Raw genomic sequence first — 119905 nt, 5'->3', positions numbered from 1 at the left:
AAAAAAGCACTTGTGGGACAAGGTGTGTTAAATATACAACCAATGAACCAAACATGTTCCTAATGAGAAAACATGAGAAACCCCAAAGTTTGGTACTCATCGGAATCCAAATAAGCGAGAAAATGCCTAAGAGGCATTTTATCAAACACCTAGTGTGCACACTATGAACAACAATGTAAAACAATACATGAACATAATGAAATCCACCCTTAATACATGTTCTTTATGCCACAAGGGGCCAATCATCCAAAGCAAATCAACAAAAGAAACCAATCCTATGCAAAAATTAAGTTTTTCCAACACCTGTGATGAAAATCCCAACCAAGAGCACAAAACTCTCCAAAACATAATCTAGAAATCAAAATCAATGAAAAGAGTTTATAATTACCTTAGAGATGTTAATGGAATGAAGAATCATTCAAATTGATTGGGTTTTGATGTAAAAATATTGAAAGAGGGGTTTGAGAGAGGATGGGAGAAGTTTAAAACAAGTTTTCCACGAAAAGCCCATTAAAAAGTTGTTTCTGGGCATTTCACAGCTGGGTTAGTCGCCAGGTTCAGTCGCGAAAATTTTCGCGAGTCGCGAATGAGTCACCAAAGCTTTTGGATGAACTTGCGACAACGGTTTCACGACTGGCTAGTCGCCAGCTGAGTTGCGAAAAACTCTGACACCTCTTTTTTAACACAGAACATGTTTAAACAATGAAAAATAAAGTAAGCACTAAACATGAACACAAAGAGTGATAAAAATCACTTCCAAAAACATATAAAAAGATCAAAAATATTTTGGATTGATCCATATATAGTTGAGCACACACACATCACATTTAAACAAGTACAATCGAACAAATGAATAAAACATTCATTGAACATTAGGCATGTGTGTTGTGTGTGTGTATCAAATGTAGAGTAGTCCTTAGTCAGGAGTGAAACTTCAATGATCAATTTAATCAAATCATACACAATTAATACTAAGTCAAGTGGTCTATCTCAATTATAAAAATAAACATATATGACCTCCCACAAGAAAATGATTACATATCTTTGAAGCTTTTCATTTGGCTTCTTTACAATTCATAACATTTGATCATTTTGAAATTGATGTCTGAAATTTTTTATATTTCAATTTGATGAACAAGCCTTTGGCTTTTGGGCATCATATATTTTCAATACAAGTCACTTTCCCTTTTTCCTAGTCAAATACTAGTATGTGTGACGGCTTTTGTAGCTCATTATCTCTTTTTATTTTGAAATTTATATTTGTTGAGCTCTTTAAGCAAAAATAATAAAAAGTGTGGGAAGATATATAAGCACAAGTCTATGCAAGTATCAAAACCATCAAGACTATTGACCAATCATTCATGACAGGCTTGAAGATCGATTTACAGCAATCACACATAGATTTCAAGATTTTTCCCACAAAGAAATAAGTGCATAAAGAATAAGCTAAACTCGTAAATGCAAAAAGCCATTTGTACGAAGGTACAAGGCAAAACTCACATGTGATAGATTGGGTTTTGATGTAAAAATATTGAAAGAGGGGTTTGAGAGAGGATGGGAGAGGTTTAAAACAAGTTTTCCACGAAAAACCCATTAAAAAGTTGTTTCTGGGCATTTCACAGCTGGGTTAGTCGCCAGGTTCAATCGCGAAAATTTTCGCGAGTCGCGAATGAGTTGCCAATGCTTTTGGATGAACTTGCGACAACGGTTTCGCGACTGGCTAGTCGCCAGCTGAGTTGCGAAAAACTCTGACACCTCTTTTTTAACACAGAACATGTTTAAACAATGAAAAATAAAGTAAGCACTAAACATGAACACAAAGAGTGATAAAAATCACTTCCAAAAACATATAAAAAGATCAAAAATATTTTGGATTGATCCATATATAGTTGAGCACACACACATCACATTTAAACAAGTACAATCGAACAAATGAATAAAGCATTCATTGAACATTAGGCACGTTTGTTGTGTGTGTGTATCAAATGTAGAGTAGTCCTTAGTCAGGAGTGAAACTTCAATGATCAATTCAATCAAATCATACACAATTAATACTAAGTCAAGTGGTCTATCTCAATTATAAAAATAAACATATATGACCTCCCACAAGAAAATGATTACATATCTTTGAAACTTTTCATTTGATCATTTTGAAATTGATGCCTGAAATTTTTTATATTTCAATTTGATGAACAAGCCTTTGGCTTTTGGGCATCATATATTTTCAATACAAGTCACTTTCCCTTTTTCCTAGTCAAATACTAGTATGTGTGACGGCTTTTGTAACTCATTATCTCTTTTTATTTTGAAATTTATATTTGTTGAGCTCTTTAAGCAAAAATAATAAAAAGTGTGGGAAGATATATAAGCACAAGTCTATGCAAGTATCAAAACCATCAAGACTATTGACCAATCATTCATGACAGGCTTGAAGATTGATTTACAGCAATCACACATAGATTTCAAGATTTTTCCCACAAAGAAATAAGTGCATAAAGAATAAGCTAAGCTCGTAAATGCAAAAAGCCATTTGTACGAAGGTACAAGGCAAAACTCACATGTGATAGATTGAGTTTTGATGTAAAAATATTGAAAGAGGGGTTTGAGAGAGGATGGGAGAGGTTTAAAACAAGTTTTCCACGAAAAGCCCATTAAAAAGTTGTTTCTGGGCATTTCACAGCTGGGTTAGTCGCCAGGTTCAGTCGCGAAAATTTTCGCGAGTCGCGAATGAGTCGCCAAAGCTTTTGGATGAACTTGCGACAACGGTTTCGCGACTGGCTAGTCGCCAGCTGAGTTGCGAAAAACTCTGACACCTCTTTTTTAACACAGAACATGTTTAAACAATGAAAAATAAAGTAAGCACTAAACATGAACACAAAGAGTGATAAAAATCACTTCCAAAACAAGTACAATCGAACAAATGAATAAAGCATTCATTGAACATTAGGCATGTGTGTTGTGTGTGTGTATCAAATGTAGAGTAGTCCTTAGTCAGGAGTGAAACTTCAATGATCAGTTCAATCAAGTCATACACAATTAATACTAAGTCAAGTGGTCTATCTCAATTATAAAAATAAACATATATGACCTCCCACAAGAAAATAATTACATATCTTTAAAGCTTTTCATTTGGCTTCTTTACAATTCATAACATTTGATCATTTTGAAATTGATGCCTGAATTTTTTTATATTTCAATTTGATGAACAAGCCTTTGGCTTTTGGGCATCATATATTTTCAATACAAGTCACTTTCCCTTTTTCCTAGTCAAATACTAGTATGTGTGACGGCTTTTGTAACTCATTATTTCTTTTCATTTTGAAATTTATATTTGTTGAGCTCTTTAAGCAAAAATAATAAAAAGTGTGGGAAGATATATAAGCACAAGTCTTTGCAAGTATCAAAACCATCAAGACTATTGACCAATCATTCATGACAGGCTTGAAGATCGATTTACAGCAATCACACATAGATTTCAAGATTTTTCCCACAAAGAAATAAGTGCATAAAGAACAAGCTAAGCTCGTAAATGCATAAAGCCATTTGTACGAAGGTACAAGGCAAAACTCACATGTGATATGTGCTCAAACATCTACGATCAAACTTTTTGAATTTTTTACTTTTTATATGGTTTTGGATTTTTTACTCACACAAAACTAAAAAAAAAAAAAAAAAAGATCAAATGCAAAAACAAAAAAAAAAAAAAAAAAAATGCATATAAAGAGATGCATGATGCACAAATGCATGACAATGAAGTATCTAATGCATGAAGAGTCCTACAAAGATCGAAAGAATTAGATCAAGGACCAAAAGAGGAAAAGGTTAACCACAAGAACCCTTTCTCATCCAAACGGAACGATTGTTTGGAATGAGTGTCTCATGAGAAGAGATACGAGGGTTGGAAGAATGAGAACTAGAGATGCACATAGACAAGGAGTTAAGAGAATTAAACACTTTCTTTAACAACATGTTATTTTCACTCAAATCCGGTTAACCCTTTTTAGCATAGCTTCCAAGAAGCTCAAGTTTCTCTTTTCTTTTGATTCTTTTAAGAGTATGAAACTTAGAGCAATGAGGTCTTAGATGACCAAAGGCACCACAATGGTGACAAATAATGTGTTTAGGTCCACTGGGCTTTTTGGGAAGGGATCTAGCAACATGGTTTTGTTCCCTCTTCAACTTATGACATTGAGGTTTTATATGACCAATCACACCACAATAGTGGCAAATTGGAACAAACTTAAGATCCATCCAAAATCTTAGGTTAAGACCTAAACGGAGGCTTTGACTTAACAGCCTTTCTCTCCACCTTTTGATTTCTTTTATGTGGAGGAATGTACACCGATTTGTCCTTTGAGGTAGAACCCACAATAGGCACGAAATCGAGTACCACAACATGATTGCAACATATATTATCATCATTTTTAGCAATAGGTTCAGCAATCAAACACTTGGCATGCATCTTAAGAGATTCATTTTCACATTTTAGCTCATCAACAAGTTTGTTAGACAAAACAAGTTTAGCATCCAAGTCCATATTCAAATATTTAAACTCTTTCAGTTTTTTAAGAGAATTTTCAGCAAGTTTCTTATATTTTTCTACCAATTTGTTTGTTTCATTGAGCTTAGCAATCAAATCATCATTTTCACAAAATAACTTACTCAAATCCTTATTAAACTTCTTAGCCTTTTTCTTCAAGAGTTTGATGTTAGGAATATCAACAACATCCAAAGATTCATGTAACATAACATCACAATCATGAGAATTATCACTCATAGAGGCATTTTTACAAACACATGGCATGTTACATTTATCACCAACCAAATCATACAAAAAGGCATACAAAGCACTATCCATGGTAAATAAACACAAGGGGTCAAGGATCATACTTAGGTATTTAAACCACAACAAGTGCACCTGCTCTAATACCAAATGAAAGTTCAATTAGTGTATAAAACACTATGAATGTTTAGACCCCCAATTTACAAATTACTAATTCAAGCTTAATGTCAAACAATTAATGTGCGGAATATGAATATAAGGTTAAAACAGAATTGATAAACAATCTAAATCAAATAAAATCACATCCACAACAAAAATTAAATGAAAAATGTTAAGGGAAGAGAGATGCAAACACAAAGACAACACACGATGTGTTATCGAAAAGGAAACCAAAGCCCTCGGTGTAAAACCTCTCTGCCGTCCTCCAAGCGGTAAACAATCCACTAAAGAATGTAGTTGGGATACATGAACAGCAGAAGACCCTCCAAGCCTAATCTACCCAATGTACCTAAGTCCTCCAAGCTCCTACTCCAACGAAGTTACGCTGAACCTATTTCTTCTTTAGCTTACCGGATTCCGCTACTTGACTATAGCATCAACCAATATGAAATTGGTCCCTTCTTAACTACTTCCTAAACACCAAATGGCATTCTCACAGATATATGTATGGTGAGAAAAAGTTTTGGTAATGTTTCTCTCAAGGATTTGACAATGGAGAGGAAGAGAGTAGAAGAATTTGAAGAGTCTCCATGTGAAGATTGTGGATGAATCAATCTTGTTTTTCTCTAGGGTTTCTCTCTCAAAATTCTCTCTGGAAGCTCTCTTAATATTGTGGGTATAAAGGTATATATATAGTAGGGTGAGAAGGAATGTGAAAAGTCAGTTTTTCCTAAACAGGGTAATCCGGCGACTTGACCTCGCGACTGGGTTGAGTCGCGAGGTCAAGCCGCGAGCTAACGGCCTGGCCAGCCTGGGACTTTTGTCCTGTAGTGTAACAGCTGGCATGACTCTTCAGCTCCCCTACATTCTCCACACCTGTGCCAACTTTGGCGGCTTACCAGTCGCGAGTCACTCGCGAGTCCAGGCGCGAGTCTCTGCATCCTTGCACAATCTTGAGCATTTCTTCACACTCTCTTACTCACTACCCTTACATAATTCCCACCTAAATACAGGGTTATTAATTGCTAAAATACAAGCAAATTTGGCACGGAATAAAGCCAACAAGTTGGTTGATAAAATTCAACCTTACAAAATTGTCTTGCTAAGTTGTATATATTTTGGCCTTTAGCCGGCCACGACATGCAATCAGTGGCGAAGTCACTAATGGGCCAAGGGCGGCCTTGGCCCCAAATCCCTTGAATTTTTAAATAACATATGTAAATATATATATATTTTAAAAATTATATATATTTATATATATTATCATTAAAATTTTATAGTTCATAACCCATAATCTTATTTCATCTTTCAACTTTTCAATCCATTAAAATATTAGAATAAAGTTAAAATGACCTAGTTCTCTCACAACTTAACCAAAAAGTCTAATAAATCCACATTTTTCTTTTAGGCTGTGATTAATAGGATATTAATATTCGACACTTTGCTTTTAATCAAAGATTGGTTTAAATTGTAATGTTGTTCTTAATTTTAACACATATCTATTAATTTTGATGGATACTTTTTGTCAAACATCTATTAATTTATAAAGTAATTATTGTATTTCAAAAAATTTTATAAGCTTTTAACATTACTATTTTTATTTTGGAAAATTACTAGTTTACATGAATAGTACATTATAAAGTATAATTGTAGGAAAAAATATTGCTAATATTTGCCACTTTGTTAGCCACATTTTTACCTACAATGTACACTTTATATGGTATTATTTATGTAAATTAATAATTTTCCTTTTACTTGGGTGTCCGTAACAATTTGAGACTTTGACCATCACTTTGAGTATGTGTAGTCAAATAATTACAATGAGGAATCCTTTTGTTGACAAACGCATATTCTTTTTTTTTTATTCTTTTTAGAAAAAAACACACACACAAGGAAGAAGAACACAAAGGCATGCCACAATATTTGATGACAATCTTTTGTGTGTTTATATATATATGGCTTGCGGAAAATTGTGTTCATGCTTCTACCTGTACTTCAACTTTGTAGTTTCAACACAGGTTCAAAAGATTAAATTAATAGTGTGTTGAATGAATGGTCCAAACTCCATATTTTGGACAAAAATCCAGGTTGAAGAAGGGACATAAACGTGGTATTAATTAGTAGTGTTTCATAAGTAATAGTAATCTTTAAAGTTTGCAAAATGAACCAATTTGATTGCCATGCCAATCTAGACACTAATGTGTCATGAATTTGGCATATTAGCAACAAAATTCTGGAATTTATGATTAATTCACAAAACATTGCAACCTTTTCCTTTTTTTTTTTTTTTTTATATTTATATTTTTAAATTATTGAAGGAATATCTTTTAAGGACCTTTCCCAACAAACAAATTGAGCATATCTTCCGTAAAACCAATTGCTTTGTGGACATTTGCAAAAATAATACACATAAAAAAGATAGAGAGAGAGAAATCTTAAGATTTAAAAATATTAAACCCATGATGATAAATTAATTTTAAATTATGATTTTGTTTTTGACATTTTGAGTGCTATTTAAAAATTTATAATTTCTAATACAAGCTACATACTTATTTAATTAAATTTATTTAACTAAAACTTTTAATATAAAATATTCACTTCAAATATTTATCTTAAATTATTTGAATATATTTACTTTCTTAGATACTAATTATTTTTTATGAGTAGACATTTATCTTTGAGCTACAAAGATAGGGTAGCAACAAATTGGTAATTGACTTAAAAATTCACATCCTAAATTATATTAGAAAATTGTTAGATTTAACAAATGGCTTGGTCAATTAGGAATCACACCAAAGCTCTAGATGGAGGTAAATATATGTGTGTGTTACAATGAGAGAATACTATGCATATCGATTGTGTTCATAACTAGATTGTGTTCTAAGTATTTTTTAAGTTAAGTAGTCACATGATAGAATCTTAAGAAGGGAATGTAAGAAACAGTACCTAAGATATTACATATAAGTTTTATCCATAGTTAAAAATGTCCTTTTTTTTTAACAATGTTTCTATTTAAAATAATATTGTTTGATGGTTATAAATGAGTTTTTTTTTTTTTTCCTTCGTTCTATAACATTTGGCTTTTAATATATGTTTTAAATTATATTTCGTCTTCTTATGAACAATTCTTGCATTGTATGACCAGCTAAGTTATGTCTGTCTTTTAGAAGAACACCTACACATAAACATCATTATTTGAACAACTGACCATCCTCCCCCTTCCCTATTTTACCATCATAAAATGATCACGTACATTGCGCGGATTAAACACTAGTATATATAAAAGAAGAGATCTCATACGAGAGTGTATCAGGTCTTGCCAAGTGGCGCTCTAACTTTGCATTTAGCCGTTTTTTTACCTCTTTCATTAAGTTTTAATATATTAATATGTGCTATGATGGTCTCAAGCGTTTTCACTTTTCAATTTTCTATTAAAAAGTGAGAATACACAATTTGACCGATTTGCCAATATTTCTTTTTTTTTTTTTCTTTTTTGATGAAGTTTCATACTTTTCTCACAACCCATAATTTTGAGAAAAGTTTGTGTTCTATAAATTTTCTTAGCACAATCCTTCGGACAGTCCCATTATTTTTTCAAAGAAGATTTTTCTTTTGAAGAAATTGTTTAATGCAATCCTTCTATGTACAACTCTCTCCTCTTCCCTTTCCCTTCCCTTACTTTTTCCACCCTTCTTCCCTTTTCATCTCTCTTACAACCAAACAGGATATTAGTTTCCAAATTCAGCTAATAAAAAAAAGTGTTTTGAAGATATTAATAAAAAGAGTCTAAATTTGGTAAGAATGGGGTGTAAAATTCATGTTTTACACCATCCAATAAGAGATGTCACACCAACTTTTTACTCAAAACTTAGTATATCATTCCACAATTAATAACATCTTAATAGACTCCCAATTTGGTTGAATTTTCAGATAAGTATTATAATTGATTGAGTATGGTTGTTCTTATTCTTTAATACGTGATAAGATGATGTGACATATTGGGATTGGAGGGTGTAAAACTTGGGTTTTAACCACATCCTTATAGAATTTAATCTTTAATAAAAATATGTAAAAAAAAAATGTTTAATTACCATTTTAGTCTTTAATACTTGTACTATGTATCAAAATGGTTTTTAACATCTTAAACGTGTCAATTTTGTTTCTAAACTTTTGGTAATGTGTCAAAATAATCCTTATTATTAAGCGGTACATGAAAAGACTTGATGTATCTAACATTAATATCAAAATAATATTTTTATGCCATCTAAGCTATCCTTTGAATTATCACGTGTCTTTAATTAGAAATAAAATAAAATATTTGAAAATATATTAATTGCATCTCCATAAGTAAATGAGATGTCATTTTATTAGCAGAAATTGAAAATTTCGTTTCTTTTCTTTTCCTCTGCTTTCTCGACAACCAAATGGAGTTTAAGTGCTCATGAACATCATCTAAAAAACATACTATTTACCTAATTTTAAAATGAAAATTTAAAAAAACAAAAGCCAAATGTCAATTTTTTACATTATCATTTTTTAAGAAGTTAAAGATAATACTAATTATATTATAAAAATCTTGTAAACTAACATGGTAATGAATATAATTAGTGTCATGTCAACAAGGTAATAAATAAATTTCCTAATTATTTTTCTATTTTGTATTTAAAAATTGATACATTATTCATTTAATAAAAGTAGTGTGAAAACCCGTGCATATGCATATGTACATTTAAAAACAATCACAATTATATATATATATATATATATATATAATTTAATAAATATAGAACTTCCTTTAAAAAAATAATAATATGTTTATCATAATTAAGGGAAATCCTAATGGGTACTTCACTTGAGCATGTAAAGGAGAAAGAAAAAGTTGCTAATCCCTTTCGATATGGTTAATTGCTTTGCCTCAATCGATTGTCCAAACAACATACTGCTTATTCATAATACAACCACAAATGACAACGCAACATTAGCCATCCGTAATTGCTAATTTGAAAGTACAGATTTCTTAATTATTAGCTCTACCTTTGTTTCTTTTCACTAATATATCTTTACTAAATCAAAATCAAACCACAAAAATCATATGAAAATCCTCAAATTAGAGTTTAAAATTATAATTAAATTTTTAAAAGAAATCTAGGCACAATTGCACAAAAATTTCATGTAACTAAGTCACACTTACGAATATTGGACCCTTTTTCCTTTTTATAAATATGAGGGTCCCAATGGGATGAGGGGGCTAACAATTTTTTCTCTAAATTTATTGTAGGAACATAAAAGTTTTCCATTGTAGACTTTTCACAATTAAAGAACATGACTTGCCAACTAATCAAACTAGAGTTTTTAGTACCTACAACAATTTCACAACATCAAGAACAAACCCCAGTGTATACAGTGTCAAATTCTAGTCTCCTATTACATCAAATGAGTGTTTAATTTTTCTCACAAAGTATTGAATAGTAAAGCTTCTGGGCCATAGTCTTAATTACAACTCTCAATCATGTTGGACTTGGATGACACCTATCAACAACGTATCATTATGAGATTCAGAAAAAATTTGGAGTGTACACAACGTTTAGTGTGGATGGGAAGAAATTTCATCCAATTCCAATTGGTTAGGTTAGTAAGGGACCTATTCCAATTTAATGATCCTAAAATTTTGTATACAAGTAATAATCAAGGAAACTGCCGCCTAAAATAAGTCGGACTTTTGGCAAGAGAGAAAATTGATGTCTAGGCTGACCAAAATGGACCATATTCTTAATTTCTTATTTCTATTTGTTCCATGTACAAGACTTACAATCAATGCTTGGCGTATAAAAGTTGAACATCTTATCTAAAGTCCATCCTCTGAAAGCTTGAGAAATAATTCATTTAAACCAACACAATATATAAATTATAAAGGAATCAAAGAAAAATTGTCAAAAATAATGAAAATTTAATCTATGCTTAAATTCTTATGAGGATGAACACAATAGCAATATCTTTTTTTTTTTTTTTTTTAAATAAAGATAAAAAAAAAAAATCAATGGTTATTTTTTACATATGATAAATTCCTATCCCAAAGTTTTTTGAGATTCATGTTGATTAGTGATTAGGACTTATAAAGGAATAATTATCAATATATACATACATACATATATATATATATATATATATATATATATATAAGCAGAGATCTCATGCGGGAGTGCATGAGGTCTTGCCAAGTGATGCTCTAATTTTGCATTTAGCATTTTTTTAACTCTTTCATTAAGTTTGTTTTATTGTTACCCAAAAGTTTACATTAACTTATTTTATTATTATCTCATTAGTCTCTCATTAATTGCCTAAGCTTACATCACACATTTCTCTCTTTTTCATGTCTTTTAGCATACCCACCATTTTAATATTTTAAAAAAAGCAAAAAAATAATAATTAAGGACTAATAGTAATAACTAACCAGATAAGGCCTTGGAGAGAGATAAAGAGATACAAAAATGTTGTGGATTGTCAAATAAAACACATTATTTCACTATAAAAGACCTGAGACTAGCAAAACATTTAAAAGAGAGAGAAAGAGAAATCTGAGAGGCCGCCGCCTCCGTCATATTGGCCTCCCACCTCCATTAAGACGCCGAAAGCCCTACAGGTATTTTTTTTCTTTTTTAAATTAGGGGATTGAATATTTTTTGTTTTGGGTATATAAGTAGAGAGAATATTTGGTACACAATGTAAAGCCATATTCTACCATGGTTTTAAATCATCAATAAGACACGTGCATACACACTTGCCCACACCATGTTTTAATGTCGCACTATCAATGAGTGGAAGATAGTGAGAGAGTTGGACATGCTTTTATTTCATAGTATTAAACATGTGAAACAACACAAATTATTTGATTTTCATGGTCCCATTACTCTTTTGCATTTATTTTTGGTTTCATGAGTTTTAAAAAAAAAAAAAAAAATCTTACATTGAGAAGGCTATAAATATGTAGTGAAACAACAATTATAAATTGCACACACATAACCATTATAATTAAGGAATGAGTAAAAAAAAAAAAAAAATCGGAGGAATATTGTATAATAAAAGTTGTTACAAAATGTCTCTCTCTCAGAGACCTCATGCAAGAGTGAATAAGGTCTTGCCAAGTGGTACTCTAATTTTGCATTTAGCATTTTTTTACCTCTTTCATTAAGTTTTTTTTATTGTTACCCAAAAGTTCACATTACCTTATTTTACTGTTATCTCATTAATATCTCATTGATTACCTAAACTTACACCACACCTTTCAATATTCTTCGTGTCTTTTAACATACCTACTATTTTAATATATTTAAAAAAAAAAAAAAAAAGTAAAGACTAATAGTAATAACTAATGAGATAAGACTCTAGAGAGAGATAGAAAAACAAAAAAATGTTGTGGATTGTTAAATAAAAGGCACTATTTCACTATATATTACCAAAATAAAAGAACTGATACTAACAAAACATTTGAAAGAGAGGGAAAAGGAATCTGAGAGGTCACCACCTTCGTTATACTGGCCTCCCACCACCCCATCAAGACACTGGAACCCCTATAGGTAATCTTTTTTTCTTTTTAAATTAGAGGCTTAAATATGATTTAGGCTTAGGTAATTTGGTTAGTTAGTTTTTGTTTTGGGTATATAAGTGGAGAGAATATTTGGTGCGCAATGTAAAGTCATATTCTTCCATGGTTTAATTTTAAATCATCTATAAGACACATGCATACACACTTGCCTACACCATGTCTTAATGTCGCATTATCAATGAGTGGAAGACAATCAGAGAGTTAGGTATACTTTTATTTCATATTATGAAATATGTGAACACAACACAAATTAGTTGATTTTCATGATCCCGTTACTTTTTTGCATTTATTTTTGGTTTTATGATTTAAAAAAATAATAATCTTATCTTAAGAAGGCTACAAATATGCTATGAAACTACTAAGCCAATTTTTAATATCTCAAAATGTATATATTTCTTTACTCTAATTTAGTTTACTTTTTCTTTATAATTTATATACAACATTATTCAAAACTGTTTTACATAAAATATCACAAAATTATCCGTGCATCTCACGGGCAACTTACTAGTATATAATGATGATGCCGAAAATATCACCAATAGGTCACACAACACTCGCGACTCAAAGCAAACCTGCACAACAAAATGATAGACGACCTTAGAGAGCACCAGTGTGGTGCCGGCCAAATGCCCTTCGAATGTCAAGTTAGAATTATTTTCACAGCTCTAGAGTGCTAGAGAGGGTAAAATTATGCATACCTTCACTTGCGAGGGTATTGGGGTTTTTATAGTAGTAGATGATTGGCAACTCCTCCTTGGTGTGGAATTCTTTTCCTTATAGAACTCTACTTGAATATTTCCGAGCATGGTGAGCAAGGTCTTTCCTTGTAGAGGAGATCTTCTTTCAATGTGCGTATCTTCTAGAATCCCCTTGTGCTAGGATTTCCATTTTGAGATTCTAGGGTGATTCTGAAGTAAGCGAAAGAGACCTTAGATCAAGGGCCCTTATTGTATCCATCAGCGATGGGCTTTAACGAGTGTTGGACCATCATCATATCGGCCCAACAATTCAGATCTGTCAGGCCCATTACCACAGGCCCGTCAGGCTATATTTTATCCTCTTCATATAATAATAGGTAAAACTGAGAGAAATTCAAATTAGAATTCCAAATTAGATTTCTAATTTTGCGTCATGTGTCCTAAATTATTTATTCTTAAAGAGTTTTATTTCTTAATTTTAGAATCAAATGTGAGACCACATCATAAATATTCATCCAAGTGAGTTATCAAGTACAAAATCCAAAGAGTCTAAAATAAATGAATCGTAAAAAAAAAAAAAAAAAAAAAAGTGCTTCATAATAATAATAAAAAATATGAACAATTTACATTTTATACCTAATAATATCCTTACAAAATTTATTAAAGAGTTAACAAAATATAAAATGACTATCAATAGTATTTCAATTATTTATATATATATATATATAGGAATTATATCATACATCTTATTGTATATCTTTAAGTATATCCATGCATATGTATAAGGTTACAAACTAGTTCATAATAAAGTTCCAAACTTTGATATATATACACATCATAGTTAGAAACTTTATTATAACATTCTAGACAATTGGAACTTCTTCTTTTGTGCAGGACATTCTACATAGTTGTGTAGAATGTATTATTTTGTTCATAATATTCTAGACTCTTGGGATGTATTATTTTGTGTGTAACATTCTAGACATTTGAGATGTAATTATTGATATGGTGTAATTAAATATATTTAGTTTCTTGGTTTAATGTGGTATTGTATTTGCTATTGGAAAATATGAATTGTGGTTCATTACAGTTGCTATAAAATATTTATTGGAAAATATGTAGTGTAGATACATTATAGGTGCTAAAAAAAAAAATTAAAAAAAATTTTAAATTTTTTTTAAAAAAAATGACATATTCCGACGCTTTAAAAATCGCTGGAATAGGGTATGGGCATATGCCCTATACCAGCACTTTTGAAAGCACTGGCATAGGCAGAACCTATTCTGGCGATTTAAAAGCGCTGGTATAGACCTTTTTAATTATATTCATTGAAGACCTATACCAATACTTTCAAGAACACTAGAATAGGTACTTCTATGCCAGCACTTTCAAAAGCGCTGGTATAGGCATTTTTATTTATATTCATTGAAGACCTATACCAGCGCTTTCAAGAACGCTGGTATAGGTTGTATTCATATTTCCATGAATACCCTATAGAGGCAGTTATAAAACTGCTGGTATAGATAGACCTATATCGGGACTTTTTAATAAACAAAAAGCGCCGGGACCTATCTCAGCGCTTTCGAAAAGCGTTGGTACAAGTCCGACAACCCTATACAAATTGTCACTGCCCAACAGTTTGAAGCGTCAGGAAAAAAAATGCCAAGATAGAAATTTTGACCCTATACCGGCACTTTTTGGGGCTATCCCAGCGGTTTTGCAAACGCTAGGATAACCCCATTTAGTACAATGTTAGTAGAATTAGAATGAAATTATAATGTATAATGTAAGGATAATATAGAAAAGAGTAGTTAAGGCCATTACTAAGGGTCCAGTTGGGAGAAGGAAAAGACGGAGGATAAAAAATGGGGAGAAGATTGAAAAGTGGGAGGATAAAAAAAAATTTAATTTTCTCCCATGATATTTGGTTGGAGGGTAACAGAGTAGAGAGATAGAAAACTCATTTGTTTGGTTGAGTATAAAATGAAATTATTGAAAATGTAGATGATATAAATTTACTCTAGTAGTAGTACCTAATACATGGAAAAAATAATTAATAGTATATAAGAAAGAAAAATTAAAAGTTTAAAGGGGAAATAAATAAGGTGAGAAAAAAATAAGGAGGAGAATAACGTAGAAAATGGAGGGTAGATGGATAATTTCCAACCAACCCACTTCCCCCACCCCCCAAACCCAATTTGGGAGAAAACTATTTTCTCTCAAGTAGTAGGCTCAAGGAGAAATTTCCAAGACCCCACCCTTTTCTCTCCTCACTCCCCTCCCTTCTCCACCCAAACACCATTTTCTCTCCCATTTTCTCTTCTCTCCTCTTCTTTCACCTACTTTTCCATTTAACCAAACAGCAAGCCCTAAGTCTTGTAAAACTTAAAGACTAGTGTTGAATAATGAGGAATTTTTCAAAGGTATTAACTCATTAAAAAAAAAAAAACAAAAGGACATTCTATTTCTTTATATAGTAATAATACAATAGAGTGTATAATAATAATACAACTGAATAAAAAAAGGAAATGAGATTATAAAAGAACCTTGAAACACAGCTACCACTTCGTAATGTTTTTGATAGAAACATTCACGTTTCAAATCTTCATCTCTCCTAATTATTGAATTATAAAAAAATAAAAATAAAAATCTGATGTGTGTGTGTGTGTGTGAGAGAGAGAGAGAGAGAGAGAGAGAGAGAGAGAACCATTCGTCCTAACACCAAGGGAGTCAATACCGTACCAGGGGCCATTTCGATTTGATCAGGGAAATAATATATTTTGGTATCGTTTAATATCAGTGTACCGTTTTGGTTTACCGCTAATTATATATATATATATATATATATATATTCATTTGTCAAAATTTATATAATTTATTAAAAATTTCAAAATTATTAATCTTTATCTACCTTCCAGCTCAATTGCTTAACAGCTAATGAGGGTTTTTTTTTTTTGTGTTTTTTATGTGTGCATCTAGGTATGGACAAAATTTTTTTGTTTAAAATTTTTTAAAGGGTCAAGTTGTTTGTTTTAGGTAAAATTGGTTGATTGAGTTTAATTGTTTTTAGCTTTACTATTGGTAATTTTTGTTGTTGAATAATTTTTTTGGGCTTGTTTATTTTGCTTTAGATTTTAGATCTAACCTTTAAAAGGAGGAAAATGCTAGAATTACACACCTTTTTTTTTTACAAATTATTAATGTGGTGAGTGGTTATTAGTAAGTAAAAATATGATATAAGTGATGAGCCCAGATGCAAACCAATAAAAGTTTACTACCACAACAGTTTGTAAAAATATTATAGAAAATTTTGTGGCTAAAGTAGGACTCCTAAAAGAATCAATGATAATATTAAGGGGCAAAGTGTGATTTTATAGAATAAAATTGCTACAATTAGTGACTATGTATATATTAATAAAAAAAAAAAAAAAAAATTTGGGGGGTGGGGAGGGTGTGGCCATTACCCCCCTAGTCGAAGTCTCCCTCCATCCTTGGTGTGTGTGGTAGGCAAAAAGTGAATACCATACCGTACTGGCCGGTACGGCCGAAATTTTTCATACTGAAATCTTAGCCGAAACAGAAACACAGCTATTTTGTACCGCTCTACATATCAGATCTTACGAGGTTGTACTGGCCATACTGGGAAAAAAAATCTGATATCGGCCAGAAAAAGAATACAGGCCGGTAAAATAAAAACCAGAAAAATGGAAACTACCAGTAAAAAAAATATCATATAACCCATAACATGGTCGTCCCAAAGTGACTAGACATTCACGTCCAAACCTCCATCCGTCTGCCTCTCTTACTTTCTAAATTTTTGGCCTTGTTTGGTATGTGTGTTTAAATAACAATTTTCAATTTTTTTGAAAATACATAAAGAGAAAAAAATTTATAAAAATACTATAATATTGTTTAAAAATTTAGAAATGTGCTAATAAAATTATGTATCAAAAAGAGATTTCCAAACTCCAATCGTTTGTTGTGACTTTTAATAGTAAAAAAGTTAAGGGAAAGGACATTGGCTTTTTATTGTAAGTTGTGGGAGTGTGCCCTGCCTGACACCCACGTGAATGCACTAAATTGCTATCAAATGGCATTTTAACTTTTTAGTGAAAAAGGCTTTTTTCTTTTGGTACCCCGGGTTGTCTGTCAAAATTGCTGTGATATTATTATTATTATTATTATCATCTATATATATATATATATATATAACTGAAGCCTTTGAACTCTCCACAATTTTCCACATCAACATTTTTTTAATTTTTAAATTTGATTTATTTTTTTAATTAAATATATATACTCCCCTTCTTCAAACCAAATACTATTCTTCCTCGATATAATTCTGAAACCCAAACCCAAACCACCATCAGTCCTCCTCTCCTACGACTCAACGACTCCGCCTTCTCTAGCACAACCGCTCCACCTTTGTCGAAGCCACCAACTTCGAAAATCTCTCTACCCTTCTCCTTCCCCCAAAACCCAAATCTCTATCCTTTTCCTTCCCTCAAAACCCAACTCTGAAATTTCCCAAATCTCTATCCTTTTCCCTCCCTCAAAACCCAACTCTGAAATTTTTTCTAAAAACTATAAAAACTAAAACTAAAACCTGTAACATGCGACCACTCCTATTTATTCTCAGAAACCATCTCCTTCTCCCCAAATCCTCACCCAAAACTCCTATAGCATTCGACCCCTCCTCTCTCTTCTTAGAAACCATCTGGTCTAAACTTGCTCAAGTAGCAAATATAATACCAGTCCTATTTTTGTGAGCCCTGAAGCAAGATTTGGAAGAGGAGATCAAGTTTATTTGGGCGACTCGGACTGAGACTCAGGTAAGAATCTCTGTTTAATTGTTTATACCTGTGTCTATGCATCTCCTGGATATGAGTTTTATATTAGTTTATTAATTTTGAATGTGTAACTAATTTAAATGTCAAAACGTATCCTTATGATTACATATACAAACATAGATGATTTTGAAGGAATTGGAAAGTTTTTTTTTGTTTTTTGGATTTTGGAACTGTAACTATTGTGTTGTTTGTTTCCACTATACTCTTGATTATAGTCATTTATTGTTGAAATTTTAATTTGACTATGTTTTGGAGGTGTTATGGTATCTATTATTGTTGAAATTCTAGGTAGTTTTTTGATCACATTATATGCAGGGAATGGTTGCAACAATAATGCATGATGTGTGTTTGATAAAATGTCTCAAAAAGATTGTATTGTGCCATTAATGAGGAAAATTGACGTTTTATACAAGTGCAAAGAGTAATCCAGTAAAAGCAACACTTTTCGTATGTTGTGTGTCACCATTGGATAGACACTTTTTTATATTACAATAGCCCTTTTTCTATTTGGTCCTGAGAACATGTTGGATAACCAACATCAAAAGAGAAATAATTAGAATAGTTGATATCTTTAATTCTTTTTTGTTCATGGTTATAAAATTTACTGCCGTATTTCAACTTTTTTTTTCCTGGAAAAAATGAAAACTTAATGCTTTTTTTTTTTTTTTTTTTTTTTTTTTTTTGGTTTTGTAGGGTTGCTAGGAACACAACCTAGCAAGTGAGAGAATCAATGGTTGTATTTACTTTAACTATGAAACTTATATAATTATCTGTGTTACAATGTTGGTGTTTGTATTGATCCCCCTCTTTTTGTTGTGTTTTATTTGTGTGTGTGATTTAGATTGGTAGTAGATTGAGTTTGAGAAGAACTATGGGGTCAAAGATAATAAATTTGGGGTGGATGCCTAGGCCCTTATGCTCAAGGGTGTGAAAGAAGCTTACTTATGTTATCAAGGTGGTGACTGCCTTCTAATCAGTTCCCATCAAGCTTACTTATCAAGCTTGACGTTCCCATCTAAAAAAAAAAAAAAAACCAGTTAGGCCAAAAAAATTAATTTTATCCTCACCTTCACACAAGTTAACTTTTAAAAACCCACACTGTTGAAGAGCAAGAACAGAGTCCTGCCTTCACTAGCCTGCCACCACCGGTCAGCTAGCAAAACCACTACTGGTAAAACTAATCTCTTGTGTTTTCCCCTTTCAGTTGTAATACCTGGGATTTTCTTTCTTAATCTTCTTCTCCTTCTAAGTGAGAGTTTGTTTGTGTAATTTGGGTGGCTCAATTTCTTTTTCCTTCCTCTTGATGTTCACACTGTCATGTTACTATATTGTGCTTTTTCCTGAGACTTCGTAAGTGTGCGGAGAGAGTTTAGAAGGCTATCACCACCGATCTATTGCCACCATCAGATGGCTGGAACTGCTGTAGGTAATTTTTTTTTCTTGTCCCTTTATTGAGCATTAAATGTGATTTAGGTTTGGGTATTGTGGGTGTATTGATTTTGATATAGGAATTTTGTGTCTTAAGTTGAGGTTGTTTTCCTTCTCATTTGTGGTTTAGGTTTTTTGCTTCACTCCCCATAGAAATTTGACTACTCAATTGAAGATTTTCATCAATTTTGTTTCATGGTTGACTTTTTGTTTTTCTCTTTCCCTCTATTAGAGGAAGGTTTTTGCTTTGATTGATGTTGGATTAATCCGAATGAACTATGGACTTCGAATTTCCTCTTTAATCTGTATGATTTCTTCTTTATATGTTTTTTACTTGCTACTACTTAATAATTCATATAAGAAGATGTAGTTTATGCCTTACGGTTACAAATATCAATATAATTCTTTTGCATGGTTTTATTATAGCTTTGGGATGGCTCTTCGCATGAGGAACTGTTACATTAATGGAACTGAATGAAGGTATTTTTGTTGGACCAAATGGAGTTTAACCAATCTATTTTTATTTATTTATTTATTTTTGTAGGTAAAGATAAATTCTGCTAATGGGTTTCATTGGTAATAAAAAGAGATATTTGGATGACCAGTTTGAAGTTTGAAGATTTCAAGAATTGCAAGATGACAACATGTACATTTTGTGGGCAAAGGTTGCTAGCCAAATCTGGTGTGGCATTGGGTTACATTCATGAGGTAACCTTCTTTGGGATAAGACTATTTGGTGGAGTGATGAATTTTGGTTATCCTTCTCTGCAAAATGGAAGACAATGTCACTGTTCATTCACTAAGTAATATTCCCCTAATATGAAACTATTTTTTAAATTACAACTAGAGAGATGTAAACCAATTTTGAACTTATAAATCTATTCCTGTTCAAGAATAATAGAATCATAAAGTATAGTGATGATCTTTTTTTTTTCTTTTTTCTTTTTTAAATAGTAATTCATTTAAGCTAAAACATTATTTGCTGGGACTACGGCTTCATGCTGCTGAAATTGTCGATTTGAAATTAGTAGATTTATTACACCATAAGAAGCTATACTTGGTTCTTGATATAGATCATATGCTACAGAAGAAGAATATCTAAAATAAAAAACAGATTTGCAAGGTATTTCTGTTACCTTTATATTTTATTGTACTTTGGTAGTGTGCTTAGCATTTTGTATATCTTTGTTTTTAGGTATCATGGTGACATTCCATCTTTGTTTGTATGATCATCTCTAATAAGCTTGGCTATATACCATTGTAACTTGTCATGTTGTAGAACTTTTAGAGGTCAACATGAATGATTACCGTTAGGTTCTAAATCTGTTGATGAGAGTTTTATTTGAGTGCTTTCAATTTGTCAATAGAATGTTCAGATTTCTAACCAAAGGTACTATGCATTGTAAATGGCTAAGCTACTTGATCCTCTAGGAGAGTACTTAAGTGCTAAAGTGATTTCATGTAAGCATGGCACCCAATAAAATCAAAAGGGTCTTGATATCTTGCTTGGCCAAGAAAATGCTGTATTGATTCTTGATGATACAAATGTAGGTACATATGTGTTCAACTGAATATCTCTGTTTAACCAATTTATTTTCACTTTAATATAATAATATTTGTTACACATAATACTTTTGATCAACTGTTGTACCCACTAAAAGAAGAGGAAGTTCTTTCAACATTAAGAGTCCTCTTATTTGTAGGGAAGAGAGTCAGATTACGGAAATGGGCAATTTCATCATTATTTAAAGTATGTTGTAGCTTCATTCTCAAAGGATCTTGCTACATCATATTGAACTGGACCTGTTTGTGTGTTGAAATTAACTTGAACTCTTATAAAAAAGACATGGTTTTGTATCTACTCTGTGTGAAACACCATAAAGAAGTAAACTTTAACTTTTCAGCTTTAAATTATAAACTTTTTTTAGTCACTTTGGTTTCTCTTTAGTCAAACTGAGAAGGGTGAAGGAATATTAGAAAAACAAAAAACAAAAACTTGCTTATGGATTTTATAAGATGCATATGTGTTGATTGTGACTTTTATATTGTAGAATGATGAATAGAACTGAGAAGTAAATATGACATTTTTTAGGAGCCACTTGAAATAGTGAAGAAGCCTACAGGTTGCTTCTAATGTTGCTACACTTGGACTATTCAAAAGTTATGTAGACGTGTTTATGCATTAATATGTGGTGTATCTTTGTGGCAAATTTTACATATTTGAGGTTCTTTGGTGAACAATATTTTTATTTTATTTTTTGGTTATGTGTATATGTGTAATTCTTTTTTATCTTAATTTTTACCTAGAATGTCTAGATGAAGGATTTGCACTTAATCCATTGAGACAAAATTTGATCATGCAAGTGATTTTGCTACCAATAAAAAACTAGACTGTAACATGAAATTAATTCTTTTACCTAATTTTGTAGTCTAACTTGCAAAATGATTCTACTTTTAGAGTTGATCTCATTTTCAGTAGCTTTCCTGTGCATCGCACGGGCTAACGACTAGTTATTATTATTATTATTATTATTATCTAAGAAGTAGGAACAAGGAGCATCAATTCCCTGCTATTATAATTACTTAGTTGAAATTTTAAACAGAGATTAACATATTATGATAAAGATTTTTTTTTTTGGTTATCACAGCAATTTTGATAGACAACCCGGGGTAGCAAAAGAAAAAAGCCTTTTTCACTATTAAAAAAAAAAAAAAAAAAAAAAAAAAAAAAAAAAAAAAAAAAAAAAACCTGCCCTCCTAATTTTAAGTTCTAGCTCCATCCCTGACACACACATAAAAGCACCTTTGAAAATTTATTGCTTCTTGTATCAAAAGCCTATAATTACTTGGAAGAAATAAGAATAGTTAGTGAGGTAGGTCAAATCTAATTAATGCATTGACTGCTAATGAATCAAGATTTTCTAGATTTCTTAAAGTAGTCTACTTAGAGCAATTACATCAGCTTGGGCATAATTGTGCAAAATGAAAAAACTAACTACTTTTACACAATTTGAGCAAAAAACCTCCCACACCAGTTTGTGCATAATTGTGCAATTATGCACAATTGCTATAGTTACCGTGCATATATGCACGGTTACTGTAGCATGTGTATTTGTTATTTTATTAATTTCTGTTTGCACTTTTTTTTCTCTCTCTTCTCCGTGCACAACCAACGAACTCAGTTTTCCTGTCCTCATCTTCTTTTTCCTCAGATGCACACAAACAAATACACCCACACCCACACACAAACACATTCACACAGAGATACACAAACACACTCACACACAAACAAACCCACATGGACAAACCAACAGAGAGATAGATCGGAGCTCGTGGGTCTTGATCGGTGCTTGATCGGAGCTCGTGGGTCTTGACCGGTGCTTGATCGGAGCTCGTGGGTCTTAATTGGTGCTTGATCGAAGCTTGTGGGTCTTGACTAGTGCTTGATCGGAGCTCGTGGGTCTTGACCGGTGCTTGACTGGAGCTCGTGGGTCTTGATCGGTGCTTGATTAGAGCTCGTCTTGATCGGTGCTTGTGGAACGATCGGAGCTCGTGGGTCTTTTGCTTGAACGAAGCTTGACCGAGATGGGTCTTGCCTGATCGAAGTTAGGGAGATCTGACCGAGATGGAGAGTTGATGGGTACAGATAGATGGGTACAAAGAGCAAATGGGTATAGAGATGGATGGAGATGGGTACAGAGAGAGAGAGCAACAAATCAGAAAATGGGATGAGAAAGAGAGAGGGCTCGCATATATAAAGTGGTAGTTGAGGGAAATAATAAAAAAATTGAGAGAGTGAATATTTTATTGAAATATCTTGTAAAATAGATAAACTGATGTGAGTGTTTTGTAAAAGTGATGGTGTAAAACAAAAAAAAAGGTAGGTTTTAAGTATAAAATAAATAGAATCTTATGCACAAGTTGATATAATTGCTCTTAATAAAGTTTTTTTAAATTCTCACAATTCTTTTAAAATAAAAGATGCAATAACAAAAACATTAAAATTACTTTGTTTTCACTTCAAATTCAGAAATCGGTACTGGAATAATCTCATAAAGATAATTTTATTTATGATCGGTCGTAGACTTTGCAATGGAGGAAAGTCTACAACAGATAAAATTTTAATGAATAATTGTTATTTCATCATTTAAGCACTTACGAATAATTTTTTTTTTAATTCCTTTTCGATAAGTGGCACATAGGAACAACTAAATATTATAAAATCTTCAATTTTTATTTTTATATCGTTCTTCTTATTATTATAATGATTACTATTATTTTACACATGCCTACTTATTGTTTTGTTTAAAAAAAAAAAGTCGATTTGCTTGACCTCATTATGAAAGAAATTTCACTGCAGGCTGGAAATACTGGACCCATGCTAGAAAAACTGGTATAATTATAGAAGATTGGGCCCTCATTCTTATCTTTGGATTTTCTAATACTTTTCCACGAACGAGTTCGGTCCTTACGTTATCTTGTTCATAATTCCACGTGAAAAAGACACAGAATTGACTATCTGTCGGGTCAATCACGAAATTGTACCCAATAGCCTGGTCAAAAGAAATTAAGAAGGGGAAGTTTTTCCATGAAACGTCTTACTTTTATGTTGTCACCGATCTCTTTTCACTGTTTCAAGTTTTGATAAGGTTGTGTGAAAAGGAATACTGAGTCATGTGTGAATTGTGATGCCTCAAATGAGGCTTTCTTGAAGCAAGATTCATGGCCAAATGATTTGGAAGTAACTTCCCCAACCCATTATGTATAATTAAAAAAAAAAAAAAGTATTGTGTATTTTTATTTAAATGACTTTTTATATGAGTAATGACATTTTAGAGAAAATATCTTCAAGCCACTGGCGGAGCCAGAGGGGGGCGAGGGGGACACCTGCCCCCTGACTTCTCCTAAAAAATTTTAGTAATAGTAGTCTAAAGTTACATTCTGACATGGAGGAAAAAAAAATTGAAAAAAAGGACTTCTACTTGGTTAAAAGTTACCAAACCATTGCTTTTGTCTTATCCTACTGCAACTAGCACCTATTTCACTATTTTTTATTTTTTATTTTATATCATTATTTACACCATTTTTATTATTTATGATACTTTTCACAGCATTTTATTCTTGAATGATGCTAAAAATATTACAAATTTTACTACTTATATCTTACAAATTGGCATGTCACCAATCACAAAAAATAATTTCTAACATTTATTCATTATATTTTTTAAGTAACACTAATCACATTCTTACTCCATCAGTTTATAAATTTTTTAGTAGCTATGAATTGGTTATTTTTGTTTATTTATTTTAATAATATGAAATATATTCATATTCGCTTACAACTGTTTATTTATTTTGTTATTATTGTTGGTTAATATTTTTTAGATTAATTTCACTTTTAATATCATCTTTTAATTTTGCCCCCTCTAGACTAAAATTCTGCCTCTGCCGCTGCTTCAAGCTAATTTGGGCTTGGAGCAATTGGTACAGTCTCCATATGACGAGCTTTAAAACTTATAAGAATAACTTTCTGGTAAAAAAAAAAAACAAAGTGGACACTCAAGTAAAAGGAAACTTATTAGTTTATATAAATTGTATGTACATTGCAGGCAAGTATTTCAAAAATGTTTATAATTTTTTAACATTACTATTTTTATTTTCGACAGTTACTACTAGTTTACATGAATAGTACATTATAAAGTGCACATTGTATAAGATTTTTTTTTTTTTTTTTTTTTTTGCTGAATATCACTACACGCTTTTTCTGTGTTCACCTTCGTTACACCAATTAATGAGAAGCGGCCCGTTGCTTTCAGGCAGGAAAGAGGACCATTATTTTTGACACAAATCACACGGTTGAATTGACCCAGGGGTCTTTGTTAGTGGGGCTTTCTTGGAAGCATGCAGGCTATCAAATTTTTATTTATTTATTATTTTTAGAATCAACGCTACCAATATATTGGTAATGTACTTAGACATAACTCTAAAAATTAGTCTAAATAACAAAAATAGTTAATACAATAACAAGATTAGACTCAACGGATTGAATGAACAAAATATTTAACAAAAAGCCCATTCAAAAACAAAAAATAAAAAACTCTAATCATTTAAACTTGTAACTCGTTTAACTTATTTCATAAAAATAATCTATAATTTTATTTTTTTCTAAAAAATAATTTTGAAAGATAAATATTGTGATTGTAAATTCTCCTCAGTTTTACAATTGCAACAACTTTGCTCCCTTTAGTGGCTTGAATTACAGTCGCAACAGCGATTGTTTGTTGCTCTCCCTATTATTTTGAATGAATTTTCCCTCTAATTCAAATGATATTTGAAGATTGATGAGCTGTGTTGTCCAATAAGTCAAATAAAATTTAATTCCAATCTTCTAAGAAATATTACAGCCTCTATGTTTCAGCTTTCAAGGCAAACAAGTCTTTAACTATTTTTACAAGGCCGGCTAGAGCATATAGGGAACTAAGGCAGTCACCTAATTCCCCCAAATAAAAGGAGGTTCCCTCTTTTGACTAATACAATATAATATTTTATATTTTCTTTGGATTAAGACTTTTTTACCTTTTAAACTAGATTATATAAAAAATTAAGACCCCTTTTATTAGCCAATAAAATGCATTGTATATTAAAAAGACCCATTATAATCCAAAACATAGAAGATGAAGAAGGTAAAGAGACAAAATTACCTTTATATAGACTGTACTTTTTATTAAAAAAATAGATATTATAGTCTGTAGACTCTATTTGTTACTTTATTAAAAGATTTTTATATTTTAATTAGTTTGATTTTTCCCATTTCCATTGGAACCAATTTTTTTTTTCAAATATTTCAAGTAATTTATTTAATTTGTATCGTTTAGGCATATTTTCATTACTTATCCTTTAAGAATAACTAGTATGTAGACCCGTGCTACTGTACGGGAATAGATATATTATTAATCATGAGTTTATTCACGTTTAAAATGCTCAGTTAAGTCTAAATTCATATTATTAACCAGAAAATTTCATTAACAAAACTTAGCAGTATATATATTTTACACAGAAAGATGAACCTTGGTGACAATGTTTTCAAAAGATCCATTCACGCTTTTGAATCTTCAATCTCTATTGGTGATTGAAATTTTCGCAGCTTAAAAAATTTAAAATTAAAAAAAAAAAAAAAAAAAACCCTCAAAGTTGTACTCATTTTGTAGTTTTACGATGTGTCATTTTGTAACATGATGGGCATTTGTGTGAAGAAAAAACCTCTGAAGTTCCATGGCTGATAAAAGAAATTCTCTCCAATCTCTTTTTATAGAGAGAGGGGTTTGTGCATGTTTTTATACATCCTTCATAGTTGTATTATCACGAAGTAGGTCTAATGGATTTAGATTGGTACTACCAATTCCCAAAGCATGAGTGTTTAATGTGTTATTAATTTCATCTCATTGGCTTCTGCACATTACAGCAAAATTAAAAATAATTAGATTGTATATGTATATAGTAAAATTGGACTCCAATTTCAGATTCTAATTGAACAATTTGAATGATAATATATGATAGTAACAACAATAGGAAAATTCAAATAAAAATTCGAATTAAATTGTAACAATCTGAATAAAAAATTCCAATAGAAAGACAGGATCGAGTGATCCACTCCAAGTAGGCGACCAAACTTGCGTAAATATAGAATAATAAATCTCTCTCTGGAAAATTTACATTGTTCATAACCTTTACCTTTACTAAACATTTTTAGAACATAGTGACTCACATCTGCCATCAAGACATTTACAGCCGGGTCCTCTCCAATTCGCGTGAGATTCCATTGATCACTAAGTTCCTTTGCAGCCTGCAAAAAGTATCATCCATCAGTCCACAGCAGTGCTTTCTTCATTTTATAGGTGCCAAACCTAAACAAAAAGCCAAATATAAGGATAGTGAATTTTAGGCATAATGTGCATCTAATCACATATCAGCAATTTATAACAAATGTAAAGATGCAAACTTTGTAAGTGAATAGTAAACAAAACTCAATGTCAGAACCAAGAAGAAAGTACTTTAATCCGAAACTCAGTGCAAATGTAAAGATGCAAACTTTGTAAGCAATTTATAACAAAGACGCAAACTCTGGCTTTGCTATCTTTTTGGAAATTATGCACTGTACCCAAACCAAGTTCTTATCACCGATATTAATCTCTTTGGTTTTCACGTTTGACTACAAAATCAAGAAAAAACATAATTAGCACCGTAACTCACTTGACCCAATACATAGAAGTGGTTTTAATGAGAATGAGCTCACATACATTTAGCCACATGATGCAAAATTCAACTTCAATTTCAGATTCTAGACACATGGCACAAAATTAGAGTTCTAATTTGGAATTCAATTTCACACTCTCTCTGCTTCACCTATTATTTTATATATAGATTTACTTTGTGTATTAGTACTAATTTATTTAATTATATGGTAAATAAAATTTTTATTTGTGTAAGTTTAGAGTATAAAGTGAGCACAACATTTACTAAAGTTGCAATCTTGCTTTGATAAATTAGGTTTATTGTTCTCTACTTTAAATATATTTTAATTATAATATATTTTTCAATTATAAATCATTTTTCATTTATTTTCAAATATTTTTTATTTATAAATTTTTAATAGAAAATATCCATCTAAATATGAAAAACTAAAAAACGGACGATGAGCAAACTAGAAAAACAAATTGAATCACAAAAGGCATATATGGATAAATTTGTTACAAATATTAAACTAGGAACAACAGAAAATTTGGGTGAAAATATAACAAATGAACAAGAAATCCATTAGAAAGAGTTACAAAATCATAAAATTATACAAAAATATTATTTAATAATAAAAAATTAAATTAAATTAAAGCTGCACATAAAGTTTTCGCCTTAGGCTCTAAAATTAGTTAAGTTGGCCATGGTTAAATTGACTTTCATATTGAAAATGTAATATCTTAAATATGCTTAGTGAGATAACGATTCTAAGCTTCTATGTAAAGATATTTGAATAAAATGAATAAAATCAAAGTGAATTTTCAGCAAAACTCTTAGTCTCTTACAAATCATGAAAAGTGAATGATATTGGAAGGTATTGTTAACATAAACTGGGGCCTTTTGTTTAATATGAAATTTGCCCCATTTTAATTGTGTTTTTGTTTAAATATTGCATACGTAGGTGTGGATGTGAAAATCGAAGTTGTTAGCCTTTTATATAAGCGCAATGTTCAGGCATATTAATTCAAATATGAAAAGTTTAGTTATGAAACCAAATTCTGATTGAGGAAATTTTTGTTGATGATAAACAATGTTTTATTAGTTGATATAATTCAACATTTGTTATTTTGCAAGAGAGAAGAGGACACTTGACAGAGCCACAATATGAATCTTGTTCAAGACTTGACTTGCGATATATATATATATATATATCATTCTGGAATTGACCATCTCCATGATAGGACCACTTGTGAAAGGGTTTAAGAGAGTTGTAATATTCTTGAACCTGCTAATGGGGTCCAATTTAGAACAAAGATGGTTCGAAGTTCTAACTCATGTGATCTGCAGTTTGCACCAATACAAATCTTAAGCCCGTTGTTTTTAGGAAATAGATCCATTATTGACGACACAATACAAATCACACGGTAGAGTAGTTGACCCAGGGGTCTTTGCCAAGGTAATACTGGGTCTTTCTTGGAAGCATGTACACTATCAATTTTTTATTTATTTTAATTTTTAGAATCAGCGCTATCAATATATTGATAATGAACCTAGACATAACTCTAAAAATTAGTGAAAATAACAACAAAAATAGTTCAAACAACAACAAGATTAGACTAAACAGTACAAGTGAACAAAATATTAAACAAAAAGATCATTAAAAAAAAAAAGCACTTATTATTCAAATTCATAATTCATTCAATCCATTCCATAAAAATAATTTATAATTTCATTTTTCCTAAAAAAAAAAATGATAACAAAAGAGATATTATGGTAGTGAGTTCTCCTAGGCTTTATAGTTGCAAATTGTAGCTGCAGCAACTTTGCCCTCTTTGATGGCTTGACTTGCAGTCTCAACAGTGATCATCCGTAGCTTACTACCTCTCTCTCTCTCTCCTTTTTTTTCTTTTTTGGCCAAAATGTAAAACTTACCCTTTAAGTTTCATCACTTTTCATTTCAGTCTTTTAAATTTGTATTTTGTCATTTTAGTCCTCTAGGTTTTAATTCTTCTCAATTCAGTCCTCTATTAACATTCCGTTAACATTCCATCAATTCCTACCGTTAAATTGCCCAAAACTACGTAGTTTTGGCCTTAACATAATATTTAATATTTATTTTATTATTTACTTCTTTTTCTTTTTTTATAAAAATATTAATTACAAAAAAACCCCAGAAATTAACATAGTGGCCCTCCCCATCTGAGGAACACGACTTGAAATTCACCCACTCACAACCTTTATATTATCTCTTTTATCCCATCCTTTCACATCTCACGTGCAAGCTAGGTGTAATGTACCTTGAACAGTGGTCTTGTTAGTTCAGTGATTTTGGGTGGGTGCTTTGTATATTTGGTTTGGTTTTTACTTTCAAAAGGGGATTCTGAAAATGCCTATGTTTCTGGCCTTTAGGAGGGATGGCCAGATGGGGTTGTTGGGTATGAAGGTGGTGGAGATGGGCATGTTCTAGATCTGGACACTGCTGTCAAAGATGAGGTTTTGGGTAGGGTTGTTGGAGCTGGTGTAGACTGAAGAAGATGATTGAAGAGCTGTACTTATCTGAGGTTCCATCTGTGTTCATTTTTCCAATTCGTGTTCTTTGGATGAGGATGAGTGTTATTTTAATTTCTGATTTCTTTTAACTAACGTTTTTTTTTTTTTTAAATTAAGAAATAAATAATAAAATATATATTAAATATTAAGTTAAGGGGAAAACGATGTAGGTTTGAGTAAGCTAATGGCAGAAATTGATGGAATGTTAATGAATGATTGAATTGCGAAGACTTAAAATTTAAAAGGATTGAAATGACAAAATATAAACTTAAAAGACTAAAATGAAAAGTGATGAAACTTAAAGGATAAGTTTTGCATTTTTACCTAATTACAATGAGAAATCCTTTTGTTGATCCAAAGGTTGACCTTTGAACTCAAGACCCGTGGATCTTATAAGTTTTAAAGAACCACTAGACTAAATTTCCCGGTCAATCATGGCTGCCAACTTAAACCTTCTCAAGTTTCTGTTCTTGCTCTTCTTCTCATACTTGGGGTCTTCTCATGCCCAATACAACAAACCAGGCGATACAATTAACTCCTCCACTAGGCCTTTGCTACATTCTCCAAATGGGAGGTTCAATTTGCATTTCTCCAAATCGGCTAGCTACACCTATTTAGGTGTATTTCGAATTTTACCCAATGATGCGCGATGTATATGGTATTCAAGTCAAATCAGTCCTAGTGCTAATGACTCCGACGAGTTTATTTTGGAAAACAAGGATGGAGCCTTGAGAATTAGTCACCAAGGTGGGATTCCTATTACACTATGCTCTTTCGCTACCAATAAGACTGTTGCTACTATTGGATTCCAGAAATTTTGTCTTCAATGAAGTGTACTCCAATGGATCTACAAAGCAAGTGTTATGGCAAAGTTATGATCATTTGGTGGAATTGCTTCTTCCCGGAATTAAATTAGGTGTCAACCACAAAACTGGTCAAAATTGGTCACTCAAATCAAGGTTAATTGGGGACTACATAATTCCAGGGGCTTTCACTCTTGAATGGGACCCCAAGGGACTTGAATTGGTGATTAAGCATCGAGGGGTGGTTCACTGGAAAAGTGGAATCTTGAGAGACAACCAATTTGAGAATATTTCACCAGAAAGAACATCTATGTATGATTTCAACGTTGTTTCAAATGGGGATAAAGAATCATTCTCTCTCATGTATAAAAGTCAGCAAAGTCTGCTACTGACGTGCGTGGTTTTTCCTGAGGGAACCTTTGTGGAAAACTCCATAAACGGAGCCGTATTGATAGCTGGAGTAGATAAATGTTATGGATATAACATTGATGGAGGGTGGCAAAGGTGGAATCAACTAGAGTGTAGGCATAATGGTGACACGGTTGATATTAAATGTGGTTTTTTCAATAGTAAAGAAGACTATTATTATACTACTCCAGACACAAATCTTGCCCTCAGTGACTGTCAAGTCAGTTGTTGGAACAACTGTAGCTGTGTGGCTTTTTATTCTCTATATGAAAATACAACAGTGTGCAAATTTTGGACAAATATAACGAACTTCTCTCCTGACAATTTCTCAGTAGAAAGACTCCATATCATAACGCCAGGGACTTCAAATTCAACGAATCCCAATAATATAACACCGAAGGCTTCTCAGAGTGGTATGTTTACCAGTTTCTTGTCCTACATGAACAATACAAATTCTCCAAACTGTATCAAACAAATTCTATTAGATGTTGTAAAATGCAACAATTGTAAAAAAAAAAAAAATACAATTATGCTACAGTGCAATTCTAAATGTAGAATCGCACTGTAGCTCAATGGTAAAAACAAAAATTATTTTTTAATTTGTTTGATCTTCTCTCTCCTCTATCTGTAAATCATGATTTTCATTATCTTTCTCTCTCTTTCTTTCTGCTCTCTCCTCTTCTTGCTCTCTCTTCTTCAATGGCATGGAGGCAACAGCGTGGAGGCTCGATCCGCTTCTGTGGTGGAGGTCGTGAGTTTGTTCATGGGTTTCCGGCGTGGGTTTGTTCATGGGTTTTTGGCATTTAGGTTGGATTTGGGTGGTTGGATTTAGGTCTATTGGTTGTATTTTTTCCGATGGGTTGGGGGATTTGTTCCAATGGGTTTGATGATGGGTTACGGTGTTTGCTAGGTTTGTTTGGTAGTGGGTTTCGGTGAAGATGATGAGGAAGAGTTGGTGAGAACAGATGGGTTTGGGATGAATAGAGACAGCGACGGGCGACCCTTTCTCTCTCGCAATCATTGCCAGTGAGAACAGATGGGTTTGGGATGAATAGAGATGGCAACAGGCGACTCTCTTTCTCTCACCATCGTTGCCGGTGAGAACAGATGGGTTTGGGTTTGGTGAGAATAGATGGGTTTGATTTTGGATTTTGATTTGGTCGGATTTTGCTATAGATTTTGCTCAGTGGAGGTGGGTGGTGTGACTGAGAAGATGGACGGTAGTGGTGGTGGTGGGGGTGGTGGGTGATTGACAGAGGAAGAACAATAGAGATTAGAGAGAGAAGTAAAAAATATTTTTATATTATTTTAATGTGTAGTATAGTAAAATAAAAATTAGAATACTGAATGTATTGTAAAATGGTATTGTATAATTGATAAAGTGGCTTTTTAAGATGGTAAAATAGAATAGGATGACAAAAACAAATGCTCTAAGCGGCTCTTCTCGATCTTAACTATTCTATTTAAACACTGTCGATATGCAATAATATTCCATTTTTTTTAGAGAGAAAATTTTTGAAATGATTACTGATCACAGCTGTTTATGACCTGTAGGAAAAAGCAAGTGGATATGGATTGGTATTGTAATTGCCATTGCTTTTGTAAGTTTTTCTTGTATAATGTGCTATTGCTGTCTACTAAGAAAGAGAAAAGTTGTGCTTCAAGGTAAATAATTCACATATAAATTGAATTTTTTAGATAATTCATTTCACTTTTTTCATTATTATTTGCTATATTTAAATGGAAGTTTTGATTTTAAGAAAATTTATACAGGATATAACGAAACCACGAAAGAAAAAGAATTGTGTAATTCAGTGATTTCAAATAGATTTGATGATGTGAATGAGTTTCCAAACGATAGAAAGAATGGATTGGATATAACTATATTTAGTTACGAATGCATCAAGGTTGCCACTAATAACTTCTCATTAGAAAACAAGCTTGGAGAGGGAGGTTTTGGACCTATCTACATGGTGTCGGGGACGTTTTGCGACAAGAGCTAAAAATGCGAAAACGGCCCAAATCTCCCATTGGGTTCTTTAGAAGTGTTTGTTTATGGAGAATCAAGCCCAAAATTCACAATGTATAAAAAAACAAAGGCTAATGGTGCTTTCATAAGAGAGAATCAAAATGCTAACAACAAAAGTTCAAAAAAATTATAAAAACATAACAGGTCTGAAATTTCGACCCACAGTAACACAGAAGAGGAAATTAAGGGAGGTCATGAGGAAGAGAGGGAAGGTTCCCCTGTACCCATTTTTCCACCCCCAAGCTTTGGAATTGTGAGAATGTTTTCCAGTTCAATGGGTTTTGGCTCTCAAGTTTCAGCTCTATAGGGAAATCATGTTTCAACAGGTTTGAAACTTCGACCCACAGTCACATAGAAGAGGAAATTAAGGGAGGTCGTGAGGAAGAGAGGGAAGGTTCCCCTATATCCATATTTCCACCCCTAAGGTTTAGAATTGTGAGATTATTGACTGGCTGAATGGGTTTTTGCTCTGAAGTTTCAGGTCATAGGTAGAACATGGCTCCTTTATTTTGAATCTGATTGGGGCCTTTTGTGTTGAACTTGGGGTGCTCTAAGTGACTAGTTTATGGTCAATAGAAGAGGCTTTGAACCCCAAGGTCTCAATCAAAGAGGCTATGGTCAAATTTGCTTTAATTGGGTAAGAGAGTTGGCTTGCTTTTTACATGATTTTGGAAATAAAGTGGCTGACTCCATTAGCTATTCTTTCCTTGTCATTGTAGGCTTTTGATAGCTGCATTTGGGTGGCTGAGTGGGCTAGGCTGTTCAACCTTTTTCTTAGGGTCAACTGTGTTTTGGTGTGGAAAATGGAGATAGGCAAAAAATTAGGGGCACAGTCACCCAGAGCATGAAAACTCTTTTGAGGTGAAAATTTTGAATACAAGACCTTCTCCATGAGCCTGAGGTGCTACCAGTGTCCCTTGCCCACTTGGCAGCATGCATGGGCTAGGCTCATGCAAAAGGTCCAAAAGGAAACAACCCATACCCACCAAACCACTTCCTCAATTTCCCCAATAAGTCACATGGGCTTGGGCCATGCTTTAAAAGAATAAAATAAAACATAATACATGAATTAGGCTTGTAAAAAAAATGTGTCGCGAAAATGGGTATCAACATTAGCCCCTCGAGCATGCGTGGTGCTTGCGGCATACGTGTGAGTAGTTGATGTTTCCCATTGCTTGAAGATTTTGCAAGTTTGGGAATTAGTTTACCCAAATGCTTTATTTTTTGTTGAGAAGATATTGGCTGATTAAGCCTATCTTGCATAAAGACATTAGGTTGAAGAAGTCCACTTTTAAAAATTTCACGGGTCACGGACATAGACACTTGATGGTTATTTGTTCCACTAAAGAACATCAATCGGCCAATATATGTAGCGTCTTATGCATAATATGATTCAAAGTACCTTGAGAAAAGCAATAAGGATTGGCTTTCATGCTCACATGCAACTTTAGAATCTTCTCCTTGATGACTTTTGTGACCACCATGGTGATTTTAGCTAGCATCTTTTTATAGTGTCTTTCATGCTACTTGAGGTAACTTCAGCCCTTTATAGTACTTAAAGGCTTGCCTTTCATGAAGGCCATGTAGCTTTAGCCCTGTTTTCTTTAAAGACTTTGGCCTTCACGCTACTCTCACATATAACCCATATTGTCCTTTCTTGTCTTTTACATCTTAGCTTCCTTAGTTTTCCTGAAGCTTTCTCATGCCACTTATATCCTCCTTTTTATTTTCATTAAACCAAAGCACCATTTGCTCTACATTTTCAATAGACCTTTCTTTTATTGCTTTTGGCTTCTCAGTCCGGTTTGCTTCAGGCATGACTCCAAAATCTTTTACTTCTCTTAGTCTTTCAAGGTTGAACTCTCCAAATCAAGATTTGTAAAAGCTTTTTTTTTTTTTTTTTCAAAACCCTTTAAACTCCGTCAAAACTTGCGACCCCCACTTTCAATCCTCCACCATATTTGCTGAAACCCAAGGGAGACAAGATGATGGTGGGGAAACAGAGAAGATCTTTGTTGATGGGGAGCAAGTGGGTTCCATTGGAAAATTTGTTGGTGCCAATGGTGGTGGTGAAGTGATGCCGTCGGCAAAGAGAAAAGAACCGTCGTCACTAAGGAGCAAGATTTTGTTGCAGGAGAAAAAAGCTGAATAAGCTGACTAGATGTTGATTCCGTTCTTTGCGCAAGCTTGACAAAGTCAGATGCAATCCACCCAAGTGAGCTAATTTTGTTTTTTGCTGATCTCTTGGCTATATTTGGCAATGTGTTGAATAAATTGTTCAATTAAATTTGTAGAGTAGCTTTTCCTTGGAAAAATGATAGTCTCATTGCATTGATTCATGAGGTTGAGTCATTGTTCTCATTGAAGCCGAAGCTCATGTTGAAGTTGATTCCCATTGATTTCAATAGTCATAGAAATTAGGTTGAGATGCGGCTATGCTTGACTTTGTGTTGGAAGTAAATTGTCCCCATTGTTTGTTGTAAATTTGAATGAGGGAATTGGGTCCATAAGAGGAGATGATGATGGCCAATTTGGTGAGATCATGTTTTCCAAGATTAATTTCGATGAAGTCGTAGCCATGAGCGATACTACTGGCTGGCTTGGGACAGCTTACTTGAGATAGAATGGAGCGAAGATATCATTTGGCAATGTAGTATAGAGGTGTGACATAGCTACTACATTGGTTGGCAACCCCTTGTATCGTATTCTTGTGATGAACACAAGTGAGAGTGATAGTCACTGAATGATAGTTGCTTCTCAATTCAGCAAGCTTGAAATGAAAGTGTAGGAATAAAAATTGAATTTCTAGTGCAGAGGCGCATAGCGGTTGAGTAAGACTTTAGCCCCTAGCAATGCCATTGAGAGTAAGCCATGTGTTGCATAGCTTGATTATTAGCATGAATTGTTGGAGCCGAAGTTGGTGATTCCATGTTGCAGCCACTATTCCTTCAATGTAATTATCGACAGCCTCAACACTTTACATAGATAGTAGCTCCGTTTGTTTGAAAATGAAGCCAAAATTTCTCTGGCAAGTTAAAATTTGTTGTGGCAAGTCAAAACTCGCTGCCAATCCCTTTTCATTCCAATAGGGATTGTTGAGTGCACTGCATTGCCGTCTTGCATAGAATAAGTGTACTTTGAGAAATATGCCTATTTTGAGCGGGAACTTTGGAACTCACTTGGTAAGTCACACATCTTCTTCATTTTTTTTTTATTGCATATAATAGTATATGAGTGAGTTGTACTTGATTTCTTGTAGGATGACTTTGGCTTAGACAATTGTGATGCCGTTGTTAGGACTTTCATTCCCAAGGCCAATCCCATTGCCAATGCATCATTTTTTGAGGTTAAAGCCGCTGCGAACAATAACATAGACCTGCAATAGATGGTACCATGGCTGCCACTAATAACTTTGGGCCATTTTTAGTCTGTTTCTCTCATGTGGCTTTAAAGTAAAGAAGAGAGTGATTGTAAGCCAATGCCCCGAAGATGGTGATGTTGGAAGGGACTACGACATTGCTTCAAATTTTTCCTTCGCCTCCTTTCTTGCTTTCCTTTTTTTTTTTTTTTTTTATCTGATTGTCTTGTTTTGAGCCCAAGCTTTGAAATTTCGAACTAGTTGAAGTGTGTAATATGGGCTGCTGCCTTGGAAACATTTTCTCTTGTATTTCACCCTTGTGGACAACACACTTATGTATAGAGCAGCTCCTGTCTAATTATATTGGTGCTACTTTGAGTTTGTACTGTCATGGTTAATAGGCACAATTTGTATTTTGTACAAAGAAACACATATACGATGTCTCAACATATAATTTGAATTTTGGAATGAAAAGAATGATTTGTACCTCAAGGATGTGAATAGTTTGTATTTTGTACCTTGAAAACGAGTTTCTACCTTTCTTCAATAGGTCATGAGCATGTTTTTGTTGCGAAAACAACTCTTGTATGGCTATGACCATTTGAATATGTTGAGAAAAAGCTTACTTGGAAGGGTCAAGTGCACCTTGCAATGAAGTAGCATAATTTCGATAGATTATATGCACTTAGGCTCTTGAAGATTACTTGTGCTTGATTGGATAGCTCGTGAATATGGCTTTGCCTTTGCAAGGACAAGTTAGTAGACATGTTGCTTGGTTGTAATGCCTTTGCGGACAGGTTTTGGCTAAGTGCATGTCTTGCTATTTGTGCACCATTCTTTAGCACTCTATTGACGGGTAGATTTGGTTTCACATACAACAGCTCATATATATTAAAGCTTGGCTTGCCACTTGGTTGTCGACTTATTCTTGACATGTATTAGGTTGCTATTTCGTTAGTTTCAAAAAGCCCCCACATATGGGCTGCGTTTTGTGCATGCTGCGGCTCATGGTGCACTTGTTTGTTACCGTTTTCATAAAGGTTGATTGCATTCTCACAGGCAGTGGCTTGAACAAAGCTCGTATTACTATCAATTTTTGAAGATATCACATTCTTGGATATAACGCCTTATAGAATGCACAATTTTGCCATTCTCTTAAGGAGTTTTATCCTTGCACATAGTGAATTACCATTTGGCAATGGGATAATAGTCCATTAACTTCCCTGCCGCTTCATAAGGTTTATGCATCGACTTTCTCATCCTTTTAAGGGCTGGCTATGTCTCGCATGTAGTGGATCATCGTGCTTGAATTTTAAGATATTATGTTGGCTTCCTTACCGCTTTGTAAGGCTTGCCATTAAGAAATTTTGCTTTCCCTACTTTGTCGAGGGTATTGCATCCTCACAAGTAGGGGTCTTGCCACCTATGAATGATATGACGTCTCGCCAGCTTCCTAATCATTCGGTAGGGATTTCCTTTGAATATACATTGGCTTCCCTACTTTGTTGAGGGCTAGTCGTGCCCTTACAAGTAGGGGTATCGCCATAATAAAACGTCTCATTGTCTTCCAAGCCATTTGATAGGGCTTACCATTGAGAGAGTCTGTGTTTAGTTTTCCCTACCTTATTGAGAGTTTTTTTTTTTTTTTACTCTCTCATGTAGAGGCTTTGCCGTAAAAGTAATTTGTTGGTTTTCTTGCTGTTTCGCAAGGTTTCTCATTAGAAGAAAGCGTTAGCTTTCCCCACCTTATTGAAGGCATTGCACCTTCGCATGTAGGGATCTCACCATGCTTGGATAACATGATAGTTTGTCGGCTTCCTAGTATTTCATAGGGCTTGTCTTCGAAAATTGGTATAAGCGAGACCTATTGTCGTCGCTTATGAACAAGATATCAAAGCAACAAATGATATGTTTCTTGATGAGTTTGGCTACAACCATTCCCATCGCTTTTCTTGAGTCAAATTGCTTCTGCCCACTTAGTGAACTATTTAGTGGCGGCAAAGACCTGAATGTACTCATTCAAGGGCGAATGGATAGGTCCGATGATTTCAAGCCCCCGAGTATAAAAGGTTATGGAGCGCTCACGTCCTGAAGGCTTATATGGTGTGTGCATATAAGCTTGGAGTGCACTTGGAAGTGTGGTGACTTTAGCGAATTTGGTTATGCCAAACCAATGGTATCTCATCACCAAGAGCTGTTGGTAGGATTTATTCCTCCCTTAGTACTCACCATATTTCTTCAAGATGAATTCCAAAAATGGGGTTCCTCATTTGCTATATAGAGGGCAGAATATAATTCCTCTTTGTCGAAGATTTGTTGTGTCACAGACAACGTCTCCATATTCAGTTAACTTGGCTTCTAATTTTGGGACAATAATAGGCTAAGTGTCGGAGATGTTGGTATAGGGTTTTTTCATTCCCAGCACCACGGTTTTTCTCCCACACTTCAGTTAGCCTCTTTGTCAAAGATACATGGTACCGCAAACAGCGGCTCCATACTTTGCTTGCTTGGCTTCTAACTTTCAGACAATGATGGACTAAGCATTAAAGATGTCGGTATAGGGTTGTTGCATCCCTAGCACAACAATTTTTTCTTATTGGTATGCGCAGATCAACAAAGATTTTGGATGCGTGAGCTCGTCATAGCTTAGCGTTCATGAGCATGTCATGGCTTTGGTGAGAGGGAATTGAGTTCAGATTTTTTTTGTCGTTGGTTGCTCCGAGAAGGTTTCCGTTTCACCCTAAGTGCAAATGTGATTTATGTTAGTAAGCGATAGTCATGGCCAAGCAAAGTAGCATAAATGACTCATAAAAAATATTTTGATTAAAAATTTGAAAGATTAAAATGGTTTAAACAATATGTATAAAAAAATGAATTAGCGAAGAGAGTACTCGAGAGTCTTAGCTTAAGCGTGCTTTAAACGATAGTATGTCACTCGTATGACTTCAAAACTTGGCTTATGAAATGTCGCTTCTTAAAGACTTGATGTATGGTTGTAAGGTTGAATTTATTCAACCATCTAATTAGCTTTATTCCGTGCCAAATTTGCTTGTATTTCAGCATTTAGTAACTCTGTATTTAGGTGGGCTTGTTGTAAGGGTAGTGAGTGAGATAGAGTGAAGTTTGCTCAAGAGTGTGCAAGAAAACAAAGACTTGCGGGTGACTCGCGGCTGTAAGTCGCCAGACACAGCACACGTGCCAAGAATGCCAGAAGGTGAACAGTCATGCTAGCTGGAGCACTACAGGAGAAAACAGGACAACTGGCCATACGGTTATCTCACGACTGGATCTCGCGACTCAGTCAAGTTGCGAGGCCAAGCCACGAGCCAGCCCTGTTTTGAAAAACCTAATGTTTCACATTCCTCTCTCACCCTAGTATATATACCCCTTATACCCACAAAAGAAAGAGAGCTTCCAGAGAGAATTTTGAGAGAAAAACCCTAGAGTAAAACAAGATTGATTCATTTACAATCTTTACATAAGTGCCTCTTCAAATTCCTCAACTCTCTTCCTCTCCATTGCAAAACCCTTGAGAGACTTTTTACCAAAACCTTGTTCTCACCATATCCATTACTGTGAGAGGGCTGTTTGGTGTTCTGGGAAGCAGTTAGGAAGGAACCAATCTTCATTGGTTGATGCTATGGTCTAGTAGCGGAATCCGGGAAGCTAGAAAAGAAAAAGGTTCGGCGCAACCTCGTTGGAGCAAGAAGCTTGGAGGGCTTAGGTGCATTAGGTAGATTAGGCTTAGAGGGTCTATTGCTGTCCATGTATCCCAACTACATTTTCTAGTGGATTGTTTACCGCTTGGAGGGCGGCGGAGAGGTTTTACGCCGAGGGCTTTGGTTTTCTCTTCGATAACACATCGCGTGTTGTTTTTGTATTTGTATCTTCCTTCCCTTTTATCTTTGCCTTTTATTATCTGCTGTAGATTGTGATTTTAATTTGGCTTAGATAGTTTTTCCAATTTTTATATTATAGCTTATGTTAATTTTCCGCACACTAGTTGTTTGACATAATGCTTGAATTGGTTAAGTTGTAATTTGGGGGTCTAAACGTTCAAGGGTGTTTTTACACTATTTGAACTTTCAATGGTGTGTCGCAACCTCAAGGCTTGGTGCATGGAACGTCTAACGCCTTACGGTGGGCCATTTAGCTATGGTCTTTAGCTCTTTGGTGAAGACTTCATTTAGAGGTGATGCCAAAAATGTTTAGCTATGAAGGGTCGCACATAGCAGCAATTATTGTTGTGCTAAAATGAGTTAATCACCCGCAACAGCCCCCATATGCTCGACGCTGGCTTAGCAACAATATAACTTGATGTATGGTATGTCGCTACCTCAAGGCTTGGTGTATGGAATATCTACTGCCTTGCGGTGGGCCATTTAACTATGGCCTTTAGCTTTTTGGTGAAGACTTCATTTAGCAGTGACGCCAAAAATATTCAGCTACGAAGGGTCGTATATGGTGGCAATTACTGTTGCGCCAAAATGAGTCAATCACCTGCGGCTCCCCCATATGCTCAGCGCTAACTCAGCAACAATACAACTTGATGTATGGTATGTCGCTACCTCAAGGCTTGGTGTAAAGAATATCTAACGCCTTGCAGTGGGCCATTTAGCTATGGCCTTTAGCTATTTGGTGAAGACTTCATTTAATGGTGACGCCAAAAATATTTAGCTAATAAGGGTCGCACATAGTGGCAATTATTGTTGCACCAAAATGAGTCAATCACCCCTGGTAGCCCCCGTACGCTCAATGCGTGAGGCTTTCTTGGTTTTGAAATTGATATTTAAAGCTTTGCATTGTTGATTATTGGTTGGAACCGTCATTCCCTTCGCGGTTGGATTTGTGGCTTGCCATTTTTTCCATTTTCAAGCTACAACAAAAATTTTCACAAATATCATGTAAAGCAAGAGATATATGATGATTCATCCATAAGAATGACAGCTAAAAATAATAATATAGATGAGTGGAAGAAAAAAGAAATTTTTCTTGAATAAGGAAGTTGATTCTCCCTCCATCCTTCACTTCTTGGGTGGTTTCCGGCGGTTGGAGCGATTTCCTCACATGATTTGGAGCATCTCCAGCAGCTCAATGAGCTAAGGATTGAACTTATTTCAGCTCAACTTCACCATGCTCTTCTTGCGCTGTAAAGTATCATACAATTTCTCTTAGAATGACAAGTTGGTGTGAGAAACATCATCTTTTTGCTGGTTTCACATCTTTGGATACATGACTTCTCTTGTTTCAGCTGCTTGACTCCCCAGTGGAGTCGCCAAAATGTTGGGGACGTTTTGCGATAAGAGCCAAAAATGCGAAAACGGCCCAAATCTCCCCTTGGGTTCTTTATAAGTATTTGCTTATGGAGAATCAAGCCCAAAATTCACAATGTATAAAAAAAACAAAGGCTAATGGTGCTTTGACAAGAGAGAATCAAAATGCTAACAACAAAAGTTCAAAAAAAGCATAAAAACATAACAGATCTGAAATTTCGACCTACAGTCACACAGAAGAGGAAATTGAGGGAGGTCATGAGGAAGAGAGGGAAGGTTCCCCTATATCCATATTTCCACCCCTAAGGTTTAGAATTGTGAGATTATTGACTGGCTGAATGGGTTTTTGCTCTGAAGTTTCAAGTCATAGGTAGAACGTGGCTCCTCTATTTTGAATCTGATTGGTGCCTTTTGTATTGAACTTGGGGTGCTCTAAATGACTAGTTTATGGTCAATAGAAGAGGCTTTGAACCCCAAGGTCTCAATCAAAGAGGTTATGGTCAGATTTACTTTAATTGGGTAAGAGAGTTGGCTTGCTTTTTACATGATTTTGGAAATAAAGTGGCTGACTCCATTAGCTATTCTTTCCTTGTCATTGTAGGCTTTTGATAGCTACATTTGGGTGGCTGAGTGGGCTAGGCTGTTCAGCCTTTTTCTTAGGGTCAACTGTGTTTTGGTGTGGAAAATGGAGATTGGCAGAAAATTAGGGGCACAGTCACCCAGAGCATGAAAGCTCTTTTGAGGTGGAAATTTTGGGTACAAGACCTCCTCCATGAGCCTGAGGTGCTACCAGTGTCCCTTACCCACTTGGTAGCATGCATGGGCTAGGCTCATGCAAAAGGTCCGAAAGGAAACGACCCATACCCTCCAAACCACACTTCCTCAATTTCCCCAATAAGTCACATGGGCTTGGGCCATGCTTTAAAAGAATAAAATAAAACATAATACATGAATCGGGCTTGTAAAAAAAATGTGTCGCGAAATGGGTATCAACACATGGTAAGCCCCAAAAACTTTCTAAGTAGAGATGTATAAATTAACTTATGTCCAACAGTGACTAAACCTTGTTTGATCATCACAATAGGGAACATTGCTAACAAGTCAACAAATAGCCATAAAGCGACTATCAAGAAATTCAGGGCAAGGAATAATTGAGTTCAAGAATGAGTTGATACTCATATCTAAACTCCAACACATGAATCTTGTTAAGCTTTTAGGTTGTTGCATTTTTGGAGAAGAAAGGATGCTAGTCTATGAATACATGCCCAACAAAAGCTTGGACTACTTCCTATTTGGTTTGGAAAACATTAAATTTTTTTTTTCATCTTAAGGCTTCATTTGTTTTCTTCATAGAATTAATATAATTATAAAAGCTTAAATTGCTTCCTATTTGGTTTGGAAAACATTAAATTTTATTCATCTTAGGGCTTCATTAGTTATCTTCATAAAATTTATACCCTTATTAGTATTACTTTATATCAAGTATATTATTGATCAGATTTAACTTTATATTGGCCAGATTCAAATCAAAGCAAGCTACTAGATTGGAAGAAACGTTTCAACATAATTGAAGGAATTGTTTAAGGATTGATCTATCTCCATAAATATTCAAGGTTAAAAGTAATTCATAGAGATCTAAAAGCCAGTAACATACTTCTTAATCAAAGTATGAATCCAAAGATTTCTGATTTTGGCATGGCCAGAATTTTCAAGCAAAATGAAGTGGAAGCAAATACTAATAGAATTGTTGGGACATAGTAAGTTAACTACATGCTATTCTTCTAGAAAAAAGTAAATAATGCTAAAGACTATCACTCTTTTAAGTTCATCAATTCTTTTTTCAAATAAAAATGTTCATCTTGTGTTTTCTTGTAGCGGTTACATGTCCCCTGAATATGCTATGGAGGGTGTGTTCTCTATAAAATCAGACGTTTATAGCTTTGGAATTTTAATGCTTGAAATCGTGAGCGGAAGAAAAAACAACAGCTTCTATGATGATGAGCATGCACTCAATCTAGTAGGATATGTACGTATTATATATATATATATATATAACTTTGGATTATATATATTTTTATAGTTTTGTGTTCCCAAAATTTTAAATAATTGTTCCGTCTTTTAGGCATGGGATTTATTGCAAGAAGGTAAAGGGCTAGAGTTAGTTGATCCGACGATAAGGGAGTCATGTGTTGAATATCAAGTACTGAGATGCATTCACGTTAGTCTCTTATGTGTGCAAGATGTTGTAATGGATCGACCTACCATGTCAGATATGCTATCTATGTTGACAAATGAAAGTACACAATTACCTTTACCTAAAAAACCAGCTTTTTATATTGAAAGGAAATCAACTGGGGCAAATATTCCCAACGAAGAACCTAAAGTTTATACGGTGAACGACTTGTCCATTACTGATATGGATCGCCGATAAGAGGTATGAATTTTTTTTTTTTTTTGTCTTATAAGCATGTTAGGTGGGAATAAGTTCATATATGTGTGTGTGTGTGTGTGTGTGTGTGTGTGTGAGGTAGCTCATATCATAGTAATTTTATTAAATAATTTATTTCAAAATTCTTCCAATACCTTAGAGCATTCACAGCAGTGGAGGTATATTGCTATATTGCTAAAATTTAGCTCCACATATCCAAAAGACACGCTGCAGCAGTGGAGGTATAAGGAAAAAATTTAGATGTTCCGCTATAGTGCACATCTATATATAGATGTGCACTGTAGCTGATAGCAAAAAAAAAAAAAAAAAGAATTTTTTATTCGGCCGGTTAATAAAATAATAGGCATTCTCACTCATCTCTCATCTTTCTCAGTCTCTCTCTCCGTCACTCTCTCATCTCCCCAGTCTTTTTTTTTGCTGAATATCTCCCCAGTCACTCTCTCATCTCTATCTCTCAAGCAAACTTCTCTTCCACCGCCGATCTCCTCACGCCGCCGATTGCCCTACGTCGCCGATCACCTCATGCCTCACGCCGCCTCACGCCTCACGCCTCACGCCGCCGATCGCTTGCTCATCAAGTCACCGGTCTGAAGCTCATCGAAGCCGCCGGTCTGAAGCTCATCGAAGCTCGCCGACGTTGTGTCGCCTCACGCCACACGCCGCCTCACGCCTCATCTCACGCCGCCGATCGCTTGCTCATCAAGCTGCCGGTCTGAAACCTATGGAGCTCGCCGACGTGCTGCTTGTTTGTGATTTATGATTTTTTATTTTGTTTGTGATCAGTGAATTTGTTTGGTGAATTTGTTTGGTTTGGTAGAGGAAAAAGATTGGAGATATCGGTTTTTTTTTTTTCTTCTGCTGTGGACTAGTGGTGGTGGTGGCGGCGGCGGCGGCGGTGGCTGTGGCTAATTGTAGAAGTGGTTGTGGTTGGTGTTGTGAAAATTTTTTGGGGAGTGAGATATATTATTTTATTGTAGTGGTTATATTATTTTATTGTGGTGTATATATTATTTTATTGTATTGAAAGCTAAAATAGATCCACTGCTGTGGCATGTGTATAGGTAAAATAGATAAAGTAACTTTTGGTGGAGCTAAATTGCTATATTTTTAGCTCCACTGCTGTGGATGCTCTTAGTTCCTATAATTGGTTGCAATTGTAACATTTTATTAAGTTTATTATCTACTTTTTTATTTTTCATTTTACTTTAGTAAATTTTACTTCTTTGATTGCATATGAGCCTAGTGTGTAGTAGTTCCCATCAAGGGCTATGTGAATGGGCTGAGAAATATCATTTTGTTGCAATTAGAAACTCCAAATAAAGAAACAAACTGAAAAATAAATAAATAAATAAATACTGAAAATTTTTCATTTAAAAATCACGTAGTCAAAGTCAAAGTGCTCAAATATTAATTCTACTCGGCATAGTTGTTGACTATCATGCTGAGGATACACTATCATATCTTTTTTACCATAATCTTGGAACTTAAAAAAAAAAAATGTTTTAAGAAACAAACTACCTGCTAAATACATACAGACTTGATTATACCCTCTCACCAAACTCAAACACATTAAAATTGAATCTATGAATTATTTGACTAGCTTATGAGAAATTATTATTATTTGTAGTTATTTTGTATGTTGACATACTTGAAGAAGTTAGGGTCTTTAAAAGGCCTAATGAAGTAAGTTACATTGGCCATTAGGCCCCGCCCCTAGAAAAAGGGATGGAGTCCACTTGATAGAATCTCATGTTAAAAATGTTAAAGACCAAGAGAATTAGGATTTTTTTATGTCAAAAGAAAAGAAAGGAGGGAGGAGGGCAGTGAAGCCGTGAAACTATGAAAGCCAAAGCCTAGCATTTGGTGACAAGTTATTCTTTAATTAGGTAATCACTCTCAATTCCTTGTTCGATTCAGAATTAGATGAAAGCCAAAGGCTAGCATTTGGTGACAAGTTATTCTTTAATTAGGTAATCACTCTCAATTCCTTGTTCGATTCAGAATTAGAGACCACTGACATAGGAATATCAGAATATGGGTTAGATTTGCAAATGACATTATATAAGTGTTAATTACTAAAAATTGCAAAGAGATTTGCAGCTCAATTAGTACCTTTCAATATTTCAAATAGAAACGTCCAGAATTCAAATTAACTATCAAATTAACAACTAAGAATTCATTGTATGATGCCAATATTGTTATTTTTGTTCAGACGAAAATGTACTTTTAGTTCCTATATTTTGGACAAATTCTCATTTTAGTCCTTACTCTTTTGGAGCATCTATTTTAGCCATTGAAAATAGAAAATTATTTCTAATTTAGTCACTACTTTCATCTCACTAATTAAAATTGTTTATGTGGAAGATAAAATACACTGTTAGCATGTTAGATCTTGATGTTGTTAATAAAATAATATAAAAAAAATTTGGCGTTTTTTAAATTCCACATTAGTATTTTAATTTTTTTTTAAAAAGCTATGTCTAAAAATTTAAACAAAAAAAAAAATTAAATTTAAAAAAAAAAAAAAAAACAAACCTTAAATCTAATTTCATTAATTTTTTTTTGTTACTTTTCATTATTTTTTCGTGAGAACTTAAATATCTGTTCTTCATGTTCTTCCCAAATCCAAATCCAACAACCAAATCCAGTCTCCATAAAATCCAAGTTTCATCATTTGCACTGTATGTGTGTGCAGTTTTTGTGTTTAATGTGTGGTGTGCGTGATTGTTGCAGTCGGTTGACTGAGGGTGAGGTTGGTTGGGTATGGCAGAGCTGGTTATGTGCTGCGGGGGATATTTTTGGTGAGTGGGAAGAAAAAGAGGGGAAAAAATGAAGTCTAAGTTCATATGGCATGAAAAGGAAATCTGGAGGTCTTGGCTTCAATGATGTAGACTGGGTTTTGGAGCTTTTGGTTATAGGTTTGCTGGGATGCTGTAATTTTTCTCTCTTTCTTTCCTTTCTGTTTTGCAATTTACACCGAATTCTATTTTGAACACAAGCACATTATAACTATGGGCATCTTCACCTTTCTTTCTTTCGTTCCATGGGTATCACAAATGCGAATTTGATTCAAAAATCAATCTGAGCATTTTCAGCATAACATTAGTTCGTTATCAGAATTTGGCTTGATGATTATTATGAAATGGGTTGCTTATTTATCAAGTGTATTTCCTTAAATTTCTGTGAGCTTGTGGAGGAATTCTATTTTGCACCTTAACTGACTAAAGTTGTAGATGCTAAAGTTTCCTTGGAAATATTCCAGGCTAGTCAAGAATCCTTCAGATCTATTACGAGGTCCTATTACAGAGGGGCTGCTGGTGCATTGCTTGTCTATGATATAACCGGGTACTGTTTTCATTGAAATTTGATCATTCATTTGCTTATAGTCTTATACAGAAAAAATTAATTGTTTTGAGTTTGTTCTATAAGTGGGCTTTTCACACATACCCTGTGAATTTAATATATCTTATTGTATACCTTACCATCATTAGGAACGCATCATTGTGTGGTACCCTTATAACATTCCTGTAGTCATTTTTGATCTAGTGACTCATCAGAACTTTTACATTGCCATGGGATTGTGGGAATGTTAGGTTCATGGGTCCCAGCTTTGGGTTGTGGAAATTGAGAGGGAGATTACTGATAGTGGAGGTTAGTTATAAGGGGATGAAACTAGGGGGGTTTATTTGTTTTGGTTGGGTTCATCCACAGCGTGAATTGGGTTTATTTGTCTTTCAAAGTGATGGTTGATATACTGCATTTCTGCTCACCCAATGATATAGACCAATATAAACCCGCTGAATCTTTTGCTTTGTCTCAGGCTGCAACTTTTGTAGGAAAATTGGTTTTGTTCCCGACACTTATTTTTGGCTTGATCATGCTTGTTGTGTTTCAGTTTAGCTTGTATCGAATCTGTTTGATGAAATGCTTGAGAGGAACTTGGTTTGAGAGAGAGAGAGAGAGAGTCCCACAGATAAAGTCTTCTCTAGATGTGATAATTTGGGAACTTTTTCCCATTCTTTTATTATATACTCCCTGGCTTGCAAAATTGTGGTAGATTTCATGTATAACATTTCAGTTTGCCATAACCATAAGGCTCAAGTTTGTGGGTAAGTGTTATGTCCTCCCTTTTTTATCTGTACTATAGATGGGTCTTGTGGGTGTGACTGCTGATACAGACCTCAGTGGTGAATGTACTAAGGGTAAACAAAGTTAGTAGCTCACCACTATTTCACGTTTGTTTGACAACTGAGATCCTCAAGATCACTAGTTGCCTTTTAAAGACAAAATTGGAGATGTCCCAAAGTGTCCACCTTGTGCTTGGAACCCCCATAAGTTTGTTTAGGAGAGATTTAAAAACATTCTAGTATGAAACTTTTAAGCTGCTGACGGATTTTTTGGTAGAGCTTGTTGTAAGACATATCTAATGACTAATGAATTAATGTGTAGTTTATGCAATCAGGTTCTGCTTCTCCGGCTTTATCTACATTTTGATGCAAAATGGTGCTTTAAAACATGGTTTCTAGTACTTGACTTTATTTGTAAATTTCTACATATAGCTAGTTGAAGGAAATGGGAATTTATACTTATATATGTTTTCTGGTAGACTAATACAAGTAAAGAATAATGATAATACTACTGCTACTACAACATAACACTCTACATAGGAAAGCTAAAAGCTTTAGATTGAGACGCTGTTGGGAATTCCCTTGAAAGTAAGTCCTTCACTGGTAGGACAGAGCAAAGTGTATGGCATCTTCACTGGACCAACACGGTTCTTTAATTTCTCATCCTTGTTCCTCTTCGTTATTCTATCCTCAACTTGGTGTGGGTTAGACAGTGTGTTACTTTTAATCTAATACTAGTTTGGAGATTCCATGAATCTAGAGCGCTCATGTGCTTTGATAAAATGCAAGAGATCAAGATGAGGTACAATATAGTATTTTTAATTTCTTATCCTTTTTTTTTGGGGGGGGGGGATGGTAGGTATTTCCTTGCACCATTGATCCCATTCTATCCAGTATGTCATGCCTTGTACAGCTATCACTCTTTTGGCAGTTGACTAGATTCTATTATTTCTTCTTTTGCAGTTTGCTTGGACCTGCTACAACTTCTATCAGTCAACACCAACAAAATTGGCCGGGGAGAATTATTTCTTTCATTCTGGGCAGGTTAAACACAACTTAACCAATCTAAAGTTGTGTTTGAGATTGTTTTTGTTGTTGTTGTTTACCATTTAGTTCTTATGGTATTTGAATGCAGTGGCGAGACTCTTAACAAATGTGTGTTGGTGTGTTATATGTTAATAGAATGGTGTGTTATATACCCTGTTGTCCTGAATTGAAAAAATCTTTATATTAATACATTTTCAGTAAAAGGGTTGCATAACAGGCGCAGGTTCGAATGTCAGTTGGATGTTTACCAATGAAACTAGTATGATGCTTCAACTTTTGCTACATTGCATTGCAATATGCAGATGAGGAGTTTAAATATAGTGATGTCTCATGTAGATATTTATACGGAGCCCTATTGTAACATATTTGAGATGTATAGAAGCATAACTTAACAATAAAAAATTCTTTTCTTTTGGGGTTTCTGTTGGGTGTGGGGTTGGAATATCCTTTTCCATAGAGTATTGGTATTCTTCACTTCCAAGTTTTCTTCTCTTTGGTGAATGACGTTTCTTTAACCAGCATGTTTTATTTAGATATATGAACTCTGTTGTGCCTTTTTTGTTCTTTTTGAAATTGTGGGTATCTTGAATTTGATATTGTGGAAAGGTGAGTAGATATATTTGCTGGGAAATTAACAAACTTTTGGTATCATTAACTTTTTTTTTAGAAACTTAAGGGCACCCATAATGGCTGAAATGTTCAACTGTACTAGCTGATAACTTCTTGCTCTAAAGATGATGATGAAGAATAAAATGTATCAAAACTTTTAACTCTTGGACAGATTTGGTCTTAGTACAAAGTGTGGTTGTTGATATTTTTTCTCTTAAACAATAATTGACATATCGGCAGTTTGTATGCGGCTCCTAATCTGTTAATTTGTAGGTTTGAGTTTAGAGATAAAGAAAGTGTAATTGTAGCAATATATCACTTTTGCTATACATCAATATCATAGCATATTATCTTAACAATTGTGAATTTTTGTGTGTATATATATATTGTGCTTGATTGTGGTTTTTTTTTTTTCTTTTTTTTTAAATAAAATAAAATCTTATTTTGAGGGTCAAGAGACCCTTATTTATCAAGGGTTGTAAAAATATAAATCTTTTAAATCTTGGTAGAAGGTGGATCTCTTGGTAGAAAGTGTAATTGTAGCAATATATCACTTTTGCTATACATCAATATCATAGCATATTATCTCAATAATTGTGAATTTTTGTGTGTATATATATATATTGTGCTTGATTGTGGGTTTTTTTTTTCTTTTTTTTAAAATAAAATAAAATCTTATTTTTAGGGTCAAGAGACCCCCTAAATAACATTCTTTATCAAGGGTTGTAAAAATATAAATCTTTTAAATCTTGGTAGAAGGTGGGTCTCTTGACCCTCAAAATAAGATTAGAGCACTTGTTTTGAGGGTCACAAAGGCCTTCAAAATTTCTTTTTCGACAGTACATATTTCGAAGGTTATCAAAGGTTAATTGAACTCTTAAAATAACTTTTTTCAAGGTTTTTTAATACTTTTTTTTAAGGGTTTTGACCCTTGAAAAAAGTTAGATTTGTTGTAGTAAGGATTAAGACCCCGTTTGATACATGTGTTTAAAAATTGAAAATTGTTGTTTGAAAATATTTGTGGAAATATGTGTGAGTAAAAAAAGTGTGAAAATACATACAATATTATTTAAAAACTGAAAATGGTTGTTTGAAACACAAACCAAAAGCCCCCTAAAAATCTGCAGCTTCTTTTGACACTTCACCCACTGGATTAACTTTTTTTTTTTTTTTTTTTGGATAGGAACCCACTGGATTAACTTCTTTGTTTAAATTTCATGTTAATGTTAATGTTAATGTTAGAGTTTTTTAGTTCTATTTAGGGTTTTTTTTTTTCTTATAAAAAAATTAATATTTTATTTCTATTTTGGGAAATTTAAATAATGGGTTTTTTTTTAATTTTTATTTATTAAAAAAAAGAAGAAGAAGAAGAACTGGGTTCAGATATTCACAATGTGAGGGAAAAAAAAAAAGTCACGAGCTAGTACTCTTGTCATTCTTTAATGGTGGATAGCTTTCATGGGTCAAAATCAAGCTTTTTTCGTCTCTCTTACTGTATGTTTTTTTTGGGTTCAAAATTGAATTTGGTCTGGCATTTACATGTTAGATACTGGTGGAGTAATAAAGGATTGGGTATGGGTTTTGGGTTTGCTTTGAAGTTTGAGAACTGAGACGACTGAGCATGAATGTGTATATACATGAATGAGTCTACGGTACTGCTTTCTCTGCTACTATGCTTTGCTGCTGCTATGCTATGCTGGCTCGCCGAGCCAATCTGCATGTGCGAAGATACTTTGACTCTGATTTATTTTCCTTTACTCTACTTTACGTCTCAAGCTGCTTTTTTATTTTTTATTTTTTTTGATGGAACGTCTCAAGTTGCTTGATTTTTAGGCTTTTGGGTTCGGTTCTGTACAAGTTACCAAAGTATGGGTTTGGGTGAATAGGAAAGGTCAAATAAACTTGGCTTGAGGCCTGACAAGTTCTCAAATATCACATGTGGTGTTGTCCTCACCTCATCTCAAAAGAAAATTAATGGTAGCAGGTGACAGAAAAAGAAAAAAAAAAAAAAAAGGGAAAAAAGGAAAGAAAATAAGACTGTATGGAAGAAGATTTGTTCAGGAAATTCTGCAACAATGTCAGCCTTAAACATTGTTAGGAAGTCAGTAGGATACAAAAAAGTAGGGAAAAAAAGTAAAACAAGGTACTCGATTTTCGGAAGCTCGAGTACTATATTTAGAATTCGATTTTTTGAAATTTGAGTTTTTAAAAAGTGATAAATTACTAAATATTTATGAAACAATACTAATTTGTCACAAATTTTATCAAAACGTGATATTTACTTATTTTCACCGACGATTTTTTCCTTCACGTGTTTCAAGTTTTAAAGGTGGAAGAGCATTTTTTCCGCTATTATCTTTATGATGTCCCAAGCGAACAGTAGTGCAGTTTGAAAAAGTTTGTTAGAAATTATGAAAGGAATTTCACTGCAGGGACCAATGCTAGAAAAACTGGTATACTTACATAAGATTGGGCCCTAGTTCTTATCTTGGGACTTTCTAATACTTTTCTGCGAACGAGTTCAGTCCTTACGTTATCTTGTTCATAATTCCACGTGAAAAAAGACAGAATTGACTGTCTTTTGGGTCAATCACGAAATTGTACCCAATAGCCTGGACAAAAGAAATTATGAGGGGGGAAATTTTTCCACGAAAACTCTTAACTTTTATGCTGTCATTGAGGCAAAAATAACCAAATACTAATATTTTTTTAAATTATTAGTATTTTACAACTGTTTGAGAAATATCTAGTAAAGTAATCCTTTTTTGAAACTCATGTTTCACAAATTTGAATTTGATATGTAACTCGAGTAAGTTCACTTAAAACTCGAGTTTCATATGATAAAACTTTGCCTGTATTTAAACAATAAGAAAAAAAAATTAGATAAGCCAACAATTGTGGCCTCCCATCCCACGTAACCCTAATAAAAGAAAGAAAAAAGACAAACCCACACTTGGAAGAATAAGAAACAAAATTGAAAGCCAATGAGAAAACCATTTGCCTGTGTATAAACAATGATAAAAATAAATAAATAAGTCAACAATTGTGGCCTCCCATCCCACGTGACCCTGACAAAAGAAAGAGAAAAAGAGGAACCCACACCTGGAAGAATATGAAACAAAACTGAAAGCCAATGAGAGAAAAAATTGGATAAGTCAACAATTGTGGCTATGTGAGTGCGGTGTTTCTTACATGGTACTCGAGTCGTCGAGTGTACTAAACTTAAGTAACACATTGCAACGTTCTCAAATTCCACATAATCGAGTTTCTTGTGGCATTTTTTATGGAACTTAATTTTCTTAAACTCGAGTTTCTTGTCAAATTCGAATTTTAAAAAAGTGATATATTGCTAGATATTTCTCAAATAGTGGTAAAACACTAATAATTTCAAAAAATAGTGATATTTGGATATTTTTGCCCTGTTTCACTGTTTCAAGTTTTGATAAGATTGTGTGAAAAGGAATACTGAGTCATGTGTGATGCCCCAAATGAGGCTTTCTTGAAGCAAGATTCATGGCCTCCGGAGTTTTTATAAGGCTTAGAATATTGGAAAAAAGTTTGCCTTCAAACCAATTTTGAGGGGAACTTCCTCCAACCTATTATATATAATTTAAAGGAAATGATTTATGTGCATTTTTATTTAAATGACTTTTTAAATGAGTAATGACATTTTAGAGAAAATTTCTTTGAACTAATTTGGAGCAATTGGTACAGTCTTCATATGACGAGATTTAAAACATATAAGAATAACTTTCTCCAAAAAAAAAAAAAAAAAAAAACCTTATAAGATTTGCAGGTCCTGAGTTTAAAAGTCCTAACCAACAACTTTGGGTCCACCCAAGGACTATTCATTGTAATTATATGACTACAAAATAGTCAAAGTGGAGTAGTGGACACTCAAGTAAAAGGAAACTTATTAGTTTAGATAAATAAAATTATATGAAGTGTATGTACATTGCAGGCAAGTATTTCAAAAATGTTTATAATTTTTTAACATTACTATTTTTATTTTGGACAATAACGACTTACTAGTTTACATGAATAGTACATTATAAAGCTTACATTGTAGGCAAAAATGTGGCATATCTCTATACACTTTTTCTGTGTTCACTTTCGTCACACCAATTAATGAGAAGTGATTTTTTTACATCCTTTAGGTCCGTTTGGATACAGCTAAAAACTGAAAATTGAAACTGAAAATTGAAAAATACTGTAGTAAAATAATTTTTAAATGTGTGAATAATACCGTGGGACCATTTTTAATGAAAAAGTTACTGAAAAGTGAAATTTGTGGGTCTGTGAACAGTACACGATGTGCACTGATTGGATGAAAAAGTTTGAAAAGTCAAAATTTGCGGTTACTATTTATTGAACAGTATATGAACAGTAACCGCAAGTCAAAAAAACGCGTGAAAAAAAAAAAAAAAAAAAAAAAAAGGAGAAAAACGCAAACGCGCTGGAATCAACACAATCCAAACGCAGCTTTAGTCTATTATTATTGAAGGCGAAGATACACACGCATGTATCTTTTTCATCCTATTGGTGTTTATTTATAGGAGTACACCTCAACGATCTAGCAACTCTTCTCTCATAGAATCTCGCAAATTAAATTTGAAACTAGCATTACTTTTCTATTTTCATTTCCATTTCTGCAACTGGAGGAATTCAGTGGTCAATCATGGCTACCAACTTGCCCCTTCTCAAGTTTCTGTTCTTTCTCTTCTTCTCATCCTTGGGGACTTCTCATGCCCAATACATCAAACCAGGCGATACACTTATTAGCTCCTTTACTAGGCGTTTGCTAGATTCTCCAAATGGGAGGTTCAATTTGGATGTCATGTCGGTGGCTAAGTCTAACTACACCTATTTAGGTGTATTTCTAGTTTTATCCAATCGTACAGCTCAATGTATATGGCATTTAAGACAAGGCATTCCTAGTGCTAATGGCTCTGACGAGGTTATTTTGGAAAACAAGGATGGAGCCTTGAGAATTAGGCGCCAAGGTGGGATTCCTATTACACTATGCTCTTTCGCTACCAATAAGACTATCGCTACTTTATTGGATTCCGGAAATTTTGTCTTCAATGAAGTGTACTCCAATGGATCTACAAAGCGGGTGTTATGGCAAAGTTTTGATCATCTGGACGACCAACTTATTCCCGGAATAAAATTAGGCGTCAACCATAAAACTGGTCAAAACTGGTCACTTACATCATGGTTAACTTCGGACACCCCAATTCCAGGGGCTTTCACTCTTGAATGGGACCCCAAGGGACATGAATTGGTGATTAAACATCGAGGGGTGGTTCATTGGAAAAGTGGAGTCTTGAGAGACAACCAATTTGAGAATATTTCACCACATCTAACATCTATGTATGATTTCAACGTTGTCTCAAATGGGGATGAAGAATCCTTCTCTCTCAAGTATAAAAATCAAAGTTTACCACAAACGTGGTGGATTCTTAGTCCTACGGGGCAATTAGTGGAAGATTCCATAAATGGCAAAGTATTGATAGCCGGAGAACATAATTGTTACGGATATAACACTGATGGAGGATGCCAACGGTGGAATCAGCCAGAGTGTAGGCATAATGATGGCACAGTTGATTTTAAAAGTGGTGTTTTCACTGATATAGAAGACCACTTTTATACCACTCCAAACACAAATCTTTCCACCAGTGATTGTAAAGTTAGTTGCTGGAACAACTGTAGCTGTGTGGCTTTTTATTCTCTATATGAAAATGCAACAGGGTGCAAATTTTGGACAAATATGACGAACTTCATTCTTGACGATTCATCAAGATCAGAACGTCTCTATATCATAACGCCAGAGACTTCAAATTCAGCGAATCCCAATAATATAACGCCGAAGGCTTCTCAAAGTGGTATGTTTACTAGTTTTTTGTCTTACATTAACAATTCAAATTCTCCAAACTGTATCAAACAAGTTAATTGTAAGCGGCTCCTACTTAAACTTAACTATTCTATTTGAACACTGTCGATATGCAATAATATACAATTCTTTTTAGAGAGAGAATTTTTGAAATGATTACTAATCATAGTTGTTTATAACCTGTAGGAAAAAGCAAGTGGATATGGATTGGTATTGTAATTGCCATTGCTTTTGTAACTTTTTCCTGTATAATGTGCTACTGCTGTCTACTAAGAAAGAGAAAAGTTGTGCTTCAAGGTAAATAATTCACATATAAATTGAATTTGTTAGATAATTCATTTCACTTTTTTCATTATTATTTGCTATCTTTAAATGGAAGTTTTGATTTTAAGTAAATTTATACAGGACATAACAAAACCACGGAAGAAATAGAATTGCGTAATTTAATGATTTCAAATAGATTTGATGATGTGAATGAGTTTCCAAATGATGGAAAGAATGGATCTGATATAACTATATTTAGTTACGAATGTATCAAGGTTGCCACTAACAACTTCTCATTAGAAAACAAGCTTGGAGAGGGAGGTTTTGGACCTGTCTACATGGTAAGCCCCAAAAACTTTCTAAGTAGAGATGTATAAATTAACTTATGTCCAACATTCACTAAACCTTGTTTGATCATCACAATAGGGAACATTGCTAACAAGTCAACAAATAGCCATAAAGCGACTATCAAGAAATTCAGGGCAAGGCATAATTGAATTCAAGAATGAGTTGATACTCATATCTAAACTCCAACACATGAATCTTGTTAAGCTTTTGGGTTGTTGCATTTTTGGAGAAGAAAGGATGCTAGTCTATGAATACATGCCCAACAAAAGCTTGGACTACTTCCTATTTGGTTTGGAAAACATTAAATTTTTTTTTTTCATCTTAAGGCTTCATTTGTTTTCTTTATAGAATTAATATAATTATAAAAGCTTAAACTGCTTCCTATTTGGTTTGGAAAACATTAAATTTTATTCATCTTAGGGCTTCATTAGTTATCTTCATAAAATTTATACCCTTATTAGTATTACTTTATATCAAGTATATTATTGATCAGATTTAACTTTTATATTGGCCAGATTCAAATCAAAGCAAGCTACTAGATTGGAAGAAACGTTTCAACATAGTTGAAGGAATTGCTCAAGGTTTGATCTATCTCCATAAATATTCAAGGTTGAAAGTAATTCATAGAGATCTAAAAGCCAGTAACATACTCCTTGATCAAAGTATGAATCCGAAGATTTCTGATTTTGGCATGGCAAGAATTTTCAAGCAAAATGAAATGGAAGCAAATACTAATAGAATTGTTGGGACATAGTAAGTTAACTACACACTATTCTTCTAGAAAAAGTAAATAATGCTAAAGATTACCACTCTTTTAAGTTCATCAATTCTTTTTTCAAATAAAAATGTTCATCTTGTGTTTTCTTGTAGCGGTTACATGTCCCCTGAATATGCTATGGAGGGTGTGTTCTCTATGAAATCAGATGTTTATAGCTTTGGAGTTTTAATGCTTGAAATCGTGAGCGGTAGAAAAAACAACAGCTTCTATGATGATAAGCATGCACTCAATCTAGTAGGATATGTACGTAATATATATATAAATATATATATATATATATATATATAACTATGGATCATATATATATCTATAGTTTTGTGTTTCCAAAATTTTAAATAATTATTCCATTTTTTAGGCATGGGATTTATGGCAAGAAGGTAAAGGGCTAGAGTTAGTTGATCCGACAATAAGGGAGTCATGCGTCGAATATCAAGTACTGAGATGCATTCACGTTGGTCTCTTATGTGTGGAAGATGGTGCAATTGATCGCCCTACCATGTTAGATATGTTGTCTATGTTGACAAATGAAAGTACACAATTACCATTACCTAAAAAACCAGTTTTTTCTATTGGAAGGAAATCAATTGTGGCAAATATTCCTAACAAAGAACCTGAAGTTTATACGGTGAACGACTTGTCCATTACTGATATGGATCCCCGATAGGAGGTATGATTTCATAGTAATTTTATCAAATAATTTATTTCAAAATTCTTCTAATACCTTAGAAGTCTATAATTGGTTGCAATTGTAACATTTTAATAAGTTTATTATCTACTTTTTCATTTTTCATTTTATTTTAGTACATTTTACTTCTTTGATTGCATATGAGCCTAGTGTGTAGTAATTCCCATGAAGGACTATGTGAATGGGTTGAGAAATATCATTTTGTTGCAATTAGAAACTCCAAATAAAAAAATTCCCATAAAAAAATACTGAAAATTTTTCATTTAAAAATCACTTAGTCAAAGTCAAAGTGCTCAAATGTCAATTCTACTCGGCATAGATGTTGACTGTTAAGCTGAGGTTACATTGTCGTATCTTTTTTACCAGAATCTTGGAACATAAATTTTTTTTTTTTGAGAAACAAAGTAATTGCTAAACAAATACGACTTAATTATACTCTCTCACCAAGTTCAAACACATTAAAATTGAATCTATGAATTATTTGACTAGCTTATGAGAAATTATTATTATTTGTAGTTATTTTGTATGTTGACATACTTGAAGAAGTTAGGGTCTTTAAAAGGCCCAGTGAAATAAGTTACATTGGCTAATAAGCCCCGCCCCTAGAAAAAGGGATAGGGTCCACCTTGTAGAATCTCAAGTTAAAAATGTTAAAAGACCAAGAGATTTAGGGTTTTTTCTTATGTCAAAAGAAAAGAAAGGAGGGAGGAGGGCAGTGAACCCGTGAAACTATGAAAGCCAAAGGCTAGCATTTGGTGACAAGTTATTCTTTAATCAGGTAATCACTCTTACTTCCTTATTCGATTCAGAATTAGAGACCACTGACATAGGAATATGGGTTAGATTTGAAAATGACACTATATAAGTGTTAATTACCAAAAATTGTAAAGAGATTTACAACTCAATTAGTACCTCTTAATATTTCTACTAGAAATATCTAGAATTTAAATTAACTATCAAATTAATGGCCAAGAATTCATTGTAGGATGCCAATATTATCATTTGCATTTAGGCAAAAATGTCTTTTTGGTTCCTATATTTTGGGTCAATTTTCGTTCTAGTACTTACTTTTTTGGAGCATTTATTTTAGTCCTTGAAAATAGAAAATCATTTCTAATTTAGTCCCTATTTTCATCTTACTGATTGAAATTGTTTATATGGTAGACAGAGTATATGTTGACATATTCGATGTTAACGTGGTTAATAAAATACTATAAAAATTATTTTGGCATTTTTTAAATTCCACGTCAGTATGGAGATAGATCAAACCAAAACTAATCTCTAGCAAACCCCAATTCTAAATCCAGCAACCCAATCCAGCCTCCATCAAATCCAGGAAAGCAAGAAATAAATACAAGAAACCAAACCAAACCATAAACATAGTATCCAAGCCATTCTCCAACAAACCCATAAACCAAGAACTTTTCTTGGGAAACAAACACACAAAAAACCCAGAAAAACAAGCAACTCCACATTCTCTCCAAAAAAACAAAAACATAAACAAACTCAGAACAAGAGCAAGGGGAGGAACAACATCGGAGGTGAAGCCGTGAGTGTCTTGCAATATGAAAAGGAGAGGAAAATCGGACCACAAGTGAAGCTGTAGGCAGAGGAGATAAGGCTTGGGGTGGCTCGTCCATGGCAGATCGGGAAAACCCTCAAGGGCCACTCCGCCCAACTCAAGCCTAGCCACGCAAAATCCATCCCTGTCCACCAAAACCCCAACCCTCAAGGGCCACTACCGTTCATCAACGCTGCCACCCCAGGCAGTAGCTCCCAAACCCACACCTCCCTCTCTAATTCTCTCGCCTTCGCCCACTCTCTCTCTCTTTTCTGTCTAATCTGAAGGGCCAGTAAGAGAGGAAAAGAAAGCCCTCTCTCTCTCTTCACGATCTAATACGAAGGGTCAATAAGAGAGGTAAAAAGAGAGGGTGAGTTAAAAAGAGTCTCTGAACTTAAACCAGTTTGGAGAGAAAGGACTTGAGACAATTTTGAATCTATATTGCCAGGGGGTTGGGATTTTGATCTGATTTTTTATTATAATTTTGTGTCTAAAAAGTGGTATATTTAAGTTGCTTCATTTTTATTTTTTATTATTAGGAAAAGAAATTTTGTGAAACCGAATGCAAAATAGAGATTACAGAGAATGGCTGAGTTATATCACCGGCCTTCAATGCAGTTTGGCATTTTTTATAAATATTTTTCTCACATTCATCTGTCAAACAAAATTGAAACAAAAACCGAAACCAAAATGAAAAGAACAAAATTTTACTTCTATTGATAGAAACCCCGAATATTGGAAACCATAGATTTTGTGAGAGTTACTCCTTGAGTTCAATGGAAGAGGAAGAGAAGAGACTGGGTTTTCTCACACCATGGAAAATAGAATGTGGTTTTAATCCATTAAGGGCTGTTTGGTAGGGCATTTTAAACCCTCATTTTCAGTTTTTAAACAACATTACACACTTTTTTATCCACACATATTTCAAAAAATTACAAAAAACACTACTCAAACTCCTCTACCAAGCAAGCCCTAAATGTCTATGTCAAAATAGCCACATTGCTTAATTTTAGAAAGGAAATGTAAGGTAAGCACATAAACCACGTATCTAAGTTTTGCTTTATAATATGCTCACCGGTTTTCAACCGACTACAAGGTTTTCAACATCAAATATATTGTGAAGGCAATGAACTTATGTTAAGTAGTTTGAAATCTTTGTAGTATTATTTTGTGATAATCTTATTGAAAAACTTCCTGAGCATTACATCCGGTTTCTATAAAATATCCAATTTTACCATCTCAAAAGCTAGTTTATCTATTATACCATACCATTTATAATACACCCAACATCTCAATTTTTATATTTCTATACAACATATTAAAATAATATATCTACACAATAAAATATATAACCAAAAAAAAAAAAACATTATTTCAATTTTGTAATGAGTCAGGGAGAGAGAGAGAGGGGAAGATGCTTTTAAGGAATGAATAAAAAACATTATTTTAATTTTGAAAGTAAGCTACAGAACTATCATAAATTTAGGATGGTATTTTAGCACAATTGTAAATTTTTTACAATTGCAAGACCGGGTAACGGGCTATTATGGTACTATAGTACAATTGTAAATATAGCATATGGAAGACCAGGTATTGATGCTCTATATATCTTGGGATCAAGCACTTTGTGAACCAAGTATCCAAAGTCTAATAGTAAGGACATGTAAGTGATGTAACATTGAAATTGTGAATTTTCACTTGATTTGATGATTTGAGAATTTTGGACATGTCTTTTGAATATGTTGGATGGAAGTTTTGGAAATGGATTCTATTTGAACATATTTGTGATTTTATGATAGCCAACAGGGTTCAATATATTGGCCTTTAAAACCAGTGCTCTAAACGCCGTTATCAAGGGAGTATGTATACCCGTATATTTGTTTTTGCTGAAGTATGTATACCCGTATATAGGGAGTCTGTTTATGATAAATTTATGCCCATAAAAGTCTAGTGCCCCAACCAATGGGGGAGTCTATTGTGTCTCTATCCATTATGATAGTTTCTAAATCAATTTTCTCGGTAAATATCTATCATTTACTAAGCATGTTACTATTCCATTGATAAATTTATAGTTTGATATATTGTAAGCTCTATTATATGATCTCCTTTATATATAATCTCCTTTATAAAAAGACTTCCAATAGTTAACTTGATCCTATTCCAGTGTATATTATAGATAGATATACTTATTGAGCTCACCCCATTCTAATATTGTTCAGATTGAGCGTTGAAGCTCTGAAAGAAGATTTGACGCAACCAGAAATTTGTGGATTCGCAAAGACTTGATCACTAGCTATTAAGTAATGCTTGGAAGTTTATTTGTAGTTTGGAGATTGTTTTCATTAGAGCTTTGTTTTTTTCTTGTAATATTATTTACTAGTCGGAGTTTTTGAGAGTGGAACTCGTATATTTGAGATATGTTTGATTATGGAGGTATTCTTATCTTAATTATTATTATTTTTATAATTAGGTTTAGCTTGATAGTTTTTAATCATGTTCTTAAGTTCACAAAGATCATGTAGATTTGAGTAGTGACACGTGGTGGTGACACATGGCATCAAGTATGTGGTGCTGATGGTTGGCACATGCATATATGTGGGCACTTGTTAACGTGTGATGATGCGTATATAGGCCCGTACGTGAGCTTTGGTGCTTGAATCTTTTTCTTCTGCCTCAGCATTGGGGGATGATTTTAGCTGTTATAGGTTGCTAGTCGCTGAGCTATGAATATATTTCAGTGTTTGCTCAATCGAACTGCTAAGCGGACGACCTAGATTTGACATGTTAAAAGTTGGCACTGAGTTCTTTTTTTTTTTTTTTTCTTGGTAAAAATGCAAAAATGTTCATGTGAATAGGCGGTGCTAATAATTTTTTTAAGATAAATAAAATAAAATAAAAAATTGTAAAGAATTGATAACAGGTTGATGAAGACTTGAAAATTCATAAATATGACTAGGGCTGTCCACGGGTCGGGCCAAGTCAGTTTTGGACCCAACCCATACCTAACCCACTAGCATCGAGTGGGAGGCGGAGGGACCTGAAATCGACCACCAGCTTCAATCGGTCAAATTGATTTCGTGTTCAAGTCGGTTTGGTAAGTGGAGAGAGTCACCAAAGCTGCAAACGTCACCGAAATTTTCAAAAAATTCACCGGAATTTGTAAAAACTCACTAGATTTGCACTGAAAATCATCGAAATCTGCTTGGATTTGACCGAATCTAGCTAAATCTTACCAAATATGGTCGAGATCTCGTCAACTCTCCTCGAATTTGAGCTTGATCTTGCTAGAGTTGGCCGGATTTGTATATAACATCAATCGGGTCGAGTGGATTGGGTTTTGGAGAAGAAAACCCGCCACTCGACTCGCCAACATTGGGTCTTGGGTACGGAAACCTGTCACCGACCGACGAGAGCGTTAGTTCGGGCTTGAAATTGGGTGGGGATCGGGCGGATTGGTCAATCCAGCGGGTCTAGACACCACTAACTATGACTATTTTTTAAAAGAAATTAGATGAGTGTAAAGAATTGAGCTACTCTCAAAAAGTGAGAAAAACAAAAGAAAAGATTAAATTAAATAAAAAGGGAGAAAGTTCTTTCCCCCTCTATGTTTGAAATAGTTCATAATTCCTCATTTGTCTTAAAAACCAATCAATTTCCCTCTCTCTATGTTTGGGAAATGCACAAATATTCAAATCATTTACTTTTTAAGTTAAATCTAATACAGGATAAAGTGACATTTGAATGAGAAGAGAATGAGTGTGTGTTTTAATGTGCATTGTTGATTCCTTATTCGCTAGAAGAAATATAGAAAAAGAGCTGAAAGAAGGCGGAAAGTGAAAATAAAATTTGGCAAAGTTGGAAAGGTAAAAGGACACATAAAACTTTGTTTGAAAAACTAATGTTTGAAATCTGTCAATGAAAGGAGGAGGTATCTAATAAAAATTTACATGCACTTGTCATAGAGTGCGTGTAGACTTTGACGAAAATTATCTACACGATTTTTTTTTTTTTTTTCTCTTGTTTCTAAGTAAATTGTGAATAGGAAATGTCTCTACTCTGAATTTAAAAATTTTTGCACCTCTCAAATGGTTGGGGCCGAAAATTTTGAACTTTAGATGTCGTTTTAGAAACTCCCAAAAAAGAGATCAATATTTTAAAAAATCTATGTTAGAAAACCTTGAAGTTTGTTTTGAGCTATTGTGGAATGCTTGGAGTTCAACAATGGTGAATCGAGAAAAGAGAGAAAATGATTTCACTTTCACATATGCATTAATATACAGAGGCACTGTTCTTATTTAGCGGAAAAGAGGAGCGATAACTAACTAGAAACAGACTGAAAAGAATCAACCAATAATCTACATACATCTGGCACCAAATCAGTATAAGTAACAAAAAATATACAGTATAAACGACTTGTATTTTGTATATATACAAAAGAAAAATGACTTGTAGGTGTGCTTCTTCTTCACCTAATGAGTATGGGTTAGCTAAGACATCAACAATTAAAAGGCCATCTCAAGGGGCCCAAAGCTCTGCTAAAAAACCCCACAACCCAAGTCCTAACTTCATTCCGGGTTCATTCCGTCACATTTAAGGGCCATCTTGAAGGGCTCAAAATGCAACATCCTGTGAGCAAAAATGCAACCAAAAAATAAAAATAAAAATCATGTCACTTGAGTGCTTATGTATATGAGCAAAAATGCAACCAAAAAATAAAAATAAAAAAGTAAATAATGCTAAAGCCTACCACTCTTTTAAGTTCATCAATTCTTTTTTCAAATGAAAATGTTCATCTTGTGTTTTCTTGTAGCGGTTACATGTCCCCTGAATATGCTATGGAGGGTGTGTTCTCTATAAAATCAGATGTTTATAGCTTTGGAGTTTTAATGCTTGAAATCGTGTGCGGTAGAAAAAACAACAGCTTCTATGATGATGGGCATGCACTCAATCTAGTAGGGTATGTACGTATTATATATATATATATATATATATATATATATAACTTTGGATCATATATATTTTTATAGTTTTGTGTTTCCAAAATTTTAAATAATTGTTCCGTTTTTTAGGCATGGGATTTATGGCAAGAAGGTAAAGGGCTAGAGTTAGTTGATCCGACAACGAGGGAGTCATGTGTCGAATATCAAATACTAGATGCATTCACGTTAGTCTCTTATGCGTGCAAGATGGTGCAATTGATCACCCTACCATGTCAGATATGCTATCTATGTTGACAAATGAAAGTACACAATTACCTTTACCTAAAAAACCAGCTTTTTCTATTGGAAGGAAATCAATTGTGGCAAATATTCCTAACGAAGAACCTGAAGTTTATACGGCGAACGACTTGTCTATTACTGATATGGATCCCCGATAGGAGTATGATTTTATTTTATTTTTTGTCTTATAAGCATGTTAGGTGGGAATAAGTTCATATATATGTGTGTGTGAGAGAGAGGTAGCTCATATCATAGTAATTTTATTAAATAATTTATTTCAAAATTATATATATATATATATATATATATAATTGACCCATTTTTTCAACGATATGAAGTGCAACTGTGCAAATATTGTATAAGTCTCTTTATTCTCCATTTTTTTTTTCTATACTATAGTTATATTATAGTCTATAGTTTACTATAATTAGTTAGAATAACTTTTTTAAAAATTTGAGGGACCACTATAAATAATAGAAGGTAATGATTGGATCCAGTGCATTCTACCCAAGCCGATTCTTGTAATATAAGTTATAAATTGTTTTCTTTGTGATAGTGAAATTTTAATTGCTTGTTAGGCCGGTTCAATATAATTGAAACCTATACGATAGTTATAAGTGTTTTTTTTAATAAACAAAAAAAGTGGGGTTTTTAAGTATACCAATTAAATAATATTTTTTTCTAAAAAATCAATAAATTTTATATATATATATATATATAACATTTAAAAAAAAATTCATTTTTATTATTTTTTGAAATACTAAGTTACATCTAACATTTTGTTATTAGGAATTTGCTAACATCTTATTTTCAATTTATAAAATGACCAATTCACTTAATCTTCTTGTACTATAATCAAATATCAAGTAGAATTATCAATTTCAATTTTGAAAAATCTATTTCAAGTACTGTAAATAAAATTTTGTAAACGTGAAATTGGAAAAAAAATATATAGTTTTTAAATATAATCAAGAATTGCAATATTACATGTTTGAATGTCGTTATGATTGTTTTCTTTATTATCTTTCTATTGTATTATACCATTATTTTTTGTTTATCATGATATCCTGTTTGAAATTCAACCTCTCTCTCTCTCTCTCTCTCTCTCTCTCTCGTTTTTCACATTTGAAGTGATATTTTTATATTAGGAAATTATAATTAAAAAGTATTTAAAATAAGATAAACACTATCTAAAATGTAAAATTATAATATGAATTATATATCGGAGGCACTATTGCAACTTTACTTAATAATAGAATCACCAGATAGCCTTAACACAACTTAATAAATTAATACTTACCAAACCAAGATTAATTTTATATAGAAAATCAGATATAATGGTTCAAGAGTAAAATTTAATAAAGGAGATGGAGATTTATTATTATTTTTTAGAATGAGTTTTAATTTATGGATAGCTAAAATCTAATTTTTAGATTTGATTTTGGCGTGTAGAGAGAGAGAGAGAGAGAGAGAGATTGTTTGGTATGTAGTTGGGTAGAAGATTGGGTACCTAATATTGACAATATTTTGTGTGAAAAAATAAATTACAAAAACTGAAATCTCAAGTTGTTACGAGAAAGATAATCAATAATAATTCAACACATTGACAATTATTATTATTATTATTTTTGTAAAAATCTTTAAAATTTCAATCGGGTTGAATTTTATTGATTTAAAAATTTGGGAGTGTATTTGGAGGTAAGGGAAAGAGTGCACAATCTACATATGTTTTTTTTTCTTTTTAGTGAAATTAATTATTGACCCACAATTTTAAGACATTTTTCTAATAGAGGTCCTAGCCAATGAACTAAGTGACCTAAGGCTAATGCCAGCCTTGGCCACTTGCTCTTGTGAATGGTATGCCACATAATCTTAATAACAACCCCAAGTTTTAATATACCCATCGTTGTTAATATGTCAATTGTCATGTTCATGAAGTTTAAATCATCCTTCAATAAATGGTTCATTAATTAACACTCCACCAAATGCCAATTCATATAACAAGTCTTTCAAGAAGATTAGCAAGAAAACAAACTTGAACTAATGATTCTTCATAACAACTGGGAGGCACGACAACCCTACAAGCTATATTATTATGTATTATATTATTTGCCGAAGTGTAAATTAGTTGTGTCTTGTTCTAACCATTGTGCATGACTAACTCTCAATTTCGCTCATGGACAACTCTAGATGTTCTGACCACGCGAAATCTTGCAAGCTTAAGGAAAATAAGGGTTTGTTGCTCTTTTCCACTACATTTCATTGCATTTCCTTTTTTTTTACTAATAATTCTTGGGCCCTTTTGTTCTGTCAAGTTTGTCATAGAAACTCCGAAAATTTCTTTTGTTTGATACTTGATAAGCATTATGTTTTTCGTCTAGTAAGGCGGCATAGAGTTAGTTTGTTCTTTATTGTAGATGCAGCGTGTTCTAAAGTGTAATAATTCTATTTTCAAATTGATAAAATTTACGTATCTATCATTTATGAAAAAAAAAATTGATAAGACTTGGCAATTCAATATGTTCAAAAATTTTATGACTTTTAGTGGCCAAGATGTTGTTCATTATGGATGAAGACATGATCTAACAAAGGGAGCTTAACCAAGAAGGCTAAAGTACTCAAAGAATTGTTGGACAAACAACCCACCAACACATTGTGGGCAAGCTGTCATGAACTCAATGACACGGCCTAAGCTTCACAAACATGACAAACACGCATATAGACCAATATCTACAATTTATTTTCTTCTTCTTTTTTTCTTTCTTTTCTTGAAGAATTAAGACATTATCCTCAAAATGCAAAGCTCAGCCAAGCATAGCTATTGCCATGACAAGAAGCTAACCAAATCCAAACACATCAAAAACATTACCATGACCTATTACATAACTAAGGTATGGAAAGGAAAAATTATGCACAGAGAACAAAAAATATAAAATAGCCCTTTTTGGCATTTTCACAAACATGTATATGCATAAGCACTCTTATAAAAAAATTAAACTTTGAATGCAAAAAATTCGCCCATCCTAAATCCTATTTACTAACTCAATCACATGCAATTCAATATTATCTTCTCAAATCATAAAATCAAAAGAAGAAAGAGAGGAAAAGTTTGAACCTTGAACCTCGAACCTTGAAAATCTGACCTCATCAGGATGTTGTTCTATTAAGAAAAAACAGAACAGGAAATTGGAAAAAGTTTATCAAGAAAACACAATCAAATAGAAGGAATGAATAAATCAAAGTGGGAAAAAAAAAGGTTACAAAGAGATTTACCTGCTGCATGTGTGATCGGTACTCTTTGGAAAGAGAGAGAGCTTCAGTTTCACAACTCAAAGAAGCTCAACAAATCATAGCCACAGTCCATAATCGCTAGCTGAATAGCAAAAGTTAAAAGGCAATAACATGTAAATGTCAAATATCAATTACATGGCATAATTCAACACGTTTGATTAATTCAAAAGTAAAGAGTAACAGCATGTTTGATTAATTCAAAAGTCAAGCAAACACTTGATACCCATTCAAAAATTGATAAAATAAGAAATAACACATATCATTTAGTGAACAAGTAAGCAAAATAATTCGTTTGCATTGGAAAAGTATAATCTGTTAAAGGAACCTAAAATTGTAATGACAGTGCTATTTTACCTTTATCTAACAAAAGTGACATATCCTTTAGTGGGAGCCATAGAGAGAGATCGGTGCTAAGGCTGGGTTGTGAAGGAGTTGAATCACAGTACAGATCGGTGGTTTGGGAGGAAAAGAAAAAAGAAAAAAACACGTTTATTAGAAAGGAGAAGAAGATAAGAGAGAGACAAGAGACACAGAGAGTTCCAGAGAGAAAGAACATATATGGACTACGGAGAGTTCCAGAACGAAAAGAGCCTCTTTTTATATAGTTAATAGAAATAGCCAAATCACATGTCCCATGCAAAGGTTTGAGAACCTGGGATCAGATAGCCAAATCACAATGAGCGTAGCACTAAGCCACTGATCAGTTAAGTATTGATGTTACGTAAATATATATATTCGGTCGGTTCGGTCGGTTTTGGGGTTAAAAATTCCAGCACCGAAACTGAACCGAAATTTTGGCAACAGTTCGGTTGGTTTCAACCAGTTTTTTCGGTTCTTCGGTTTTTTGCACACCCTTAAGCTATTGGGCCCTGCCCCTAGAAAAAGGGATAGAGTTCACCTTGTAGAATCTCATGTTAAAAATGTTAAAGACCAAGAGAATTAGGATTTTTTTTATGTCAAAAGAAAAGAAAGGAGGGAGGAGGGCAGTGAAGCCGTGAAACTATGAAAGCCAAAGGCTAGCATTTGGTGACAAGTTATTCTTTAATCAGGTAATCACTCTCAGTTCCATGTTTGATTCAGAATTAGAGGCCACTGACATAGGAATATGGGTTAGATTTGCAAATGACATTATATAAGTGTTAATTACTAAAAATTGCAAAGAGATTTGCAGCTCAAGTAGTACTCTTAATATTTCTAATAGAAATGTTCATAATTCAAATTAACTATCAAATTAACGGCTAAGAATTCATTGTAAGATGCCAATATTATAATTTGTGTTTAGGCGAAAATGTACTTTTGGTCCCTATATTTTGAGCTAATTCCCATTTTAGTCCTTACTTTTTTGGAGCATCTATTTTAGTCCTTAAAAATAGAAAATTATTTCTAATTTAGTCACTACTTTCATCTCACTAATTGAAATTGCTTATGTGGCAAATGAAGTGCACTATTGGCATGTTAGATGCTGATGTTGCTAATAAAATAATATATATATATAATTTGGCATTTTTTAAATTCCACCTTAGTATTTTAATTTTTTTTTAAAAGCTAAGTCTAAAAATTTAAACAAAAAATTAAATTAAATTAACAAAACAAACCTTAAATCTAATTTCATTAAAATTTTTTTTTGTTACTTTTCATTATTTTTTTTGTAAGAACTAAGAACTTGTTCTTCATGTTCTTCCCAAATCCAAGAAACAAACCCATCAGCCAAAACTACCGTTCACCAACGCCGCCACCCCAAGCAGTAGCTCCCAAACCCACACCTCCCTCTCTAATTCTCTTGCCTTCGCCCACTCTCTCTCTTTTCTGTCTAATCTGAAGGGCCAGTAATAGAGGAAAAGAAAGCTCACTTTCTCTCTTCATGATCTAATATGAAGGGTCAATAAGAGAGGTAAAGAAAGAGTCTGAACTTAAACCAGTTTGGAGAGAAAGGGCTTGAGACAATTTTGAATCTATATTGCCAGTGGGTTGGGATTTTGATCTAGGTTTGTGGGGTTTCAAAAGTTTTATTTATTTATTTATTTATTTTATTTTTTTGTGTGTGTGTCTAAAAACTGGTATATTTTATTTTGTGAAAAGAGAGAAGAAGGAATTGATAGAGACACAAAGTTGCTTCATTTTTTTCCTTTTTATTTTTTATTATTAGGAAAAGAAATTTTGTGAAACCGAATGCAAAGTAGAGATTACAGAGAATGGCTGAGTTATATCACTGGCCTTTAATGCAGTTTGGCATTTTTTATAAATATTTTTCTCACATTCATCTATGAAACAAAATTGAAACAAAAACAGAAACCAAAATGAAAAGAACAAAATTTTACTTCTATTGATAGAAACCCAGAATATTGGAAACCATAGGTTTTGTGAGAGTTACTCCTTGAGTTCAATGGAAGAGGAAGAGAAGAGACTGGGTTTTCTCACACCATGGAAAATAGAATGTGGTTTTAATCCATTAAGTGTCTCTGTCAAAATAGCCACATAGCTTAATTTTAGAAAAGAAATTTAAGGTACAACACATAAAGTACTGTATTTAAGTTTTATCCTTTATAATATGCTCATCGGTTTTCAATCGTCTACAAGGTTTTCAACATCAAATATATTGTGAAGGCAATGAACTTATGTTAAGTAGTTTGAAATTTTCATAGTATTATTTTGTGATAATCTTATTGAAAAACTTCCTGAGCATTAGCATCTAATTTCTATAAAATATCTAATTTCTATAAAATATCTAATTTTACCATCTCAAAAGCTACTTTATCTATTATACCATACAATTTTATAGCACACTCAACATTTTATATTCCTGTACAATACATTAAAATAATATATCTACACAACAAAATATATAACCAAAAACAATAAATAAAAAAAGTATTTTAATTTTGTGGAGAGAGAGAGATGTTTTTGAGGAATGAATAAAAAATATTATTTTAATTTTGCAAGTGAGCTACAGCACCATCATAAATTTAGGATGGTACTGTAGTACAATTGTAAGTTTTTTTACAATTGCAAGACCGGGTAACGGGCTATAATGGTACTATAGCACAATTGTAAATATAGCATATGGAAGACCGGGTATTGATGCTCTATATATCTTGGGATCGAGCACTTTGTGAACAAACTATCCAAAGTCTAATAGTAAGGACATGTAAGTGATGTAAAATTGAAATTGTGAATTTTCACTTGATTTGATGATTTGAGAATTTTGGACATGTCTTTTGAATATGTTGGATGGAAGTTTTGGAAGTGGATTCTAATTGAACATATTTGTGATTTTATCATAGCCAACAGGGTTCAATATATTGGCCTTTAAAACCAATGCTCTAAACGCCGTTATCAAGGGAGTATGTATACCCGTATATTTGTTTTTGCTGAAGTATGTATACCCGTATATAGGGAGTCTGTTTATGATAAATTTATGCCCATAAAAGTCTAGTGCCCCAACCAATGGGGGAGTCTATTGTGTCTCTATCCATTATGATAGTTTCTAAATCAATTTTCTCGGTAAATATCTATCATTTACTAAGCATGTTACTATTCCATTGATAAATTTATAGTTTGATATATTGTAAGCTCTATTATATGATCTCCTTTATATATAATCTCCTTTATAAAAAGACTTCCAATAGTTAACTTGATCCTATTCCAGTGTATATTATAGATAGATATACTTATTGAGCTCACCCCAATCTAATATTGTTCAGATTGAGCGTTAAAGCTCTGAAAGAAGATTTGACACAACCAGAAATTTGTGGATTCGCAAAGAATTGTTCACTAGCTATTAAGTAATGCTTGGAAGTTTATTTGTTTTTTGGAGATTGTTTTCATTAGAGATTTGTTTTTTTCTTGTAATATTATTACTAGTTAGAGTTTTTGAGAGTGGAATTCGTATATTTGAGATATGTTTGATTATGGAGGTATTGTTATCTTAATTATTATTATTATTTATAATTAGGTTTAGCTTGATAGTTTTTAATCATGTTCTTGAGTTCACAAAGATCATGTAGATTTGAGTAGTGACACGGGTGGTGACACATGGCATCAAGTGTGTGGTGCTGATATATGGTTGGCACATGCATATGTGTGGGCACTTGTTAATGTGTGATGATACGTATAGGCCCCGTACGTGAGCTCTGGTGCTTGCATACATAACATGGGCGCATGGGCTGAGTAGTAGAAGCTTCTTCTGCTCAACATTGGGGGATGATTTTAGCTGTTATAGGTTGCTAGTCCCTGACCCTGAGCTATGAATATATTTCAGTGTACGCTCAATCTAAGTTGGCACTGAGTTCTTTTTTTTTTTTTTTTTCTTGGCAAAAATGCAAAAATGTTCATGTGAATAGGCGGTGCTAATAATTTTTTTAAGATAAATAAAATAAAATAAAAAATTGTAAAGAATTGATAACAGGTTGATAAAGACCTGAAAATTCATAACTATGACTAGAGCTGTCCACGGGTTGGGCCAGGTCAATTTTGGACCCAACCCAGACCTGACCCACCAGCATCGAGTGAGAGGCGGAGGGACTCGAAATCGACCGCCAGCTTCAATCGGTCAAATCGATTTCGTGTTCAAGTCGGTTTGGTTAGTGGAGAGAGTCACCAAAGCTGCAAAAGTCACCGGAATCTTCAAAAAATTCATCGGAATCTATAAAAACTCACTAGATCTGCACTGAAAATCGCCGAAATCTGCTTGGATATGACCGAATCTAGCTAAATCTTACCAAATATGGTCGAGATCTTGTCAAATCTCCTTGAATCTGAGCTTGATCTTGCCGGAGTTGGCCGGATTTGTATATAACATCGGTCGGGTCGAGTGGATCGGGTTTTGGAGAAGAAAACCCACCACTCGACTCGCCAACATCGGGTCTTGGGTACGGAAACCTGTCACCGACCGACGAGAGCATTAGTTCTGGCTAAAATTGGGTGGGGATCGAGCGGATTGGTCAGTTCGGCGGGTCTGGGTTGGGTCTAGGCACCACTAACTATGACTATTTTTTAAAAGAAATTAGATAAGTGTAAAGAATTGAGCTACTCTCAAAAAGTGAGAAAAACAAAAGAAAAGATTAAATTAAATAAAAAGGGAGAAAGTTCTTTCCCCCTCTATGTTTGAAATAGTTCATAATTCCTCATTTATCTTAAAAACCAATCAATTTCCCTCTCTCTATGTTTGGGAAATGCACAAATATTCAAATCATTTACTTTTTAAGTTAAATCTAACACAGGATAAAGTGGCATTTGAATGAGAAGAGAATGAGTGTGTGTTTTAATGTGCATTGTTGATTCCTTATTTGCTAGAAGAAATGTAGAAAAAGAGCTGAAAGAAGGCGGAAAGTGAAAATAAAATTTGGCAAAGTTGGAAAGGTAAAAGGACACATAAAACTTTGTTTGAAAAACTAATGTTTGAAATCTGTCAATGAAAGGAGGAGGTATCTAATAAAAATTTACATGCACTTGTCATAGAGTGCGTGTAGACTTTGACGAAAATTATCTACACGATTTTTTTTTTTTTTTTCTCTTGTTTCTAAGTAAATTGTGAATAGGAAATGTCTCTACTCTGAATTTAAAAATTTTTGCACCTCTCAAATGGTTGGGGCCGAAAATTTTGAACTTTAGATGTCGTTTTAGAAACTCCCAAAAAAGAGATCAATATTTTAAAAAATCTATGTTAGAAAACCTTGAAGTTTGTTTTGAGCTATTGTGGAATGCTTGGAGTTCAACAATGGTGAATCGAGAAAAGAGAGAAAATGATTTCACTTTCACATATGCATTAATATACAGAAGCACTGTTCTTATTTAGCGGAAAAGAGGAGCGATAACTTACTAGAAACAGACTGAAAAGAATCAACCAATAATCTACATACATCTGGCACCAAATCAGTATAAGTAACAAAAAATATATAGTATAAACGACTTGTATTTTGTATATATACAAAAGAAAAATGACTTGTAGGTGTGCTTCTTCTTCACCTAATCAGTATGGGTTAGCTAAGACATCAACAATTAAAAGGCCATCTCAAGGGGCCCAAAGCTCTGCTAAAAAACCCCACAACCCAAGACCTTACTTCATTCCGGGTTCCTTCATTCCGGGTTCATTCCGTCACATTTAAGGGCCATCTTGAAGGGCTCAAAATGCAACATCCTGTGAGCAAAAATTCAACCAAAAAATAAAAATAAAAGTCATGTCACTTGAGTGCTTATGTATATTTGCTAGCAACATGCATTTTTTTTTTTTCTTTTTTATTCTCTATCTTGTATTGTCTTTCTTTCTGTCTTCTCTATGTAACTTTAACATTTAAAAAAAAGGGAAGGAATAGAAAAGTGGAATGATAAAAGAGATCTAATTGGTTGGGAGGATTGAAAAGTAGAAAGATGAAAAACTCATTTATTTAGTTGAAAAAAAAAATGAGAGAATAAAAAATGAAGTTGGTATAAATTTAGAATTGATAATAATAATAACTCAAAATGAAAAGTGTGTTGAAAATTTGGTCAACACATAGGTCTTGACCCGACCCAACTTACTCGAGTTCAGGTTAACCCGTTTTTTATGATCCAATAAAAAAATCCATACCCTTTTTTTTTTTTGTTCGAGTGATTTTTTTTTTTTTTTTTTTGAGAAACAAATAACATACACAAGGGAGAGAGAAATGGATTCTAACACAAAGGCACACCAAAATTCCACTCAAAAGCCATGGTAACTTTTAAGGGAGGGTGGGGCAAGTTATATTACACACAACACACTCTCTTAAGCAATGTGGAACAATTACCCTTTTTTTTAGAAACAAAATCACACACACACACACAAGGGAGAGGGATTGAGAAACAAACACACACACACAAGGAAGAGGAAAAATGATTCTAATACAAAGGCACACCACGATATTTGATGACAATCTTTTATTCTCAAAAAGATATTTTGGTGACGGCTTTGTGCAACCCTCACAAAAGTTGCGTAATTAAAGGGATTTTATTTTATTTTTTGGTATGGAATTGGGAAATGAGAAAATGGAAAATCCATACAAAGCTTAAAAAGTCAACTTTCACAATTAAATTTAATAAAATTCCTTAATGTCTGTATTAAGGGAATCTATGTGATAAAACAGAAATTTCAGTAATTATTTATTTGGATTTGAGTATGTATTATAATAAATATTTAATAAAAAAACATTTAGTTCATTGGAACTATTTAATGGATAATTATCAAAAACCAGCATTAACATGCTCATAAGTATATAATTATTATACAACAATGCCTTTATCGTGCAACCATACTGGAAATGGATAACCCATATATTGAATAATTTTCTGATTCTTTCTCACATATATGTGCTTCAATTGCTTTTCTAGCAATAGAAAATATGGGTTTTTCAGGGGAAGGTAGTGTCAAACAATCATTTGTCAACATAGTTATAACATCTGACATTGTTGGTCGATCAATTGCACTATCTCCTACACATAGGAGACCAACATGAATGCATCGAAGCATTTGATCCTTGATGAATGAATCATTGAGTGTTGGATCCATTAAGTCTAACATGGCATCTTCTTTCCATAATTCCCATGTCTGAAACAAGATAACAGAGTGTCAGAGATACTCAAAATAAATATCACAAAATCATTCAAGCTAATTCATTTTTCACATACATATCCAACAAGATTGACCAAGTGCTTAGTGTGGTAGAAATTGTTGCTTTTCCTACCACTCACGATTTCCAGCAATAGAACTCCAAAACTGTAGACATCAGATTTTATAGAGAAAACTCCCTCCATGGCATACTCAGGAGACATGTATCCACTAACATCAAATCATAAAACAAGTTTTAAGTCTAACATCATTATATGGAAACAATAATATTTAGCATAGAAAGTGAAACAAGTCTAAGAAGGTATGAATTAGTTTACTTACTATGTCCCCACAATCCTCCTAGTATTTGCTTCCAATTCATTTTGTTGGAAAATTCTTGCCATTCCAAAATCAGATATTTTGGGGTTCATATTTTCATCTAGGAGAATATTACTAGCTTTCAAATCTCTATGGATTACTCTCAATCTTGAGTACTTGTGAAGGTAAAGCAATCCTTGAGCAATTCCTTCAATTATGCTAAAACGTGTAGGCCAATCTAACATTTTGCTTTTGGTTGAATCTATAAGATATAAATTGTAGAATAAGACTAGTAATTTACTTTGAGCAAAATCATATACATCAACAAATTACTTGATGGAAAAAAGAAAAAAAGAAAATCAAGTGTTATATAAAAGTGAACGTCTTCCTAACCAAAGAGAGAGTAGTCCAAGCTTTTGTTTGGCATGTATTCATAGATTAACATTCTCTCTTCTCCATGAATGCAGAAACCTAGAAGTTGAACAAGATTCATATGTTGGAGTTCAGATATAAGTATCAACTCATTCTTGAACTCTAACATTCCTTGTCCTGAATTTCTTGAAAGTCTCTTTATAGCTATTTCTTGCCCTTGTGAAAATATTCCCTGATGAAAGAATCAATAAGTCATCACACAATGTTGAACAATTCAATCAAAACATCTTTCATCAAAGAGTTTTGTAGACCTAACCTTATAAACAAGTCCAAAGCCTCCCTCTCCAAGCTTGTTTTCCAATGAGAAGCTATTTGTCGCAGACATGATGCATTTATAACTGAATATTCTCAAATCACTCCCCTGCTTTCTATCATTTTGAAGCTCATTGACAGTGGTAAACGTATCGGAGTTCATCAACTCAAGCAATCCACCGTCACTCTTAGCATCCTTCTCCACTATTTAGATTAATACAGAGCTTTAGAGATCATCAGGAAATTCTGAATTTTACTGTAATAAGAGCATAACATATGTGAAGCATTCACCTTGAAGTATTACATTTCTCCTTCTTGATCGGTGGCACAAGACGCAGAAGAAAATTATAACTAGAGCAATGACACCTATGGCTATACAAAGCCAAATCCATTTCTTTATACCTGCATATAGTGATTGTCAATAGGTAAAAGGAGGCGTGCCAGGGGCAATTTCTTACCCTCTCCCTATTTTTTATTAATAAAACTTTTTAAATTATATATAAATTTTAATAAAGGGCCCCCTTCATATTAAGAAATGTACAAAAACTCATTTAAAGTAGGGATAATTACACATTACCCACCTGTGGTTTACTTCTAATTCTAAGTGCCTACCCGTGGTTTGAATTTTGACACTTTGCCCATCTGTGATTATCTCCGTCTATGTGCCGTAACCCACCTCTCCGCTTTCCGTTACTCTAACACAGAATAAGTAAAAAACAAACCCCAAAACGGATCAAAACACTCTCACTCAAATCTTGAACATGAAGAACATGATGAACATACCCAAATTTTGAAACTTGAGTTGGCTCACTAAACCCAAAACATGAAGATTAACTAAAAACTAAACCCAGATTTTTCTGTTTTTCATGTTCAAACTAATTGTACCCAAACTAAACCCACAATCATGTTCTGGGTTGAGTGAGTCTGAAGAAAAGTAGAAGAACATACCCAAAAACTAAACCCATGACAAAAAACCCAGTTGCCCAAACCCCATAAAAACATAAGAAGATAACAAATTTACAGCAATCAAACACGAAGCACAAATACCCATATGGTGAAAACATCTAAATCATCAGTAATAAAACATCTAAATCATCCAAAATAACCAACAAAGCTATAAACTTCACAATCAAAGCCACCTTGTGCGTCGAATCACAACTAGCACACCCCAACGACTATTTGGTTTGTTTCCCGTGGCCATGAGTGACTCCAAATCCAATCAATCATTCATCACCTTCACCGGCCACTCCCTGAACTTCTTCCCGATCCAAACCCAAGAACAGATCTCCATCCAATTCCCGCAACCAAACATGTCATCTTCATTCGGATTCAGCAGCGACGAAACCGCACCCTTCTTCAGGTTCCTGGGAGCAGCATGGGTCAATTGCTTGGAGTTCGGCGTGGGTTTCATTGCCTGTCGTCTACCAATCAATTCTGTTCTTCGTGGGTCTGAGTATGTAAAATTTTTGCTTCGTGGGTCTGAGTTTGTGAAATTTTTTCGTTCATCGTGGGTCTGGGTTTGTGGAATTTGTTCTTGGTGGTTCAGCAGTTGTGGTGGCTATGGCAGTGGGTTATGGTGGCTGGTGGCAGGGGCTGGGCTTCTACCCCTGATGCTCGCTGCACCGCCTTTTTTTTACTTAGAATCTGTACTCTCTCTCTCTCTCTCTGTTTGGTGTTTTTTTTTTTTTTTGGTGCAAGACATTTGGTTACTTTGAATTCTCAGTAGAGTTTGAATCGTTGAAATTTGATTGCTTGTTGTGGGTCAAATTTGATTGCTTGTTGAGTTTTGGGTAAAATAAATGTGAAGTTTTGATTTTGGTTGAGTTTCACCATATGGGTATTTGTGCTTCGTGTTTGATTGCTGTAAATTTGTTATCTTCTTATGTTTTTATGGGGTTTGGGCAACTGGGTTTTCTGTCATGGGTTTAGTTTTTGGGTGATTTAGATGTTTTATTATTGATGATTTAGATGTTTTATTTTGGGTTCAACTTCCTGTAATTTTTCAGATTTTTGGTATGTTCTTCATGTCCTTCATGTTCAAGATTTGAGTGAGAGTGTTTTGATCCGTTTTGGGGTTTGTTTTTTACTTATTCTGTGTTAGAGTAACGGAAAGCGGAGAGGTGGGTTACGGCACATAGACGGAGATAATCACAGGTGGGCAAAGTGTCAAAATTCAAACCACGGGTAGGCACTTACAATTAGAGGTAAACCACAGGTGGGTAATGTGTAATTATCCCTTTAAAGTATTATTGTCTCTTTTATTTTCATTAATTTTTAATTTTTTGTCATATATAACTCTAACTTCAAAAGCGTTTATATATATGTTCATAAAAATATATAAGTAAATCCATGTAATAAAACTCCTTTTTCTTTCCCCAAAGCAAACTATTGTTCATTATGCATCTTTTTTTCTTTTTCTTTTTTTGAGGAACGATTTTTCATTATGCATCTAGAGAGCTAGCAAGTGTATTAATATATGGATTTTTTTTTCTATTTAAAAAAAAAGAAGCTATGATTTTTATGTTTCAAACTGTGGGATATATTCTACTTTACCCTCCGTAAACAAAAGAAAAGTTTTTCATTTAGTTTTATCATCATATATTTATGTTATATATGACATTACATGTGTTTTTTCTAAATCAATTACATTATACTACTTCTCAAAAAAAAAAAAAAAAAAAATTAAGGCATATGAAGTACATTTATTATTTAATTAATCTATCTAAAATTCATTAATTTAAAATGTTTATGAAATATTAATTATGAATAATATAATTTAAAGAATACTTATACATAACTTAATAAAAGAATATATATACACCATTCAATATTTTTTAATTTGATGCAAATTTTGACAAATCCATTATTAGATTACATTATTTTCATATATTCTCTATGCTTGCAAAATTTCAAGGTGATCTTTGATCAATAACCATGTTTTAAGTATATGTGTGTATACTTGGAACAAAAAATTTGATTCCACCACTATTTTTCATGACTCATGAATCTAGGGATGAAACCAAAATTTGAACTTAGGGGGAGCAAGCATAACCAAAAAAAGTTTCACCAATGTTGATTTAAGTCGACCAAAAAATGCATACATATCATAATATCATATTTGTGGATGTATTCTAATATTAATTTTTTGGAATTTATCCTACATGACCATTCAAATTATTTCTTGAGTTGCAAAGTCATGAATCTTTATCCTATATAAAAATTAATATTTTTTTAATTTTCTATTCCTATATTTATTTCTTTAGTTTTTTTTTTTTAACCCACAAGGCACAGCAATATTTTTATTAGTAATTTATTAACACATAAAGTTTCAACAAAATTAATGCTAATAACAATTGGCACAACAAATAACAACTAGTGACCATTTATTTTTAATTTTATTGTGTTATTCACTCTAAGGAGTGAATACCATACCATTCTCAAAAAAAAAAGAGTGAATACCATACTAGCGATCATTTAGTTTGGTCAAAAAAATGAAATATATAGGTATCGATCACCACTAGTGTACCATTTCTAGATTTTATATATACATTTATTTATAAAGTTTTGTGTATTTATAGATTATAAAAATAATCAAAGAACTTGTAAAAGGTTCAAAAGCCTTTCTCAAAAAAAAAAAAGTTCAAAAGCCAAAACATTTGAAAACTCTTAAAAATGCAAATATATTATCCAATCCATTCACCAGCCCAAAAAGTTCGGTAGGAATTAAAATTTAAAAGCTTAGCCCAAAGAAATAAAATACTACTACATGTTTTTTTTTAAAAATAGCTTTATGAATATGATCAGACCACAAAATTTTTTTTTAAAAATAAAATAAAAACAAATAAGTGCACATGGTTTTTATGTTGGCCACAAGAATCACAATGAGTTGTAGCCATCTTTGCCACAATCTCCAAGGTGCTTTTGTCAGTGCATGCCTTCTCTCTATGATGGTGGTGGCCAATACTACGCTAAAGGATTGTTTTGCTAAGGATTTGTCATTTGTAATTGTCTTGTTGGTATATTTTTTCTAGACTAAATTTGTGCTTTGTCTAAAAGTTTTTCTAATAATCTGGGTTTATGAATTGTTTTGTTGGTTTGTATAATGGATTTTTATGATATTTTAGGGGGAATAGAGCAAGGGATGTTTTGATTATAATATTTGGCGAGGGAGGGCAAGTATATACAATTTAGGGTCAAAAGTTAGAATTTTGTGTAACTATGTATATTAGTTATTTTATCTGCATGAATCATTTGCTACTGACTGTTATGTTGAATCACAATTGCAAAATGTGTATCAACAATCATGTAATAAGTGGGATATGAATTAACTTTGACATATTCATATTGTTAGTACTGAGATCTTATTAATTTTTGTATCTACAATAATGGAATGAGATTCACTTATTTTAAGTTGTCTTCATTTTGTCATTTTATAGTTTTTTTTTTTTTTTTTTTTTTTTTTTTGAGAAAGTTGTCATTTTATAGTTAATCCTTTCTCTTTATTTTTTTTTGATAAGTAATCCTTTCTCTTTAGATATGTGAGCATAAAGATTATCACGTCATTTAAAATTTTTTCCCTATTATTTAAAACTTTACAAAATTTAACGCAAACCATAGTACGCATCCATTATAAATGGAAACAATCTTTTTCCTAGTATAAGTAGATGTAATTAAAGTGAAAATTTCTCATGAGTTTATTAGCTGTAGAAACATACCATTTTGGGAAGACTTTGGTATTAGAACATAAAGAGCTGGAATTATACCAGAGAGGTCTTGGAAGAATTCCCCCTTTTTCACCCAAAATTTGCATCCAGTCTGATTATCATATAGGAAAGTATAGGCATCGCAGCCACAGTGGTTCCAGCAAGTAACCCTGCAATCATCCATGGTAAGTTTAGTGTTATTATGCAAGAAGCTAGGTTCAGGCCCTTGTATGAAGTAACCAGATCTTTTATCAAACATGTCATCACGACTTCGACACGATGGTAGCCATCTCTTGCAGCCTCCATCAGTACTGTGTCCATTACAGTTTTCAGTTTCTGCAATATAGGATCCATCAAAACTAAGAAGTTTCCCCTCAAAACTTAGAAACCATGCTGATTGTCCACCTTGGTTTATATCATTATAAACCAAGTGTTCTCCATCCTCGTTAGAAACAACGATGAAATTATACATGCGCTTGGATTCATCTGATATGAACTCAAATTTGTCACCTTTCAAGACCCCACTAGTCCAAAACTCCACCCCTTGTCGCCGAATGATCAATTGGCGACCCTTGGGATCCCACTCTAGAGAAAACTGCCCTGGAACTGGGACAACCTTGTTCAACCATGAGGTGAGTTACCAAGGTCTTCCATTCTTGTGGTTGACACCTAACTTCATCCCCGGCAGCAGTGTGTCTGTAGGCTCATCAAAACTTTGCCACAAAACCCTTTGCGTAGTTCCATTGGAATCCAACTCTTGCAGGACAAAATTCCCTGAATCCAATAGAGTTGCAAAGAGAGTGTATGTGTAGTTGGTTGCTTGATGGGGATACAGAGGTATTGCATCTCCACCTTGGGGCAAAATTTCGAAATTTCCATTGGCTTCCAACGTAAGAACCGCAGCAGTGTTCACTACAGGTTTGTTTCTGTTGCCAACCCAAACAATTTTTTTAGGGTCATTGGTGAACCATATTCCCAAGTAGATGTTGTTGGTACTTCCAGAGTGGAAGAACCCCAAAGTGAATGCTCCTTTGGCAGAAACTAGATGACTTGAGGAATTAAGAGTGTCGCCTGATTTGAGAGTGTCCCTTGGCCTTGCTGCAGCAAAGAAAATCCACATGCATGATAACATTAGCAAGAACATAAGTTTAAGATGGTTTTCATTCGTAGCCATGAATGAGCTCTGAATTTCTCCAAAGGGAAAGCACTTTGCTCGAACTCAAACTTAACGCGTAGGCAGCGTAGATATTTGGGGTTTGGAGACCATATTTCTTTACCTATCTTTATAGGGTCTGTTTGGATTGAACTTATTGTTGCTGAAATTGAAAATTAAAAACTGTAGCAAAATCATTTTTAAATGTGTGAATAGTACCGTGAAATCCATTTTTAATATTTTTTTAGTACGTGAATAGTAATAAACAATAATTTTGATCTCTACACAGTGAACCCATGTGAGGTTACTGTTCTCGTGCAGGAGAGAAAAAAAAATGGAAAACGTGAAACGCAGAAACGCAAATACAGTTCCCAAACACATACATAGACTTGACTTTTTTTTTGAGAATCTTTATAGACTTGACTTAGAGTGGTTAACACGGTTTCGAAGTATAATCATTTATTACTATGATTGTTCTTTATCATCATGTTAAAATATTAATTAATTTTTGTTGTAGTTACAACAAAAATTAATTAGTATTTTAGCATGAGATTTTATTAAATCTCTTGCTAAACAACAAGAGATTTTATTAAATAAGTTAAATGGAACTCACAAATGGACAAAGTTTAACTACAAAATTGTTTGTAGTCTAAGGCTACAACCTTACTCAATAAAATAAACATTACTGCATATTTTGAAAATCTAACTATTGAATTACATGTTCTTTATACTCTTAATACACATGTCAAATTTTGTATCAATTGAATATTATTTACTATATGATCTATAATCTTATATTTTATAAATGACTTTAAACTACTAAAAATTGCAATTTAAACAATTTATTGATAACATAGCTATTAATTTTTAATTTTTTAGAAATTTTGCAAGCATAGAAGATATAAGAAGAAGAGATAATTCAATGATGGATTTGTTAAAATTCATATTCAAAAAAAAAAAAAGATATTGAATAAGATTGTAGACTTAGGCTATAACTAATTTTGTAACTAAATTTTGACTCTCACAAATATATAAAGTTTAAATTAAACTAATATATATAATGACGTATAAAATTGTGACATTTCAAAAAATCTAGATGGTACAATTTTATTAGATGAAGTAAAAGTCATGGTGTATTATAGATTTTTGGTACAGTTCTTTCAAACTATCATATTTCAAAATTTGGAAAAATAAGCTGAATCAAAAGAGCATTTATATCTCTTTACTTTTCTTTTCTTTCTTCATGTACCGTATTTATCTAAGTCAATGAAAGACCAAAAAGCAAAAATAAGTGGAACACGTGAACAGTGCAAATGTGTGCTCAGCTTTTCCTAAAACATGAGGCTGTCAAATCTAATGAGAAAATTATTGAATACTTGATTAGTACTATAAATATATATTCTCTTCTCTTATATATTGGTGGGTCGATGACCTACAATTATATGAAATGAGAAAATACAAATTTATGATATTTTGGAAGTACTCAATAATTAATTAAAATCGATAAAAATATTAAAAAATGAGTGTAAGTTAAAGAGGTTTAAAACATGTGTTGTATATTCAAGAGTTAAGCCCTTTTGGATATAGACCACTGTAAGTTTCTTTAAGACCTTCTCCCCTCTCCCCGTATGTGTGTCAAAAATATTTAATATTCTCAAAAGAAAAAATAGTGGGTTAGTCCCACATTGGAAAATGAGTGTAAGTTAAAAAGGTTTAAAGCATGTGTTGTATATTTAAGAGTTAGGCTATTTTGGATATACACCACTGTAAGTTTCTTTAAGACATTCTCCCCTCTCCCTGTGTATATGTTAAAATATTTAGTATTCTCAAAAAAAAAAAAAAAAAAAAAAAAAAAAAAAAAAAAAAACATACGTTTGTTTACATTGTAATCTATAGTTCTAAGGACATGGCTTGCATCTAGCATCACGTGCATTATGCCCAAACCTAGCCCCAGTTCTAATATTTTCAAAATTCTAGTTTTCCTTTTCTATTTTTAGCTCCTGATTTGGGGTAGCCAGCGAGCACTTACTTCAGCTGCGTGCTTTATTGTATATATGCTAATCTCAAGTTTAAGACCTTTACAAAGCCAATAGCTCCAGCAAACTATGAAATCAGCATGATAAGGAATTTCAGACAGCATTCACGTTGGCATAAATAATAATTTTTTTACAGCCAAATTGGTTAGTGAATAATGCGATTAGATTACAAAAATTCATGATTCTCACACCCAAAAAAAAAAAAAAAAAAAAAAGAAAAGAAGAAGAAGAAGAAAGATTATCGAAAATCATGAAGGTAGGAAAGAAGAATTTATGGGAAATGTTAGGGAATACTCTACTTAATGCATAAATATTACCTCTTAAGTAAAAAATTAAATTTTATTGGTTTTGGACCAATTATGTTATATTAATTCTTTAAATCTATTGCCAAAGACTGTAAGTCTATTATGGGTTTCTTACAAACCTATTCTATCTCTCATACTAGGTAGTAGGGTAACGCAGTTGCTCATACTTTAACCAAAAGTGCTAGAATGTCTTACCCTCTCTCTGTTTGGATGAATTTTGTTCCACCAGACATTTTTTATTTAGTCTATGCTGATGTACCTCCCTAGTTTTTGATTTAATGCATTGCATACGGATGTTTTTCTCAACCCAAAAAAAAAAATTGTTATTGACTCTCAAAAGAAGAATATCTTCAAATTCTTTAATTTTCCTATATGTACGTTGGACTTCTACTCATACATGTATAGAAATGCCACTTGTTTAAGAGATAATACTTTCAAAATTTTAGACATATATGGGTTTGATGTTTGAGCCCAATTCTGTTATTTTAGTTTCTCAAATTCTTTATTTTCCTCCATGTCCCTTTGAAATTCTAAGAGAATTTTCAAAAATCATAAAAGAAGAACTTTGTGATTTTATTAGAGAACAGTCTCAGCATCGTGATACACAGGTTAGTCAAAAATTAGAATCTCTTTGTCCTACCACCTTTTAGAGTTGAGAGTTGAGACTATTCCCATTTATTCATGAATAAATAAAAGGAAAGTTCCATCTTTTGTCCCTCAAATATGTCTTTGTTCGATTCTAGTCATAAATTAGCTATAATTTGGAAGAAAAAAAAATTCAAATAACACCTTTAAGTTTGTCAATTGTCATTTTGATTCTGTAAGTTTGCATTTGCTATTACTATTAGTCTTTTCTAGGAATGGCAATTTTCCCCCGCTCCGCTTAACCCGTCTCTCCCCGCTTCGCCCTGCATGGGTTTTACCCGCCCCGCAAAGGTGATGGGGTGAGGATGGGACAAGATTTTAACCCCGCACCACGGGATGAGGCAGGGATGGGTTTAGACTTTTTAGACCCACCCCGCCTCGCCCCTCCCTGTCTCCACCCCGTCCCACATTACTAAGAGTTATAATTATAAATTTTTATACCCTAAAACCCTACTATTTAAACAAACATATCAATATTAGTTTAATTATTTTATTTTACCTAATGTGGTTTTTTACCTCTATTTTGTTATGTGTTATACTATGAGATTTTTTTTTTTTTTTTTAATGATTGTCTTGTTTAACACTTGGATATATTATTCAATTTTTTCTAAAAATTGATTTGATTTGATTTGATTTGATGGGATAAATTAGTTGTAATTTCAAGTATATTTTTGTCAATGAAATAGGTTTCATTAAAAAAATTGTACTAGTTGTAAGACAAATTAACAAAATATAGAGTTTTACGGGGTGGGGCGGGGCTTCACGGGGCCCCAAGGGGCGAGGATGGGGTGAGAAAGTTTTCTCCGTCATGCGGGGCGAGGTGGGGCGGGGATGGGGCAAGACAAAACCATGCGAGGTGGGGACGAAGACCCCATCCTTCAGCCCCACCCCACCCCACCCCATTGTCATCCCTAGTCTTTCTGTCTATAAATCTTGTTAAATTAAGCTTTATATTTATTATAAACTTTATAGTATTAAAGTAGAAAATCTTGAATTTAAACCATGTTTCCATTCTTCCCTTTGAAAATTGGTTAAAAATCTCATATATTGAGCACCTATTAAGGTAAGCTGAGACCCATACATAAGCAAGAGTATTACAATAATGATTTCTTTCCTAATAGTTTTTGGGATAAACCATAGTTTATCATGCTACGCTTACAAACCGCGACGTTACAACCAAGATTTAAAAAAATTCGTAAATCTAAACATCCACTTTAACTGACCAGAAAAATAAAATAAAGTCCCTACAACATGTTTGAGAGGGAAATTCATACTTAGATTCTTCTGACGAAAGTAATTAGATAATACCTAGAGCACAAAACTCTTAACAAACCCATAAATTTATTAATTGAAAGTAAAATAGCATTTTCATAAGATGAAGTAAAGTTTTAATTGTATTCAAAAAAATTTACTATGATTTTAATAAAATAAAAAAAATCTAACCTCCCTCAAGGTTTTGAGAATTATCAGAATGAACTTTACTCTTAGAAATAACACTCTATCCCTTAATCTTTGTAATTCATATAATAAATACATTCTTATGAATATTCACATGCCATTATAAATTGCGGCCAAATATTCAATTTTCAAATTTAATTCCCATGTTAATTTAATCTCACAAAATGGTTATTAAAAAAACTAACTAGATTTATACGCAAGGAAAATTATAAAAAATAAATGAATAAAACTAGTAATATTTGGGGGGTAGAATATCATTTCTAATAATTACTTGACATTTTAAAAAAAAAAATTCAAGAAAGGTTAGTACAATTTATTCATTTTGAAACTAATTTATGTTTAAAAGAACCTTTAAATAAATTAACTACACGGTACCCATACGTGCATATGACTGAAATTATTCTTCAAGAAAATTATGCACTGTATTTCCCAAAAAGAATACTAGAAGCTTTTTTTTTTTTTTTTTTTTTTTTGAGAAACAGAATACTACAAGGTAGATGAGTATGAGTACATACTGTATAAAACTACATTGACTTATATATATATATATATATAAGTCAAACATTGACTTAATTTATATCTAAGAAAGTTTTTATTTTTTTATGAGGAAAAAAAAAAAAGGTGCGCATCAAGAGGCTGCTTCCTACTAATTCTCAAGCACTTGACTATGGACCCAAACCGTATTATTTTTTGAGAAAGATACGATAGCTTTATTTCTTAGGACTGAATAAAGTAAGTATAACAAAAGCAGTAAACTGGAGACATATTTCCAGTGCAGCAGACATGCATACCCAGTCCAAAAAGCCGCCCGTGGGGCTTAGCTGGGATTGTAAAAGAAAGAAACAATACCAAGTAAAATAAAACTACAATACTGAGGCAAGAATTAAGTGGCTGGTTCGTGTTTCAGTGGCTGGTTCGTGCTTCCATAAGTCTCTGATACTCCGTTAGCAAGGCTAAGGCTCCGTCCGCAATGACCTTTGGGTGCATCTGTACTCTTTCAAAATAGAACTTGTTTCTAGCATTCCATAGGGCCCAAGCCGTGATAGCCCAGACTTCTATGTCACTACGTTCAAGTCTATTCTGCAGTATTCTAAACAGTACGAAAAAATCTGAAAGCTCATTTGGACATTTCTGCAATCTTCCCCTTACAACAGCCCATGTGTTTCGAGCAAACGGACATTCCCACAGCACATGACCAACTGTCTCGGGTTGTTTCTTACAGAACTCACAAAGTGGATCCACTTTTACCTTCCTCCTATGCAGATTCTCCCTGGTGGGTAAAATGTTGGAGCATGCTCGCCACAGAAAGTTCCTGACTTTTGGGGGAACATTCAGCGTCCAAATATGTTTCCAAACCTTCTCATTACTCCGATTATGAGAGCTTTCTCCAATTTGCTGATGAGTTAGCTTGAGCACCACCTGGTAAGCAGACTTAACAGAGAAGTCCTGGACTTTATTTGCCTTCCAAATCACTCTATCCTCCTCCTCTACGCATGTGAGAGGTATCGCCAAAATTTCTTGGCGAGTATATTCAGAAAACAGAGCATGCACTTTACCCCGATCCCATTGCTTCGTTTGTTGATCAATAAGCTCCTTCACACACATATCTTCCAGTATATCTCCATTCAGTTCCGGGGGGTGAGGGAGCCATTCATGGGACAAAATTTTTATGGTTTCACCGTTGCCAACCTGCCACTTTGAACCTGCCAGGATTACCTCCCTCGCCGAGAGTAGACTGCGCCAAACATACGATGGATTGTGGCCCATCTCAGCATCCAAAAATGTAGTGGTTGGAAAATATCTGGCTTTGTAAATACGGTAGAATAGAGAGTCCGTTTTCTGGACCAGTTTCCATGCTTGTTTAGCGAGTAAGGCTAAATTAAAAGCATGTAAATCCCGAAACCCCATTCCGCCCATCTTCTTCGACTTGCACAGCCTGCTCCAACTCATCCAATGAACCTTCTTCTCATTCTTCAGCTGACCCCACCAATATCGAGCCAAGATAGAATTGATATCCTCACATACTTGCTTCGGTATTTTGAAAATACTCATTGTATACGTTGGTACCGCCTGAGCAACGGTTTTTATGAGTATTTCTCTCCCCGCCTTTGAGATAAACTTCTCTTTCCACCCGGTTACCTTCTTTGAAACTTTTTCCCTCACACCTTTAAAGGTGTTTGTCTTAGACTTTCCGGCAATCATGGGCAAACCGAGGTACTGCTCACAGTCATGAAAAACTTGTGCTCCCAACATGTGTTGCACAGCCAGCTTGATATTTGCCCTTGTGTTTTTGCTAAAAAATAGGGCTGTCTTCCCTCTGTTAATGGCCTGACCGGATGCTATCTCATAACTATGTAATATGCGCAGAAGATTCCGACAGTCCTCAATCTTGGCTTGACAGAATAAAAGGCAATCGTCGGCGAAAAGGAGATGAGATACACAAACTCCTCCTCGGCAAGAAAGTATGCCTTGTATCCTTTTCTGCTCCTCGGCTCTTTTTATCATGGCTGAAAGACCCTCTGCGCATAAGAGGAACAAGTACGGTGATAATGGATCGCCTTGTTTAATTCCTCTTGTGGGTTGTACATAGCCTTTAGGTTCACCATTTATAAGGACAGAGTATGAGGCAGTATGAATAGTCTCCATTGCAAGTGTCACCCATCTCTCATCAAACCCCAATCTAATCATCATCTTCCTTAAAAACAGCCACTCTACACGGTCATAAGCCTTGCTTATGTCCAATTTGATTGCCATCTGACCATCCTTTCCCCTCCTTCTATTCCTCATTTTGTGAAGTACTTCAAAGGCAACGGTAGTGTTGTCCGTAATAATTCTTTCCGGTATAAAAGCACTCTGAGCCTCAGAGATCACCCCTGGTAGAATCTGCTTCAATCGGTTGGCTAGGACCTTGGAGAAAAGGCGAGAGATCACATTGCCTAGGCTGATGGGCCGAAAATCACCTAGACTTTGCGGATCCTTCTTTTTGGGCACCAGAACAATGTGAGTATAGTTTATTTTACGCAATAAGCGACCCGAATTAAGAGCAGACAGGATAGCATTAGTAACATCATGCCCAACTATATTCCAGAATTTTTGGAAAAAGAAAGGGGACATACCATCCGGCCCCGGCGCCTTTGAGGGGTGCATTTGAAATAAAGCTCTCCTTACCTCCTCCCTTGTGTAAGGCTCCAACAATGCATTGTTCATGTCATCTGTAAAAGCAGTTAAAGAGCAGGGCAAAATCAAACATACAATTAATACTATTAAGACCAAAACTGCATGGAAAAATATTTGAAACTTTTGAATGGTTGTTGACGGAATTCATTGAACTCTAAACTACTCTGGTGGAAAATTTCTCCAACTCAGTAGGTGAGAGTTCAAACAGCCAAATTAATCTAATGTATTTTAGATTTTTAATCACATAACCTATTTAATGAGTTACATAATTTATTTAAATAATTTAAAGAGTTATGCAGTCATCTGATTTAATACATGTAAATGGTTTTATAAATTACCACATAATGATAAATAATAAATAAAAACTATGTTATCTAGTCTCGGTTGTAGTGGCGACTCTAGGAATTTTTTTTAGGGTAGTCACTAAGAAATTTAAATTACACAAAATTTAATAAAGAGACAACTTGAATATATAAATGTCATAAAAAAAAAACACATAAATACATGAAATATTACTATTTTTTGTACTAGCAACGATAATAAAATAAAATAAAATAACAAAAAGACTAATAAGAGCTAATATGAGAATAATAAAGTGGCCACAATAATTTCTAACAACTTACCACATAAAATTTATTGTGAAAGTATTGTGGATGTAGTAATACTAGTATTTTTGTTGAACTTAAATTCTTGTGATTCTCAGATCATGTTGTTTAACATTTTTATTAAGGTGGTCAAAATAAGTTAATATAGTATATAATATTTTTTTTATAAGTACATATATATATATATATTTTTTCAAGTTAGGATGGTTACTGAATAGATTAATTTAAACTAATTATTTAAATATATTTTTTTTTGCTGAGTATAAAAAAAATAAAAATAAATAAATTGGCAAGTGAGGGTGGTCCTCACATACAAGTGGAGCCGCCACTGCCCGGTTGGTAGGCTGCAGTTTGTGTAAGCACTTGAACTTTATTTAAACTTTCAAGAAAGAAAAAAAAGTGGCCTTTAAATTATCTGTTTTTGGAATTTAAGGAATATTCTAATGGTTCTAGCATCTCTTGTGGTGCTTGGACCCTATGGTCCGAACCCCACCAACCCCTCCTCCTCCTATATTACCAAGCAAAAAGAGTAATCTTTCTCTAGTTTTTTGGTTTAAAACAAGTAATCCGTTAAAATGATCTTTGAGGAAGTATGCATCCATAAATAACTTTTTTTTTTTTTCTTTTACATCTAAGAAAATTGTCACCTTGTGAATTTGAGATTTATGTTATTGATTACTGCAACAAGAATGTTTCCTAAGATACCAAATGACTATTACTTTAACGAATTTAACGATGGGTTGCCACAAGGTTTTTCTTAAAAAGAAAAAATCAAAACGGTAGAAAATTTTATCGATAATAAAGCTAAATCCTTCATTGTAAATCTTTATTGATCTCATCTCCCTATTAAGAAAGATGAGCCGCATCCATTCCACACAGTCGTGGAATCAATATTACATGCATATATAATATATGGCTTTAGTCTGCATGATGTGTGCACTTGGCTCTAGCCTCTTCAACTTCGACTTCAAGGATCCTACCAGCAGTAGAAGATAACAATAATATAGGCAATAACATATACAACCACCCTCAGGGGCGGCGCTAAAAAACAAAAAATTATATATAATAATTTAAAATTTTTTATTTGTCTACCTTTTAAAAAAAATTTGGGAACACCCTTAGTTTCTTTTTTTTTTTTTTTTTTTTTTTTTTTTTCCAATAAAATTAAATTTTTTTTCATAATTTTTTCTACAATCAGTGGATGAATGATTGCTTGGTTATGTATATTGAAAGAAATGTAACTTGTAGAATTGATAATGAGACTATTATGCAACGATTTCAAAATATGAAAACTTGTAAAAGACAATTGTAAACTTTATGTATTTACGTATTTTTTTATTATTGTTGTTGTCAATATATGAAATTATCTTTTTATCAGATTATATAATTTATGCTTTCTAAGGAATATCCTAAGAAAAATTCCTAGAGCCACCACTGACAACCCTACCAATACGCATTTTCATTCGCTAAATCAATGGCTATAATAATATAGTTTTTATTTTTATTTTTTTATTATAACATTGATAGCTGGAAGTAGAGTATAGTGATTTAAACCATGAATATTTTCGATGGAATAAGAAAAAAGTAGTAACCAGTTAGCTACAAGGCTAATAAAATAGCCATATTAAAAAAATGAAACTCACAGAAGTACGTAATAACATATAAATAGACTTGATGTGCAGTGACCGCAAGCATGAGGTTCTTTTTTCATTTAGCAAATAATTAAATAAATAGACTTGATTCTAAAAATACAAATACAAATAAATAAATAACTTGGAGTTTACACTTAAATTCTGTTTTTTTTTTTTTTTTTTTTTTTTTTTGAGGGGGGGTTTCTATAAATTATTAAATCATTTATTTAATATTGGATATATGCAATTTTCCCATCTCATACGGTCGGCCAATTTCCACTCATGAATTCTTGAAAATTCAATCAATTTTTTGCCAACTTTACTCTACTCACACTTTCTCCCTTTCTCCCTTCAATCCAAAATAGCTATAAAAAAAAGTGTAATTATTCAATACTCCAGAAGCAAAATAAATATACACTCCTTTCGTCTACATGAATTAGTGAGTCATATACTAATGTCAAATCAGCAATTTAATTATATAAAAGGAAAGTGCCAATTTTTTCATTCTTTCGATTTCAAAGTAAATTCTTATCTTATGGTTGGAAATTGGTAGTTGGTACACACGTCGCAATTTCCAGTTATTTTCTCAGTACTGGACCCTACTAACACAAAAGGATCAAGAAGGAATTGACTCTAGTCAGTAGTTATACAATTCTAATCCAGGAAAAAACCAAAATTCAATTTCGGGGGCTAAAAGCATGAATTAAAAAAAAAAAACATAGAATTCTAAGATAAAGAATATTCTAAAGTTCAAGATTAAATTATCAGATGAAAAAAATTTGGTCTCATGTATATGACAGTCTTGTCCAACGGTAATCACAAAAGTAAAGTCTTGTGTCTGCATAGCGATTTAATTGCATCCAAATGCAAATTAGAGTCCCTTTATTTATTGGCAAATACATATGCATTTTGTCGACCACGGCTTTCAGATCCAACCCCCAGTCAACTCGGAGTCTTGGAGATGCGAAATGATTTTGTTTATTTGTGAATTGTGTGTGATTTTAGGGTGGATGTGTGCATATATGCTTTTTCATTTATTTTTTATTCATTCAAAAGAGTAGTCATCAACCATTGGATTTCTAAGGCATAATTAGTCATATCTTTAATTGAATTTATCTTCTAATTTAAGCTAAGGAATTTCCTAAAGGGTTCCTACGCTGGACTAAGGTCTAACATTGTGGCTCAAACAAGATGACAAGAACTCAGAAGTTTGGTTCGTTGTGAAGAAAGTGTTAGACACCCCCCACAATATCCGTATTTTGATGGTCCCTGTTTTGATTTATTCCTATAGTCTACTGTTTGAAAAGTAACTTAATATTCAACATGAAATTTTTGGGAATGAACTTTATACGCTTTTATTAATTCGAACAAGACAAATGGTTTTTGAATTATATACGTCTGACCTTGCTCCTTTAGCAGAGCATATCAAACTTAATTTTATTCTCCCGTGGATTTTTCTCATGTAAAAGGAAAATAAGAAACACAAATGGTGGGATTTTTGGGGTTGATGGCTTGATTTTGAAATCTATTAGCTCAATTAATTTTATCCCATAGACAAAGCACCACTTTGAAATTTTGAAATTAATTTTCGAAAAATTGGTTTGTATGGAAAATAAGGTTATATTTGGTAACAGTTTTTGTTTTTTATTTTCAAAAACTTATTTTTGGAAATATAAAGAAAAAACAATTTTCTTGTATTTTTGAAATCAAAAACATGTTTGGTTAGTTGAAATTAAAAAAATAAATAAATAGTTTTTTGAAAAAATATAGAAAATACTAAAATATGTTGTTATTAGGATTTGTATTCCAATGCTAACTCATTAAATGAGACAGATTCTGTAACACCCTGACCCAGTTTTATAATTAAACTATGTGTTTGAGTGGTTAATTATTATTTTTAAGCCACTTACTTTCTAAAATTAATATAAAAGTATTTAATAAACATATTATTTTATAATGCCATTAAATAAGAATTGTAAAGATTATAAATAATTGAATGGCTATTTGTATTATGTATATATACTAAGTATGTACAAAACTATATTAAGTGAGTTAAGTTATTACATACATAGTTGGTGTTTTAATTAAGCATGATGCATGAGATAGTATAGTAAAAATTTCACCCACATGCAACCAATGGGAATTCAACACATAATACCAAAGTTTCATGCATGTTGACAAACCCAAAGACCAAGACTTGGTTGGCCATGCAATCACCAAGTTCCACCTCACTTCTTCCTTGACTTTTCTCAAGACAAATATCCAAGAAACACACTTCCTCTCATTTTCCACGGGTCCAAGCAAATCAGAAATTTCAGCACCCTTTGCACTCTTTTCTCTTAAGGGAAGAGCTAGGAAGCTCCCTTGAGTCTTTTTCTTGAGTCCACATGTTCACACACACCAAAAGAAAGATAAGTCTCCATCTTATCTCTTATTTGACTCTTTCAAAGCAACTACAACAATCAAGAACTCTCTCCCTCTTTCATTCTCACGGGTCCCACACCAAAAGAAGGGAAAGCTCTCAACTCTTTTCTTCCTTTCACACCTATGAGTCTAGCAGCAAGGAAAGATGTTTCTTTCAATTATTCTCAAGATTTTGTACCCAACTTAAAGCTAAAGTGATTCTAGCTCTATCACTCCAAGAATCCATGTCTAGGGTAAGGGGAAATGTAATTCTTTTAGTCTATTGTCCATATATATATATATATATATATATATAGTGTTTTAAGAAGCTTTGAAATTGTGTTGATGGTTTGTTGAAGGTAGATTAGGGTTTTTACTAATTAATGATTTTATATGATTAAGGAAGTAAGAGAAAGTTAGGATGAGTATTTTTTATGCTGCTGCTGGGATTTTTGTTGTGTGTATTTTTGCTCTAAATGGTTAAATGACTATGTATAATTGTTTTATAACATATCTAATGAGTGTATAAAAATCCCCATATGAAAATACCATCGTTTGATAATTGTTTGTGAATTTACGAGAAAACGTTGCAAAGCTGTCACTGTGACAGATTCTGTGTTCATGCATGGTAAATTATGTATTAAATTTTATATAGTGAATTCTAAGGATATTTCCTATGGAATCTACGACACATGTGGTTGTTATGGAAGTGGTCTCATATCATTTGAATCAATATAAAAATAATGGTTTAATTTCTAAGTTGCATGAAACTCTGTCAGGACATATTTAAGCACATTGTCTTGTATGATTTTTAATAAATCATGGTTTTATGCTTTAACTCCAAAAATTTTATGGTATATACTGGACATATAGGGGGGTGGTTTTATAAATTTTCATGATATTTGGATGTGTATGGACAGCTCATTTGTATTTTACAAATGAGGCATATGCTGCTGAAATGAGCAATAAACAGTAAATGATAACTCTAACTTTGAGAATTTAATTCTAAAGTTAGGGTGAATATTTTGAGCTATAATTTATTATCCTCATCATTGGTATGTTTAGATTATAGATTAATTTTTATAACTTGGTTCAAGGTTTAGTACTCTAAAGGATGGTTCTAAACCATGCGACAGTTGTATTTATGAAGCTGTTTGGTTCGACATGCTATATGTTGCCTTATGAATATATATGGTTATATAATGTAAGATTGAATTTAATCAATCATCTTATTGGCTTTATTCCATGCCAAATTTGCTTGTATTTCAGCATTTAGTAACCCTGTATTTAGGTGGGTTTGTTGTAAGGGTAGTGAGTAAGATAAATTGTTGATTGCTCAAGAGTATGCAAGAAAACAGAGACTCGCGGCTTGATCTCGCGGGAGACTCGCGGCTGTAAGCCGCCAGATGCAACACACGTGTCAAGCATGCCAGAAGGTGAACAGTCATGTTAGCTGGAGTACTACAGGACAAAACAGGAAAACTGGCCACACGGTTATCTCGCGACTGGATCTCGCGGCTCAGTCAAGCTGCGAGCCACCCCTATTTTGAAAAACCTGACGTTTCACATTCTCCTCTCTCCTCAGTATAAATACCCCTTATACCCACAAATGAAAAAGGGCTTCCAGAGAGAATTTTGAGAGAGAAACCTTAGAGTAAAACAAGATTGATTCACTTACAATCTATACATTAGAGTCTCTTAAAATTTCTCAACTCTCTTCCTCTCTATTGTCAAACCCTTGAGAGGCATTTTACCAAAACTTTGTTCTCACCATATTCATTACTGTGAGAAGGCTGTTTGGGAAGCTAGAAAAGAAAAAGGTTCGGCGCAACCTCATTGGAGCAAGAAGCTTGGAGGGCTTAGGTGCACTGGGTAGATTAGGCTTGGAGGGTCTATTGCTGTCCATGTATCTCAACTACATTTTCTAGTGGATTGTTTACCGCTTGAAGGGCGACGGAGAGGTTTTACGCCGAGGGTTTCGGTTTCCTCTTCGATAACACATCATGTGTTGTCTTTGTGTTTGCATATTCCTTCCCTTTTATCTTTACCTTTTATTATCTGCTATGAGTTGTGATTTTAATTTGGCTTAGATAGTTTTTCAAATTCTATATTATAGCTTTTGTTCATTTTCCGTACACAAATTGTTTGACATAAAACTTGAATTCGTTAATTTGTAAATTGGGGGTCTAAACGTTCAAGGGTGTTTTTACACTATTTGAACTTTCATATGACCATGCTTAAAAGAGTTTATGTTTATGCATGCATTATTGCCCTAATCTCATTGCCCTAATCTCAAATTCTATATTATAGCTTTTGTTCATTTTCCGTACACAAATTGTTTAACATAAAACTTGAATTCGTTAATTTGTAAATTGGGGGTCTAAACGTTCAAGGGTGTTTTTACACTATTTGAACTTTCATATGACCATGCTTAAAAGAGTTTATGTTTATACATGTATTATTGCCCTAATCTCAAAGCACCTTCTGAAATAAAGTTGGCTCTTCTAGAGATATGAGATTAGTGTGAGAATGTTGGTTTCTCTATAATTTAGTACATCATGATGTCTGATGAATGTATTTTGTATTTGTGGGAACCTCGTTGAGATGGGATTAAGACTTCCTTGATTTTAAGAGGTAGGCTTTGAGATGAATGTATAAGTTTATAATAAGAAATTATGGATAGTAATAAGTTTTGATATTTGGTTTAGGTGTTACCAGTTCCCCAAGTTTAAGCCCCTTCGACTGTAGGCTTTCGGTTCCTCTGCTTTCAAGTATGAGATAAGTTATATGGGTATTTGATAAGTCATGAGGTTATTTTAAAGTATATTATGCATAAAGAAGTTTTTGATTAAAGATATGGCATATAATCATTATTTTGACAAAGATATGTTCGTGAGCTTTCGAAACTTTATGTATATGATTTAAGTATATTGATACTGTAGAAACCAAGTATAAGACCTATGGGCCTTGGATTACTTTGGGCTCACAATCTATTTGTAGTGGGCTTGAAGATTTCCTACTATGGGTCGTTCTCGGCAGAGAGACTCAAAGCAACGCCCAGTTGATATTCACTCTTTCCCTCTTTTCCCTCAAATTTTCTGAACCCCTATCTTCTCCCAACTTTCTTCTATTTATAGCCAAGGTTAGTGGGGTGGTTATGATTACAGCCATCGTTAGTGCTACTGAAGGTCCAATGTTTTCTGATTAAAGTGGATGTTCAGGTGGGAGGGCAGTGCGGCATTTATGATCTTGGAACTTGGTTCCATCTTGCCCGATTATGTTCGGCAATTCAGTTTCCTGTGCAAATCGCACCTTCCCGGGAAAGGTTTATATACATGACCAGGAACTTTTGACTGACCACCACTTGGACCCCAATATCTTACACTTGTTTGTTCATCAAGGAAGCTTCAAGAAGGGAGCAGGAGAACTGGACCTTTTTGATGGGCCTGTGCTTAAGGCCGGCACAGGACTGGGCCCAGGGCCTGTATGGGCCTGTGCCCAAGGACGGCATGAGGTTGGGCCCGGGGTCTGTGTGGGCCTGGGATCTCGGTGCTGTACAATAGCCCCCCCTTGATTCATACTCGGTCGCCGAGAAGAATCAAGGAGCTACCTGGGCCTTTTGACCTCGGGGATCTTCTAGCCTGGGACTTCTGACTGTCTCTTCTCATTAATATTCATCTCAAAAGACGCGCCGTTTCGCGGTGCCAGGCGCAGTCGTCATCATTGCCTGACGGTTCGTGAACCGAAGCGGCGTGCGAATCAGTTACGCTTGGCATTCGCTGGGTCGCTCGTACACTGTGCCCATTTATTGCTCGATTAGGCGTTTCTTCTTCCCCACCTCTTTCTGGTTCTATAAATAGTCCCCCTCTGAACACTATTCTATTTTTCCTTTGCCTCTGATCTTTAGTGCTTACTCTCTGCCGACCACATTTCTATGCGCTTGCCTGCTCAGTGTTCTTTTCCTCCTTAGAACCCAAAGTAAGTTTTTCTTCCCTTTCCTGTTCTTTCAGCTTTATTTCTTTGAGTTCACTTTCGTAGTTTTTAGGCGTTAGATATGGGTTACTCTTACCTCTTAGAATCCCCTGCTGCCTTGGCCACCTTTAGGAGTAAATTTAACATTCCCAATGACGTGGATGTGGCCTACTGCCATGAGAGTGATATTGAACTCCACCAAGGACGGGGTACAGCCTTCTTTCCTTTGATGTCCATTTTAGAAGGTGGGGTCAGATTCCCCGTAGATCCCCTCCTGATAAACGCACTCACTTACTATGGGCTATGCCCCGACCAGCTTCCCCCCAATTTTTACCGGGTAGTTAGTTGTGTCAGTAAGCTGAACCACACATTTAACTTACAGTTAGACCACCACGATATTAACCAAATGTATAGGCTCTGTGGGAGCAAGGCCACCAATTATTACCTAAAGACAAGAGATGCTCGGGTACGGCTGATATCATGCCTACCTGATTCGAACAGGAACTCCGCCGGGGAGTTCGTTAGGGTGCGCGGCAATTGGTTTGCCGGGGATATCCCTTGCCCCCTTACAAAGCGTGAAGTGGGTTCGTACCATCCCCTTCATACAATTATTTTCTTCCCCCCGTACAATCTTCATTATAAGAGACTAATATGTCACCTGTTCTTTTGCAGACGGCAAAGTATTTGTGCAGGATCTCAGGCCCGTCCACGCCAAGGATTTAAACTTCTTCCTCCGTTCCGAGATATACGTGCATTGGGACGGGCAACTACGGGCTTCTCACTTGATCCTCGGAGTGGAGCCTGTTTATTCTACCTGGCAGCCTTTCAAGCAGGCACTGATAGTTGACAGCCCCCTGCTATCGTATATAGACGTCTGGTACGTCAACTTTTTGCCGCCGAAGCTTACAACCGGGGAAGCGAGAGAATTTGGACCGCGGTATACTTGCGCGGACGAGCTAGCCCCTTTGCGAGACGAATTCGCAGAGCAAGCATCCTGGCGCCTCAGGGAGTTAGCCCACGAACCCATACAGCAGGAAGAACAAGCGCAAGAGCAGCCCATTCCCGAGAACCCAGCCGCTGTGCCTCAACAACAAGCGATAGAAGCGGCTGCCCTGCTAGCTGAAGCTGTCCGGTCTAGCGGAGAGATGGTATCAAGGAAGGTGATGTCAATAGAACGATTCGTGCCCGGTGCTCGGCAACCCAATCAGCCCCCGCCTTCTCAGGGACGGGGTCAATTGCCCCAGCCCCCATCCCCCTCGCAGGCTGGTCGTGCCAAAAAGAAGCAGAAAGTTACCGACCAACCTCCCACGGTCCCGGGGGATGCCGCTATCCAGACTCCTCCTCGGCCGGCAGGTTCAGTCGTTATCCGTGAGCCGCAAACCGAAGCTGGCACGGGGGGAACGTCCTCTTCCCAAGTGGCTCCAGCGTGGAAGCCAAAGTTCATCTTGGACGGCAAGCCTTTGCCCTCAACTGCCTGTGTTCGGATGTGGGACAAGGGCGAGGGTGGCCGTATTGCCCAAACTTTGGCCGAAGCTCTCCTACTCCCCGAGGACGTGCACGCTTTCGAGGATGGATCCGAGGAGTCTGTGGGGCGTCGGTTAGAGTGGCACGCCATTGCGGTAAATTTTTTGTCTTATTTACTCCAATTAGATTTCCTTTTGCTTCTTTTCTAACCTTTTTGCCTCCTAGGCCGCTCAAATGGCTCACATTGTGGCTGCCCGCGCACGGGAGCTTGTCGAGGAAAATGAGCGCGAAAGGGGGGCGCGGGAGTCAGCTGTGAAATCGGCTAAGGAAAAACTGAAGGCTGCTGAGTCTGCCGAGAAGAAGGCTGCTGCTGCAGAGAAGAACCGGGCATTAGCCGAGAAGAGGTACGTAGAGCTCCTGACTAAGCAGAATGACATGGAGCTCAAGCTAGCCGAAGCCATCAGCCTTAACACCTCCAACGCCGAGGAGATTGCCGACCTCAGGGCAGGCTTGGCGGCAGCGGAGCAAAAATGGTATGATGTCAGTTTTGCTGATGCCGAAAATTCCGCAGAGCCGGTGGTGGCTCATGCTCGGAATATGGGTTTTGAGGCCGGGTGGTTTGCCGCTCTCCAAGCACTGGGAGTTCCCGAAGATTCCCATCTGAGAGACCCCGGCCAGATTCCATTCCCGAGCCCTGCATCTGCCGCCAAGGAAGCCCCGGTTGCTATTGACGAGGAGGAGACGGCTAGTATGAGGGAGTTGGTTGAACAAATCGATACTCACGCCGAGCCCGAGGAGATGGAAGTCACCAGTATCCCGACTGTGCAAGAGCTTCTCGGTGAGGCCCCGCCCTTTCCTCTGACCGTCCAGCAGGACGTGACTCCGCCGACTCAACCTCCCAGCTAATTTTACTTTTATTTGCTTGCTTATTTTTATTTTATTAGTTTTATTTGCTTATGTCACCGAGATGTGGTGACCGAACAATTGCTTTATTTTGTTGGTTTTATTTGCCCACGTCACCGGGATGTGGTGATTGCACAATTGCTTTATTTAATTAGTAGTCCGTTTCCTTTTTCCGTCTCAATTTGTCGAGTGAGTTTATATCTATTTATGTGTTTTGCTTGAATCACGTCAGCGCTATGGCTGCCTAATAGAATGGTACCCCCGAGAACCTGTTGTGCGGCGCTTTGTGTAATTTGAGAGCGCCATTTGACTTAGTGTTCGTAAAAAGGGTTAGGTTTTCATCAGGCTTTGGTGAACCGGGAATCGTGCTTTCGTCTTAAGAGTATTTGCTTGTTAGGTTGAGTTTAACCGAGAACTAGGTTTCTGTCCTTAGGGATTTGTTTGTAGGTTTCCACTTGCTCGGCAATATTGATTGAACCGTGGGTCAGGTTTCTGTCCTTAGAGATTTATTTGTAGGTTTCCACCTGCTCGGCAATATTGATTGAACCGAGGGTCAGGTTTCTGTCCTTAGAGATTCATGTGTAAGGTTTCCACCTGCTCGGCGATATTGATTGAGCCGAGGGTCAGGTTTCTGTCCTTAGAGATTTATTTGTAGGTTTCCACCTGCTCGGCGATATTGATCGAGCCGAGGGTCAGGTTTCTGTCCTTAGAGATTTATATGTAGGTTTCCACCTGCTCGGCGATATCGATCGAGCCGAGGGTCAGGTTTCTGTCCTTAGAGATTTAACTGTAATTCTCTTAGTGCGCGGTTAAGGTATCAAAAACAGCATATACAAAAAAGTTCATCATGCTCTTAATTTTAATGGAATACAAGTTCTGGCTTACACCGATGATTATGCGTAGAATTTCTTCAAGTTGTTGGCGTTCCATGGTCGGGGGAGCGGCCTCTCGTCAAGGTCTTCCAAGTAGTAGGCCCCTGCACCCGCAATGGCTGTGACTCTGTATGGTCCTTCCCAACTCTGAGCGAGCTTCCCTGCAGCCAAGTCCCGCATGTTCCCTACTACCCGTCTTAAAACTAGTTCCCCGGCACTGAATTCCCTGCTTTTCACGTTTCGGTTGTACCTTTGGGCTAGCTTCTGCTGATACTCGGCAAGACGTACGGTCGCGGCCTCCCTGCATTCTTCTAGCCAATCCAAGTGTTCCATCATCAGGTCGGCGTTCTGTATGGGGTCAAACCCGGCAACCCGTGCACTGCATAAGCTCACCTCGGTTGGTATTACTGCTTCTGAGCCGTATGTCAGGGAAAATGGGGTTTCACCCGTGGATCTCCTGGGGGTCGTACGATAGGCCCACCATACACTGGGTAGCTCTTCCGCCCATCTTCCCTTTGCTCCGTCCAACCTTCTCTTGAGCCCGTTCAAAATAGTCTTGTTTACCGCTTCAGCTTGGCCGTTGCTTTGTGGGTACGCCGGGGTTGAATACTTGTTCTTGATGCCAAGCTTACTACAAAAGCTCCGAAAAGCATTGCTGTCGAACTGCAGCCCATTGTCCGTCACTAGCGAATTCGGCACCCCAAACCGTGTAACTATGTTTTTCCATACAAACTTTTTCACGTCAGCATCCCGGATATTAGCCAAGGCTTCAGTTTCAGCCCACTTTGTGAAGTAATCTACATCCACCAATACAAAACGGCGGTTCCCCGTTGCCCGGGGGAATGGCCCAAGGATGTCAAGCCCCCATTGTGCAAATGGCCACGGGCTGCTGACAGGATTTAGCTGCCCTGCAGGCTGATGGATCATTGGGGCGTGCTTTTGACACTGTTCGCAACTTCGAACGTATTCGGCGACATCCTTCTGCATCTGTGGCCACCAAAACCCCTGTGTCATTGCTCTGTGTGCTAAAGATCGTCCCCCGGCATGCCCGCCGCACACTCCCTCATGCAGCTCGGTCAGAAGTTCTTTGACTCTTTCTGGATGTAGGCACAAGAGGTAAGGGCCTGCGAAGGATCTTCGGTACAGTTTTTGGTCTGAAGACAGCCAGTATCTGGGAGCCATTCGTCAAATCTTGTTGGCCTCGGCCTCATTCTCCGGAACTTTATCTTCGGCAAGGAAGTCTATGATCGGGCTCATCCAACTTGGACCAGCCACTGCCACCTGCGCAATCTCTACTCCGGCTTGGTCGGGAACATTCTTCACATGGATGCTTGGCTCCCTTACAAGTTCTACCGTGATGAGCCTCGGCGTATCCTCGGTAGCCGATGAGGCTAACGTGGCAAGAGAGTCAGCGTGCTTGTTTTGTGACCGGGCTACCTGGGATATATTTGCCGTTTCAAACTGACCGATAATCTGCTTTGCCGTACTGAGATAAGCTTTCATTCTGGGGTCCCGAGCTTCGAAGTCCCCAGTGATCTGATAAACCACCAGTCGAGAATCAGAGTAGATCTCTACGTCCTTTGCGCCCAGATGTAATACTGCCCTTAACCCGGCTAGCATGGCTTCGTATTCGGCTTCGTTGTTCGAGGCTTTGAACCCCAATCTGAGGGAGTGTTCCAGTCGTATACCCTCAGGGGTGACTATGACTATACCAGCCCCGGCCCCCATAGCATTCGATGCGCCGTCCACAAATAACCTCCACGGGCGAATCTCCGTACTACAGATTATCTTGCCTTCATCCTTAGGTGTAAACTCTGCGATGAAGTCAGCCAGAACCTGTCCCTTCACTGAGCTTCTAGGCCGGTATCTTATGTCAAACGATCCCAACCGAGTCCCCCATTTGGCAATCCGCCCTGTGAAGTCTGATCTCTTCAATAGTGACTGCAATGGATACTCGGTGAGGACGAACACTGTGTGTGCCTGGAAGTAATGTGGCAACTTTCTCGTGGCGTGCACCAGGGCCAAAACTAACTTCTCGAGAGGCAGGTACCTTGTCTCGGCATCGACCAAGGTTTTGCTCACGTAATACACCGGCATCTGCACTCCCCGGTCTTTTAGCAACACAGCACTTACTGCATGGTCGGTGACAGCGAGATACATAAACAGATCCTCCCCAGGCTCTGGGGCCGTCAACCTCGGCGCCTTTGCCAAATACTCCTTTAGCTCTCGAAAGGCTTCACCGCAGCTCTCGTCCCATCGAAACCCCTTCCACTTTTTCAGAAGTTGATAAAAAGGCCGGCAACGGTCGGCAGACTTGGAGATGAATCTGTTCAGGGCCGCTAGCATTCCAGTGAGCACTTGCACCTCTTTAGGATTACTTGGTGGTTTGAGGCGGTTCACGGCTTCTATCTGGTCGGGGTTAGCTTCTATTCCCCGAGTAGAGATCAGATATCCCAGGAACTTACCAGCCCCCACTCCGAAAGTGCACTTCTCGGCATTCAAGCGCAATTTGTGCCGACGTAGTATCTCAAACACTTCTCGGAGGTCTTCGGTATGCTGCGACTCAATTCTGCTTTTCACCACCATATCATCGATATAAACTTCAACCGTGCATCCAATTTTCTCTCGGAACATTTTCGTCATCATTCGCTGATACGTAGCCCTGGCGTTCTTTAATCCGAACGGCATGACCTCGTAGTGATAATTTGCATTCGGGGAGATAAATGCTATCTTTTCTCGGTCTTTGGGCGCCAAGGCAATCTGGTGGTAGCCCTGGAAGGCATCTAGGAAGCTCATCCTCGGATGCCCGTACGTTGCATCTACTAGCTGGTCGATCTTGGGCATCGGGAATGGGTCCTTGGGACATGCCTTGTTCAAGTCTGTGAAATCCACACAAACTCTCCATTTCCCGTTCTTCTTCTTCACCACGACAGTGTTTGCCAACCACTTCGGGAAGAATATCTCCTTTATGGCTCCGGCATCCTTCAGCCGCTGTACCTCCAGGTTTACTGCATCGACGTGTTCCCTCGACGCTCTTCTCGGTTTCTGCTTCTTTGGGGGGAATAACGGATCCACGTTGAGTCTGTGGACAATGAACTCGGGATCTACGCCAGGCACTTCATACGGGCTCCATGCAAAAACATCCACGTTCTGCAATAGGAACAGCAACATATCTACCCTTTCCCGGTCGTTCATGCTTGTACCTATCTGGAAATACTTGTCAGCATCTGGGAGAATTCTTACCTTCAGCACCTCCTCGGCAACGTCCGCCCCAGCCTCCGCCTGGGGTTTCTGCAATTGCTATGAATTTTCTTTCTCGTTCTCCTCAGTTCGACCGAGCTGTTCCTTCTCCCACCGGACCGCGGCGACAAGGCACTGCCTCGCCACCTGTTGATTCCCCCTTACCACGGCAACCCCATTCTCAGTAGGAAATTTCACTTTCACGTGAAGGGTGGACGGGACAGCCCCCATGGCGTGAATCCACGGCCTTCCCAGGATTGCGGTGTACGGTGCGAATGATCGGACTACTATAAACGTAACTATAACTGCCTTGCCTTCCATGTCCACTGGGAGAGAGATCTGCCCCTCGGGAATTACAACCCTCCCATCAAACGAGACCAACGGCGTGTCATACTTTGCCAAATCCTGGGTCTTTAACCCTAGCCCTTCAAAGAGATCCGGGTACATGACGTCGGCTCCGCTTCCTTGATCAATCATTACCCTCTTCACCAGGAATCCGCCTATCCGGGCTGTCACCACCAAAGCATCGTCGTGGGGTTGGACCGTCCCCTCGAAATCGTCTTCTCCGAACGAGATGGTCAGCCGTCCACCTTTCTTTTTCTTCTTGGATGATTCTCCTTCCGCGCTGGCCACTGTCAGTATCCTTTTTACCGCTGCTGCCCTTCTTGGTGCAGCATGGATGACTTCGATTACCCCCAGGGGTGGTGGAAGGGGATTCCTTTTCTGTTGGGCTCCCTGCCCGGTTTCTCGGTCAACGGAATCTGCTACAAACTCTTTCAAGTACCCGGCCCTTGCTAGCTGTCCGAGATGATCTTTTAATACCCGGCACTGTTCGGTTGTGTGCCCCTTGTCTCTGTGATAGGTGCAGTATAGGTTTTGGTTCCTCCGAGATGGGTCGCCCCCCATTTTGTTCGGCCACCTGAAGAATGGCTCGTTTTTGATCCGTTCCAGGATCTTGTGCACTAGCTCTTTAAACACCACATTGACCCCGTCGATCTGCACCTCTGGTCCCTGCATTCTGAAGTCTCGTTTCAGTTTTGCCGGCAAAACGCTTTGCCGAGATCTCCCCACTAAAGGAGCTTTCCCCCTGCTTTGCAGCCGGTTATCTTCCAGGCGTTTGTACTCCTCTATGCGTCTCATCAGTTGCCTCATATCCTCGGGGGGTCTTCTCGTCAGTGACTCCCGTAATTCAGAATCCTCAGGGAGCCCCATTCTGAAGGTGCTTGTCGCAATTTTCTCGTTTCCTCCACCAATCTCGTTGTAGAGTTCCCAGTATCGGCTGGCATAACTCCGAAGGGTTTCCCCGACCCTCATCTTCATGGAAAGTAGTGCGTCGACCGGCTGTTGCACCCGGCTACATGTCACGAACCTGCTGCCGAATTCTTGAATCAGCTCGGCAAAGCTGTGTATGGAACCCTTCCGCAACCCATTGAACCATCTCAGTGCCGTGGAACCGAGACTAGAGGGGAAAACTTTACACATCAATGCATCGTTGTGCGCATGCAAAGACATCATGTGGATGTAATGGCTAACATGCTCCACGGGGTCTGTCCTTCCCTCATACGAATTGAAGGTGGTCGTGTGAATCTGCTCGGCATCGGGGCCCGTTCAATTTCATCGGAGAATGGTGACCGGGCCGCCATCCGCAAAGCCCGGCTCATTGCGTCCATGGAGGCATTGTGGTGCAGTCGTTCCTCCGGTGATTCTGATCCTGGGTGATCATAACCGTGCGATCGTGAACGGTTCCGCTGATGGCGTGGTTCCCGTGATTGCTGGTGCGACTCTTGGGAGCGCGACCGGTCTCGGGATCGATGCGTATTAGACCGGCTGGAGGCCTCACCCTGGTTTCTCCTTTGCTGGGAGTTGCGATTCCTTCCATCTCGCCGACCCCTTGCTTCCAGCTCTAAGTCCATTACCAGTCTGCGTAACCGTTCCAGCTCTCGGTCCCTTTCGTCATGCTGCCGATGCGCCGAGACGTCCGAAACCGTCCAGTGTGTCTGAGCCGACCCTTCTCCTTGTCCGGACCCTTCCTCCCTTCTTGAGTGCTCCCTATCTTCCTGCCGTTTTTGCCTTCTCTCCCTCCATGTTGACCCCCGAGAAGATCCCATGGAGCCGCTTGGTGCACACTCTCTTGAACGCTCCTCAGACATCCTCGTCGTTTGAGTCTCAGTCGAACCACAGCTTTGTAGGAGGGCCCCACGGTGGGCGCCAATTGTAGGAACCAAGTATAAGACCTATGGGTCTTGGATTACTTTGGGCTCACAATCTATTTGTAGTGGGCTTGAAGATTTCCTACTATGGGTCGTTCTCGGCAGAGAGACTCAAAGCAACGCCCAGTTGATATTCACTCTTTCCCTCTTTTCCCTCAAATTTTCTGAACCCCTATCTTCTCCCAACTTTCTTCTATTTATAGCCAAGGTTAGTGGGGTGGTTATGATTACAGCCACCGTTAGTGCTACTGAAGGTCCAATGTTTTCTGATTAAAGTGGATGTTCAGGTGGGAAGGCGGTGCGGCATTTATGATCTTGGAACTTGGTTCCATCTTGCCCGATTATGTTCGGCAATTCAGTTTCCTGTGCAAATCGCACCTTCCCGGGAAAGGTTTATATACATGACCGGGAACTTTTGACCGACCACCACTTGGACCCCAATATCTTACACTTGTTTGTTCATCAAGGAAGCTTCAAGAAGGGAGCAGGAGAACTGGACCTTTTTGATGGGCCTGTGCCTAAGGCCGACACAGGACTGGGCCCAGGGCCTGTATGGGCCTGTGCCCAAGGACGGCATGAGGTTGGGCCCGGGGTCTGTGTGGGCCTGGGATCTCGGTGCCGTACAGATACCATTACTAATTTCCACGGACATGATGTTTAAAGAAAAAAATAGAAATGCTATTATTATTTATGCAAAACAAGAAATTTCAGTATGATGTATAAGTATGAAAGGTTTTCGAGTTATATCCTCTGATAATCTGAACTCTGTTAGTAGGGATTAATTACTAACTTTTCATGGAAAATGTTATATGATTGGCCATTAAGTGGGACTGACTCTTCTGTACCCGCCCTTGTTGGTTACGACCAACTTGTGGAGGAAGTCAACCTACCCCAATGGTTGAAAGATATGTATTATGATGTGATCCTAGGAATACCTGGTATTGTGGGAAATGCGGGATACCTAGCACCGTGGTGTTAGAAACCTCTCAAATAAGTATAGACTTATCAGATATGGACTAACTAATAAGTTATTTATGAACAGCTATATTATGTTATTAATCATGAGAAAATGATTTTGTTAAATGCATTATGAAAAGTTAAAAACTTTCATGAAAATAAGAAGTTTATGATGAAAAGAAAGATGTTCATTAAAGATAAAAGTTTCTGAAATTCTGTTGTGTTATAAAGATAAAGTTTCTGATGAAAGTACAAGTTTATGTTAAAAAGTCATCAGATATTTGTTCTTTATGAAACATTAAGTTTTACGACTATGAAAGTTATAATATTTTACGAGAAGAAGATTATAAAGAAAAGTTTTCTTATTCGTCAAGATGTTTCTAGTTTAAGACAAAGTTACCAATTATCTGATTTAAGTCAAAATGATTATTTTGTAATGAGAATACATATATATTGAGATTAAACAATCAATATTATATTTGATGACTTTGTAAGAAATGAAAGAAGTTTAATCTGAAAGGTTTTGGTAATATTATTCTAATAAGAAAAGGGAGAACAATTATTTTCCTATAAAGAGCGTATAAGTTATTATTATGAGTAGTATAAAATACTATACATGAAAAGATGTTCTCCTATTCGAATATTCATAGAATGAAATGATCTGATTTACATGCATCCTTATTAAATTCTCATATATCTTACCTTTACTGAGCTGTGTAGCTCACCCCTTCCACTCTTTCAGTCAACAGGTTTTATTTTTGGAGCAGAGGGAGCCTTAGTCGAGTTTGGAAGTAGCTGGTTTTAGTTTTTTATGTATAGATCCTAAATTAGTAATTTGATGTTTAGATTTGTAGTATGGTGTATTTTAGGATATAATAAAAGTGTATACCTTAAAGTAATTAAGAGATGTATTATGTGAAATTTAGAATTTGAATAATCGGTGGATTGTGTTATCCTTTGAGGTACAATGTAGATACTCTAAATATCAAGTGGAAAGTTATATCATTTAAGTAAAGAAACGAGAATGAAAAGAAAGAGGGAAGCTTTTGTAAAAGTTCCGGAAAAAGTTAAGTTGGTTCTTGTTAATATCAGATTTAAGCTTGATATTAGCATGCCAGTCATGGTCACAAATGCGGGTATCAGGTTTGGGGCTTGATAGATTCATTAAATTAAACGTGTGTTTTCATTGACTTTTGAAAATTAGAAATGGAAAACAACCTTTTGCATGTTTTCAGTTTCCTTCACAAATTGAGTTTTGAAAATAGTTTTTGTTTTTTGTCCATTTTGGGTTGCCAAACAAATTTTTTAGACTCAAAAATAGAAAATTGTTTTTGAAAACAGAAAATAAGGAGAAAAAAAAATTACCAAACATATCCTAAACTTTTGAAAGAAGGATTTTCAAGAAAACATTTTATTCTTTTTTCTTTGGATTTTTGGAAAATCGTGGTTTTTATCAAGGAAATTGTTTTTAGATTTTTTTAAGGGAAAACTTGCTTTGTAATGGGTCACGGTGGGTTGTGGGTTCTTTGTTTTTATTTTTTTAACCAGTGGTGGTTAGTGGCAGTGGGTTTGGCGGCAAAGAAGAGAAAGAGATGGAGAAGAAGATAGAGAAAAAGGAGAGAGCTAGAATAACAAAAGAATAAAGAAATAATATTTAAATGAAGTTGTAAAAAAATAGAAGTTTTGTGGGTTCCAGCTAGTTCAACTGGTAAAGTTTCTGATGGTTGAATAAGAGATCTGAAGCAAAAACTTAACAAAAACATTCACAATGATAATAGTATTTTACAAAAAGACTATTTTACCACCAAAGAACCAAAAAATCATGTGTTATTGAAGAAATTAAAGCTAAATTTTTTACAATTACAGTAAACTGGTATATATACCAGTTGACTGTAGCAAGTTATTAAAAATAAAATACAATATTTTATTAAGATTATATATATTCTTTCAATTAAAAAACTCAAATTCTCTCTCTTCCTTTATTATTTTAATATATTATTTATATTATTTTAAATGAAGTGATAAAAAAATAAAATATTTGATATTGAATGTATTGTAAAGTGAGGTAATAAAATAGATAAAATAGTTTTTTTAGATGCTAAAAGCTAAAAATTTTAACACTACCACTATGAATGCTCTAATTTCAATAAAAAAAAAAAACCAAAAATCCTAGCTAGCCTAGTATTAAAAAAAAAAAAAACATTATTTTGTTTTTGTTTTTGCCTTTGTTGGTAGATGATTGTATCTTAATGTATTTAGAAACAATGATTTTGTGTATTTATAATTTTTTAATACTATATGGATGCTTATTTAGAGTTTTTTTTTTCTTTATAATCTGGCCCCTGCTAGTTTAAAGTCCCGAATCCGTCCTTGAAAAAAGCATACTACAATGTTGGAGGCAAAGATAAAAGTTTTAGCTCTTCAACTACAGTGCACAACCATCTATGGCTGTGCACTATAGCAAGAAGCTAAATATATATATATATATATTATTCATTCTCTCCCCCTAATTTAATTAAAGGATAAAACGTAAGTTCAATACTTTAGGTGTTGTTCCTTAGGTTCCCCTCTTAAAATTCAGCCATGTGGCTACTTAATTAGAAAATGCATTTCCTTCCTATAAGAAAAAATTCACATGGCAGAATTTTAAAAGAGAAACTTAAGGAACAACACCTAAGTACTATACCTAAGTTTTACTCTTAATTAAATAATTTTCTCTCTCCCTTGTCTTTTTCTATTTCCTCTTCTTCTTCCTACTTCCTCTTCACAGGTCAGTCACAGTGTCCATTATTCTCTCCCCCTTTCATTTTTTTTTCTTTCTTCCTTATTCTTCTTACAGCTCCACGCCAACATTATGAATCACACTGTCGTCGTCGTCGTGGGTCACGTCACGCTGCTGATCACGTCGTTTCCATTGGTTTCTATGGATCAAACAGTAGGTGTGCGATGGTGGTGCAGTGGACGGCAACATGCATGTGCAGTGGTGGTTTGGGTTGCTATCTTGTTGGGTTTTGTGGGTTTCCCATCTATTGGTGGTTGATTTTGAGTCATGGGTTTGTGTTTGATATGGGTTTGTGGGTTTTGTATGGTTTTCCAATTTATGGTGGTGGTGATTAAGTGGGTTTTGTGGTGGTGGTGGTTGTTGTTATAATTATGGGTTTGTGGTAGTGGTAGTGGTGGTTGTTGTTGTTGTGTGTGTGTGTTTTTGTTTTTGTTTGTTTTTTTTTTTTTTTTTTAAATCAGAGTTGTGGTGATGGTGATTGAGGTGGGTTTATGGTGGTGGTGGTTGTTCATAGGGAATGGGTGGCAAGGCGGTGGTGGTAGGTATGGGTGTCAGTTCACAGTGGTTGTTCACACTTCACTAGGAAAGGAAGAGAGAGAAACAGATAGAGTAAGAATAAATAAATAATTAAAAAATGAATATTTAAATGAATTTCTAAAAAAATATAAAAACATTGATGTTAGGTGTTTTGTAAAATGAGATGGTAAAATAAATAAATTAGCTTTTAGTGGTGTCAAATTGCTAAATTTATGGCTCCATTGCTGTGAATGCTCATTCACAGCAGTGGAGTTAAAAATTTAGCAATTTAGCTCCACCAAAAGTTATTTTATCTATTTTACCTACACACATGCTACAACAGTGGATCTATTTTAGCTTTTAACGCAATAAAATAATATCAAGATCACAATAAAATAAGATATCTACTACAATTAAATAATATATTCACTATAATAAAATAATATATCCACTACACCCAGCCACACACACACAACCATCACAGCCACACACACACAACCACAACCACCACCACCACCACCACCACAGTCCACAACAAAGAAAAAAAAATCAATCAAGCCCACACCCACCAAACCCACCAGGCAACACCCACACCCACCACCATGAAATCCACCCGAGCCACCCACTGATGCCGACGAACCCAGCCACCCACTGACGTCGATCTACCCACACAACCACAACGACCACCACACCACAGCCCATAACAGGAAAGAAGAAGAAGAAGAAGAAGAAGAAGAAGAAAAAAAAAAAAAAACTCGAGTAAGGGCGAGATAGGTTGGCAACATGGGTCTATGGCGTGAGCCAGTGGCGTGGGTCTGCGGCGTGAGCCGATGGCATGGGTAGGTAGTGTGGGGGTGGGCTGGCAGCAGTGAGAGGAAGTTAAGAGAGAGCTGAGAGAGTTGAGAGAGAGAGGTGAAAGTTGAGAGAGAGAAAGGTAATATTTTAATCAGGCAGGGAATAAAAAAATATTATTATTTTTAGCTCTAAGCTATAGTGCACATCCATAGATAGATGTGCACTGTAGCAATGAAGCTAAAAAAAAAAAAGCTTTAGCTCCACTATTGTATGCTTATTTTTGTGTTTTGGAGGAGCTAAAATAGCTATATTGCTTTTTAACTCCACTGCTACAAGTGCTCTTAGAAGGGTCATATTTGTTTACTAGAGAAACTAACTTCATGCCAAGTTATCAACCATCTTCCTAGAAGAAATTGTAGGTTACTAGATACTAGAGGGCACACCATAGTTATTGTGTGATCACCCCTTGTTCCTTCATCTCCAACTTGATCACTCTATAACGATAGGGATAAACTATGGCCAGCATAAAATATTGGTACCAATTAGGCTACATATATTAACTTTCATCTATGATCCCACATAGATCAGCATTGGTCAATAACATTACCAAGAGTACAAAGTCTGTTTGGCATTAATTTTAACTTTTAGCTTTTAGTTTTGGGAGCAGATTATGTCCAATGCATCCAATGCATTGCATTCGTAGATATGGTGACACGTGTCCAAAAAAGAACATGTGTCACAATCGCAGCGGGTCCAGTGTCACTAGATACTAGACGTAACCTGCACTCTTTAGTTTTTATGTACAGCTTTTAAAAACCTCAAAATTTTCAGCAAAAAATTAAATAAGTTATTTCTAAACAGACATTAGGAGCCTATTTGGTTTGAAGCATCACTCAAACTGAGTTCTCATAACTCAATTCTTGTAATTCAAAACCCTATTTTCATATCTCATATTCGATTATCTATTTTTTATTTTAACTCATTCCTAATTTGTTTGGCTAAAAAATTTGGCTTCAGTTTTCTTAACTTTAACCCAAAATGATGGAGCCCACACATCTACTTGGGTCAGAATGGTCTTCCCTTAATCGCAAACATTCTCTCTCCAATTGAGAGTTAAGACAACCCTCTAGGAACTGAAGAGGCAAAATCCAAAGGCCAACAACCAACTTAAAGTTTCCCCCACCTCCTACCACCACCAGCAACCTACAAATCCACCAATCAAAACCCTCAAAAACCCAACTTACCACCGTTGTATTCCATCCACCACCTCTAAAATCACAAAAAAAAAAAAAAAAAATCAAACCCATCCACCATAGCAGATCCACTCACACTACCAACACCTTCAACACCACAACAAGTTCTCCCATAAAACCCATAAACTCTAAATAAATAAATAAAGAAATAAATAAAACCCATAAACGCAAATCACAACCCAAATTGGAGTGCTAAGAAAGAAAGAAAAAGCTGAGAAAAGAAAGAGAAAAAGTTTAGAGCAAAGAAATCTGGCCGAAGGAGAAAGAAAGAAAGAAAAGAGAAAAGAAGAAAGTAAAAAACATAAAAGAGAAGAAAGAAGTGTACAAACTGAAGAAAGAAAGAAAGAAAAGAAGAAAGAAAGTGTTGGCACCTGTTTTTTTTATGTGGACTTGACATTGAGTTGGGTCCAACATGTTTGCCAAAATTTACAATAGTGCCACATAACTCATAACTCATAACTCATTATTAAAAACAACAAAAACTTGTTTTCAATTTTCATTACCCAAACTCAGGTTTTTGAGTTTTGAGTGATGAAAATTGAGTTATGAGAACAAAACCAAACAAGCTTAATTGTAGTGGAGTCCACAAATTTTGAGAATTTAGTAATGAAAATTGAATATTGAGTGATGATTTTGCCTCAACCAAACAACCCCTAAATATTTTAATGATTCACTATCTTAGCAAACATTAGTTATTGTTCAAAATTCAACTAGAAGTTATGAAGCAAGAGAAACCATCCATACCTTACCAAAATCAACGACTTCAACTGTACATAGTTAACAGTGTGTATGCCTGAAATTGGCAAGTACTTTCCTCTTATTCTACATTCTTAAAGCTTTTTCTCAATGACCTTATCAACGACTTTGACACTACTATGTCATAGATATGATCCATTGTCATCATTTATTTATTTATTTATTATATTTATTAACTATATAAAAGGAGCCAGTAGACTAATGAATAGTTTCTTTGATTTATTCAACCGGTGAGATGCCTTTTTTTCTTTTTTCTTTTTCTTTTTTTAAGGATTTTTATATGTTTACTTTGTAAGCTTCCATTGTAGACATACAAAAAGCAGTAAATATTATACACATATGCAAAAAGAAAAAGGTAAATATTATACAAATTTTGCAAATGTGTACAAAATTTGTCAATTTTATATGTCTATAATATAAATTTACATTATAAGTACAATGTATACATAAAGATATTGTGAAAATGTTGTGACGCATATGTCAATTTGTTATGTGTCAAATCTATATATAAAAAGAGTGAATGGGAAAAACTATAGTAGCTTCACTATAGTAGTTTTGGTTTGTTCAATTTTCATTGTTTTGCTGGCTCTTTTTTTTTTTTTTTTTTTTTTGTGTGAATGCGTAAAGTTGCAGTAGATTTGCTACATTGTTTTTTGTTTGTCCAATTCGCACTTTTCACATAATAATAAAATATTAACACAACAATTGGTACAATATTTTCACAATTATTGAGGTGTTAATTATTTAATTCCTTATAGGTCAAAATAAAACAATAAAATATCATACTGAAACTAACCACAACTAAAAATAATGGTATTGTGAAAAAAAAAAAAAAAAAGGTGCTACATTTACAATATTTTTCACAATACTTTTATAACAAATCATAGGTAGTAAATTGTTATTGGTTCTAATCTAAACCTATCAATGAAAGTACTTTTTCGCCCATCAATAACAACCTATAACTAGGGGTGTAGGCAAGATTTTTCCGTTGAGGGAGCCAAATCATGTATTTATAGGTTAGTCATAACTCATAACTAATAACTATATTTTATTATTGAAATATAACTATAACTATAATGATAATGAGAAATATATATATATATATTTATTTATTTATTTATATATATATATATATATATAACTATGAGGAAAACAAATTGGTGATATAAGAAAAATATCAAATTTTGTGGAAAAAAAAATGATGATTGTGGGATGATGATGAGAGAAATAAATAAATTAAATTTGAAGACTAACAATGAAAAAGAAAAACATACCAATTCAAGCAACGCACATTGCATTTCACAATTGTAATCAATTTGTATTCTTAGGAAAAAAAAAAAAGTAAAAAGAGAGGCATCTGGGGGCTAGGGATTTATTTGGTCTTGGTAAAAGTCTATGTTTTGTTTAGGTGTACACTTGAGAAACTAACTAAATATTGGAATTGTAAATGGCTAAATACAGTCATTACTAGATTTTAAAGGAAAAAATATAAAAACTAACACTGGACTAACCTTTGTGACATTTTTTTAAGGAATGTCATAAGTTTTCATTATCCAAAAACAAAGTAAAACAACAATAAAAAATGAGCATGAACTCTGAAGATGATGAACATTCATAGCTAATTGAACTCTAAAACTAGGGACTATCTTGTATCCCATAGTTTAGAAAACTCTAGTTTTTGGCAATGTAATGCAAGTAGGTGGACTGCTTGGTTATCTTCGCTTTTAATATGATATGATTTAAACTAAATTAAGAGTAATCTTGCCTAAGTCAAGACTAATCCTCTTCCATTGACAACATGAAAGCTCTGTAAAAATGTTTGGAGGGGCCAATCATTACATTTGGTGGGGCCCAATTTATTTTTATAGAATACTATAAGAGGGTATCAAAAGTTTTGGGAGGTGTCTTTGCTCCCCAAGGCTATATGCGCCTCCGCCCTGCCTGTAACAACCTACTACTTATGATTTATTGTGAAAATGTTGTGGACATAGTTTTTTTTTTTTTGTGAAAATGTTAAGACATCTTCTTGTCGTCACAATATTTTCAAAACTGCTAAACGTCAATTCTTTACAAGTCAAAATAATATATAACAAATTATAAAGGTATTACAAAAATGTTGTGTCATTTTATTGTGTTTTTAGAAATTTTTTGTTGGTTTAGTTAGCTTTGTTGAGCCAAAATTCACTATTTCACATATAATTTTCTTGAGTTGACTTTCTGTATTTTTTTCTTTGTGCACCATTTTAAGTAAAAAGTAAAAACACATAGTTTTACACACAAAAAAAAAAACAAAAACTTAGGATAAAAACACTTTTCATCCTTTATGTTTGGGATAGTCTACAATTCCACCTTAAACTTTAAAATCAAGCAAATTTTCCCTTAATATTTTGGAAAATAGTAATATGTCATATTATTATTCTCTCAGTTAAACCCTAATGAAAACTTATGATTCTTAAAATATTTTATTGTGTAATCTCTAAAATATTACCACTAAATTTTAACATCTCAAAAAAATTTTCATATATTTTGAGTTTTAGATAGTAGTAATTCTTGGAAAGCTGGAATGATGATATAGGGTGAGTTTGGTTCAGCTTTTTGTAAAAGTGCATAATGAAAAAGTGGAGTTTTCAAAAAGTGCATAATGAAAAAGTGCATTTTCAAAAAACTGAGTGTTTGGTAAAAGCTGTTAAAAAGTGCATTTTGAAAAAGCTGAGTGTTTGGCTAACACTTATAAAAGTGGCAGTTTGAGGGATAAATTACCAAAAAGGACAATGTATATATAAGAGCATCTTCAGCAGGTTAGACAAATTTTTGTACTGTTTGGACAATCAACAGTGATATTTATCTTTTATCTACCCACTTTTTTAATTTTTATTTTGTAATCAAATTTATTCTTTTTTAATATTTATTTATTCTTTTTCTATTCATTCTCAACAATTATATTTTTCAACAAAAAGTGTTACATCCACAATATTTTTTGCAATACTTTCACAAGAATCATAAGAAAATCTTATATGAAAAGTTGTTACTAGTTCTAATTTGAACCCACCACTGAAATTATATTTTTACTCATCAATATTAGCTAATTACTTAAAATTTATTGTGAAAATATTGTGGTAATATTTTTAAATTGTGATTTCTAATTCTTTGCCTTTCTTTCATCCATACGTTTCCTTTTCCTTTTTTTTTTTCTCTTGCATTTTGTCCACCACACACGTATACCATTGTCCACATCCTCTCCTTTTTCTTTTTCTTGACTTCCACTTTCCAGAAGCTCCTCATTCTTTTTTTTTTTTCCCTTTACTTCCACTTGATTCCAGAAGCTCTCCGGCTCTCTCATTTTCTTCTCTCTTCTTTTTTTTTTTTTTTTTTTTTTTTTCTTTTCCTACTTGATTCCATAAATTCTCTAGCTCTCTCTGTGATACTTGATTCCATAATCTTGCTTGCCTTTTTGGTGTCATTATCTTCAAAGTTCAAACACACATAAACATAGACACGCATGGAGAGAGGAGAAATTGTCTTTGCTCCACCACACCGTCACCGCTGCTCCTCCTCCCCACTGCGGAGTGCATGCAACCAGGGGTCATATCGGTTTTTTTTTTTTTTTTTCTTGATCATTTATTGTTGTTCTAATTTTTTTTTTTTTTCTGTTCTTGATTTGCTGTTTTTGTTGTTTTGATTTTAGATTTGTTGTTTAAATTATATCAGTTTTATGAGAGCGAGAATTTTTTTGCTTTTATTGTTGTGGTTTGATTAATTTTAAGATTATGTTTTTGAGTTTGTATTTTGACTATGCTTGAGATGGGAGGCATGAGAGGAGCTTCGTGCAAAGGGAGAGTAGAGAGATCAGATGAAGGGCGTGAGGCTTCAGGCGTGAGAGAAGAATTGTTATGGGTATTTTCATAATTCATCATCAGCCCAACGGTAACAGTATGCACATTTTGATTTATGGACCTCAGGAGGTCCATAAATTTTGCGCGTTTTTGACGCGATTTTTGCCTGAGCCCAAAACGCAATTTTTCTTCAGCTTTTTCTAATATGCGCATTTTCAGCTCCTAAAAGTGCAAACAAACGCACACATAAGGTGTTTTATTTGTTATCTAAAGAACATTGATTTTTTAGGTTTAAATTTTTGAAACTTATAATTTATCTAATGGAAAATTTGATGACACATGCATTTTGTTATCTTTTATTTATTTATTTAAATTTTCTTAGCAAGATTCAGTTATTTATTATTGGAAGATAATGATATTCATTATTATTTTTAGAAGTTTTTAGTGAGTGGATATATTGTTGTAGTTGCACGATTTTCCTGGCTCAAATTCTATTGATCAGGCCTTGGCCCAAAGCGCAACCCACAATAAATATTTGTAGAGGATGGGTCAAAGAACATAGCCTCAGTGAGCCTATCCGGTCTGATACATGGACAATATTGTTGCAGAAAATAAAAACACAAGAATGGATCTCTCACGTATGATTCTATTTCTTCAGTTCCTAATACAGTTTCTCCGTCCCCTTCTTTGAGGGACTCCACTACATTATATAGTTCTCCTCCTCTCATCTCAACCTTACACTTGTTGATCATCTAAGCATCTACTTGAGCACCTGTCCCATCAGCCGCCCTCATCACTCCCTTTGTGAGTTGCAGAGGCCAAAGTGGTACTGTTCAGGGGTCTTTCCCTCATTAATGCGGCCAAGAGGGTGGTTGGGGCGCAATTAATGTGGTGGTAGCTTTCCGTGAGATATTTTGGATTTTATTCATTTTATATGTTGGGAGGATGAACTGAATTGGCTGGGGAGAGTTCCTCGTCTAGGCTTCGTGATGTCCGAGGAGGAGTTACTTATCGGACAGGTTTCCTTGCCGTTATTGGGATTGAGTAATGCTTCATATGTGGCTTCTCTTCGGACAGGACGCTCCTCGGTCGGGCCTGAATTTGGAATAGCCCATTATTTTTGGGCCGGGCCCCACAATAGCCCCTCAAAACTCCGGTTTTTATCTCCTTCCGAGGAGAAAAGCGGGGTTTTGATGTTAGTGAGAGGATGGAAATAAGGAGAGCTTGGGGC

The 119905-nt window shown here is 34.8% G+C and overlaps 1 protein-coding gene, 3 long non-coding RNA genes and 2 pseudogenes across 6 annotated transcripts; 4 read left to right on the top strand and 2 right to left on the bottom strand.

Moving 5' to 3' along the window:
* The first annotated feature begins 17591 nt into the window (after positions 1 to 17591).
* LOC115983833 lies at positions 17592 to 20430 on the top strand. Of its 2 annotated transcripts, XR_004090269.1 has the most exons (4): positions 17592 to 18075; positions 18787 to 18826; positions 18935 to 19519; positions 20066 to 20430. It is a non-coding gene; the product is annotated as an uncharacterized LOC115983833 (long non-coding RNA). The 2 variants fall into 2 exon arrangements; XR_004090268.1 differs by having other exon boundaries at positions 18787 to 19519.
* Positions 20431 to 30737: 10307 nt separating this feature from the next.
* LOC115985926 lies at positions 30738 to 44605 on the top strand (annotated as a pseudogene).
* A 2616-nt stretch (positions 44606 to 47221) lies between these two features.
* On the top strand, positions 47222 to 50525 carry LOC115984322. 2 transcript variants are annotated; one of them, XR_004090484.1, is made up of 4 exons: positions 47222 to 47556; positions 47886 to 47968; positions 49714 to 49794; positions 50465 to 50525. It is a non-coding gene; the product is annotated as an uncharacterized LOC115984322 (long non-coding RNA). The 2 variants fall into 2 exon arrangements; XR_004090483.1 differs by lacking the exon at positions 50465 to 50525 and having other exon boundaries at positions 49714 to 49983.
* Positions 50526 to 55064: 4539 nt separating this feature from the next.
* On the top strand, positions 55065 to 62344 carry LOC115984381 (G-type lectin S-receptor-like serine/threonine-protein kinase CES101). Its single transcript, XM_031107417.1, has 8 exons — positions 55065 to 56291; positions 56486 to 56596; positions 56705 to 56904; positions 56990 to 57200; positions 57427 to 57664; positions 57782 to 57932; positions 58045 to 58356; positions 62155 to 62344. The coding sequence occupies exons 1-7, from the start codon at positions 55085 to 55087 to the stop codon at positions 58351 to 58353; spliced, it is 2427 nt and encodes an 808-aa protein (XP_030963277.1). The 5' UTR covers positions 55065 to 55084; the 3' UTR covers positions 58354 to 58356; positions 62155 to 62344.
* Positions 62345 to 67426: 5082 nt separating this feature from the next.
* LOC115984383 lies at positions 67427 to 68974 on the bottom strand. Its single transcript, XR_004090535.1, has 3 exons — positions 68800 to 68974; positions 68428 to 68527; positions 67427 to 68314 (listed from the first exon to the last, which is right to left on the bottom strand). It is a non-coding gene; the product is annotated as an uncharacterized LOC115984383 (long non-coding RNA).
* Positions 68975 to 75694: 6720 nt separating this feature from the next.
* Positions 75695 to 82921, bottom strand: LOC115985925 (annotated as a pseudogene).
* Positions 82922 to 119905: the final 36984 nt, after the last annotated feature.

The sequence above is a fragment of the Quercus lobata genome, chromosome 4, assembly GCF_001633185.2.
Source record: "Quercus lobata isolate SW786 chromosome 4, ValleyOak3.0 Primary Assembly, whole genome shotgun sequence".
NCBI lineage: Eukaryota > Viridiplantae > Streptophyta > Magnoliopsida > Fagales > Fagaceae > Quercus > Quercus lobata.
This window is presented reverse-complemented; position numbering and strand designations above follow the sequence as displayed.

What these genes read in the sequence shown, in the direction of transcription:
- LOC115984381 (XM_031107417.1), top strand. Translation starts at nt 55,085, where the DNA reads ATGGCTACCAACTTGCCCCTTCTCAAGTTTCTGTTCTTTCTCTTCTTC. An exon ending in GAGAAAAGTTGTGCTTCAAG is followed by an intron (nt 56,597 to 56,704) that starts GTAAATAATTCA and finishes AAATTTATACAG; the next exon opens with GACATAACAAAACCACGGAA. An exon ending in GTTTTGGACCTGTCTACATG is followed by an intron (nt 56,905 to 56,989) that starts GTAAGCCCCAAA and finishes TCATCACAATAG; the next exon opens with GGAACATTGCTAACAAGTCA.